The sequence below is a fragment of the Mustela putorius genome, unplaced genomic scaffold (genome assembly GCF_011764305.1).
Source record: "Mustela putorius furo isolate JIRA1106 unplaced genomic scaffold, ASM1176430v1.1 tig00003899_pilon_pilon_pilon, whole genome shotgun sequence".
Taxonomy (NCBI): domain Eukaryota; kingdom Metazoa; phylum Chordata; class Mammalia; order Carnivora; family Mustelidae; genus Mustela; species Mustela putorius.
This window is the reverse complement of record NW_025422048.1, coordinates 14,562,169-14,706,012: the sequence shown is the minus strand read 5'-3', so window position 1 is coordinate 14,706,012 and position 143,844 is coordinate 14,562,169. Positions and strand designations below refer to the sequence as shown.

At 43.7% G+C, this 143,844-nt stretch overlaps 3 protein-coding genes and 1 non-coding gene across 5 annotated transcripts in view; 1 reads left to right on the top strand and 3 right to left on the bottom strand.

The window, feature by feature from the left end:
- Positions 1-3,736, bottom strand: part of RBMX (RNA binding motif protein X-linked) — a 5,770-nt gene extending 2,034 nt beyond the window's left edge. The window contains exons 1-6 of the mRNA XM_004773650.3: positions 3,562-3,736; positions 2,330-2,458; positions 2,031-2,137; positions 1,326-1,497; positions 607-759; positions 41-155 (exon numbers count right to left, since the gene is read on the bottom strand). Of these exons, the coding sequence (XP_004773707.1) occupies positions 41-155; positions 607-759; positions 1,326-1,497; positions 2,031-2,137; positions 2,330-2,438 (656 nt within the window). The 5' untranslated portion in view covers positions 2,439-2,458; positions 3,562-3,736. The remainder of the gene's footprint in view (positions 1-40; positions 156-606; positions 760-1,325; positions 1,498-2,030; positions 2,138-2,329; positions 2,459-3,561) is intronic.
- LOC123388515 lies at positions 2,213-2,281 on the bottom strand. The gene has a single exon (XR_006603007.1). It is a non-coding gene; the product is annotated as a small nucleolar RNA SNORD61 (small nucleolar RNA).
- A 25,748-nt stretch (positions 3,737-29,484) lies between the features above and the next one.
- On the top strand, positions 29,485-116,049 carry LOC101689976 (transmembrane 9 superfamily member 2). 2 transcript variants are annotated; one of them, XM_045068184.1, is made up of 17 exons: positions 29,485-29,833; positions 38,857-38,924; positions 40,436-40,529; positions 44,804-44,931; positions 45,238-45,364; positions 58,225-58,352; positions 64,172-64,283; positions 82,106-82,185; positions 85,904-86,009; positions 86,920-87,052; positions 88,725-88,844; positions 89,045-89,102; positions 96,036-96,195; positions 100,495-100,643; positions 102,876-102,987; positions 105,334-105,505; positions 115,845-116,049. In XM_045068184.1, exons 1-17 carry the CDS (start codon positions 29,645-29,647, stop codon positions 115,910-115,912), a joined length of 2,004 nt encoding a protein of 667 aa, XP_044924119.1. In that variant the 5' UTR covers positions 29,485-29,644; the 3' UTR covers positions 115,913-116,049. The 2 variants fall into 2 exon arrangements, with proteins under 2 accessions (XP_044924119.1, XP_044924120.1); XM_045068185.1 differs by lacking the exons at positions 96,036-96,195; positions 100,495-100,643.
- An 8,874-nt stretch (positions 116,050-124,923) lies between these two features.
- On the bottom strand, positions 124,924-126,736 carry GPR101 (G protein-coupled receptor 101). Its single transcript, XM_004773683.3, has one exon. It carries the CDS (start codon positions 126,734-126,736, stop codon positions 125,246-125,248), a length of 1,491 nt encoding a protein of 496 aa, XP_004773740.2. The 3' UTR covers positions 124,924-125,245.
- Positions 126,737-143,844: the final 17,108 nt, after the last annotated feature.

Below are 143,844 nucleotides of genomic sequence, written 5' to 3'. Positions count from 1 at the left end.
CAGTTATTAAGACAACGAACTAACTACTCTCATGGGTTACCTGTCTTTAGTGGAGTATCCATCATCTCTCGGGGACAAATAAACATCTCTACGAGAGGGCAGGGGTTCCCTTCGAGGTGGGCCTCCGTAACTATCTCTTCCGCGCGACACAGGAGCTTAAGAAAAAAAAAATTTTTTTTCAATATAACCAAAATGTGCATGTACATTTAGGCAATGAAAAGCAGTGACTTAAAGACGAGACTGTGGAAAGGAGTTTCTTTAAAAATTTCCTTCGCACAAACCAAATTCTTTTCAGTACTTCTAACTTTATGCAAGCGTAGTCCATGAGAGTTTCATTAAGCATCATTTTTAACATTTAAGGCTTTAAAAACATTTTTGAAGATTTTGAGCAAGTGAGCAAGCAAGAAAAAGCACAAGCAGCAGAGAGGGGAAGAAGCAGGCTCCCCCCAGGCTGAGCAGGGAGATCCATGTGGGGCAAGGAAAACACTTAACAGACCGTGCCACCCAGGCACCCCTACGTTTATTTTGAAGCATCATTTTTGAAAATCACTGACCAATCCTTTGTTATAGTGGGACAACAGAATGTTCTATAAATCCAGCATTTACCTCTTCCTCCCATTCCACTGCTGCTGCGAACTGGTCCTGAAGGGGCAGATCTTTTAGGAGGAGGACCACCACTGCGTGGTGGTGGTCCTCTTTTTACTGGAAGTGGTCCCCTGGAAGAACTCATGTTAAAATTCATGGAATAGCCACCATCATCTACATTGAAATAGAAAAGAGAAACATTATTAATTCCAGCATCAATAAAAGCTATTTATGTTTACTTTGCTGTTATCAATGACCATTTTCTGTTTAGTTGGGGAATCTGAGTTTTTCACTGGAGTAAGACTAACAACTCTAAGGGAGTTGACACAGACTAACAAAATAATATAACTAAAGTGTACTCTTAAGTTGCTTCAAAGAAAAATACAAACTGTTTCATTTTTATACACCAAAGTACATGTCATCAAAAATTTTCTGCAAATTCTGGACAAATTTGTTGTCCACGGTGTTTTATTGTTTTGGTATTTAAGTAATCTCTACATCCAATGCCAAGACTTACTCATTACCTGTCACCAAGAGTTATTAGCAATAGATGGGAGCCTAGCTTTTTTAAATACTAACTTAGGATGCCTTCTAGGTTTCTCTGAAGTCATGACTTTCATAAATGAGGTCTTTTCATTATCAAAAGCTGGAGCGTTTACTACGGGACTTAACCAATGCACAGACTGGTGTGGGGTTTACAGTTCCTAATTCTACAACAAGCCTAAGGTAGAAGTCATTACCCATGTGCCCTCCACGTGAGGGAGGTCCCCTGGTTCCTCCACTTCCTCCTCTTCCGCCTCTAAGACCTCTAGGAGGGCCTCTGCTTCTTGGCGGTGGTGGTGGTCCACGTCTACCACTTTCAAATGATGGTTTAGTGGCTTGTTCTACTTTGATGGCTTTTCCATCTAAGGACTAAAAAAACACTGAAAACAGTTAACTGCATCAATATTTAAAAAGACCTTGCACATCCATTCACTATGTGTTATTACACCAACGTGCCCTCCAAAAATATAAGTTTTTAGGTAAATTTAGCTCACCAATTAATCTGAGAAAAGCGATAAAATATAGGGTCATTTTCCATTCTAAGTTTTTTAGAATGATACTAATCAGTTTAACTCCAACATTAAAGTGAATCCATCACACTGCTGGTCAATAACATTTTAAAAGCTAGACAATCAATTTGTTATTAAATGTGATAACAGCAAAGGAAAGCCAAGATATCGAGGCATTCTATGGATTCTAGAGAACACACGGTCATATAATTTTCTCAACTGAAACAATTTAAAAGTACAATCCACAACTCTGCAAAACATGAAATTACAAAGGGCAGAAGATTAGCGGGTTCTGGAAAGGTATACATTCAAACACAAATCAAGAACTTTTCTAGACCAGACTTCAGTAACACTCTTTATGCATTAGAAAACAGTACCATTGTGCAATCTCACCTTTCCATTCATGTCTCTGGCTGCATCCTTAGCATCTGCTGGGCTCTCAAAGGTGACAAAAGCAAATCCTCTTGATTTGTTGGTTTCACGATCTTTCATCAATAGAACTGAAAAAGCCGGTTTTTGGGGGGGGGGTGTTACTCTAGTTCGAATTAAATAACAAAAGTGCACCTACAACATGTAAGCTCAGAACTTCTTAGAGGACAAAATGTATCATTTCAAACCATCAACGCAATCAAATACATCACAGCTTACATTTTAAACTTTAACAGCTCCCTATATCCTTTCAAATAACTCACCTTCCACTATTCGTCCATATTTGCCAAATACTGCTTCAAGGGCTTTTTCATTTGTTTCTGTATTGAGGCCACCAATGAAAAGCTTTCCTGGGCGATCTGCTTCAACCATTTTTTCCCCCTGGTGAGAGTCTGTTGAAAAAGAACAGTATTACCTCCCTATAAAAAGTTCAAGTTTATGGGGCACATGTCTATTTACTAGTGCATATTTCTTCTTTCACTAAGATTATCATTACTTAAAAACAGCAGACACCAAAAAGCCTACTTTCCTAAAGCCTCAGCAGGAAACCAATTCAAGTATTTGAGTGATGCTGCAGTTTACCTTAAACTAAAGGACCACTTAATACCTTCATCTTTAATCCACCTCGACAATTTTAATAAAGTAACAGCTACTCAGCCTCTGAAAAAGCAATTCTAGTTTTAACCCTAGATGTGTTCCTTTTAAAGATTCAATTATCACCTTCTAATTACCCTAATGTTTTTTTTAAAGCGTATCGCCTCATTCAAGGTCACAGGCCAGATACAGGTCCTCTTCCAAGAACTTTGCCTTTCCTCATTGGGATTCTCTAGTCAATCTAAATAGAAATTTAAAGTTTGAGCCAAGTTATACCTCCTCTTCTAAACCAACCCCTCAACCCGCCGAAAAGGTTCTTTTAGAACAAGAAAAAAAAGGTTTCAGTATCGTTTCATAATAACGGAAGGTGGAAGCGCGCATCGTATCACTCAACGCTCCATGACTGCAGCAGAATCCAATTAAAATCCGTCATTAAAAACCGCGTGGAAAACACAAAATGGCGACACTTGGATTCGGCCCAGGAAAACCTACACTGGTCAGGGGAGTAACTTTTGGTATCAGCAGTGGCTGCGAGAAGTCAAAGGGCCTCCTCTCCGAGGCTGCCAATGAACAAGGACCCGCGTAAAAGTGCACGTGCCCATCTGTAGCGCCAGCGCCATCCCAATGCAGGTACCGCGGTGGCGCGCTCTGCCCTCGTCCCGTTTCAGCCCCGACCTCCGGCACCACCCCCGCAGGCGACAACCAAACTTTCCCGAGAGGCACCCAGCGGGACGGAGCCCCCACGTCTGTTTTCCTCGCACACGCGCCGCTTTATCGAAATAGGTCGGCCCCTTTCGGTTCTTAAAATGGCGCCCGCCACCCCCATCTCCAGGGAGATAATCCCAAGTTCTAACGTGGCAAGAAGGCACGCGAAACGGCCGAAGGAAAGGCTAACACGTACCGGAGGGGTGACAACGGTTCCAAGCTCCTACGAGCTCGCCGGCAGGGGCTTCGTAGCAGCTCAGCACGAGGGAGTGCCGCCGGATCCGCGAACGGAAGAGGGAAGCCGCCAGCAATACTGCGCAACGAGGGCGAACAAAGGAGACAGCAAACTTTATACTGCCCGGGAACGAGGCTGAAGGACCCGGATGGAAACCGAGCTCAGAATTTGAAACGCAAAGGGAGGGGGAGCCGTTCCCAGTCTCCCTATTGGCTTTCTTCTCTGTCACTCACTCCTTGCCCCACCCCTTACCCCAGGCCCTCGGCGTTGTAGCCGGCGCCCGCTTGTAACCGTTTTCCCAGCCCCCACCCGTGCTCCCCAGACCCGCGTTTTTGCTTTCCGCTAAAATGCTTCAAGGGCTGCGTTTAATACCGAATTGAAATTTATGACTTATTCCGGGGGCCGGGCACGGTGCTAAACTTTATACCCGTTAACTCATTTAATTATCAAAGCAAGGTGATGAAGGTTGATCCTAACTGTGCTAATTTTGCGTCAAGGGGAAACAAAGAAGTTTAGATAATAAAATATATCTTCCCAAAATATCTTCAACGGGAACTTTTAGTGGGTGGGGAAAATTCTGACAAATGAACGTTACTTAGGGGAGGAAAGAGTACGAAACAGCAGACAGTCATTTCATAGAGAACAATTACTGAACACCTACTAATCAAAGGCAGGCTGCGGGGTTACAACTCAACAAGCGGAGACAAGGGCAAGAAAGCATTTACATCGAAGGTAGAACTACCAACTTTGGCAAATAAAAATAAAGGACGCCCAGTTAAGTTTGAATTTCAGATAAATTCTTAAAGCATGTATATCCCCAGACCATGTACAGAAAACTTAATGGTTAACTAAAATTTAAGTGGGCATTGTGTCTTTTTTTCTATGTCAATCCACTCGTGTTGGGGGGGATTACAAAAGTTAAACATTGTCTGATTTATTTAAAACCCAACGGAAAAAATGGCAATACAAATAACAAAACAATTACGTGTTGTGATTAGTGCCAGGAAGCAAACTAGGTGCTCTGGTGGGCAGTATACAGGAGACCAAATTTGATTTTTAGAAGCCACATCAGAACTGAATGCAGAAAAGAAACTAGCCATGGGAGTGCTTTTCAAGAAGAGGGAGCACTAAGCAGAAAGTGGAGGGAAAGACCCTGCAGGGATCAAGAGACAGAAAGAGATCCAGGGTGTCAGGAATTAAAGGGGTATCAAGAGTATGGACTCAGAAAAACAATCTGAGGGGTTTGAAGTGACGGGGGGCGGGGGGGGGGGGGGACACCAGGTGTTGGGTATTAGGGAGGGCTCGGATTGCATAGAGCACTGGGTGTGGTGCAAAAATAATGAATACTGTTACACTGAAAAGAAATAAAAAATAAATTAAAAAAAAAGAGAGAGCGAAGGAACCGAGGAGGTAGGCAGAATCTTGGAACCCATTAAAAGATTGCAGAAGGTTAAGTGTGAAACCAGAAGTACCTCTGGGACTGTGTTAACAGACCTGGAGAGAGCGGAGGGGGCCTTGAATTAGGGGCGTGGCCGTGAGGATGGGGAGGAAGGAACAATCAATCCTTAGGTGTATGGGACAGGTAGGGTGCACTGAATTTGCTAATGAATCAGATGGGAAAGGGCTGGGGTGGAATTGAGGCAACAGAGGTCGGTATGCATGACCAGGTAGCTGCCTGGCATAAATGGGGGGGGGGGCATTTACCAAAATGGTTGCAGAGAAGGAAGTTTGGGATGGAGACGTGGACAACTTGATGCTCAGAGTGGAGATCAGAGCTAAATTGTTGCTTACAGATGATAATACAAGAATGAGCCCACCACAAAAGAGAACACGATGGGAGAAGAAGGCGCGAGATCACACATTATTAACTAGAAAATCTGTGTATGGAGAGAAACGACTGGAAGGAAATATGCTGAACTGTTACCAGTTGATCTTGGTGGGGGTAGGATTTGTGAACAATTGTTACTTTTCTTCTTCACAGTTAAAATAACCCAGCCCAGGGACGCCTGTGTTTCAATTGATGATGCGCCTGCCTTTGGCTCAGGTCATGATCCCGAAGTCCTGGGATCAGTGGAGCTCCTTGCTCAGCAGGGAGTCGGCTTCTCCCTCTGCCTGCCTCTCCCCTGCCCCCACCCTGCGCCTGCCGGCTCCCCCCTGCTTGTGCACTCCTGTGCGTGCTCTCTCTCTCTCTCCCCGGCAAGTAAATAAATAGAACCTTAAAAAAAAAAAAAAAAACACACAGTTACTCTGCCCATGGTGTATTAGGATATATGCCAGGCAGGTAGTAGTAAATGATGTTCAGGTTCTGGGTAAAAACCCCAAGGAGCCTTGGAACCAGCTCTGCATTATTAACATTACGGGAGGGGCTGATACTCAGTAGTAATCAGTATGGCGAGCATATTGGTTCCTTTATTTCCTAGCCAAATAATGACAAATAAAGCAAAAGTCCTGTCCATTTGCCTTCGGGATGAGTTATTTAAATTGCTGGCTATGGCAATAGTTGGGAATCGGCCAGGTTGGCAAAAACCACTTAAATGTCGGGCTCAGCAAGCAGTCTGCAGCCCCAGGAGGAATCAGAAGAAATCCTTCCCCCTGGATTGGCAGGCGCTGTCCTTCTCTGTCTCAAATCCAGACAGAGCCCTACCAGACCTTCGCCCAGGCTCTGAGACTCAGCCAGGCCTCCCCCAGTCTAGAGCAGAACAGGGCCAACTCTATCATAAATGTCCCTGTCCCCCTGGGTGTCAAGAGGGAAATGTGGATCTATATGGACCAGAGAGATCTGGTCTTTGCAATTAGTGCCCAGGAGGGTGGGGTGTGGGGTGGGGACAGGACTTCCAAGGACAAGAAGCCAGAATGCAAGTCAGGACAGAGGGGACAAAAGAAACTGGAGAGGGAGGGCCTACTGACTAGATCCAGGTAGCAATGAAGAGGGAAGCCTTTCTTAGGGGTGGCACGTGGTAATCAGACTCCATCTTAAAGAGACCACCATGGCTGCTGCCTGGAGACTGTATTGGGGGAGGGAGGAGCTGGAAGCAGGGTATTGTTGACGTAATCTTGGAGAGGGGACATGGGCCTGCCCAGTGGTAAGGGATCTGGCCAGTGGACAATGCGAAAAGCAGGACTCACACTGCCAAAAGGAAGCTTTGAAACCCATCCCTCCCCTTCATGGATCCTCTCGATTTTTCCCTTAGCTGCTTTCTTTCAACTTACTCCTTTGGATTATCATTAAGTATAGTTACACGTTGTTCTCTTTACTATAAATTTTCCCTCGGTCTGGTTATTTCTCTCCAGATGCCATCTCGATGATTGATTGATAGACAGAGTCAAGCAATATTACTTAACTGCTCTGTATCCTTGGAGTATAATCAGGGCCACATAAATGTTGGCTGAATGACTTGCAAGCTCTTTTTATTCTCCATGGTACTCCGTATGAGATGGGGGCATAGTGAGTATTTAATGAATACTGTAGCCTTGTCTTAAATCTCAATTTACCTGCAAAGAGCTCACTTTTTTTAAATACTAGAACAAACGACAACGAAAAGCACCCTATAGTTTTAAAAGTAATTAAATGATTAAGAAATACCTTTTGCTTAATTAAAAAAAAAAAAACCTTCCAAAAAAAAAGAAACTACGATCATCAAATTAGGGCTCACTTCCGAGACGAGCAAATCGAAGCTCTCTGGGCAGGCTTGCATTTTCCCACGAAGGGCAGATATAAGGTCGCTAGTTCTGCATCCAGTTACGCCTGTTCTCCAAACGCCAGAAAGATGTACTGCCACGTGTTCTAGAAACATCTGTTATCTGGTTTTGAGCTAGAAGGAAGGGAGGGAAGAATTTCATGAGATTAATGATTGGGAGACTTTCCAAACCACTTAGAGCAGCCACTGTCCAGAAGATAGCCAATTTTGCTACAATAAGCAAGAAATAAAAACTTTGTAAGCCAAAGTGTGGCTCTGGTATCACTATAGAAACTGGTTGAAGAGATGAAGATCTAATTCTGCGGGACCTTTCGCCACAATGAAGGAGGCAATGAGTTTTAACCGAACTTAATACTTGATTAAAAGGACCTGAAGTATGTTTTCAGAAACATTTCAAATGAAGGGGTGGCGAACAATGGATTTTGCAATAAATTGTGTCGATTAGGCATTTGAAGGGGGGAAAATCTGGATTCATAACCACACTTTTGACCCCGGAATAAATTCCAGTTCAAAGTCTTAAATGGAAAGGGTAGAACCACTGAAGTACTAGAGGAAAATTGGGTAGGTGTTTTTATCATCCGGGCATGAAGACTTCCATCCATTCCTTTATTCACTTAGCAAATCCTTATCCAAACACAGTGTCTGTTCTGTGCTGGCACAGAAATAAGTGCTGGGAATACCTCCGTAAATGAAAGAAGAGCGCCTGCTGACCCGGAGCTAACATTTTGCCGGTGGGGGGTGGGGGGTGGGGGGAGACAGTAAACAATCCAAATCAATCAATCAATCAGTATGTTTGAAATTGAAAAGTGGTGTGCAAGAAATAAAGGAGGGGGGTGTCGAGTATGGAAAGGAAAGGGGCAACATTGAAGGGGTAGATAAGAATTGGCTTCACTAAGGTGACATTTTTTAAAGATTTTATCTATTTATTTATTTGATAGACAGAGAGCAAGCACAAGCAGGGGGAGCGGCAGGCAGAGGGAGAGGGAGAAGCAGGCTCCCCAGGGAGCGGGGAGCCCAATGTGGGACTCGATCCCAAGACCCCGGGATCATGATTCCAAGCTGAAGGTGCACGCCCAACTGACTTGAGTCACCCAGGCGGCCCACTAAGGTGACATTTGAAGCAGAGATAAGAGAGGGAGTAAACTGTGTGGATATTTGGGAAGAAAGTTCGCCAGAAAGACAAAGCCTACCCGCCATGTTCTAAGAACAGCAAAGAAGCTAGTATTGCTGAAACCGAGTCCAGGAGCATGAGAGGATTCTGAGTAGCAGAGGGGCCAGAGCCTGTAGATGTTTGTAGACAGTGGTGAAGTCTTTACCTTTGTTAGGAAAAGTAATTATCCTTCTAGCCTTCTAAATTCTCAGCTGAGGATATACTCCCTCACCCCATAAAAAAAGACAGATGAACAGGAGGGAAAACAAGTTTAATAGCATGTGTCCCTACCTGCATGGAATAGACCCAGGAAATCTGAGCATCTCTCTGAAATGGCCCTAGCCATCATCTTAATTAGCATCTTCAGCTAACAACAAAAGAAAAACATTGGGGATGGGGGTGTACCTTATGGGAGGGCAGCAGACAATGAACAAGAAACAAGGGTAAGGTTGTTATGCAAGTTTAAGTCATTACCTTCTCCATTGGTAAGAGTTTCTAGAGGTTTAGAGTCATCCTCTTCCTGGTCCACAAAGGGAGACACCCTAACGACTGGAGATTCCCTTGTAAATGTTAATGTGTCTTCTGAAAAGGCAACTTCTACTTGGGTGTTTAGGGCTTCTCCTGAGTTTGCAGTTCTTAAAAAATAATCCCTTGCAAATAACCCTTTTGCCAAAGAGGCTTATTTGCGGGTGGCAAATTCTGCCCCCTCCCCTTGTACTGGGATTGAAATCGAGAGCCACTGGCAATCGGGGAGCAGAGGAGTGACTTACCTGTCTTAACTCCTAACAGTCTCACATTGGCTGCTCTTTCCAGGATTCACTGTAGGGAGCGAGGGTGAAAGCAGGGAGACCCATGAGAAGACTATCGGAATAGGGTTTGGGATAGAGGAGACGGTAGTGGAGGCGGTGAGAAGTTATTATATTCTGGATATATTTTGAAGGCTGAAGCCAAAAGACTTTCTGACACAAAATCCAGATGGCATGAGTGAAAAGACTGATTCATCTGACTGTAAGAGCATTCATTCATCCTCAAATGTCTTTGAAGGGCTCCTTCTTTATAAGAGGTTTTTAAATTGGAGTTTCTTAAGACTTGTTGCTAGACCCTCTCGCCTTTTCATTCTGGTCTCACTTCTTAGGTTATCGAATACGTTACCAGAGTGTCCACTGCAATAAATACCCTTATGTTTCCCCGGATTTGTATTTCCATGCCAGATCTCTTCCTTGAGCTCCTCGACCTGCATATCCAACCTCCTGTCACACATTACCCCTCAGCTGCCTCAAGTTTATTAATTCAATCCCTGACTGCTTATTGATCAGCTACCTACTACTGGGCATTAGTCACCAAGATTGGGACCTGTATTGTTGGGGAGGAAAAATTTCCTCTGTTCTTCAAGGTTTTTCGGGCTGGTCCAAGAATTAGATTGACATGAGAGAGATTAACAGGAGAAAATCAAGTTTAATTATGTACCTACAGGGAATCCACACTCACGCACGCGCGCGCACACTCACACACACACACCCCACATGAGAGATTCCAAAGACAGTCAGGAAAAGTGAAGTAGGTATGTCATTCTAGACTAAGGAGAAGGCAGTAGTGGTCTGGGGCTCCAAAGGGAAGGCAGGCAGTTCGCAGGAAGATGAGAAAAAGCAAATATTTGGTAAACAAATGTTTGCCTGGCTATTCAGAAACAGTGGGACAGAGAATTCTAACAGACTTCACAAAGTTATTCCCTGTCTACACCTAGTTTCTATTAAGCTACAGTTTCCTATGCTGATACCTCCTTGCCTGGAGCAGGTCCTTGATCTAGATTCTTTTAGGCAGTTAAGAGGCAAAAACAAAAACTTCCTGAGTCCTCTGTTTTTTCCAGAATAATCAGCCTGGGTGGCCTAGCCCGCTCAGTTGTCAGAACATGCAACTCTTGATCTCAGAGTCGTGAGCTCAAGCCCCACACCAGGCAAATTTTTTTACTTAAAAAAATTAAAATCACCAGCCAAAAGTAACCCACATTTCAGAGAGACACACTTTGGGGTGGCATGTTTTGCTCCCCTGCAATATACAATAGTGAATAAAATGGACTTTCTCTCTGCCCTCATGAAACTTAGGTTTTAGTTGGGGTGTGTATGTGGGAGAGGGAGAGAGGGAGAGAAAGAGTGAGCACACGAGAGAGAGAAAACAGATGAGAAAATTTAAAAAGTGAAAATCGCTATGAATAACACAAGTTGCTGAGATACAGAACTTTCTTTTAAAGTATGTGTGTGCAAAGGGAGGAAACCTACTTACAATAGCCAGGGAAGATCTCTCTGAGGAAGTGACACGGAAGCTCAGAGTTCTCAATGACAGGAAGAAACCACCCATAGGAAGAGCATTCTAGATAGTAGCCACAGCACGTGCAAAGGCCCTGCTGAGGAAAAGAATTTGATGTGTTTGAAGAACTTACATGAAGCCACTTTGACACATGGGGGAGTAAAGAAAACAGTGGCAAGTGGTGTCATTGGAAGACTGGGGAAGTGTCAGAGCATCCAGAACCTTCCAAGTCCTGCCTGAGATCTGGGGGGTTTCTGCTAAGAGCAATAAGAAGCTTTTATCCAGGAGAAAAACTTGAGCTGGTTTGTATTTTTGAAAGATCACTCTAGCAGCTGAGAAGAGAATGAGTGATAAAGGGGGCAGGCACAGAAGCCAGAAAACCACTTATGAGTTTAAGGCAGTATTCAGAGCAGGAGAGGATGCCGCTTAACGCTAGGGTAGTGGTTGTGGAGATAGAGAAACATGGGTAGATTAGAAATCTGGTTATGAAGTGGAAACAATGCAGAATAGTGTGAAGGCCGAGAAAAATTAAGGCCATCCCACCTCGGGTTTAGCCTTAGCATACATAAGTACAGCCATCTTAGCTCTGGCAGCCATCTCAGATCCCTGTACCCAAGGGCTGAACTTTCCCCTACTTTATTTTAGTTCTAAGGACCCCCACCTTGCTTTAGTAACAAGAACCCCCACCCTGCTTTGGTTCCAGAAACCCCCACCCTGCTTTAATAACAGGAACCCATAAATACCCCTGCCTTAACTAAGCTCGGGGTCCAAGTCCCTACTCTGCTGTGTTGGGTATACTTGGGCCCAAGCTTAAGCTTGTCGAATAAACCCTCGGGTGATTGCATCGGTGTTGGCTCCTTGGTGGTCTCTCGGATGTGAAAACTCGAGTACAACAATAGCCTGCCTAAAGACTAGGCAGGTGCTGAAATGCCCAGTTTGAAGCCAGGCTTTGCCACTTCCAAGCTGTATGAATTAGAGCAAATTACTAATTTCTCTGCATTTTGGTGTCCTCATTTACAAAATGAAGATAATAATAATACTTACAGGAAGGGTCAGTATTAAATGAATTTAATACATGCAACACATTTATAACATCGTCTAGAGAAGAGTAAGCTCTATACCAAGGGTTAACTATTGACCTTGTGGCACATTGGCTATGGGGAGGGAGGGAGGAATCCCCAGTGAGGCCAGGATTCTGGCATGAGCTACTGGATGTCTTTTTGAGACACTAAGGTGACAAAAACCTCACTCTTGGGTGAAACCCAAAATTTAATTTCTCCATATCTACTGGAAAAATTGACACAGTCGGGCAGATGAGGAATTTTACTACATATCTTTAGTTAATTAACTGTCCTACCTATTGCAATCATTTTGTAGAAATTTCTCCACTCTTCTCTAACCTTCTACCCCCAGCATCACTTCCCTCCCACCCCCCAACTTAACAATATTTGACCTCAATTCTTTTTTTCAAGATTTTATTTATTTATTTGTCAGAGAGAGAGAGAGAGCGAGCGCACACGCGAGCGAGCACACACGCAGGGGGAGCGGCAGGCCGAGGGAGAGGGAGACGCAGGCTGCTCCCTGAACAAGGAGCCCGATTCGGGACTCGATCCTAGGACCCTGGGATCATGACCTGAGCCAACGGCAGACACTTAACCAACTGAGCCACCCAGGCGTCCCCTCAATTCTTTTTTTTTAAATTTATTTTGAAGTTGTATTTATTTGAGAGCGAGGGAGCTCACGAGTGGGGGGAGGGGCAGAGGGAGAGAATCCCAAGGAGACTCCCTGTGCAAGCAGGAAGCCTTGTGGGGCTTCACCCCACAACAGGAGATCATTGAAAGGCCTGGACAAACTTTACTTCATCCAAAAGTTGTTTGCGCCGGAAAGCGTTATCAACCGGCTACTTCTGCTTCTGTAAAAGTGCTTGCTCACCGCGCGGGCTAACTGGCGACTTTCGCTTCTGTTTGAATGCTTGCTTGATGGCGCGCGCGCGCTCCCAACACCAATCAACCAACACCAGGTATGACTTTTTTTTTTTAAAGATTTTATGTATTTATGGGGGGGGGGGAGAGCGAGCACAGGCAGACAGAATGGCAGCAGAGGCAGAGGGAGAAGCAGGCCCCCTGCTGAGCAAGGAGCCCGATGTGGGACTCGATCCCAGGACGCTGGGATCATGACCCGAGGCGAAGGCAGCTGCTTAACCAACTGAGCCACCCAGGCGTCCCCAGGTATGATTTTTTAAATTTGTTTGTACCCCACCCAAAACTTGTCTGTACCTGCTTATAAAAACCCTGCACTGACTCTGCATGACACCTCAGCGTCACCGGCAACAAGGGCGCAGAGGTCCGGGTTCGAACTCGCAATAAACGACCCTGGCTGTTTGGCTTTGACTCGTGTCTCTGGTCGTCTGCAGTGGAGGGCGTACAACGCACTCGGCATTACAATCATGACTGAGAGAGGGTCGCTCAAGCGACTGAGCCATCCAGGTGCCCCAATATTTTCTTTTTAAACATCTTATTTATTTATTTGACAGACAGAGACCCCAAGTAGGCAGAGAGGCAGGCAGAGAGAGAGAGAGGAGGAAGCAGGCTCCCTGCTGAGCAGAGGGCTGATGCGGGGCTTGATCCCAGGACTCTGAGATCATGACCTGAGCCGAAGGCAGAGGCTTTAACCCACTGAGCCACCCAGGCGCCCCCAGGCGCCCCAATATTTGACTTCAACTCTTATTTCATAGACATATAGAAGGCCGTGGATGGGTAATCTCTCATCTTCTGGTTACCAAACCATGCGAATCTCCATATCGCTACCCATCCTGCCTTCCTCTCCTCCTGCAGGTAGGACAGTGGCTCCCCCAGTGTAGTTAGCCTCCATCCCCAAACAGCAGCATGGACAGGGCCTGGGAACTTGTTAGAAATGCACATTTGCAGACTCTGCCTTGAGACCTACAGAATCCCAAACTCTGGTGGAAGAAGGGACAGCAATCTGTGCTTTGACAAGCTCTCCAGGAAACTCTGCTGCACAACCAAGTTGGGGAACCGATGTAATGGAAGATTAATGGCTCTTCTCATTTAAGGCCAGTTCTTCTACCTGTGTTTTGGACAGTGACCTCCCCTGCTTTCTTGGGAATTTTATGTCATTAATTCTTTTCTTGTATATATTCAACCACTGCTCAACTGAAACTTTCTCCAGCACATCAAAACATGCACAAGCCTTTCTCATGTAGAAAACCCCCTGCGGGAGCACCTGGGTGGCTCAGTTGGTTAAGCCTCTGCCTTTGGCTCAGGTCATGATCTCGGGATTCTGGGATCAAATCCCTGATCCGGTTCCCTGCTCAGTGGGGAATCTGCTTCTCCCTCTCCCTCTGTGATTTCTCTGACTCTCCCTCTCTCTTCAATAAGTACATACAATCTTTAAAAAGAGAGAAATAAAACCCCCTCTGGGGTGCCTGCCTGGCTCAGTCACGGGAGAATTTGACTCCTGATCTCAGGGTTGTGAGTTCAAAGCCCCAAAGTTGCGTGTAAAGCTTACCTACAAAAATAAATAAATAAATAAATACATAAATTTTTTAAAAAAGAAAAGAACCTCCCCTAACTCAGTCTTTTATCCCCTTCTGGCTACCACTTGCTAGTTTTCCTCCCCTCCACAACCAAACATCTCAAAAGAGTTGAGTAAAGTGTGGGACAGTGGGTCATTAGTACTTTTTGTGAGACTCCCACTGCCGGTGGGAAGAAAACCTGGAACAGCCATCTGGGAGGGCAGTTTGGTAGTATCTGTGAAAATATCAGAAGGACAAGTGGTGTCTATGAAAACTTCAGTGAGCCCTCCCCTTCTTGTCGCCTTCCCTGCCCAGGCCAGTGTGTATAAAGCAGATTTGTGTGTGTGTGTGTGTGTGTGCGCGCAGGATTGTTAGCAACTAGGGACAAAAGTGGAAACAACTTCAGTAACTATCAGTAGAGGAATGTTGAATAAATACTGATGTTCTCCTAGTACGTGACATCCGTAGCACATCTGTTAAAACACTAAAGTACATTACTTTATACGTAATGTTATACTATATGGAAAATAGGTATATGTAAAATATGCCTCAGTATATGCATATGTGTATATGCATGTACATATGTAAAATTATACTATAGACAATACTACATGTTACTACATGGAAAAGGCCAGGAAATAATAATGGTTACCTCCAGAAAGTGAGAACTCCACGATTGATGGCAGTGGTCAGAGGACTTTAGTCTTCTCTGTAATGCTCTTTTTTTTTTTTTTTAAATAAAGGACAATTTGGGGGCAGCTGGGTGGCTCAGTGGGTTAAGCCGCTGCCTTCGGCTCAGGTCATGATCTCAGGGTCCTGGGATCGAGTCCCGCATCGGGCTCTCTGCTCAGCAGGGAGCCTGCTTCCTCCTCTCTCTCTCTGCCTGCCTCTATGCCTACTTGTGATCTCTCTCTCTCTGTCAAATAAATAAATAAATAATCTTTAAAATAAATAAATAAAGGACAATTTAAGGAAAGGAGATTTAATATTCTTTTTTAAAAAAGGATTCGTTTATTGGGGCACCTGGGTGGCTCAGTGGGTTAAAGCCTCTGCTTTCAGCTCAGGTCATGATCTCAGGGTCCTGGGATCGAGCCCCGCATCGGGCTCTCTGCTCAGCGGGGAGCCTGCTTCCTCCTCTTTCTCTGCCTGCCTCTCTGCCTGTTTGTGAGCTCTCTGTGCCAAATGAATGGATAAAATCTTTAAAAAAAAAAAAGGGGGTTCGTTTATTTATTTGAGAGAGAGAGAGAGAGCAAGCTACAGAGAGCACAAACCAGGGGAGTGGGAGAAGCAGACCCCCTGCTGAGCAGGGAGCTGGATGCAGGACTCCATCCCAGGACCCTGAGATCATGACCAGAGCCTAAGGCAGACACTTAATCAACTGAGTCACCCAGGCGCCCCTGAACATTCTAATTTTTATAAAGGAGAAACATATTTCTATATTACTTATGCAATTAAAAGTTAATCAAATAAAAGAACGTTGTCTATACCAACTACCTTCATTTCTTTTGTTTAAAAGAGTTTATTTCTTCACTTGACAGAGAACACAAGTAGGCAGAGAGTCAGGTAGACAGCAGGGGGAACAGGCTCCCTGCCGAGCAGAGAGCCCGACTCTCAAGCGCAGGACCTAGGGACCCTGGGACCATGACCGGACCTGAAGGCAGAGGCTTTAACCCACTGGGCCACCCAGGCGCCCCTAACTACCTTCATTTCATCACCTGTAACTCAATGCTCAATCTGTTCCAATCTGGCTTTTCTCCTGATAATTTTCCCTCAGATAGTTCTCTCTCATGTCACCAACAACATCTGTGTCACCAAATCAGATAGATTAAATGTCTGCTATTTTACTTGTTTTTTTGTTTTGTTTTGTTTTGTTGTTTTTTGGTTCTTGAGCACTTTCTCCTTGAAGGGCTGTCTTCCTTTGGCTTTCAAGCCCTTTTAGATCGAACATCACATAGTTCTGGTTTTCCACCTACCTCTCCACCTGCTTCTTCTCTAGCAACTGTAGTTTATCGCGTTCTACCAGACTACAAACTGTTGACATTTTTCAAAGACTGGCCCTAGACCCTCCTCTGCTCTCTTCCTGTACTCATCTTGTATGTAATTTCTTCTATCATAAGCCATCAATTCCCAAATTTATGTCTCCTTTCCAGAGCTATATATTCCTGCTTGAAATCTCCATTTGTGAAATCTTGCCATTTGCAACAACAAGGGTGGAACTAGAGGGTATTATGCTGAGGGAAATAAGTCAATCAGAGAAAGACAATTATCCTATGATCTCACTGATAGGTGGAATTTAAGAAACAAAACAGACGAACATGGGGAAGGAAAGGAAAAATAAAGTAAGATAAAAAACAGAGAAGGAGACAAACCATAGGAGACTTTTAACTCTAGAGAACAGACAGGGATGCTGGAGGGGTGGGGGTGGGGGAAGGGGTCACTGGGGGATGGGCATAAGGAAGATATGTGATGTGATGAGCTGGGTGTTATAGGCAACTGACGACTCACTAAATTCTACCCTTGAAACGAGCAATACAATATATGTTGACTAAATTGAATTTAAATGAAAAAAATTAATCTCCATCTGTAACTCTCAGGGTCTCCTCAGGTTTAACAGTTCCAAAAACCCCTCCTGATCTCTCTCTCTCTCTGTCACCCTAAACCTGGTCCTCTCCCAATGCCATGGCTTCACCACCCAGCCCCTTGTGCATATCAGCAGCCTGTGAATCAGCATGACCCTTCCCTCTGCCTCAGCCCGCAGTATCACCCATCCATCACCAAATCCTATCAGTTTTAACTCCTAAATATCTCATTATGTCCACAGTTAACACTAGGTTAATGCTCTAGTCAAGAGGTTCTCAAAGTTTGGTTCGAGAACTCTGGAAGGATCCAGAGACACATCCAGTGCGTTCCCAAGATGAAAAATTGCATACTAATTCCAAATATGCGGTAGTCCTGAGGCTGTGTGACCTGTGATATCACCACAAATTGAATGCAGAAGCAAGTAGGAGAATCTGGCTATCTTCTATGAAGCCAGGCATTAAGGAGATGGGCCAAAATGAAAAACAATACCACCCTTCTCACTGCTCCCTTTTGTTTTAGAGAATATAAGGTTTTTTTTCTAGAACCACCTGACAATAGAACAAACAATCCTAATATTTGTATGAAACCATTAGAGACCCAGAATAGCAATCTTTTTTTAAAAACATATATTGCCTGCAGAATAATTTTTTTTAAGGTTTTATTTATTTGTTTGAGAGAGAGCACAAGCAGGGGGAGCTGCAGAGAGAGAGGGAGATAGAGGCTCCCTGCTAAGCAGGGGCTCCATCTCAGGACCTGAGATCGTGACCTGAGCTGAAGGCAGATGCTTAATCAACTGAGCCACCCAGGTGCCCCCATAGCCAAAGCAATCTTGAGAAAGAACAAAACTTGTGGCCTCATGCTCCCTGATTTCAAACTATACTACAGAGCTGCAGTAATCAAAACAGTATAGTAGTGGCATAAAAAACAGACACTTAGATCAAGGGAACAAAATAGCCCAGAAATGAACCCAAATATATGTGGTCAATTAATTTATGACAAGGGAGCCAAGAACATAGAATGAGAAAAAGACAGTGTTTTCAGTAAATGGTGTTGGGAAAACTGAACAGCCAGATACAAAAGAATAAAAGTGGATCACTAGTTTACATCATGCATAAAAATAAACTCAAAATGGATCTGAGTGTAAGATCTGAAATCATGAAACTCCTAGAAGAAAACATAGGTAGTAAGCTTCTTGGTGTTGGTCTTGGTAATGATTTTTTGGATCTGACATGAGAAATGTGGAGGCCGAGAAAAATTAAGGCCATCCCATCTCAGGTTTAGCCTTAGCATAAGTACAGCCATTTAGCTCCAGCAGCCATCTCAGACCCCTGTGCCCAAGGCCTGAACTTTTCCCCACTTTACTTTAGTTCTAAGGACCCCCACTCTGCTTTGGTTTCAGAGACCCCCCACCCTTTTTTAGTAACAGGAAGCCCCACCCTGCTTTGGTTCCAGAAACCCCCACCCTGCTTTAGTAACTGGAACCCATAAATACCCCTGCCTTAACTAAGCTCAAGGTCCAAGTCCCTACTCTTCTGTGTCGGGTATACTTGGGCCCAAGCTTAAGCTTGTTGAATAAACCCTCATGTGATTGCATCGGTGTTGGCTCCTTGGTGGTCTCTCGGACACGAGAAAACTCGGGTATAACAAGGAACAAAGGCAACAAAAGCAAAAATAAATAAATAGGACTCAATCAAACTAAAATGTTTCTGCACAGCAAACAAAACAAACAGACAAACAAAAAAAGCACCAACAAAATGAAAAGGAAACCTACTGAATGAGAGAAAATATTTGTGAATCATATATATGATAATGGGCTAATATTCAAAATATATAAAGAACTCATGCAACTTAATAACAAACAAAATCACACAAATTAATCTGATTAAAAATGGGCGGAGGAGGGACACCTGGGTGGCTCAGTCAGTTAAGTGTCTGCCTTCAGCTCAGGTCATGACTTGAGGGTCCCCTCGGGATTGAGCCCAGCATCTGGGCTCCCTGCTCAGTGGAGAATCTTCTTTTCCTCTACCTCTGCTTCCCCCTCCCCCCTGTGTGTGCATTCTCTCCCAAATAAATAAAATTTTATTTAAAAAAAATAAAAATAAAAATGGGCAGAGGATTTGAACAGATATTTTCCAAAGAAGATACACAAATAGACAGCAGACACATGAAAAGATATTCAGTATCACTCATCATCAGGGAAATACAAATCAAAACCAAATGAGATACCATCTTACACCTGTTAGAATGGCTACTATCAAAAAGACAAGAAATAATAAGGGTGGGCAAGAATATGGAGAAAAGGGAACCCTTGTGTACTGTTAGTGGGGTTGTAAATTGGTGCAGCCATGGAAAACAGTGCAGAGGCCCCTCAAAAAATTAAAAATAGAACGACCATATGATCTAGCAATTCCGTTTCTAGGTGTTTATCCAAAGGAAACGAAAACACTAATTTGAAAAGATATAACCCCTCTCTGATGTTCACTGAAGTGTTATTTACAATAGCCAAGATGCGAAAGCAACCCAAATATCCATCAATGGACGAATGGATAAAGGAAATGTGGTGTAATATATAAAACAGAACATTATTTAGCCTTAATAAAGAAGGAATTCTTGCCATGATGCTAAGTGAAGTAAGTCAGACAGGAAAGACAACCATCTCACTTACATGTGGAATGCAAAGCAAAACAAAACAAAACACACACACACACACAAAAACACCCCCAAAAATGCAATGACAAAAAGCCGAGTTCATAAATACAGAGGGCATATTAACTATAGTTCATACTGTATTGTATACTTGAAAGTTGCTAAGAGAGTAAATCTTAAACGTTTTCATCTTAAAAAAATTTTTTTTTGCGAGGGGCCTGATAGGCTCTTGATCTCGGGGTTGTGAGTTTGAGCCCCATGTTGGATGTGGAGATTACTTAAAAATAAAATCTTTTAAAAAATAAAGAAAAAGAAAGAAGAAAGAAAAGGGGAAAAAGATAACTATGTATGGTGATGGGTGTTAACTAGATTTACTGTGGTCATCATTTTTTTTTAAAGATTTTATTTATTTATTTGACAGAGAGAGATCACAAGTAGGCAGAGAGGCAGACAGAGAGAGAGAGGAGGAAGCAGGCTCCCTGCAGAGCAGAGAGCCCGATGCGGGACTCGATCCCAGGACCTCGAGATCATGACCTGAGCCGAAGGCAGCGGCTTAACCCACTGAGCCACCCAGGCGCCCCTGTGGTCATCATTTTGCAATGATTTCTGTAATACGGGGATCTACATATCCCTTGGTAACAAGTTGATATTGGTGCAAAAATATGATTGTCAGCCAGAAACTCTGTAGTACAGAGGGAAAAACTAAAACTCTTCCTGTTCACCCTATCAGAGTATATGAATTACAAGAATCATTACTCAAATGGGAAGCTTAACCTTCAAAGTGTTAAACCCGTGAGGTCAATCTCCGTTAATGGCCTTTTGCTATACCAGGAAAGTGGTAGGTGTGGATAGAAGGGGAAGATCCAGAGTTCACAATTGACCCCGGGGGTGGGGGGGGGCAAGAGGGCAGACAGGACTGCAAAACAGTGTGAAAGTAACAAATCAGAAGTAATACATAGAGTACAGCAGAAATACATACAAGGGACACTTGATCCAACTCTCTATGTGGGTGTCATGTATATGGGTGGGATATGTGTAGTGTGGGGGTTTGTCAGGGAACATATCCTGGGAAAAGCAGCTTCCAGATTATGAGCTGAAATACAGGATCAAGATTTCAGCCAAGCCAGAGATGGGAGAGCAGGTGAGCGTCAGCAGAGTGTACTTGACCCAGGAATAGCAAGGATCCATTTGTTCAGAGGCTAGAGAGAATGGGCTCTTCACGTAACTAAAAGTCATTCTCTAGAGCACGATCAGAGTGACTGTGGGAGCAGACCCCCATCCACACCGGAAGGCTGATGCTGGAGAGGTGTGTGTTGGGGGCTGGGGGTTAGGGGGAGCAAACTTGCTAAGCAAAATTTGAACTTAACCCCTTGGGCAATGGAGAGCCAGTAGGAGAGTTTTTCAGTTTTTTACTTTAGATAATTCTAGATTTACAGAAGTGTTGCCAAAATAGTACACAGAGGTCTCATATACCCTTCTCTGAGCTTCACTTAATGTGAACATCTTACGTAACTGTGGTACAATGATCAAAGGAAGAAATAAACATCCGTTCAATGGTATTAAGCAAACTAAGACTCTATTTGGCTTTCATCAGTATTCTCACTAGTGTCCTTTTTCTGTGCCAGCATCCAGTCTAGGCCCCCCACATTACACTGATTTGTGCAGTAAAGAATTATTTTTTAAATTTATTTTAAAGATTTTATTTATTTACTTGAGAGAGAGGGAGAGAGCAAGAGAGCACGGGAGTGGGAGGGAGAGGGAAAAGCAGGCTCCCTGCCAAGCAGGGAGCCCAATGCTGGGTTCCATCCCAGAACCCTGGGATCGTGACTTGAGCCAAAGGCAGACACTTCACCAAATGAGCCACCCTGGCGCTAGCAAAGGATTTTTATTTTATTTTTTTATTTTTTTAAGATTTTTTAAAAAATTTATTTGTCAGAGACAGAGGGAGAGAGAGTGAGTGAGCACAGGCAGACAGAGAAGCAGGCAGAGGCAGAGGGAGAAGCAGGCTCCCTGCTGAGCAAGGAGCCCGATGTGGGACTTGATCCCAGGACCCTGGGATCATGACCTGAGCCGAAGGCAGCTGCTTAACCAACTGAGCCACCCAGACGTCCCTAGCAAAGGATTTTTAAATTTTAATTTTTTCTGGAGGTAATCTCTATAGTCAGTGTGGGACTTGAACTCATGACCCTGAGACCAACAGTGGGATGCTCTACCAACTGAGCTGGCTAGTCCCCCCTGTGCAGAAAAGGATTTTAAGGGATGGTATGAGATGATGAGATTTACACTACCAGTATGAAAGAAACCTATCTAGGTTTGGGGGAAACTGGGAAGGAAAAGTGAGTAAAGGCAGGAGGCCCCAGGGATAAGCTAGACCAGCCCTGTCAGCACACTATGAAAGGTATGATTTAGCCCCTGGAGTTGGCACCCTTGCCTACTGTGGCACATTAGTTCTTTTTTTTTTTTTTTGATGTCCCAATATGCTGATTTAGAAACATGGCTTAAATAGAGCATGATTTCACTGGACCACAGTATTCCTTGTTCCACTCCTTAATTTGGGTATATATATGCCAGAGAGACCTGGAAAGAGGATGGGAACTGTCACATGGATATCTTTAACTCGAAATAGTTAGAATCCAGGGAAAAAAGGAACTATTAAAGACCTAGTCACTATATTCGTCCATTTTATGCAGTGTCTTTAGTGCAGGCCGAAGTACCCACTTTTATTTTTTTAAGATTTTATTTTTTTATTTATTTGACAGACAGAGAGAGAGAGAGAGATCACAAGAGAGACAGATGATGGGGGGGTGGCGGGGAGCAGGCTCCCTGCTGAGCGGAGACCCTGATCATGCGGGACCCGATCCCGGGACCCTGAGATCATGACCTGAGCAGAAGGCAGAGGCTTAACCCACTGAGCCACCCAGGCGCCCCTGAAGTACCCATTTCTGTGAAGTGACATTCTTTGTGTTTCTCTCCTCTCCCAAAGTCGTTTGAGTGACGTTGTGTATCACGAATTTCATGGTTGAATCTGTCTGTGCACCCCTGCCCAAGAGAGCTCCCAACTTCAGGTTCATATGCTTCACTCAAGCTTTTACTTGCATGTTTCATAGCTGATGTTGCTGTCGAATTTCCAGCTCCATAAAATGAGTGTATTTCTTTTTTATTACCACTTGGTCCTTCCTTCTATTATTTTTAATAAGATGTTGTGTATTTATTTGAGAGAGAGACAGAAAGACAGAGAGAGCACCAGCAGGGGTGAGGGGTAGGGGAAGAGGGAGAAGCAGACTCCCCACTGAGCAGGGGCTTGATTTCCAGACTGTGAGATCATGACCTGAGCCAAAGGCAGAAGCTTAACCATCTGAGCCACCCAGGCGCCCCTGGCACTTCCTCTTAATTCCATTATATTTCAGAACTAAATTAGATATCAGGGGATCTGCTTCCTTCCTTTGACTTGGTCCTCTATTACAGTGTGAACTTGGACAAGCAAACTAGCTACCCGTGGCCTCAGTTATCTCACATAAAATGACTACCCTGTCTACCAGGGGCAAGATGGATGGGCAGGAGCTATGCAGATTCTACTGCTGTAAAAAAAAAGTGGGATTATCCTGGTTATCTACACTTACTCCCATTGATTGCATCCTCTTTTGACTCCTAAATGAAGTAAAATATATACAAATTCCCAGAGACAGTGTAAGTTACATGGTATTCATTCTTCCATCTTTTCATTTATTCTGAATCAATGCATTGTGCTTGTTGGTGGCAAAATTTGACACCCACAAGTGAGTCTCTTGCCATATGGATTATTTTAGTCTGATTCTTTTTGCTTTTCTTTTCTAAAACTTTTCCTAAGTTTTATTTATTTTAATAATCTCTGTGCTCAACATGGGGCTTGAACTCACTGAGCCTGAGATCAAGAGTCCGACTGAGCCAGCCAGGCCTCCCTAGGCTGATTATTATTTTTTTTCCCCCTAGGCTGATTATTAAGAAATAGAAGACTAGGGAAATGTTTCTTTTCTTCTTCTTCTTTTTTTAAAAGATATTTATTTATTTGACAGACAGAGATCACAAATAGGCAGAGAGGCAGGCAGAGAGAGAGGGGAGGAAGCAGGCTCCCTGCTGAGCCGAGAACCCCATGTGGGGCTCGATCCCAGGACTGTGGGATCATGACCCGAGCTGAAGGCAGAGGCTTTAACCCACTGAGCCACCCAGGCGCCCCTGTTTCTTTTCTTCTTCTTTTTTTTTCCGGTTTATATATTTATTTAAGTAATCTCTACTCCAAATGTGGAGCTTGAACTCAGGACCCTGAGATCAAGAGTTGCAGACTCCTCCATCTGAGGCAGCCAGGAACCCTAGGAAGTTTTTCTTCTTTTATTTTCCCCTTAAGTGCCTAAGAGAATCTTGGGGTGCTTAGATGGCTCAGTCAGTTAAGCATCTGACTCTTTTTTTTTTAAGATTTTATTTATTTTAATTTAAATTTTATTTTTTAAATAAACATATAATGTATTTTTATCCCCAGGGGTACAGGTCTGTGAATCGCCAGGTTTACACATTTTGCAGCACTCACCATAGCACATACCCTCCCCAATGTCCATAACCCCAACCCCCTCTCCTGATCCCCCCTCCCCCCTGCAACCCTCGGTTTGTTTTGTGAGATTAAGAGTCACTTATGGTTTGTCTCCCTCCCGATCCCATCTTGTTTCATTTATTCTTTTCCTAAGATTTTATTTATTTATTTGACAGACATAGATCACAAGTAGGCAGAGAGGCAGGCAGAGAGAGAGGGAGAGGCAGGCTCCCCGCTGACTGGAGAGCCCGATGTGGGGCTTAATCCCAGGACCTCGAGATCATGACCTGAGCCGAAGGCAGAGGCCCAATGCACTGAGCCATCCAGGCGCCCCAAGCATCTACCTCTTGATTTTGGCTCAGGTCATGGTCTCAGGAGCCTGAGATAGAGCCCTGGGTGTTGGGCTCTGCATCTAGGCATGGAGCCTGCTTAAGATTCTCCCTCTCCCTGTGTACCCCCCCTCACCCCCAAAGAATCCAGACAGAGGTCCTGTTCTAGAAAGGGAGCTATAGTGACAGACAACTATAGTATAGCATAATTTAGGTGTGGTAGACAGATGGGAACTTACCAAAGTCGATTAAAATTTTTTTCTGTGTCCCATTGTTTCTGTACAGCCTGGCAAACATATGTTCACAAAATATTTGCTCTTTCCCAATTCCTTGTGAATTGTCTGCCTTCCTTTTGAAGCCTCAGACCCCTACTCCCTTCTCCTTAGTCCAGAATAGCACAAACATCATTTTCTCCTGTTTTTGAAATCTCTTGTTTTTGTTTTTTTTTTTTTGGTGGATTCCCTATATGTACGTAATTAAATTAGATTTTTCTCCTGTTAATCTGTCTTATGTCCGTGTAATTCCTAGACCAGTCAAAAGAACCTTGAAGGGTAGAGACAAAGTTTTCTTCTTCCACGTGCTCTTACCAAGTGCCTGGGTCTGTGCTAGGAACATGAAGACAAAAAAAGGATCCTGTGCTTAAGGAGCTTACTTTCAGCAGAGCGTGAGAGAAAAGTAAGCAAATAAAATGAATAATGTATTCTTCACTCTCCACTAAAATACTCCTAATGGCACAGAAGGGAAAACCCATGTCTCCCTGGAGTTTGGGGCATAGCCTACATTAAGAAATTAATTTCTTTGAATTTTATCTTTTTTTTAAGTTTTAATTTTAATTCCAATTAGTTAACAGAGTGTAATATGAGTTGCAGGTGTACAATATAGTGATTCAACACTTCCATACACCACCAGGTGCTCATCACAAGTGGCCTCCTTAAACCCTAGCACCTGTTTCCCCCCAACCACGACTTACCTTCTTATAACCATCAGTTTGTTCTCTATAGTTAAGTCTCTGTCTCTTGGTTTGCCTCTCTCTCTTGAATTTTATCTTTTACCTTTTAATTTTTAAAAAATATTTTATTTATTTATTTGACAGAGATCACAAGTAGGCAGAGGGGCAGGCAGAGAGAGAAGGAAGCAGGCTCCTTGCTGAGCAGAGAGCCTGCACAGCTCCATCCCAGGACCCTGGGATCATGACCCAACCTGAAGGCAGAGGCTTTAACCCACTGAGCCACCCAGGTGCCCCTATCTTTTAATTAAAAAAAAAAAAAAAAACTTATTTACTTGAGAGAGAGTGCAGGAGTAAGAGAGCACAAGCAGGGGGAGCAGCAGAGGGAGAGCGAGAAACAGACTCCCCATCGATCAGGGAGCCCAATGTGGGGTTCTATCTCGTGACCCTCAGATCATCACCTGAACCAAAGGCAGCTGCCCAACCAACTGAGCCATCCAGGTGCCCCTTGAATTTTATCTTTTAACCCACTGAGCCACCCAGGTGCCCCTGAATTTTATCTTTTAAAAGCCTTGCAAATTTTGCATTCTATACCAAAACACACCCCTATTTGTTTTGTTGTTGCCTTTTTTCTTTTTACAAATCATCCAACCAAGTGGGGTTTATTCTGAAAATACATTACTGATTCAACATTTAAATGTCAATGTAATGCATCATATTAATAGTCTTACTAAGAAACACTGCCAAAAAATTGAATAAAATTCAATATTGCATCATGGTAAAAATTTCCAACAAACTAGGAAGAGAAAAGAACTTCCTTAACTTGATAAAGAACAAGTATAAAACGCCTGTAGCTGGGAGGGGGGGTACCTGTGTGGCTCAGTCGGTTAAGCATCTGTCATCTGTTCATGTCATGATCCAAGAGTCCTGGGATTGAGCCCCTATGCAGGCTCCTTGCTCAGTGGGGAGCCTGCCTCTCCCCCTCTCTCTGCCTGCCGCTCCCCCTGCTTGTATGCTTGTGCTCTCTGTCAAATAAATAAATAAAATCTTAAAAAAAAAAGCCTATTGGGGCACCTGGGTGGCTCAGTGGGTTAAGCCGCTGCCTTTGGTTCAGGTCATGATCTCGGGGTCTTAGGATCGAGTCCCGCATCGGGCTCTCTGCTTGGCAGGGAGCCTGCTTCCTCCTCTCTCTCTCTCTGCCAGCCTCTCTGCCTACTTGTGATCTCTCTCTGTCAAAAAAAAAAAAAAAAAAAATTAAAAAAAAAAAAAAAGCCTATAGCTGTATCATACTGCTTTCCCCTTGGGATGGAGAACAGGTAAGGATGTCTGCTCGCACTTCTATTCAATATCCTATTGGAAACCCTATTTAGTGAACAAGGGGAGAACAAGAAATGAGAGGCATAGGAACTGGAAAGGAATAAATAAAGCTGTGTCTAGTTACAGGTGGCCCTCAGGCTTCACTCTGGAAGAGGTCTTCAAATTGGCGCATGGGGGAGGGGGAGCCTTGGTGCCGAGCAAAGCCAGGCCTGCCTAGTGAATGGCTTCCTGGAGCACAGGCAGCACAGAGAATCCACCAGAACGAGCCCCCCCCCCTTCAGGTGGATAGAGCTGGTGACAATCACACAGTGGGGACACCGGGAGGGCTGTGTCTTATTGCTGAGAATGGGGACGTAGCCCTCGGTGATGCTTTACGTCTTGAGTTTAACAGACACATCACGGCAGCTTTTATGGAAGACGTCAAAGCCCCAGTTTGAACGGTAGATGAGGACCGGGCCGGGGCCAAAAGGCTCGCAAACAGGCTGACGGCTGCTCTTTCCAGCTCGTCGGTCTCCGGAGGGGCTGGGGCCGGTCTCCTGTAGGCGACTTGGGTGACACACCAGCCCCGGGTAGCCTCGTCGAGCATGTTCCCCGCACTCGGTGGGCCGCCCCGGCTGGGTCAGTAGGACACCCTGTCCCCGCTGCAGTCCTGGCCCGCGGGGCCCTAGCTCAGCCGCTAGACGTCCCGGCCCAGGCCTCAAAGGCTGGCCGAGCATCCCGTTTATTTTAACACGTACAATTTTTCAGCCAAAGACTGACCAGAGAAGGGTGGTAACATAGTGGCAAAACGCAAGAGTTTTATTCAAACTCTGGTTGCTTCGATTCGTGAAGGCTCTACTGCTCTTTCCTGTTCCTCCTCACAAAAGTGGTGCCCCTTCTGATGACCTTATCCCCTTCTCCAAATCTTTACAAGGGCCTCTCCAGTCCGCGTGGTCAAGTTCGTTCTCCCTGCCCTCGCAACGCTCGGAATTCTGATCATTGGTACATTTTCTCCTGCCACTTTTCCTGCCTCTCTGATCCAGGAGTTAAGTCACTAAATTCTACAGGCCTCTGCTAACCGCCGGTTCGCTGCCTTTGTTCCGCCTGGAATCGCAGGCTGCCAATCAACAGAGGATGCAGACCTCTCAGAGCGAGGGAACTTGGACAGAATGGCGAGGTGCACTGGTCTCAGCGTACACAAGTGACCTCTTGTTCTCCAAAGCTCTTGACAGACAAGAAGGAAAAATGACCAGCTCTTCTGCTGTCTTTGTTGTATGATGCCTACACTACTGTCTAGGTCCAAATACAAGCACTTTGCATTATAGGACAGCACAAGGAGCAGAAGGTGAGGGCTACAAGGATTCCTACAGAGGTCGAAAAATAAGATCCCTGGAGCTAAGCGAGGGAGAACTTTCTTTCAAAGACTGAGAGCAACACTTCCCTCTCCCTCCCTCTTGTTTCATCTTTGCCCCTGCCACCCTCCTCCCCCAGACAGGAGCTGTCCAACAGAAATGGAATGTCAGTGAACTTGTGGAATCACTATGTTGTACACCTGAAATTGATGTGATATTGTGTGTCGACAATACGCCAAAGAACATATTTAGGATAAGTTCACCTGACAGTCTCTAGGATGTGATTATTATGGTTTTCTTTTCTTTCTTTCTTTTTGTGCTTTTTTTTTCTTAAGGTGATTTTAAAGGTTTTTCAGATTACCATTGAATCACAATATAATAAACGTATTCTACTTAAGTCATCAATGTAAAATAAAAGTTGTCTCTCCCAGGTAGGAATGATGCCAGAATTTATTACACATTGAGCAATCCATGTATCATCACAGACAACATAAAAATATCGAGTAGCTGAACTGGTTAATTTGTATCAGTGCATGGCTTTGTTTTGCTGTATTATTTCCGCAGAATTTATTTATATTAAGAGTGCTTTAATGAATAAAAAAAGAAATATAACATGAGCAACATGTCATTTTAAATGTTTTAGCAGCCACAATTTATTTTTTTTAAATTTATTTTAAAGTAGATTCCATGCCCAACATGGGATTTGAACTCATGAACTCTGAGATCAAGAGGCCCATTCTCTATGGACTGAGCCAGCCAGGAGCCCCTAGCAATCATACTTTAGAAAGAAATAGGTGAGGGATGCCTGGGTGGCTCAGTGGGTTAAGCCTTTACCTTCTGCTCAGGTCATGATCTCAGGGTCATGGGATTGAGCCCCACTTTGGGATTACCCCCCCCCCCTGCCTGTCTCTCTACCTACTTGTGATCTTTGTGAAAAACAAAACAAAACACAGGTGAAATTAATTTTAATAATATTTTATTCAATGCAACTGACCCAAAATATTATTGTTTTGACATGCAATCAATATAAAAACGCAGAGGTTTGCATTCCTTTTTCCAAGCAGTCCCTGATACTGGGTGTGCACTTGGCCCTATGGAACATCAATTTTGCACTGGCTGCATTTCAAGCGCCTAACACCCACCATACTGGACAGCTTGGCCCCGTAATTTCCCCTCTTCCCCATTCTTGTCCCACCACCCCGCCGGAAAAAGTGAAAATGGGGGGGGGGGTAAACACTGCTACTTTGGGACTGAGGCAAACTCAGGGAGGACACAACACCCTGTTTAGTTGTGATGTTGCATGCTGAGACCTCTCAGCCAGCCTCCCTTGCCCCCCTTCCCCGCTCCCCGAGGCACCTCTAACCGCGGGAAAATGCCGGGCTGTGGGTGGGGGGTGGGAGAGTGGGGAAGGCGGGGGTGGGGGGGGGCGTGTGGAAGACTTAGCGGGGACCCGCACGCATGCGTACTCCGCGTGCTCATATGAGTAGCCTGGAGCCCTAGCAACGGGTTCCAAGCCACTGTTTCGTCGGAATAAGTGGCTTTCCCTGGAGTTCTAGTCCCACCAGCCGAGTTATCATATCCGTTTCTCCCGTTCACTGGTTAGATCTCGCCTGTAGTGCGCCCCCGAGCCCTGAGCCGGCTCCTCAAATGAGTACTCGTGGTTTCCGCGTGGGAACCAACCCTTGCCGCCTCAGGCTCGCCCTCCCCGGGCTGAGGTGGCTGCTGGGGCTGTGGCTGTTCCTGGGGCTTCAGGCCACCCCCAGCGCGGCCTTCTACCTCCCCGGGTTGGCTCCAGTTAACTTCTGCGAGGCGACCCGAGAGACTGCAACCTGCAAGGTGAGCACCCGTGGGAGGCAGTGAGATGTGAGGGGAAGGCTTCCGGCAGGGGTAGGGGGCACGCCAGGAGGGAAACCACGGTCGCGAGCTCTTCCGCCTCTGACCCAGAACGCCACAGCCCTTTCTGTGGGTGTGTCTCAGCGGCTCTATCTCTGAGCCTTGCACGTGGAGCATCCGGACCACTCTTTTCCCAGATTCTCTTTCCCTCCCTTTCGGCCCCTCCCCTTACTCTCCGTTCGCCCAGCTCCCGCTCAGCTCTTCCTCCATCCTCAAAGCTCCTCCTTTTCCCCCATTTCTCTCGGCTCCCTCCCTTTCATCTCAGCGTTTCCTCTTCTCCTCCCTCCCCGCCCCGCCCCTCCCTTCTCCTCTTCCCTCGCAGTCCCTCCCCTCCCCTCCTTTAGGCCCCGCCCCGGTGCCTGGGCCCCTACCTTCCCCACTTCCCTCGTAGTCCTTCCCCTCCCTCTAGGCCCCGCCCCTCCCTCCCCCACTTCCCTCAAGTCCCTTCCTCCCTCTAGGCCCCGCCCCCGATGCATGGCTCTGCCCTCCCTTCCACTTAGCCCCTCCCCTTCCCTCCAATCTTCCCTCTGGGTCCCGCCCTTTTTGCCTGGCTCCACCCCTCCCTCTTTCTTTTCCCTCTGGGCCCGCCCCCTTGCTTCCCCCCACTTTTTTTTAAAGATTTTTTAAATTTTATTTTATTTTATTTTTTATTTTTACTTTTTTTTTTTTTAAAGATTTTATTTATTTGACAGAGAGAAATCACAAGTAGATGGAGAGGCAGGCAGAGAGAGAGAGGGAAGCAGGCTCCCCGCTGAGCAGAGAGCCCGATGCGGGACTCGATCCCAGGACCCCGAGATCATGACCTGAACCGAAGGCAGCGGCTTAACCCACTGAGCCACCCAGGCGCCCCTATTTTTTATTTTTTTTAAAGGATTTTATTTATTTATTTGAGAGAGAGAGACAGTGGGAGCCCGATGCGGGACTCGATCCTGGGAGTCCAGGATCATGACCTGAGCCGAAGGCAGTCGTCCAACCAACTGAGCCACCCAGGCGTCCCTAAGATTTTTTTTTTTTTAAAGATTTTATTTATTTATTTGACAGAAAGAAATCACAAGTAGGCAGAGAGAGAGGAGGAAGCAGGCTCCCCGCCGAGCAGAGAGCCCGATGCAGGGCTTGATCCCAGAACCCTGAGATCATGACCTGAGCCGAAGGCAGGGCTTTAACCCACTGAGCCACCCAGGCGCCCCCGTAAGATTTTTTTTAATCTGACACAGCGAGAGAGTGAGAGAAAGAGTGAAACAGACAGAGACGGAAAACGAGCAGTGGGAATGGGAGAGAAGCAGGTTTCCCACCGAGCAGGGAGGCCCATGCGGGGCTCGATTCCAGGACGCGGGGATCATGACCCCAGCCGCAGGCAAATGCCTAAGGACTAAGCCACACACGCAGCCCTTGCTTCCTCCTTTTCGCAGTGCTTCTCCACCGCCCTTCTTAGCTCCTTCTGTTCCTCCTTCCTCGGAGCTCCTCCCTCCCTATTGGCTGCTCCTCCACTTAGCTCCTCCTCTTCTGTCGCAGCTCCTTTCCTTCCGCCGCCTGGGCTCTTTCCTCTGGCTCTCTTCTTCCGTTTCCTGTTGTCTCCCTTGTACTCTCTCTCACACAGTCACCTTGGTCGTTTTAAAAAAATTGACTTAAATGCCAGTGAGTTCACATGCATTCTTATATTAGCTTCAGGTGTAGAATTTAGTGATTCAGCACTTCCATACAAAGACCAGGAGCTCGTCACAAGTGCGCTGCTTAGTTCCCATCAGCTATTTCACCCATCCCCCCATCCGCCTCACTGTGGCCTTAGACGCAACCCCACCGTGTTTCCTTTCTGTCATTCTTCACTCCTCCAGGCAGCCTGCTTGTTACCTCTCTAATTCTTGTTAATGCACTTTTGTCTCCCCTAGGCCCTTTGCCTGTAAACATCAAGGTATTATTTACCTCTCAGACTTGAGAGGATAAAACGAGACAATGTATGAAAAGCACTGACAACTATACCTAGCGCTTAGTAAGCTTAGTAAGCTTTCCATAAATGGTAACTATTATCATTATTCGTTTTCTTTAGGCAGAGATTTCTTTTTTTTTTTAAATTTAAAGTTTATTTAAGTCACCTCTACACCCAACTGGGGTTTGAACTCAAGACCTCAAAATCAAGAGTTGCATGCTCCTCCCACTGAGGCCAACGTGTCTGTCCTCTTGAAGTTCTCCAATAACTTCCTGACTCCTTTCTTCAGCAGCCTGGTTTCTGTAACTAAGCTGAGTCCAAAAAAGGTTATGTGTTGTATTTTTTTGGGGGGGAGGCAAGTAATCACTTCAAAAGATACTAATGAATAAGACTTATTTTTCTGACTCCTAGTTGCCTAATTTAGTGAATGGGGTAGTGTTCTGTCATAGGGCACCACAAAGGCACTGGGAAGTTGAGAACAGTGCTGGGTGTGCTTTAACTATAGACTTAACCAAGTTGAAAGTTCCAGGGTGTTTTGTTTTGTTTTTAAAATTTTATTTATCAGAGAGGGCACAAGCAGGGGGAGCTGCAGGCTGGGGGAGAATCAGGCTCCCTGATGAGCAAGGAGGCAGATGTGGGACTTGATCCCATGACACTGGGATCATGACCTGACCCGAAGGCAGCTACTTAACCGACGGAGCCACCCACGTGTCCCATTTTCCAGTATTTTTTAAAGGTCAGTTTTGGGGCCACAAGTTTGCCCTTAAAACCTGGAACTTGCCTTTTCCTGTGTGAAGTTTTGATGGTAACATTTTGAGCCAACATCTTGCCAAACACGTGTAATGTAGGAAATGGCATTTACAAAATATTTTTATGTCTGCCTTTTCTCTGGTAATTCCTCATCCTGAATCTCTATTCTTTATTTCATCAGGATTCCTAGCAAAGAAATGTGATCTTTAACCATAACAAATATCTGGAATTTTCCCATAAACTCTTTTCTTTTTGGGCTGTTACTTGCATCCTTACATGTTCTACTTTTTATTCTGAGTTTTTGCCTTCTGTCTTTTGGTGAGTCTCTCATTTTTAGGTTTAACACTCTAAACTTACTTCATTTGGTAGCATCCAGCCCCCCCCCTTTTTTTAGTTTTGAAACTTTTGCTATTACAAAAGCAGTAGCATGCATGATAGATGATTAGAAAATGCAGATAGGCAAAAATAAGAAAAACATTTCTAATAACTAGAGAATTACTGCTATTACTATCTTACCATATGTTCTAGATTTTTTTCTACACATACCCATACCCACATGTGTATTTTTTTAAAATATTTATTTATTTATTTGACAGACAGAGATCACAAGTAGGCAGAGAGGCAGACAGAGAGAGAGGAGGAAGCAGACTCCCTGCTAAGCAGAGAGCCCACTGTGGGGCTCGATCCCAGGACTCTGGGATCATGACCCGAGCCTAAAGCAGAGGCCTTAACCCACTGAGCCACCCAGGCGCCCCCCACATGTGTATTTTTAAAAAGATTTTATTTAGGGGCGCCTGGGTGGCTCAGTGGGTTAAGCCGCTGCCTTCAGCTCAGGTCATGATCTCAGGGTCCTGGGATCGAGTCCCTCATCGGGCTCTGTGCTCAGCAGGGAGCCTGCTTCCTCCTCTCTCTCTCTCTCTCTCTCTGCCTGACTCTCTGCCTACTTGTGATCTCTCTCTGTCGAATGAATAAATAAAATCTTTAAAAAAAAGATTTTATTTATTTGAGAGAGAGAATGAGAGAGAGAGAGAGTATGAGAGGGGAGAGGGTCAGAGGGAGAAGTGGATTCCCCAGTGAGCGAGGAACCTGATGTGGGTCTTGATCCTGGGACTCCAGGATCATGACCTGAGCTGAAGGCAGTTGCTTAACCCACTGAGCTACCCAGGCACCTCACATGTGTGTTTTTAATAAAGTTTTTAAATTTTTTAGAGCAGTTTTAGGTTTACAGCAAAATCGAGCAGAAAGTGGAGTTCCCATATAGCCGCGCCCCCACGCATACCTAGCCTTCTTCATCAACAGCCCCTACCAGAGTGTTGCATTCCTTATAGTTGATGAACCTGGACTGACACATCATTACTACCCAAAGTCCATAGTTTACATTACAGTTCACCCTTGGTGAAGTTTGGAGGAATGTGTAATGACATATATCTATCATTATAATATCATATAGAGTAATTTCACTGCCTTATACATTCTCTATGCTCTCTGCTATTATCCGCCCCTCTCTTAATCCCTGGCAACCGCTGATCTATCTACTGTCTTCATAGTTTAGCCTTTTCCAGAATGTCTTATAGTTGGAATCATACAGTACGTAGACTTTTCAGACTTGCTTCTTTTACTTAGTAATATGCATTTAGGGTTCCTCTGTGTCTTTTTTTTTTTTTAAAGATTTTATTTATTTGACAGACAGAGATCACAAGTAGGCAGAGAGGCAGGCAGATAGAGAGTGAGAGAAGGATGCAGGCTCCCTGCTGAGCAGAGAGCCCGATGCAGGACTAGATCCCAGGACCCTGAGATCATGACCTGAGCCAAAGGCAGCGGCTTAACCCACTGAGCCACCCAGGCGCCCCAGGTTCCTCTGTGTCTTTTCATGGCTTAATGGTTCATTGCTTTTCAGTTTTGAATATTCCGTTATCCGGATGTACCACAATTCATTCATATATTTATCTACTAAAGACATCTTGGTTGCTTCTAAGTTTTCACATTGATGAACAAAGCTGCTATAGACATTGTGCCGGTTTTTGGGTAGACTTATGTTTTCAACTCCTCTGGGCAAATACCAGGGTGTATCACTGCTAGATTGTTTATTAAGAGTATATTTATTTTTTCTTCTTTTTTTCCTTTTTTCTAAAAAAAGATTTTATTTAATTATTTGAAACAGAGAGAAATCACAAGTAGGCAGAGAGGAGGCAGGCGGGGGTGGGGGGTGGGGGGAGTGGGGTGGAGCAGGCTCCCCGCTGAGCAGAGATCTGATGTGGGGCTTGATCCCAGGACCTTGAGATCATGACCTGAGCCAAAGGCAGAGGCTTAATCCACTAAGCCACCCAGGCACCCCTATATTTAGTTTAGTTTTTTTTTTTTTTTTAAGAAATTGCCAAGCTCTCTTCTAAATTGGCTGTACCATTTTGTATTCCCACTAGCAATGAATGGAAGTCCAAATGCATTTTTTACCTACATAAAATAATGGTATCCACGTTTTTTTGTAACCTGCACTTTTCTTTCTTTTTTTTTAACCAATGCCTTGTTTCTCTTCTTTTTTTTTATTTTTTTAAAGATTTTTGAAATTTATTTGTCAGAGAGAGTGAGCAAAAGCAGGAGGAGTGGCAGGCAAGGAACCCCGTGTGGGACTGGATCCCAGGACCCTGGAATCATGATCTGAGTCTGAGTCGAAGGCAGACGCTTAACCATCCCATAACCTGCACTTTTCTATTAACAACTCTATCTTTCCACATCAACAGATTTTTTTCCACATGAATGCATTTTTATCTCATGTGTTACCAAGTTCATAGATTTCCCTAGCTATCCCTGAAATAACCAAATCAGAATCCAATCTAGGACCACAAATTTCATCTCTTTATTATAGTCTATGGTTCTTTTAATTAAGCACAGTCCCTGCTTTTTCTTTTCATAACATTAACTTATAAAAGGGATTAGTCTGTTTCTCCTGTACAATGCCCCATCCACCTGGCCTTGTCTCTTTGCTGCCTTATGATGGCATTCAGATTGGTTTAATAGTTAAACTTGAACCCTTTGGAAAGCAATTTGAAATATACATCAAAGTCTTTGAAACTGTTCATCCCCTTGATTGTAATGATCTCACTTAGAATAATATAGAAGGATACAGGCAGATAAGAGGTTTTTCCCTGTGAAGGTCTCATCTACCTGGGTCTTTTAGCCACATAGTATCCCTCCCTGGAGAGCACCAATATCGTCAGTTTCTCATATCCTGCTAGGGATTTCTTGATTAAATGAACAAATATGTGTTTATATTATTTTTTCCTCCTTTTTTTTTTTTACACAAATGGGAGCATACTGTTCTCACCTTCAGGTGCCTTTATCATTTAATGATATAGCTTAGAGACCACTTTATATCAATATATAAAGAACACCCTTGTTGTTTTTTAATGGTATATCATTCTATTATAAGGATGTTATATATTGGATTTACATAGTCCCTTATGTATGTATTTAGCTTGTTTATATACTCTTGATCTTACCAAACATTGTTGCATATGAGAATATCCATAGAATAAATTACTAGGAACGCAATTGCTGGGTCAAAGAATAGATGCACTTAGCAATTTTGATATCCTCAAATTGCTTTCCATGGAGGTTGCATTAATTTACACTTCCGTAGACAGTGTGTGAGAGTGCCTGCTTCTCCACAGCTTGACAGCGTGTTGTCAAACTTTTAGATCTTTGAACAATTTTATGGGTGAAAAATTGTGTCTTATGGTTTTAGTTTATAATGCTTTTATCAGGAGTCTTTTTTTAAAATTGAGAATCATTTCATATAAATAAAAACAACTTGTATTTTCTTTTTGGTGAACTATCTATATATTCTTTGCTCATTTTTCTATAAGGTTGGACATTTAAAAAATTGATTTGTGGACACTTTTTTTTGGTTCTGTGGTCATTCTTAAATCAGGAAACTAGTCCTTTACCTGTGACATTCTTTTCCCAAGTTTGTCAGTTGTCTTTTGGTTTTGTTTATTGTATTTTGTTTTTGTTTTTTAGCATTTAGAAAAACGGGCTTTTATTCTAATATATCATTTTTTTTTTGTTTTCTGACTTTTGTGCCCTGTTTTGAAAGTTCTTAACCAAGCCAGCCACGATTATAAAATTATTCTCCCATGGCTTCTTCTATTACTTTTATGGTTTAAATTTTAAGAAATAAGATTGATATTTCCTGGTATATGTATTAGGTAAGTATCCAGCTTAACTTATTTTCCCCCAGATCACTGACCAGTTATCTACCATTATTGAATAATTTCTCTTTTCTTCACTTGACTTGTGAAACCATTAAGGTTCTTTTAAATATAGTAATCTCCAGATATGCATTTTAAAATATGAATCTTATGTATGTTGTGTATTGGGATTCTAGATGAGAACTATTATCCTTAATTATCTGCTGTCCTTTGCTTTTCTCTATTCGCCTTTATAAAACTCTAACTGATATATGTTGCTGTTGCTGAATTTCTTTCTTTCTTTCTTTTTTTTTTAAAGATTTTATTTATCAGAGAGAGAGGGGGAGAGAGCAAGCACAGGCAGACAGAATGGCAGGCAGAGGCAGAGGGAGAAGCAGGCTCCCCGCCGAGCAAGGAGCCTGATGCGGGACTTGATCCCAGGATGCCGGGATCATGACCTGAGCCGAAGGCAGCTGCTTAACCAACTGAGCCACCCAGGCGTCCCAACTGTTGCTGAATTTCTGACAAGGTTTCATTAAGTACAGATACAATACTCTTACAGAGTTACAGTAACACTGTTTATATTTGTCCCAAACTTGATTATTTTCTTCCTCTTAAAAAAAAAAATCTAACCTTATGGTAAAGATGATAGCAGATGTTCAATTAAAAAAAAGCAGTTTATGGAATTTTGAACAAGAATAGTGTTCACTAAAGTTCTGCTGTTTTAGTCTTTTTAAAAATCCTATCTTGGGGTGCCTGGGTGGCTCAGTGGGTCAAAACCTCTGCATTCGGCTCAGGTCATGATCCCAGGGTCTTGAGATCGAGCCCCGCGTTGGGCTCTCTGCTCCGCAGGGAGCCTGCTTCCTTCCCCCTCTCTCTCTGCCTGCCTCTCTGTCTACTTATGATCTCTCTCTCTTTGTCAAATAAGTAAAATCTTTAAAATAAAAATAAAAATAAAAATCCTATCTTGGGGGTACCTGGGGGGCCCAGTCAGGTGTCTGACCCTTGATCTCAGCTCAGGTCTTGATCTCAGGGTCATGAGTTCAAGCCCCACATAGTGCTCCATGCTGGGCATGGAGCCTACATAAAAACAAAACAAAACAAAACAAAACAAAACAAAAACCCTATCTTGTAGATTATCAAGAACCCAGCTGAGATCCAGGGAAGTAAATGAAGTATCCTGTGAAAAGCGGGAAGAGATATCCTAATGCTTATGCACTAACCCTCATGCTCTGAGTCTTTTTGATTTCGTTTTAACAAATCTGTGATTTATTCTACAAGTTGAGGGCTCTCTAGCAGATCGAGGGTGGGAGAAGGGAGAAGGGCGAAGAGGCGTCACAACAACTCACCGCTGAAAAGAAAGACGTAAAATCTATACAAAAAAAGTTGAAGCTCTTTGGTTGGGTGAGGGGTGTGGGTAGTAGGGGTGTGGGTACCATCTATCGCAGTGGAGTTTTGGGGCAAATAGCGTTCACTTAGTTTGATCCTGAGGATGTCACAGAGTCAAAGCTGGTGCAAGGATTGATGTTCCAAAATGATCCTGAGCCATCAAGGAAGGTTAAATTGTGATCACCATGTTCTGTTTAAGATAGGAAATGATGAAGTGTATTTTAGAATGATTCTTATAAAAATGGTTAAAATAATACAAGGAGAGCTCTTACACAGGTAGCTTTAATTATCTCAAGTTCTTAACCTGAATTCCGTGGACTCCAGAGGCCCTATGAAGCCTCTGAAACCTGAACAGAGACTTTGCTGAGTATGTGGGCTTTTTGGGGGAGAGGGCCCATAGCTTTCATCACATTCTCAAAGGGTTCTATAATTAAAAAAGGTTAAGAATGGCTGAGATGTCTGAAAAATTGATGTTTTCAGAGACTCCAATGATGCCACCTAAATGAAATGTTATGAATTTATAGCTGTACTGAGTTAAAAATTTATAACCATATTGTTATACATGTATAACACTGTGCTAAGTTATAAATTTGTAATTGCACAGTCATACATTGATGGGAGCCATAGATCCAATTACTTTTCACTTTGTTATGTATTTTGCAAGTGCTACCTTTTTTATTTTGTATTATTAATTAGTGTTTTCTTTCTTTTTGTAGTCATCAATAGCACTTTTTGTAAATAGATTGGACTCAACAGAATCCGTCCTGCCTTATGAATATAATACGTAAGTTATAGGTAATGTCATTGTACCTGATAGAATTGATATTACTGCAGTTACATCGTAATTATAATATTATTGTGTTAAAGGTGTTTTAAAATTTTAAAGACAGTGAATGAAAGCCCTAGATATATTAAGAAATATGGTGGCAATTTTGTAATAAAAGTAACAGGAACAAAATTAAAACAGAGTGCTTTCAGTGTGAGGCAAATGCTCAAGAATTTAGGAAATTGCCATACTTGATTTTTGTAAGGAAAACAAATTATAAATCTACTATATTTTGAATTTCAAAAAAATAATTGCAGAAGTGTAGTTTATTTAAAACATGGGATAGGGAAGTTTCTACTAAGGCTTTTATTTATTTATTTATTAAAGATTTTGTTTATTTATTTGACAGACAGAAATCACAAGGAGGCAGAGAGGCAGGCAGAGAGAGAGGAGAAAGCAGGCTCCCTGCTAAGCAGAGAGCCCAATACAGGGCTTGATCCCAGGACTCTGGGATCATGACCCGAGCCAAAGTCAGAGGCTTTAACCCACTGAGCTACCCAGATGCCCCCGCTAATAAGGCTTTTAATGGATGCAAGTGCTTAGTTTAGTATTGGGCCAGTATCATATAATTAAGATCAAGATCAGTCATTTGAGAATAGCAACAAATGCTACACTTCTTAGAAAAATGATTGTAGGGCGCCTGGGTGGCTCAGTGGGTTAAGCCACTGCCTTCGGCTCAGGTCATGATCTCAGGGTCCTGGGATCGAGTCCCGCTTCGGGCTCTCTGCTCAGCGGGGAGCCTGCTTCCTCCTCTCTCTCTGCCTACTTGTGATCTCTCTCTGTCAAATAAATAAATAAAATCTTTAAAAAAAAAAAGAAAAATGATTGTAGCTCCCTCTGGTATTTATTTCTACTAATTAAACAGAAATAAAACCAGGTCTAATTTTCATTAAAATGCCACATTTAGACATAGGGTGTTAGCACGAGCATTTAAAATATTACACGTACCTACCATTGATTTTCTCTTTTTACCATTTTATATTTAATTTTATGTATTCCCATTTGCTTAAAGGCAGTTGTAATTCTTTCCATGTGGTAACCATTTGATTTGTGAGTGAGTCTATGGGCCTGTAATTGAAAAGGGATCTTGTTGTTTAAGTTCCCCTTTGATCAGAACTGATAACAGCAGTTTCTAAATGTCTCAGGTTAGAATTAGTACAGATTTTAAACTATTCTTTGCTTTTTAAAAAATGTAATTTGAAGTTTAACCCTGAAGATACTGTGAGTTTTATTAAGATTGTGATTATCTACATTATAAAAGTCAAGAGCAGTACCATAAGCATTTTAAATAATGAATTCATAGTTATAAGAGATTAAACGGTTTAAAAAATGAGGTCTATAAATCATTATTAGAGACCTTCTGGGTCATGTTTTTAGAAGTATCTACCATTAACAGTGGAGAGGCTTGACAAATTACAAAGATTAATTTCTTTGCTGATTTTTTTTCCTTCCTTGAACTTTCCCTCTAGCTTTGACTTCTGTCAAGCCTCTGGGAAGAAAAACCCTTCTGAAAATCTTGGACAAGTACTATTCGGAGAACGAATAACATCATCTCCCTATAAGGTTATTCAGTGGATCTTATATAATATTGTTTTAAATGGAATCTTTTCAGAACTGGCTACTTAAAATTGTAGCAGAAAGTCTGTTATATTTTTATTTTCTTTTTAAAGATTTTATTTAGTTGACAGAGAGAGACACAATAAGAGAGGGAACACAAGCAGGGGGAGTGGGGGAGAAGGAAGCAGGTTTCCTACCAAGCAGGGAACCTGATGCAGGACTTGATCCCAGGACCCTGGGATCATGACCTGAGCCTAACCGACTGAGCCACCCTGGCGCCCCACAAAGAGTCTGTTTTAGAAGGAGGCAGAGAAAAAGGAAAGGAGATAGGATGTGGTATTGTCAGAAGAATGCCTGAATATGTGCTCTTCGAACTATCTGCAGTAGGGAGTGGTTCCACATAACCACTTTTGCTTTGTAAAGAAAACAGTTTCCTTTATTGTTCCTACATGTTTTGGGTAAGGTGGTATAAGCAGATGTCATTGGACTGTCATTGTGTATTGATTTTGCCTTCGATACCTTAATAGATTCGGGGATAGAGTAGGGATGTTTTCATAAGCAGTTATGATTATGAAGGCATTAACTTTTTTCTTCTTTTTTTTCCAAGTTCATTGAAGTCTACTTGAAGTACAATACACTGCACATATTGAAAGTGTTTTGTTTGGGGGCAACTGGCTAGCTCAGTCAGAGATGTATGCAACTCTTGGTCTTAGGGCTGTGAGTTTGAGCCCTGCATGGGGTTTGGAGATTACTTAAATAAAACTTTTTTTAAAAGTATGTAGTTTGCTCAATATTAATTTATATATACTCTTGTGAAACCATTGGGAATTAGCTTCTTTTAAACTTTTTTTTAGGATTTTTATTCACTCATTTATTTAATTTATTTTTTATTTTATTATTATTTTTTTATTTTTTTAAAAGATTTTATTTCTTAATTTGACAGAGAGAAATCACAAGTACACAGAGAGGCAGCCAGAGAGAGAGAGAGAAGGAAGCAGGCTCTCTGCTGAGCAGAGAGCCCGATGCGGGACTCGATCCTAGGACTCTGAGATCATGACCTGAGCCGGAGGCAGCGGCTTAACCCACTGAGCCACCCAGGCGCCCCAATTTAATTTATTTTTTAAAAGATTTTATTTATTCATTTGGGGGAGAGAGAGAGAGAGAGAGAGAGAGAGAGAGACAGAGGGAACAGAAGCAGGGGAAGAGGCAGAAGGAGAGAGACAAGCAGACTCCCCTCTAAGCAGGGAGCCTGTTGTGGGGGGCTTGATCCCAGGACCCCAGGATCATGACCTGAGCTGAAAAAGATGCTTAACTGACTAAGCCACCCAGGCCCTCTGTCTCCTCTTTTACCCCTTTTATATTTGGATTGTTTGTACCTTTACTATTGAGTTTTCAGAATTCCTTATATATTCTAGGTGTGATTCCTTTGTTAGGGCAGTAGTTTACAAATAGTTTTTTCCCAGTCTGTAGCTTTTGTTTCCATCATCTTTTTTTTTTTTTTTTAAAGATTTTATTTTTTATTTATTTATTTTAAAAAAATATTTAATTTATTTATTTGACAGAGATCACAGGTAGGCAGAGAGGCAGGCAGAGAGAGAGGGGGAAGCAGGCTCCCTGCTGAGCAGAGAGCCCGATGAGGGGCTGGATCCCAGAACCCTGAGATCATGACCTGAGCTGAAGGCAGAGGCTTTAACCCACTGAGCCACCCAGGCGCCCCAAGATTTTATTTTTAAATAATCTCTCTGCTCAACTTGAGGCTCAAACTCATGACTCTGAGATCAGGAATAGTGTGCTCTAACAAACTGGGCCAGCCAGACACCCCTGTGTCTTCATCTATTTTATTTTTTGTAGATTTTATTTATTTATTTGACAGAGACACAGCAAGAGAGGGAACACAAGCAGGGGGAGTGGAAGAGGGAGAAGCAGTTTTTCTGGGTCTTGATCCCAGGATCCTGGGACCGCCATGCAAGCCAAAGGCAGACACTTACTTAACCTCTGAGCCACCCAGGTGCCCCGTGTTTTCATCTTCTTCTTTTTTTTTAATATTTTATTGATTTATTTGACAGACAGAGATCACAAGTAGGCAGAGAGGCAGGCAGAGAGAGAGGAGGAAACAGGCTTCCTGCTGAGCAGAGAGCCCGATGCGGGGCTCGATCCCAGGACCCTGGGATCATGACCTGAGCCGAAAGCAGAGGCTTTAACCCACTGAGCCACCCAGGCGCCCCTGTTTTCATCTTCTTAACAGAGTATTCCACAGAGCAAACATTAATTTTTATGAGGTCCAATAATCAAATTTCCTTTTTATGGAGTGTGTTTTTGGTGTCTAGTCTAAGAACACATGACATAAGCCTTTAGGTCTTGAAGATTTTCTTTTATGTTTCCTTCTGAAACTTTTATAATTTATATATTTAAGTCTGTAATCTTTTTTGAGTTATTTTGTATCAGGTAGAGGTTTGGATTGAAATTAGAGAATTTTTTTGGCTTTGCTTTTTGGGTTTCTTTTTTTTGGCGAGTAGAAGTCAAGTTGCTTCAACACTATCTGTTCAAAAGACTGTCATTCCTTCTCTGAATTGCTTTTGCATGTTTGTCAAAAAAATCACACAGGTATAGTTGTAGAGTTCTATTTCTGGGTTCTCTGTTGATCTGTTTCTTTGGTCTGTGTGTCAGGCATTAGCTTTTTTTTAAGATTTTATTTATTTATCTGTCGGAGAGAGAGCAAGTGAGAGCGAGCACAGGCAGACAGAGTGGCAGGCAGAGTCAGAGGGAGAAGCAGGCTCCCTGCGGGGCAAGGAGCCCGATGTGGGACTCGATCCCATGACGCTGGGATCATGACCTGAGCTGAAGGCAGCCGCTCAACCAACTGAGCCACCCAGGCGTCCCAGGCATTAGCTTTTTAAAAAAAATTTTTTTTAAAGATTTTATTTACTTATTTGACAGAGAGAGATCACAAGTAGGCAGAGAGGCAGGCAGAGAGTGAGGAGGAAGCAGGCTCCCCGCTGAGCAGAGAGCCCGATGAGGGGCTCCATCTCAGGACCCTGGGATCATGACCTGAGCCGAAGGCAGAGGCTTTAACCCACTGAGCCACCCAGGCGCCCCAGGCATTACCTTTTTGATAATTAAAGTTGCACAAAATACCTGCGTGGAGTACCATTGTCCCAACAAAAAAGGGAACTTTTTCAAGGAGTGCTGTCCCTTGAAATGAAGAACATGATAGTACTAGAAAGAGAGAAAGAAAGATAGGAAGAAAGAAAGATGACAGTGTTCTTCTCAGCTGCCAATAGGGAACTTTTTGGTTAATATTTGTATGATTTCAGGGTATGAGGTCCTTACTATAACTCTTTTTCGTAGTTTATTCTTGCCCATTATTTCCTGATTAGTAACACTGGTACTTCGTCCTGATAATCCTTGATAGCTAGACTTTGTAAATAAGAGGTTTCATATTAAAAGTATGAAATATTTTATTAATACTTTTTTATTAACAGCTCTATTGAGAAATATTCACATACCAAAGAATTCACCTATTTGAAGTGGCCATTTTTTTTTAAAGTAAGCTCTACACACCCAAGGTGGGGCTTGAACTCACAGCCTGGAGATCAAGAGTTGCATGCTGCATTGACTGAGTTAGCCAGGCACCCCTTGAAGTATCTGATTTAACGTTTGTTTATTTTTTATTTTCTGTTTGTTAAAGATTTTATTTATTTGAGAGAGGGTATAAGCCAGGGGTGGGGAGTGGGAGAGGGAGAAGCAGACTCCCCGCTGAGCAAGGAGCTTGATGCAGGGCTCAATCCCAGGACCCTGAGATCATGGACTGAGCCAAAGGCAGACACTTAACTGACTAAGCCACCCAGGCGCCCCTTTGACTTAATTTTTTTTAGTATATTCAGAGCATTGTGTGACCATCACTAAAATCAATTTTGTTACCACTTTTAAGTGAAGGGTTCCATATCAAGGTGGTCTTAGGAAGTTAAAGTAGATATTATATCCCACCTTATGTGTTACTGAAGAAGGAAAATTCTTCTGCTTAGTGGTGAAAGCATATTGTCAATGTATGTGCGCATGTGTGTGTGTGCGTGTGCGTGCATGTGTGTATTATATGTGTGTGTGTGTGTAGTGTAATCATTTCAGGTATGAATTGAAACTCAAAGGAGAGAGTATTGAGGCTAATGGCATACTTAAATCTCTGAGAACAAGTTTTATCTGTAAGGTAAAGTGCTTATTTTGTGACACTTGTTTTCTAAAATGTAGTCAAATCTTTCATTATTTTAAATGTTTTTTAACAGTTTTCTTTTAACAAGACAGAAACATGTAGAAAAGTCTGTGTAAAATCCTACGATAAAGGAAATGACCACCACAAGAAAAAACTGGCTTTTTTGAAGAAAGGGATACAACTAAACTATCAACATCACTGGTAGGTTTGCGATAACACTGAGATAACATGACTTAATTTTTTAAGTCCTTTCAGAAGTAGTTTTTTATAAAAAAAAGTAGTTTTAGTACTTGAAATTGTACACTATTTTTGTGACTTTGATTAAAAATTTTAAGTCCTTTCAATAGTTTTTTTTTTAAAAAAGTAGTTTTAATTAATACTTGAAATTATAGACTATTTTTTGTGACTTTGAATACATATTTGAATTAAATATATGCAAGATGATGTTGGTATTGCTTGGTGTGACATGCATGCTTGTTAAATCTTTTATTTTTTATTTATGTTTAGGATTATTGATAATATGCCAGTAATATGGTGTCACGTTATTGAGGATGGAAAGTACTGCACAACAGGATTTCCGATAGGCTGTTTTATTACCAAAGATGGCACAGCAAAAGATGTTTGCGCTATCCGCGTAAGTGTTGAGAACTTACTATAGAATATAAGTTGCTTGTAATTTGCTTTCTGTTATAGTCACTTAGCAAACATTAACGGGACACCTACCATCTTCTAGGTTTTGGGCTAGGTGTTGGGAATACAAACTCAAGTAGGTATGGTCTCTGTCCTCACAAAGTTCCCAGTCCTGAGTAAGGAGGTGGCCCTGTATAAAAGGGACAAGGAGGATATAATGGAGGGAATGAAAAAGTATTTGTGAAATAAATGGGTGGGTGAGCATTTCTAGGAGGGAGATCAATGTGATCTAGAGCTTGGAAGTCGTGGCGCCTGGGTGGCTTGGTGGGTTAAGCCTCTGCCTTCAGCTCAGGTCATGACCCAGGGTCCTGGGATCGAGCCCCACATCGAGAAGCAGGGAAGCCCCACATCGGGAAGTAGGCTCCCCACTCTCTGCTCAGCGGGGAGCCTGCTTCCTCCTCTCTCTCTGCCTGCCTCTCTGCCTACTTGTGATCTCTCTCTCTGTGTCAAATAAATAAATTAAAAAAAAAAAGCTTGGAAGTCTGAAGTAGGATGATGTGATTGGCGGACTGTGAGGAGTCGAGCATGTCTCTCAGCATAAGTTTTGGGGTTTGGAAAGTACAGCTAGAGATGAAGCTAAAATGGGGAGTAGGCAGAAGCCAGGTCATGGAGGGAGGTCCTGTGTCCAATGGTGAGGAGAATTGTATTGAATGCCTCTTTTCGGGCCAGGAGCGATGTTATGTTGCTTTATTTATTTATTTATTTTTAAAATATTGCATTGATGTTCGGTGTAAGATGGCTCATTGCCAACACCTTTTTTTTTTTTAAGATTTTATTCATTTATTTGACAGACAGAGATCACAAGCAGGCAGAGAGATAGGCAGAGAGATAAGAGGAAGCAGGCTCCCCGCTGAGCAGAGAACCCGATGAGGGGCTCGATCCCAGGACCCTGAGATCATGACCTGAGCTGAAGGCAGAAGCCTTAACCCACTGAGCCACCCAGGCACCCCGATGTTGTATTGCTTTAGACAGTGATTGATTTCATCCTGAGAATGGCCCTGTTGTGGGGATCCACTGCTGTCATTTTACAGAAGGTGAGACTCAGTCTCCGAGAGGCTGTGGCATGACTAGAGGCATAAAGCTAGTTACGTGGCAGAAGTGGACTCTAGCTCTGATCTTTCTAGCTTGGATGTCCCAATCACACTGTTCTGCCTTGCGGTTCTCAGGCAGTCTCCTACCAGGCTCCAGACTAGCAGGAGTGTCTTGGGGCTGCCATGGTGCATGACTAAGGGGCCGAACGGACGTGAAAGGGCTCCACCAGGGCAGCACTGCTTTTGATCTGTTTTCTGTATGGTGACTTGATGCAGGTCAGTGATGGGGACAAAAGGGACAGGAGAAGGAAGAGTGTAGGGTGACTGCCCAGTTTCTGCCTTGGTTGTCTAACTGATGGTGCACTTAACTGTTTCTTTCCAGAGAAAAGTGCAGTACTTCTGAAATTTCAGTCATTTATGCACCATCTTGGTGATTTTGGTCATATTTGAGGGACTTACTATTTATCTATTAAATTTTTTTAGTTTACTTAGTCTTAGTCATTTCTACACCTATCCTGGGGCTGGAACTCAGGACCCCAAGATCAAGCATCACATGTTCTTCTGACTGAGCCAGCCAGGCACCCCTAAATGTTTTTTTTGAAGATTTTTAGATTTAAAAAAAATTTAAAGATTTTATTTATTTATTTATTTGACACAGGGAGAGCACAAGCATGGGGAGCAGCAGGCAGAGGGAAATGGAGAAGCAGGCTCCCCGCTAAGCAGGGAGCCTGATGTGGGGCTCGATCCAAGGATGCTTAAGACAGATGCTTAACCAACTGAGCCACCCAGGCACCCCTCATATATCTTTTTAAAATCTTTTATTATGAGCAATTTCAAACACATAGAAAAGCTTAATTCATTATGTAGTGGACACTCATATACGCAGTGCCTAGATTCTTTTTTTTTTTAAGATTTTATTTATTTGATGGAGACAGAGATCACAAGTAGGCAGAGACAGGCAGAGAGAGTGGGAGAAGCAGGCTCCCTGCTGAGCAGAGAGCCCAATGTGGGGCTTGATCCCAGGACCCTGAGATCATGACCTGATCTGAAGGCAGAGGCTTAACCCACTGAGCCATACAGGCACCCCAGTACCTAGATTCTATCATAAGCGTTTTAATTTTTTTTTTATTTTTAAAAAAGATTTTATTTATTTATTTATTTGACAGACAGAGATCACAAGTAGGCAGAGAGAGGGGGAAGCAGGCTCCCCACTGAACAGAGAGCCCGATGCAGGGCTCGATCCCAGGACCCCGAGACCACGACCTGAGCTGAAGGCAGAGGCTTTAACCCACTGAGCCACCCAGGCGCCCCGCGTTTTAATTTTTTTTACAGTTCTATTTAAGTAATCTTTACACCCAACAGGGGCTTGAATTCATGAGTCCAAGATCAAGAGTTGGATGCTCTTCCAACTGAGCCAGAAACATGCCCCAAATTAGCATTTTAAAATATTTGATTTATCCCATGTCTATCCTTTTGTCTATCCCTGTATCATTCATCCAAACAAGGCTGCATGTTCTCTTTTAGTTCTTGAAAATTGGCAGATGGATCTGCTGGCTTGATCAGATTCAAGTTTGATTTCTTGGTGAGATAAGATAGTGGTGCGTTCTTTCAAGAGACAAATGATGTCTCCTTTTTAACAAATGAATTTATTATTATTATTTTTAAGATTTTATTTACTTGAAAAAGAGAAAAAGGGGGACAAGCTGATTCTGTGCTGTGTGTGGAGTCTGACTTGGGGCTAGATCCCATGACCCTGAGACCATGACCATGAGCTGAAACTGAGAGTCAGACAGTTAACCAACTGTGCCACCCAGGATCCCCCCTCCAAAAAAACAGATTTATTATTTAGATGTTTTAGGTTCAGAGAAAAATTGAGAGGCAGGTGCAGAGATTTTCCCTCAGACCCCTTGCCCTCCCCCATGTGCATAGATAGCCTCGCTCATGATCAGTATCACTCACCAGAGTGTGGCACATTTGTTACAACTGATAAACCTACATTGACACAGCATTATCGCCCAGAGAGCACAGTTTTCAGTAGGGTTCACTCTTCGTGTTGTGCATTTTATGGGTTTGGACAAATGTATAATGACACATACCTACTGTAAGGGTATCCTACTGAGTAGTCTCACAGCCCTATAAATCTGTGTTCTTCCTTCTGCCTACTCATCCCTCCCTCCCACCCCAACCCTGATGTCTTTTTATCTTTCTTTTTGTTGAGACACATGGATCCATTAATTCTTTAGAGGTTGTGTTCACTGGAGAAACTGGAGCGGGAGCCTAGAGCCAGAGCTCCCCTCAACCAGAAATCCAAACTCTTCTCCCTGGTAATGTTTGTCCAGCGCCCTCTACTGGCAACACTTCATTCAACACCTTCTTGCAAAGGAAAACGATTTTTTATTTTTTAAAAAAAATTTAAAGATTTTATTTATTTATTTGACAGACGGAGATCACAAGTAGGCAAAGAGGCAGACAGAGAGAGAGGGGGAAGCAGGATCCCTGCTGAGCAGAGAGCCCGATGTAGGACTTGATTCCAGGACCCTGGGATCATGACCTGAGCCTAAGGCCGAGGCTTTAACCCACTAAGCCACCCAGGTGCCCCGGAAAACAATTTTTTAAAAAAGATTTTATTTAGGGGCGCCTGGGTGACTCAGTGGGTTAAAGCCTCTGCCTTAGGCTCAGGTCATGATCCCAGGGTCCTGGGATCGAGCCCCGCATTGGGCTCTCTGCTCAGCAGGGAGCCTGTTTCCTCCTCTCTCTCTCTCTCTGCCTGCCTCTCTGCCTACTTGTGATCTCTGTCTATCAAATAAATAAATAAAATATTTAAAACAAAGATTTTATTTATTTGAGAGAGGGAGCAGATGAATGCACAAGCAGGGGGAGCAGCAGGCAGAGGGAGAGGGAGAAGCAAACTCTCTGCTGAGCAGGGAGCCCGATGTGGTCCTTGATCTGAGGACCCTGGGATCACGACCTAAGCCAACTGAGCCACCCAGTCACCTGCCAAAGAAAAAAAATTAAAGGGCCTGCATAATTTTCATAGAGGCCAAAAAGGAATGAATTTGGAGATGTGAGGCAAGAAGTCAATGACTGGCACACTTTATGGCACACTTTATTTATTATTTATTTATTTATTTTTAAAAAAGATTTTATTTATTTGACAGAGAGAGAGAGATCACAAGTAGGCAGAGAGGCAGGCAGAGAGAGAGGGGAGAAGCAGGCTCCCTGTGGAGCAGAGAGTCTGATGGGGGGCTCGATCCCAGGACCCTGGGATCATGACCTGAGCCGAAGGCAGAGGCTTTAACGCACTGAGCCACCCAGGAACCCCTATTTATTTATTTATTTATTTATTTATTTATTTATTTTTTTAAAAGATTTTATTTATTTATTTGACAGAGAGAAATCACAAGTAGACAGAGAGGCAGGCGGAGAGAGAGAGAGGGAAGCAGGCTCCCCGCTGAGCAGAGAGCCCGACGCGGGACTCGATCCCAGGACCCTGAGATCATGACCTGAGCTGAAGGCAGCGGCTTAACCCACTGAGCCACCCAGGCGCCCCTATTTATTTATTTTTAAAAAGATTTTATTTATTTATTTGACAGACAGAGATCACAAGTAGGCAGAGAAGCAGGCAGAGAGAGAGAGAAAAGGAAGCAGGCTCCCTGCCGAGCAGAGAGCCCGATGCGGGGGCTCAATCCCAAGACCCTGGGATCCGGACCTGAGCCAAAGGCAGAGGCTTCAACCCACTGAGTCACCCAGGTGCCCCACTGGCACACTTTATATGCATTTACCGATGAAATCTCTGTGTAGCTCTCTTCTCTCTGGTTTCTACCCCATACAATGTAGCCCCTGGGCATCCCTGGATTGTGAACCTTGTCTCCTCAATTCTGGGATACCCAATTCTGATTGGGTACCCTTTCCTTGCCCCAGATCCTGAAAAGTCTCCCTGGGAAGTAAGCCTGAAGCAATAGGTGGGCTCACCTTAGTTGCCTTTCTCTTAATGATCAGTCTCTCTCTCTCTTTTTTAAAGATTTATTTATTCATTTGGGGAGGGCAAAGGGAGAGAGAGAATCCCAAGCAGACTCCCCACTGACTGTGGAGCCCAGTGCGGGGCTTGATCCCAGGACCCCCAAGACCATGACCTGAGCTGAAACCAAGAGTCAGTTGCTCAACCAACTGAGCCACCCAGGTGCCCCAGTGATCAGTTTCTTTTTTTTTTTTTTTTAAAGATTTTATTTATTTATTTGACAGAGAGAAAGATCACAAGTAGGCAGAGAGGCAGGCAGAGAGAGAGAGGAGGAAGCAGGCTCCCTGATGAGCAAAGAACCCGATGTGGGGCTCGATCCCAGGACCCTGAGATCATGACCTGAGCCGAAGGCAGCGACTTAACCCACCGAGCCACCCAGGCGCCCCCCCAGTGATCAGTTTCTTAATGCTCTTTGTTGTCTGAAGTCTAAAAAATGTTGTCTTTATATATTTTACCCATTTTTTTTTAGTTGTTTAAAGTGAAGGGATAAATCTGGTCTTGCATTATTCCATCATGTCGGAAGAAGGGAGTCCAAGTCCCTTGCTTTCTTCTTGCGTGCATTCCTTCGGTGTAACTTTGCCCATCCCTTTTTAGCTTTTCAGAACCTCTTTGTTGTACCTCTTGTACACAACATGTTGAGTTTTGCTTTGTGGTATCTTCCGAAAGTCCTTTTCCTCTTACTGGGTGAGTTAAGCCATTTACATATACCGATATGATGTTTGGTCTCACTTCTGTTATACTAGTTTATGGTTTTGTTCATTATTTTTGTTTTTATTTATTTATTTATTTTAAAAAAGATTTTATTTGTTTATTTGACAGACAGAGATCACAAATAGGCAGAGAGTCAGGCAGAAAGAGAGGAGGAATCAGGCTCCTGGCTGAGCAGGGAGCCCGATGTGGGGCTCCATCCCAGGACCTGGGATCATGACCTGAGCCGAAGGCAGAGGCTTTAACCCACTGAGCCACCCAGGCACCCCTATTTATTTATTTTTAAATATTCTATTTATTTATTTGACAGACAGACATCACAAGTAGGCAGAGGGGCAGGCAGAGAGAGAGGAGGAAGCAGGCTCCCTGCTGAGCAGAGAGCCCAATGCAGGGCTCCATCCCATGACCCTGGGATCATGACCCGAGCCGAAGGCAGAGGCTTTAACCTACTGAGCCACCCAGGCACCCTTTGTTCATAATTTTTATATTCTGCATTTTATTGATTCTAAAACTCATCTTTTCCTATATTTTAACATTTATGAAATCAGAATGTGTCCCTTTCAGTTGATGGCTTGGCAAAGTTTAATTAGCAATGTTTTTTCTTAGCAGCACATGAAATAATGTCTTTCCAAAAGATTTATTTATTTAAGAGAGAAAGTGGAGGTGGGGGAAGGGAGGGACAGAGGGAGTGAGATCTCCAAGCAGACCCTACTCTGATCATGGAGCCCCACACAGGGCTCGATCCTACAACCCTGAGACCATGACCCGAGCCGAAACCAAGAGTCAGATGCTTAACTGACTGTGCCACTAAAATAATGTTTTATAGTTGGTGGCATTTTAGATTCCATGAAATGGAATTATTAGTCACCTCTTTCTTTAAAGGGTCTCATGCAGTTTCATGATTAGGTGTCTAGTTATAGATTTTTGTTTTGCTTTGTTTTTAATCTTCTTTGTAACTTTTTTGAGTTTCCTGAATTGGTGTGTCTTATCAGTTCTGGAATTCTCAGCATTGTCAGATGCTTTCTTCTTTCCTTTTCAGACTCCAGTTAAAGCTGTGTGAAATGTTTTTATTTTCTCCTACATGCCTCTTAATCTCCCTTGTGTATTTTCCATTTTTTTCCTGTGCTGTGTTCTGGCTTATCTTCTAGTCTAAATTTTCTTCTCATTTGTTTCTTCTCTTATGAACATTGGCATTGAGGGCACATGTTGTGATGAGCCCCGGGTGTTGTATGTAAATGATGAATCACTAGATTCTACTCCTGAAATCAATATTGCACTGTGTGTTAACTTACTAGAATTTAAATAAGAACTTAGAAAAAACGAAATGTTTTATTACAATAACATTGATATCAAACATATTGAGATTTTTGTTCTCACATTTTTTTTTATTTTTTAAAAGATCTTTATTTATTTATTTATTTGACAGACAGATCACAAGTAGGCAGAGAGGCAGGCAGAGAGAGAGGAGGAAGCAGGCGCCCCGCTGAGCAGAGAACCCGATGCGGGACTCGATCGCAGGACCCTGGGATCATGACCTGAGCTGAAGGCAGAGGCTTAACCCACTGAGCCACCCAGGTGCCCTGTATCTCATATTTTTAAGCCCTTTGCCTTGGCATCTGATAATTTATAAGTTTATTCATACATAAACAAACCTCAAAAATCCTAAAAAAACCCCCTCATAGGCAATGAATTTTTAATTTCAACAATTAGCTTTCTCATTTCTGCAAGTTTTGTTTTGTTCTTTTGCAAATTTGCTATATCATTATTTTGTACTTTTCTATTTCATGCACATGCTATCATGCTTGTATTTTACTTCTTTGAAGTATAGTAAATGTTAATTTTAAATCTGCTTCTGATGGGGCACGTGGGTTGCTCAGCCAGATTCTTTTTTTTTTAAATTTTTAATTTTCAATTTTTTATAAACATGTAATGTATTTTTATCCCCTGGGGTACAGGTCTGTGAATCGCCAGGTTTACACACTTCACAGCACTCAACAAAGCACATACCCTCCCCAATGTCCATAACCCCTCCCCCCTTCTCCCAACCCCCCTTCCCCCAGCAACCCTCAGTTTGTTTTGTGAGCTTAAGAGTCACTTATGGTTTGTCTCCCTCCCAATCCCATCTTGTTTCATTTATTCTTCTCCTACCCACTTAAGCCCCCATGTTGCATCACCACTTCCTCATATCAGGGAGATCATATGATAGTTGTCTTTCTCCGATTGACTTATTTCGCTAAGCATGATACGCTCTAGTTCCATCCACGTTATCGCAAATGACTAGATTTCAGTCAGTCTGATTCTTGATTTCAGCTCAGGTCATGGTCTCAGCGTCGTGAGTTCAAGTGTCTGGCTCTACACTGGGCGTGGAGCCTGCTTGAGATTCTCCCTCTCCCTCTGGCCCCCAATGCTTCTTGCTCACTCTCTCAATCTCTAAAAGAAAGTTGTTTGTGGAGTTTCTTTGAGTCCCAGGGTCAAACTGGTTTCCTCCAGAGAAGATTTTCATTCACTTCTGCAAAGCGTCTTTGGGAAATACCAGCCTGGGACTGCCTTAAAGCAAATTCACAACTTGAATTTCCTGGGGCCACTTAGGTGATGGGAATCCACATTGCAAATCTATGTTAGGACTGGCCTGTGGCCAAAACTACTCAAGGACAGTTCCCCCACTCCCTTTTTGTGTTTAGCATCAAGGCCATCTTCCTTATAGTCCATTGGCGGTTGTGGAGAAGGCTTACTCCTGGCTCATCTTTACCTTTGAGGGTATTGGTTTTGCGAGGGGTCAGTGGTCTCAGATTAATGGGCATAGGGTCTCATTTTAGCCTTCTCAGCTGGGAGGGCCCTCCCTGAGTGCTCTCCTCCCTATCCCATGAGGCTACCCAAACTTAAGTTCAAGTTTACCCAGAACAGCAGGTGTCCTCAGGGCAATAGCCATGTCTGTGCTCCCTCACCCAGCTTAACTCTCTGGCTTCCAGATTTCCCTTAGAATTTGGCATGGTAATTCCTCATTTTCTCCTCAGCTCATGTTTTGTTTTTGTTTCAAATTTAAAAGACTTTATTTTTTAGAGCAGGATTAGGTTCACAGCAAAATTAAGAGGAAATGTACAGAGAGTTCTCATAGACTCCCTACCCCGATAGATACATAGCCTCCCCCACTATCAACCTCCCCCACCAGAGTAGTATATTTCATTTTGTTTTTAAAAATTAAAAAAAAGGGACGCCTGGGCGGCTCAGTTGGTTAAGCAGCTGCCTTCGGCTCAGGTCATGATCCCAGCGTCCTGGGATCGAGTCCCGCATCAGGCTCCTTGCTCGGTGGGGAGCCTGCTTCTCCTTCTGCCTCTGCCTGCCATTCTGTCTGCCTGTGCTCGCTCGCTCTCGCTCTCTCTCTGATAAATAAAATCTTTAAAATATATATATATAAAAATTAAAAAAAATTAAGATTTTACTTATTTATTTGAGAGAGAGAAATCAAGAGCTCGGGAAGGAGCAGAGGAAGAGGGACAAGCAGACTTGGGTCTGGGTCCTGATCTCATGATCCTGGGCTCATGATCTGAGCTGAAACTGAGTCTGACACTTAACTGGCTGACTCACCCAGGCACCCCTAAAAAGATTTTATTTTTAAGTCATCTCTACACCAACGTGGGGCTTGAACTTACAACCTGGAGATTGAAGGTCACATGTTCTACCAACTGAGCCAGCTGCCCACCCCAGAGTGGTACATTTTACACAACTGATGAACAATTGACACCCAATGTCCGTACTTTACATTACGGTTGACTTTTGCTATTGTACATTCTATGTTCATGTTGCTTTTATGAAGATATTTGTTATGTTATATTTATCATTTGTAGTTTTCAGCAGGAGATTTAGCCCAAAGTGGATTGGAATTGGAAATCTAGGTGAAGATTCAAAGCACAATTTTAACATCAGTAGGAAGGAAACTAACATTTAATGATCTCCTTGTTCTGTGCCAGGTGCTGGGCTAGTTCTTTCCCTATAATTTCTCATTTAATCCACTTAATGATTTTATGAAGTGAGTGATGGTGTCCCCATTTTAAGAAAACTACGGCCAGGGGCTCCTGGGTGGCTCAGTGGGTTAAAGCCTTTGCCTTTGGCTCGGGTCAGGATCCCAGGATCCTGGGATCAAGCCCTGCATCGGGCTCTCTGCTCATCAGGGAGCCTGTTTCCTCCTCTCTCTCTGACTGCCTCTCTGCCTATCTCTGTCTGTGAAATAAATAAATTTATAAAAAAAAAAAAGAAAAAGAAAACTCCCTAGAGTGTATGTGGCAAAATCTGAATTGCGTCCCAGTGTTTCTGGTCCAAATTCCGTTCTCTCTGCAACATAGGGAACTCCCTCTTATATTATTTGAATGCTTGTAGGATGTTAGCCCTTAGGGCATAGTTAAGATGCGCCTGGCATATAACAGATGTTCAAAAATATTTGCTGAATGAATGAATGAATGAATGAATGAAGCAATGTTCCTAGCCTTGTGATCACACAGGTTAGTATATCCCATACCTGAGCTTTCAACCTAGGCAGTTTGACTGTGGAGACCACAACCTTAACCACAACGCTGGCTGCTTCTATTTGTATATATCATGGACATCCGATACCAATACGTGGTATTCTCCATACTAGGACATGCAAATCTGCTAGCTGCAGTTTATTTCTCTATATGATCACACCATGTTTCATTTAACTGAGTGGATAGACAGTGGTTTCTTGGTGGTTTTTTTTTTTTTTTTAAAGATTTTATTTATTTATTTGACAGAGAGAAATCACAAGTAGGCAGAGAGGCAGGCAGAGAGAGAGGAGGAAGCAGGCTCCCTGCTGAGCAGAGAGCCCGACGCGGGGCTCGATCCCAGGACCCTGAGATCACGACCTGAGCTGAAGGCAGCAGCTTAACCACTGAGCCACCCAGGCGCCCCTTCTTCGTGGTTTTTAATCCTTTGCATTTACGGACAGCCCTGCAGGGAGCAGTACTTACTCTCCACCCTAAGCTGACTGTGAGACTCCTCCACAGGATCACTCCTACCCTCTTCTCTATCATCATTGTACTAAAGGATCTCTAAAATTCCTTCAGGCCATCACCCTCAATTCTGGGATTTCCAGAGCCATAATTCTCAATCTAGGTGTCCTGCATGTTGTAGATTACTGAATATGGTAATTGACAAGGTTCGTTTGGATTCATTTTCTGAAGATTGAAGGGCTTGGGTAATGTAATAGCTAATATTTGTTGAAGGCTTCCTATGCCAAGCACTGTACTGAATACATACATTATTCTATTTAATCCTCAACCATTCTATGAGCAATCCTATTATAGTCCCCATTTTTTTTTAGTTAAATCTATTTTTTAAAGATCGGAAAGTCTGATGCGGGGTTCGATCCCGGGACCCTGAGATCATGACCTGAGCTGGAGGCAGAGGCTTTAACCCACTGAGCCACGCAGGTGTCCCTAGTTAAATCTATTTTTAAAAGATTTATATTTTTATCTGTCAGAGTGAGTGAGAGAGAGAGAGGCAGACAGAGAGGCAGGCTCGCTGCGGAGGAAGGAGTCTAGCACAGGACTTGATCCCAGGACCCTGGGATCGCAACTGGAGCTGAAGGCAGATGCTTAACTGACTGAGCCACCCAGGCGTCCCAGTTAAATTTATTTTTATAAGTAATCTCTACATCCAAGGTGGAGCTCAAACTCATGACCCTCAGATCAGGAATCACATGTTGTACCAACTGGGCCAGCCAGGCTCCCTTATTGCTCCCATTTTTAAAAAGAGGAAACTGAGGCTCAAAGAGGTTAAGTGACTTGTCTGTGTTCATATAGCTTGTAGGTGCTGTCTGATTTCAAAGCTCGTATTACAAAGCCCTTTATTTGCTAGGGCTTCACTAAAAATACACTGTAAAATGGGTAGCTTAGGGGCACCTGGGTGGCTCAGTGGGTTAAAGCCTCTGCCTTCAGCTCAGGTCATGATCTCAGGGTCCTGGGATGGAGCCCCGCATTGGGCTCTCTCCTCAGCAGGGAGCCTGCTTCCCTTCCTCTTGGCCTGCCTCTCTGCCTCTTGTGATCTCTGTCAAATAAATAAATAAAATCTTAAAAAAAAAACCAAAATGGGTAGCTTAAAACAATAAAAGTTTGGGGTGCTTGAGTGGCTTAGTTGGTGAAGCATCTGATTTTGGCTCAGGTCATGATCTCAGAGTCCTGGGATGGAGCCCTGCGCATCAGGCTCCCTGCTCAGTAGGAGTCTGCTTGAGATTCTCTCTCTCTGCCCCCGCGCCATGCGCATGCTCTCTCTCTTTCTCTCTAATAAATAAATACATCTTAAAAAAAAACCCAACAAACATTTATTGTCTCCTAGTTCTGGAGTCTAGAAGTCCAAGATCAAGGTGTAGGCAGCGGTTGCCAGAGGGGAGGGGATGGGGGATGGGCAAAATAGGTGAAGGGGATTAAGAAGTACAAACTGCCAGGGGCGCCTGGGTGGCTCAGTGGGTTGGGCTGCTGCCTTCGGCTCAGGTCATGGTCTCAGAGTCCTGGGATCGAGTCCCGCATCGGGCTCTCTGCTCATCGGAGAGCCTGCTTCCCTCTCTCTCTCTCTGCCTGTCTCTCCATCTACTTGTGATTTCTCTCTGTCAAATAAATAAATAAAATCTTTAAAAAAAAAAAAAAAAAAAAAAAAAAGAAGTACAAACTGCCAGTTATAAAATAAATAAGTTATGAAGATAAAAAGCATAGGGAATATAGCCAGTAATAATTTTAAAAAAGATTTTATTTATTTATTTGACAGACAAAGATCACAAGTAGGCAGAGAGGCAGGCAGAGAGAGAGGAAGGGAAACAGGCTCCCTGCTGAGCAGAGAGCCCGATGCGAGACTTAATTCCAGGACTCTGGGATCATGACCTGAGCTGAAGGCAGAGGCTTTAACCCACTGAGCCACCCAGGTACCCCCTAGCCAGTAATATTATAATGGGTCTCATTTTAAATCAATGGTCAGATTATATATTTTTTAGATTCTGGGAAAAGCTCAAGCTTCTTTAAAATTTCCATGTCTTTTTTGCAGCCTGAATTCAACAAAAGTAATACTTTCTACCTCTTCAACCACGTTGATATTATTATCACATATCACAAAGAAAGTGAAAGAAATTGGAGTACTGCAAGATTGGTTGCTGCTAGACTTGACCCCCAAAGGTAATTATAGACTATCTTTTTAATTAGCCCCTTTAATTTAAAAATTAATTCAGAATGTGGGAGTTCTCAACTAGAATTTTCATTTTTAGGATACATGTGTAATGTAACCTTAGACATATGGTTCGAAAAATCAAACAGGCCATTTATTCCCTAGCGTTTGCCTATCATGTAATGTGAGGAAAAATGGACAGATGTGGAAGGGAATAGACTTACTGAGGGCTCCTAACGCTCTTCTTTGCTGGCTGCCATAGGACAAAGAGCTGGGATTTAGATCTGGATTTCTTCTCTGGACAGGTCTATTACTGGAGTCTGTCAGGCAGATATAAACTGAAAATAAGGAAGAATCTACTAACAATGGATGGCACAGCTGTTAGAGAGTTCATAACTAGGCATCCAGTGTAGTGTCTGGTCCCCAGTAAATGCTCAACAGATTGTAAAGCACAATCAGCACTATGTAAGAGACTAGACAGGTAACCTTGAATGTTGCAACTAGGATCCTTCAAAACTATAGGATAAATGAGAACTCTTCAATTAAGACAGAGAGGGGAATATAGCACACAATGTGTAAAGTCATGGTCCATTATGGGCAAACTATGATAAAACCTGAAATACTAAGATGGGGGAAAGAATGTGAGTATATTAAAGGAGGCCCTTGTGATAGAGTTTTCCAAGACAAAATGAGGAATTAGGAAATTTGGATTTTAGTCTCAACTCTCCTGGTTCCATTTTGTAAGTCAACCCTAGTTTATAGAAATGGATCAGACTTTATTGTTTTTAAGGTTACTGCCCTATTTGACGTCAGCCAAGGTTGTTCTGTCTGGCACAGATGATTGATTCCCAAAGGGAAAGAAGAGCTAGAAACTGTATTGTGCCAAACTTTTGACCATTGGGTCAGTTAACTTGATCTGCCATACGCTTAATATCCTCATCTGTGAAAGGAGAGGACTGAATTAGTTTTGTTTTTTTGTTTTTTGTTTTTTTTTTGAATTAGGAGTTTTTAATATGGTCCCTGATATATCAAACTCTGGAATTATTTTTTAAAGATTTTATTTATTTATTCAACAGATGAGTAGGCAGAGACGCAGGCAGAGAGAGAGAGGAGGAAGCAGGCTCCCTGCTGAGCAGAGAGCCCGATGTGGGGCTCGATCCCAGGAACCTGGGATCATGACCTGAGCTTAGGGCAGAGGCTTTAACCCACTGAGCCACCTAGGCACCCCCAAACTCTGGAAATTTTTTTTTTTTTAAAGATTTTATTTATTTATTTGACAGAGAGAAATCACAAGTAGATGGAGAGGCAGGCAGAGAGAGAGAGAGGGAAGCAGGCTCCCCGCTGAGCAGAGAGCCCGATGCGGGACTCGATCCCAGGACCCTGAGATCATGACCTGAGCCGAAGGCAGCAGCTTAACCCACTGAGCCACCCAGGCGCCCACCAAACTCTGGAAATTTTTATTGATGTGTATTTTTCTGGATAAAAAGGGCCTATAGATTTCATTAAATGGACCCCAAGTGGTGAGGAACACTGGTACTTTCCAACTCTGGTTTATCTTAGTAAAAGGATATCCTTTTTTTTTTTTAAATTTGTTGTTTAGAGTTTTTTTTAAAGACTTTATTTATTTATTTGAGAGAGAGAGAGAGAGAGCTTGAGAGGGGAGAAGGTCAGAGCAAGAAGCAGACTCCCCATGGAGCTGGTAGCCAGATGTGGAACTGGAGCCTGATGTGGGCCTCAGTCCCGGGACTCTGGGATGATGACCTGAGCTGAAGGCAGTTGCTCAACCAATGGAGTCACCCAGGTACCCAAAAGGATCTTCTTTTGAAATTGTTTTTAAATTAACAGGAAATACTAATCCTTGTCAAGGGCAATCACCGATGCTTTTTTTGGTGTATGTCACTTCAACAGAATGTTAGGAGGCTGGACTGTGAGGTCTAACTCAGGATGGCTGCTCATATTTGAAGTCATTAGGTAGTAAACATAGTCATTAGGTAGTTAACGTACAGTCATTAGGTAGGGCTCACCCAGGAAGCTAGTCCCATCAGCTGTATGAAAATCAAGCTTAATGCTTTACAGTTATATCTCCTATTGTCAGACTCAGAGTAAAAAAGCCAAGAAAATATTTTTTAGACATATTTATTCAACATTGCACATAGTAACAGTTTATGTATGCATGCAATGAAACTTTTATCTAATCATTGTAAAGGTCATTTATGTGGGCCCCTTGAGAACAAGGACTGTGCTGCAAATCATTTTTTTTACAATTAGGCAGTCTGCTCAAGGTCATACAAAGTGAGTTAGGCCTCACGGTATTCTAGACCTACAGTCTTGTGTTTTTTATTAGGGATTGTACCCAGCTAATTTCCCTGTTGGTTACCATAGTTGATCATTTCTTTTTATTAAAATTATTGACTTCATTTGGCTTTTGAATGACCATACTTCACTGATTGTCTCCTGTCTCACTGGTTGTGTATCAGTCTTCCTCATTTCTCCAACATCTTCATATTGGAGGGCCCCAGGACTGAGTCTTTGAACTTTTTTCTTCCTTATATATACTTCCACATTGGTAATCTTATCCTATCTCTTGGTATTAAATCCAACAATGACCCTTAGACCTGTAAACTTGTATATCTAGTTGTCCAATTGACATGACCACATGGATGTCTAGTAAGCATTCGAAATTTTGTAAGAAGATTTATTTGAGAAAGAGAGAGAGAGCGCACGAGTGGTGGAAGAAGGGGAAGGGGGAGAGGGAGAAGCGGGCTTCCCTGCCCAGAGCTCGATCCCAAGACCCTGAGATCATGACCGGAGCCAAAGTCAGACGCTGAGCTCCGTGAGCCACCCAGGTGCCCTGGCAAATTTAGTGGGACCAAACATGAATTTGTAATCTTCCCTCCAGCCTGTTTTTCCTGTTGTCTTGTCCATCTCAGCAAATGGAAGCTACGTCCTTCCAGTTGCTCAGGCCCCCACACTACTGGCAGCCTCCTTGACTCCTCTTTACAATTTTTCACTCCTACCCTGTATCTATTCCAATCCTTTGGCAGACCATGGGACTGTGTTTTTAAGATATATTCAGGACATCTTTCTCATCACCTCCACCTCTATCATCTGGTCCAAGACATCGTTACATCTCACCTGACTGGTGGCAACACTCTCGCCAGTCTCCCTGGTGCCATCCTTGTCGTCCAGCAGTCTGTTCCCCATACAGCGGGCAGCATTCTGTACAGAGCATTCAGCTCCTGTCAGTCCTCCGCTCAGAATCTTCCAGTGGCTTCTGATCTCACTTAAAGGCCCAAGTTTTCAAAAGACCTAGAAGGCCTTATGCAACCCGTATGTAAGGCCAGTGGTTTAAAATAGGCCTTTTACATTGGTTGGAGATTTTTTTTTTAAGATTTTATTTATTTATTTGACAGAGAGAAATCACAAGTAGTCGGAGAGGCAGGCAGAGAGAGAGAGAGGAGGAAGCAGGCTCCCCGCTGAGCAGAGAGCCCCATGCGGGACTCAATTCCAGGACCCTGAGATCATGACCCGAGCCGAAGGCAGCAGCTTAACCCACTGAGCCACCCAGGCGCCCCTGGTTGGAGATCTTAATACACTTTTTGGTGCATGATCTCTCTCACATGAAATTCAGGTATTTCCTATGCTGGGTTCAAGGCCCGCACTTAAACGGTAAACCTTGATATGTGTTGTCATTCGGTGATGGAATGTTTTTCTGTAGATGTGAAGTTTTAATCGGTAGCCTTAACAGTGATCATTTCTTTAATTCATAGCTGTTTTATTTTACTTTTAATTTTTAAATTTTTTAAAAGTAGGCTCTGGGCCGAGTGTGGAGCCCAGTGTGGGGCTTGAACTCACCACTCTGAGATCAAGATCTGAGCCACGATCAAGAGTCAGACACTTAACCGACTGAGCCACCTAGGCGCCCTAATTCATAGCTTTTTAAAAATACATTTTGGCCTTATTTTTTTTTTAAGATTATTTATTTATTTGACAGAGAGAGGCACAGCGAGAGAGGGAACTTAAGCACGCAGAGTGGGAGAGGGAGAAGCAGGCTTCCCACTGAGCGGCAAACCTGATGTGGGGCTCGATCCCAGAACCCTGTGATCATGACCCGAGCCCAAGGCAGCTTCTTAATTGACTAAGCCATGCAGGTGCTCCTACATTTTGGCTATAAATAGAATCAGCCTACAGACACTTAGTAAGGGCACATCATATTGCCAGACATTAGGGTTACAAAAATGAATAGCAAGAGGGCCACGTCAGTCACTCCTGCAATTGTGAGTGAATGTTTTTATTGTGCATATACATGTAGAAATAACCATCCCATAAGGGTTGCATATTCTCCTTTACACAGAAGCCAAGGGATAAGTTGTATGTTGAGTAAATAATTCAAAAGGGAAGAACCACTGTTTCTCCTTTCAATTTTTCTCTCTCCCCTTTATTCCGCTTTTACTTTTCAAGTAATATTACAGTCTCTTTGTTCCTGACTAGGCGCTGGTCATTTTCATCAGTCCTGTTCAGTGCATCAGTCCTGTGTGCATCGATTATGTCCTCCTGACCTTTCATCACTAATCGTAGCATTTTATACACAGTAGGCCCTCAGATCCCTGGCTGCCTATAAATATGATTTCTGTTTGGTTTTCTTTTCTTTTCTTTTTTTTTTAAATTTTTAAAATTTTATTTATTTCTTTGACAGAGACAGATCACAAGTAGGCAGAGAGGCAGGCAGAGAGAGGAGGAAGCAGGCTCCCTGCTGAGCAGAGAGCCCGATCCAGGACTCGATTCCAGGACCCTGAGATCATGACCTGAGCCGAAGGCAGAGGCTTTAACCCACTGAGCCACCCAGGCGCCCTCTGTTTGGTTTTCTAAGCCTACAGCTAAGATTACAAGCTAGGTTGTTTAACATATTGGGAGGGATAAGGTGAGAGATGAGAAATAAAGCCATTTGCTAATAGAAGGACTTAAAAAAAATCTGTGTACAGCCAAAGAGAAGATTCCTTTTTTTTTTTTTGAGATTTTATTTTTAAATAATCTCTACATCTAACATGGGGCTTGAGCTTACAGCTCTGAGATCAAGAGTTGCACGCTCTACTGACTGAGCCAGCCAGGCTCATGAGAAGAACTGTGAGAAGGTTCTTAGGGATATGTTTTCCCCTGCTGTCTGAAGTAGAGCATTCCTCTAAAAGTATTTGGAAGCTGAAATGCCGAAGTGAAGACGGAATTGTCATTAATTTATATGGAAAAATTTGTGAGCCTTCCCAGACCCCCCAGATCACCTCACATAGGCTTTTCTAATGCCTTAAGACACAGCTTGCTAATGGATGCACAAAGTAAAGCAAGGTCAAGCGCAGATGCTCACAGACACAGTTCAGAGCATTGACGGCTTCAGGTCAACATGCTGTGTAGTTCCCAGGAAAGTCGCTGGGTGGCGCCATTCTCGCTTCGGGACTGCGAGCCGCGTTTAGGATGGCTTCCTGCAAAAGTGATGCTGAATCCTCTTTTCGATTTTTTGTAAAAGTGAAAATCTTCTTCGCATTTCTTCCCGTTAGTTCATGAAAACAGGTGCTAATGTAGGGCTTTCGTTAAAGCGAAGTGGAATAAAGTGAGCTACGGAAAAGCGGGAGTACCTGTATTGCATTTTGGGCAGGATATTGACTCTCATTTGAGTGTTAGGGACATTTAGAAACAGAAGTATTTTAAGCCATAAAGAGTGTTAAATATGAAATATAATGGAAGGCGTATTTCTTCTGTCTGCTATTCTTACATGCCTGAATTACCATGACTCGGAAATTTACAGCAGCGGTTTTCCCTCCCCGCCCCCTTTTCTTAGCTATAAGCATTCAGATGAAAACCACCTGACTTGCAGTGGACCCCCTATGGAAATTCCTGGAGAAGATACAGATAAGATGAATGTAACCTATACTTACTCCGTGAGATTTGAAGTAAGCGTTCCATGCCATCATCTTACTTTTGTTCCAAATCAAATATATAAATACTATATGTTCATTAATAGTAAAGCCTTAATTTCCATCAAGTTTTTTTATAACACAGCTAAGAGCCCAGGAAAGCAGGTAAGTTCTTTATATTAAAACTAGTCAGAGGACAATGGTGAAAGGAATTCTGTATTAAATCTCCCTTTCAGGTACTGTGTCAGATAACTTACTTTCTCTTATTTTAAGTGGAGGTTTGAAAGAAGTACTTGGAAAATCAGAGGAGTCTCACTTGGGGTCGGCAGGCTGTCGGGCTGCTCCAGTGGAACCTTAAAGGACAGAGTATCATGTAGTGAAAAGAGAGTCCTTTAAATTTTTTAAAAAATATATTTGAGAGAAAGAAAGAGGGTCCAGGGGCAAAGGGAGAGAGAATGTCAGGCAGACTCCCATGCAAAGCCCAGAGCCTGATGCAGGGCTCAGTCCCACAACCCTGAGATCATGACCGGAGCCAAAATCAAGAGTCAGATGCTTAACCGACTGAGCCACCCAGACACCCTGAAAAGCACATCCTTATTGGGCTCAGACTGACCTGTGGTTCAAGTTGAGGCTTGGCCGGTTGCTAGTGGTGTGAGCTTAGGTAAGTCATTTGACCTCAGGCTCAAATGTTTTTTCACATGTTATTTCATCCTCATTTTCAGAATATATAAAGACCTTAGCATGACACAGTAGGTCCCCAACATATGGCACTCATTATTGTTTTTACATCTCTCATTTGTCTTTTGTAAGTGGCTGTTTTTATGAAGTGGTCTGTATTTGGGGGCAGGTGGATAGACATACAGACTGACTATTAACATTCTAGTGAATAATTTATCAGCACTGTGATGCCCATGTTTCCCAAAGATTTTTCTGGAAATTCATTGCTTCATATTTTTTAAATTAATTAATTAATTAATATTTATTTATTAAAAAACTTTTTTTCTTAAAATTTATTTATTTATTTATTTGACAGACAGAGATCACAAGCAGGCAGAGAGGCAGGCAGAGAGAGAGGAAGGGAAGCAGGCTCCCCGCTGAGCAGAGCGGCCCAACGTGGGGCTCGATCTCAGGACCCTGGGATCATGACCTGAGCCGAAGACAGAGGCCTTAACCCACTGAGCCACCCAGGCGCCCCTAATTATTTATTTTTAAAGATTTTATTTATTTATCCGACAGACAGAGATCACAAGTAGGCAGAGAGGCAGGCAGAGAGAGAGAGAGAGAGAGGAGGAAGCAGGCTCCCCAATGAGCAGAGAGCCCGATGTGGGGCTCGATCCCAGGACCCTGAGACCATGACCTGAGCTGAAGGCAGAGGCTTTAACCCACTGAGCCACCCAGGTGCCCCTATTTTATTTATTTTTGCTTTGTATTTTCAGAAGCGTTATGTGAAAAAGGGATTCTATGACGAGTTTACTTCAGATAAAGTTGAGTTAAATGATGTTAAAACAATGGCATCGAGAGTAGTCATTATGTTTTAAAGCACTGTGATTTTTCAGAAGATGATTAAGATACGTGGCATTTCATAGACAATGGCAGAACTCATGGATTATAATGTTCTGTAACATATTCAAGGGAAACACTGCCTGTGGTACCAAAAAAATATGCGACTTTGTAGAAATGAGATACAACACATGCTATTTTCACTCCGTGTTTATCATGGACATCTTTCCATATCAATAAATATAGAGTCACAGCCTTCTTTTTATTTACTGCCTGGCACATTTATTTAAAATTTTTTAAAGATTTCATTTACTTATTTGTCAGAGAGAGAGCAAAAGTAGGCAGAGGCTGAGAGAGAAGCAGGCTCCCCACTGAGCAGAGAGCCTGATGCGGGGCTTGATCCCAGAACCCTAGGATCATGACCTGAGCCGAAGGCAGCTGCTAAACAGACTGAGCCACCCAGGCATCCCTATTTTTAAAATTTTAAAAAGATTTTATTTATTTATTTGAGAGAGGGTGAGTGAGGAAGCATGAGAAGGGGCAGAGGCAGAGGGAGGAACAGACCCCCTGCTAAGCAGGGAGCCTGACTCAGGGCTTGATCCCAGGACACTGGGATCACAGCCTTAGCCAAAGGTAGATGCTTAACCAACTGAGCCACCCAGGTACTCCATTTTTTTAAAAAAAGATTTTATTTATTTATTTGATAGACAGAGATTACAAGCAGGCAGAGAGGCAGGCAGAGAGAGAGGAGGAAGTAGGCTCCCCGCTAAGCAGAGAGCCCGATGCGGGGCTCGATCCCAGGATCCTGAGATCATGACCTGAGCTGAAGGGAGAGGCTTTAACCCACTGAGCCACCCAGGCGCCCCTGGGCACTCCATTTTTAAAAGTTTTTTAGACTTATTTTTATTTTAGAGAGGGGAGGGTGGGGAGGGGCAGAAAGAGAAGGAGAAAGAGTCAAGCAGACTCCATGCTGAGCGCAGAGCCCCATGTGGGACTTGGTCCCATGTCCCTGAAATCGTGACCTGAGCCAAAATCAAGAGTTGAACGCTTAACCGACTGGGCTGCCAAGATACCCCCTACTACATACACACAATGTGTAGGACATCGTTGATTTCCTTAGTGTACTATTGATAAAAATGACTCAGATGTCTAATTTCTAATTACTATAAACAATACATTCTTATTTGTTTTCTTGTATGATTACCTCCTAAAGTTAAATTCTTAGCAGTAGGCTTATTTAGATAAAAGGATGTACATATTTTGTCCAACCAACTGAGCCACCCAGGCGTCCCAAGGATGTACATATTTTGATAACAGATTGCCAAATTTTTGTCCAGACAAGTTGCTGGGCCTGAGGATCTGCTGTTTCCTCACATATGCAGCAACATTAGGTTTTTGTCAATTTTAAAAAATCTTTCTTCAGAATTTTAATTCTGTGAGTATGTCAAAGGAAGATTGATTCATACTAACCAAACTCCTAAGGGTCCAATGTATAAATCAGAATACCAACTTATTAATTTACAAGGAGAAATAAAAGTGCCTAGCAGACCACACCATTCATGTGAGCTGGTTAGCACATCTGCCTGTTATAATGATATGTGAAAAAGCGAATAGAAACAGAATAGAATGAATAGAAAGTTTCATGGTGAGCATAGGACCCCAGAGCAAAGGGAAATAAGGTATTGAAAGATGATATTCATGGCACTCTAGTGCTCTGCTTGCCCATGGACCAAATGTTCATATTCATGAGTTAGGGACTCAGCCCTGGGCAGTATTAGAGGTGCTTCACCAAAAGATTAACTTTGGGGCTCTCCTTTTATAGGGAAAACCTTTTATGACTATACAGATCCATGTATTTCTGTTTTTAGTTTTTTTTTTTAAAGATTTTATTTATTTATTTGACAGACAGAAATCACCAATAGGCAGAGAGGCAAGCAAAGAGAGAGGGGGAAGCAGGCTCCCCGCTGAGCAGAGAGCCCAATGCAGGGCTCGATCCCAGGACCCTGGGATCATGACCTGAGCTGAAGGCAGAGGCTTTAACCCACTGAGCCACCCAGGCGCCCCTGTTTTTAGTTTTGTTTTAAAGACTATATCTCATATATGTTTTTTATTATATTTTTTATTAACATATAATGTATTATTAGCCCCAGGGGTACAGGTCTGTGAATCGCCAGGTTTACACACTTCACAGCACTCACCATAGCACATACCCTCCCCAATGTCCATAACCCCACCCCCCTCTCCCTACCCTCCACCCCCATAACTCTCAGTTTGTTTTGTGAGATTGAGAGTCTCTTATGGTTTGTCTGCCTCTCGAGCCTGTCTTGTTTCATTTATTCCTTTCCTACCCCCAAACCTCCATGTTGCCTCTCAACTTCCTCATATCAGGGAGATCATATGTATATCTCATCTTTTTAAAAATTTATTTATTTATTTATTTCACACAATGAGAGAGAGAGAGAGAGAGATCATGAGCAGGCAGAGAGGCAGGCAGAGAGAGGGGGAAGCAGGCCTGCTGCTGAGCAGAGAGCCCAATGTGGGACTCGATCCCAGGACCCTGAGATCATGACCTGAGCTGAAGGCAGGGGCTTTAACCCTCTGAGCCACCCAGGCACCCTATATCTCATATAAGATTTTATTTATTTATTTGACAGAGAGAGATCACAAGTAGACAGAGAGGCAGGCAGAGAGAGAGGGGGAAGCAGGCTCCCTGCTGAGCAGAGAGCCCGATGCGGGACTCGGGCCCAGGACCCTGAGATCATGACCCAAGCTGAAGGCAGCGGCTTAACCCACTGAGCCACCCAGGTGCCCTGTATCTCATATTTTTGATTCTGCTTTGATTATACTTAATTTTGTATAAAAGGCTTATTTCTTAAAGCTTTTGATGTGCTTTCTTTTTTTTTTTAAGATTTTATTTATTTATTTGACACAGAGAGAGATCACAAATAGGCAGAGAGACAGACAGATAGAGAGATGAGGAGAAGCAGGCTCCCTGCTGAGCAGAGAGCCCCATGCGGGACTCGATCCCAGGCCCCTGGGATCATGACCTGAGCCGAAGGCAGAGGCTCAACCCACTGAGCCACCCAGGCGCCCCATTGATGTGCTTTCTTGAGACCAAACCCTAATCATATTATTTGGGATTAAGTCTCAAATTTTTTCAAATATTTACAAATTGTGCTCAGTTTGTATCATTTCCAAAGATGCCTGACAGCCATCAGAACATGATTTTTCCTAATCCCATTCTGAAAGCAATTCCAGGTTGGGGATGGCTTGCTTTTGTCCCTCTAGATCACCTATGTGGTTATATCCATTTTTTAAATGAGGATCCTGATGCCCAGCGAGGTGAAGTAATTTTCTCAGGATCATAGCTGGTAGGAGGTGGAAGTGATATTCAAACTCAGATCTGCCTGGCCTCCAGAGTCACAACTTTTCTACTCTATTATTCTGCCCTTCAACGTTAAAGGTCAGTTATGTTTCTGTCCACAGAGTTACTGCGAAGAAAATGAGAAGCTTTTGCATTAGAAATGTGTGTGTGTATGTGTGTGTGCGCGTGTGCACCTGCGTGTGTGTGTACTTTAGATCATCCAGCTAGAGGTCAAGATTACTTGATCCCACATCCTGCAGTTCACCCAAAATACAATTGGTTAAAAAAAAAAAACAGGCAATTTACTAGTCCGATAAGTATAGTCCAGTCAGCTGCCTGATCTTGGGATGAAATGCAGAAGTGTAATCTGGGGGAAGGGATGAAATACACTCAAGAAGTTAAAATAAACTTTCCCCGGTGATCAAGAATATTACTAAGTGTCTAAGTTACTGTCAGAAATTGATCAAAGAACGGAAGCCCTTCTACATATTTATCTCTTATTCATCAACTGTTAAAAATTTAAATGTAGAAGGGAGGCGCCTGGTTGGCTCACTCAGTAGAGCAGGTGACTCTTAATCTCAGGGACATGAGTTCAAGCACCATGCTGGGCACAGAGCCTACTTAAAAAAAATAAATGTAGGAAGCCTTATGTTTACAGTAAAAGCCAAGGGAGAACGCTTCTAAATTGAAGTCCAGATTTATATCAGGAGCCTACATGACATCTGACCGTCAGGAAGCAACCGTGGCTATCCAAAGCTGAAGTACAAGTTCAGATGCAGCTATATCAAATGGGGGGAGTATGGAGAAATTGCCTTATTTGGGGTTAGGGTTCAACCCCTTGTTTCTTTTTTTTTTCATTTTTCTTTTTTTAAAAAACATTTATTTATTTATTTATTTATTTATTTATTTGACAGACAGAGATCACAAGTAGGCAGAGAGGCAGACAGAGAGAGAGGAGGAAGCAGGCTCCCCGCTGAGCAGAGAGCCTGACGTGGGGCTCGATCCCAGGACCCTGGGATCATGACCTGAGCCAGAGTCAGAGGCTTTAACCCACTGAGCCACCCAGGCACCCCTCATTTTTAATTTTTTTTAATTTTTAAATTTTTAAAATAAACATATAATGTATTATTAACCCCAGGGGTACAGGTCTGTGAATCGCCAGGTTTACACACTTCACAGCACTCACCATAGCACATACCCTCCCCAATGTCCATAACCCCACCACCCTCTCCCTCCCCCTGCGTCCCCCCAAGCCACCCTCAGTTTGTCTTGTGAGATTAAGAGTCTCTTATGGTTTGTCTCCCTCCCAATCCCATCTTGTTTCATTTATTCTTTTCCTACCCCCCAAACCCCCCATGTTGCATCTCCACTTCCTCATATCAGGGAGATCATATGATAGTTGTCTTTCTCCGATTGACTTACTTCGCTAAGCATGATACCCTCTAGTTCCATCCACGTCGTCGCAAATGTCAAGATTTCCTTTCTTTTGATGGCTGCATAGTATTCCATCGTGTGTGTGTGTGTGTGTGTGTGTGTGTGTGTGTGTATCACATCTTCTTTATCCATTCATCTGTGATGGAACATCTAAGTTCTTTCCCTATTTTGGCTATTGTGGACATTGCTGCTATAAACATTCTCAATCCCTTGTTTCTTAACAGGCCTCTATCCTGGAAGCCCAGGGCTTCTGGGGAATTCTCTCCCTCTCCTGTTGAAGCTCATTTAGGGTGCTTAGAAGGCCCTTGGCTTCAAGAAGTGGCACAATGGAAAGAACCAGACATGTCTGATTTGAATTCTGGCTCTGACATTTACTAGCTGTGTGAACTTGGGCGGGGTACTTTGTGCCTATTTTTCCTAATCTGTAAAATGGGCATAAAATCATCATCTCCAGTGATTACTATCCAAGATATGTGAGCTCACATAAAACGTTTAGCACGGGGCCTAGCCGTAGTAGACACGCAATGTTTCTTCTTCCTTCTTGAGGATACAGGAGCCCGTGATTCCTAAGTATCTCACATGACAATGGCTCATGCGTGCAGAGAGCACGTGGAGCCACCATATTCTTGGTCTGAACACCAGAATGTTGCTGTTGTAGGTGGGGGAGGGTTGTCAAGAGGAGTGGTGTTGTATAACTCTTCTGCCGTTCATTTTATTGTCTTTAGTTGAAAAATGATTTTTTTGAAAACCCAGTGACAGTGATATACATCAGCATTTTCCAAAGCGCATTCCCTAGGACACTAGTCAAACAAGTTTGGAAAACGCTGCTCTCTAGCTTCACAAAGCCCATCAGTAAAATACTTAAAAGTCCCCTAGGGTGCCTGGGTGGCTCTGTCAGCTAAGCGTCTGCCTTTGACTCAGGTCATGATCCCAGGGTCCTAGGATCGAGTCCCGCATCGGGCTCCCTGCTCAGTGGGGAGCCTGTGTCTTCCTCGTCACTCTGCCCTACACCCCTCACCCCTCGCACTCTCTCTGTCTTTTTTAAAAGATTTTATTTATTTGACAGAGATCACAAGTAGGCAGAGAGGCAGTGACAGAGGGGGAAGCAGGCTCCCTGCTGAGCAGAGAGCCTGATGCGGGTCTTGATCCCAGCACCCTGAGATCATGACGTGAGCCGAAGGCAGAAGCTTAACCCATTGAGCCACCCAGGCGCCCCTTCTTAAATAAATAAAATCTTTATTAAAAAAAAAGTCTCCTAGTAAAGTGACCTTTTGACTGAGTCTAACCCAGCATTTTATATCTACACTTGGCTCTGGAGTCCTCTTCTGGAGTATGATTTTTTAAAAAAGATTTTATTTATTTATTTGACAGAGAGAGACACAACGAGAGAGGAAACACAAACAGGGGGAGTGGGAGAGGGAGAAGCAGGCTCTCTGCCAAGCAGGGAACCAGATGTGGGGCTCCATCCCAGGAGCCTGCGATCATGACCTGAGCCCCCCAGGCGCCCTCTTCTGGAACACAATTTATGTTGCATAGTGAATGTCCCTTCGGTTTTCCCAAGTGTACGTGGTTGTTGCATCTTGGAGTAGCTCACAAAATCTTATTGAACTCCTAACACAGCTTGAACTTTCAGTGCAAATAAGCAAAGCTTCCCACGCTGGTAACTGTAATATAAAAGTGCACTATGGCTTGTGCAGGATTTTGTCAACTCGCTGGGCTGACATCATCATTTTTTGAAATGCTTCGGTGGTCATGACTATTTGAAGTGGAAATTGAATTTAAATTCAGAAACCACTATTTTTCACCCTCCAGTCCAATAATCGATTCAGGTCAATGTTATCAGTGGGTGTTAAAATTGGAGGTGAATGAGTACTGGGGAACTGGTCACTCTCACAGTAGCAAAGTATGATGACCACAGACGACTTGCTAATTGCAAATGGGAAAATAGAAAAATAAGTGAGTGGATAAGGAAATAAGTGAATATGAGCTCATACCAGTAACTCAGACCTAACCTAGTACTGTGGGGTTCCGGCTAGCCCTTTCCCCTCGCTCATTGGTCATTCTCTGACTCTGGCCTATCGTCTACCGTGTGTTGACTTATTTGTTCAACCCTAGCATACATGTAGTGTCTGTAACCTATACCCCTGTGAGAGACACAGTTATTAACTAGAATGCCATATTTGTTTAGCACTTGTTTTGGTAAAGCAATACCTTGTGTTCTTTTATCTTGTACCAAGTCTTTGAAATCCAGCGTATATGTTACACTTAAAGCTCATCTCCCTTCGGACCAGCCACATTTCTGGTGCTCAGTAGCCACAGGTGACAAGTTGCTGTCATCTTGGCAAAGATCTAACCCTCCCCATTTCCTGGGAGTTACCCCTTTGGTCCATGCTTCTGCATGTTTTCCCTCTTTTTTTTTTTAATATATATTTCTAAAAGATTTATTTATTTATTTGACAGATAGAAATCACAAGTAGGCAGAGAGGCAGGCAGAGAGAGAGGGGGAAGCAGATTCACGCTGAGCAGAGAGCCCGATGTGGGGCTGGATCCCAGGACCCTGGGACCATGACCTGAGCTAAAGGCCGAGGCTTTAACCCACTGAGCCACCCAGGCACCCCTGTTTTCCCTCTTTTTGCTGCTTCTCACTCCCAGTACAGAAGATCCCACCAGGTCCTGTGACATGGATTGATTCCAGGCCCTTGGTTGGGCAAACCACACCGTCTCACCCTCGTACATACGGTGGAAGCCTTTCATGTACCTCTGGCACACAGAGTCCTTCTCAGGGTCAGCGGGGGAGGGGCACGCACAATCCGGACACAGAGGTGGGGCCGGGGGACATGGACAGGAAGCCAAACTTCATGCATATGTCAAGCCATGGAGCAGCTGGGGCTCCTCGGCCACCTGGCTTGTGGCCCCCCTCCTCCTGGCCTCCCTCTATCGCCTTAGACCTCCTTGTATCTCCTGTACAGCCACCTGCAAGCTGTTGTTTGGAAGCAGAGCCCATGGTCATCGGCTGAGACTGTGGGCCTAAGCCCCTGCTTAGGCAGCTACTGGCTACAGAAAGGTCCAGAGACAATACAATTTTTATTTTATTTATTTATTTTTAAAGATTTTATTTATTTATTTGACAAACAGAGATCACAAGTAGACAGAGAGGCAGGCAGAAAGAGAGGGGGAAGCAGGCTCCCTGCTGAGCAGAGAGCCCGATGCGGGGCTCGATCCCAGGACCCTGAGATCATGACCTGAGCTGAAGGCAGAGGCTTTAACCCACCGAGCCACCCAGGTGCCCCGACAATACAATTTTTAGTTAAAAAAATTCTGTGGTTTTGGTTATTAAATTAAACATCTTGTGTACTTTATGTTTTCGGAAAATGACTCATGTTCCCAAAGGGGTATAAGGTTGGGAGTTTATATAACAAATTTGTTCAGAAGTCATTGAAAGATGGGTCATAAAGTTAACATCAGAGCGAAGACCTTTCATTCATCCATTTAGATGACAAATATTTATCAAGTGCCTATTGTATGCCTGGCATGGGGATTTTTTGAAGTACTTAGTCTAACTTCATTTCTCACAATAGTCCTCTGAAAGCAGGTACTATTTTAAATCTCCATTTTATAGAAAATAAAACTGAGACTCACAGAGGGAAAGTCACTTGCCCAAGGTCATGGCTGTAAAGGCTAATAAATCAAAATTAGTTTGACTAGAGTAGAGAGTCCACGCTGTTAACACAGCCTCTCAACTACACGGTGTGACCTTAAAATGGTAAAGAATTATTGTGGGCGGGGCGCCTGGGTGGCTCAGTGGGTTAAAGCCTCTGCTTTCGGCTCAGGTCATAATCCCAGGGTCCTGGGATCGAGCCCCACATTGGGCTCTCTGCTCAGCAGGGAGCCTGCTTCCTCCTCTCTCTCTGCCTCTCTGCCTACTTGTGATCTCTGTCTGTCAAGTAAATAAATAAAATCTTAAAAAAAAAGAATTATTGTGGGTGAATTGTCCAAGAGGACACTATAAGATAGGGGCCTTGAGCTGGGCTTCAAAGGACACTGCATGTGATTTGGATGAAAGGGACAGAGGTGTGCAAGGCATTGTGGGAAGGCCAATGGACTGAATTAAGAGACCCAGATTTTACAAATTTGGAGAGGAGGTGGGGTAAGGCTTTTAGGATAAGATTGTGCATGGTGTATGCGGAGAACAGCAAACAAACATCCAGTTGAAACAAAGTGTTGCTTATCCGATCATCAAAGGACATTAAGTGCATTTAGGTGCTGGTTTGTAATGGCCAAAAAGATTCAGTCTAACACTCTAGACTTTTAAGTGTTTATATAGTATTGGTAGAAAGGTCAGAAAGATAGACATGGGTCAGATTTTGAATGGCTTTGAGTGCTAGGCTAAGGTGTTTTTATTCCCAGTACTTTTATTTCAGAAACTTACTGTTTTTATACCACCAATCAAATTTTTTTTTTGTTTCATTCTAATCCCAGTACTTTTAGCTATTTATGTGAATTATATAAGCTTTATTTGTGGGCTAACCTGGGACCCTGGCCACATTTATAGCATTTTTTTCTTTTCTTTCCTTTTTTTTTGGTTTAATTAATTCATTAATTTACTTATTAGCTTTGCTTTTTTTCCTCCAAAATATATTCCTAACCGACACTGCCACCCAGGCACCCCCTCCAAAATATATTCTTGATTTGTAGGCAGCATGGGCCACTAACTGAATTGAGAAATGGAATATTTTGGTATTTTGGCATTCTCTTGCCTCAAACTCATCCTGGGACTTTGAGGAGGTTTATTTGCCTGTCTGGACTCTAGTTTCCCCATAATAAAAGCGAGGCTTGACAACGGATCAGTAGTTCTCAACCCTATCACATTGATGTCCTCTTTTATTTATTTAAAAGATTTTATTTATTTGAGAGAGACAGCACTGGTGTGAGTGATGGGGTGGGAGAGGGGCAAACAGACCCTGTGCTGAGCTTGGAGATCCATGTGGGGGCTCAGTCCCCCAGCTCTGAGATCATGACCCAACCTGACACCAAGAGTCGGACATGCTCAACCGACTGAGCCACTTAGGTGCCCCTGATGTCCTGTTTTAATATCAAATGTTTTTGTGGTCTCCCTTTACTACTGTGAATTCATATTTATAGATACTAAATGATGGAACCTGTCTATACACGTAGTTTCAATAAACATCAGTATAACAGCCTAGCTATAATATCAAATAAACAAAAAGAAAATAACTTCTAATAAAATAACATGTAATTCAGTACATATATCAGCTTGTCAGATGCATGTGCCAATGAGTATAATCACTATAAATGTGATTGCCATGGAGGCAGATGAAGATGAGAATACTGTGCATTGGTAGCTCATATTTCCACATGAAGACAGGAGTCTCTGAAATGCTGATCAATTTCGGTGAAGTTGCAAACCAGGGACGCCTGGCCGGCTCAGATGGTAGGGCATGCTATTCTCAGTCTTGGGCTTGTGAGTTTGAGCCCCACATTGGGCTGAGAGATTACCTAGAAAAAAAATACTGTTAAAAAAAAAAAAGTTTTAACGGACATCTGGGTGGCTTTGTCAGTTTCGCGGCTGCTTTTGGCTCAGGTCATGATCCCGGGGTCCTGGGATCAAGCCCCGCATCCTGCTCCCTGCTCAGCGGGGAGCCTGCTTATCCCTCTCCTTCTGCCTGCTGCTCCCCCTGCTTGTGCTCTCTCTCTGTCAAATAAAAAGTTTCAAACCAGGGACGCCTGGGTGGCTCAGTTGGTTAAGCAGCTGCCTTCGGCTCAGGTCATGATCCCAGCATCCTGGGATCGAGTCCCACATCGGGCTCCTTGCTCGGCAGGGAGCCTGCTTCTCCCTCTGCCTCTGCTGCCATTCTGTCTTCCTGTGCTTGCTCTCTCACCCTCTCTGATAAATAAATAAAATATTTAAAAAAATTTAAAAAAAATTTAAAACCAAACATAATACTGTTTTCCCTCAACTACATGGTAGTTGCACTCCCCCCAAAAGTCATTGTATATTAAAAATGCATAAAGGTACTTTAGCTATAAAATGGAACTTGATTCTAGGCACAGATCATAATCCTTTAAAAAATAATAAAAAATTTTAAAGATTTTATTTATTTGAGATAGAGCGCGATCGGGAGAAGGGATGAAGGCAGAAGGAGAAGCAGGCTCCCCGCTGAGCAGAGACCCTGATGGGGAACTTGACCCCAGGACCCTGAGATCATGACCTGAGCCGAAGGCAGACACTTTTTTTTTTTTTTAAAGATTTTATTTATTTATTTGACAGAGAGAGAGAGAGATCACAAGTAGGCAGAGAGGAAGGCAGAGAGAGGAGGAAGCAGGCTCCCTGCTGAGGAGAGAGCCCGATGTAGGGCTCAATCCCAGGACCCTGGGATCATGACCTGAGCCGAAGGCAGAGGCTTTAACCCACTGAGCCACCCAGGCGCCCCCAAAGGCAGACACTTAACCGACTGAACCACCTCAGCTTTCCACAGATCATAATCATAAGCAGTCTTTCCCTCAAACCATATTGGGTGGCGCTTTGGAAGTTTTTCTCAATTTGTTGCTGTGTTGGTCTCCCAATGCCCTGTAGGAAGTCTGGCGTTCTCTGCTGCAGAATGCTGGAAATATCCATACACATTTTCATTTGACCTCCTAGGGGGTGCTGCTCCCCATGTTGAAAAACATCTGGACTAGAAGAAGCCCTAGTTGTCTGCCCATTTGATTCTTGGAGCCCCTGCCTGATTATTTATTGAGTGAGATCCATCATGGGACACTGTGTCAGGACTCTAGAAGTCCTGTGTGTGTGTTTCCAACTTGGCTTATTATGTCTCCAGTATAGACAACATTAAGGACTTGTTTTAGGGGAATTTGCTATGTCTAAGAAAACATGAATGTTTTCTTTGAAACTCTGGCATGGAAAGAAGCAGAATAACTCATTAGTTTTCTGTGGATTAAGGAAATAGGTTTCACCACTTAGTTATCTGTCTGCTTTTGTCATTTTGTTCTCAAATGTGCTGTAGGATTTTTAAATGGTTTCTTATTCTCTTAGGGAGGAGTAATATGTGTTATGGTCTGTTATTTCCAGCAGATGGCAGTGTTGGGTGCAAAACTATTAGGTTTAACAAATGCAGATTTTTCCAAGATCTCTTTGTATTTAAAATCCAAACTTCCTGGCGCATATTTTAAAATATTTGTCTGTTTTGAAAGACTTGATATGAGTTAACATGCTTAAGGCAATGGATAGACTGGTGAAGAAGATGCCTGTAATTCAAATTTTTACAAATTAAGTCACATTTTACTGTAGAAACAATATTTTAATAGAATGGCTTAGATACATGCTTTCATGCAATGAATATTTAACCCTTCCCTTGATTTGTCTATGAATTCTGATTTCCTTATAGGTTTTTAAATTTTTTTTTTTTAAGATTTTATTTATTTATTTGACAGAGAGAAATTACAAGTAGATGGAGAGGCAGGCAGAGAGAGAGAGAGAGGGAAGCAGGCTCCCCGCCGAGCAGAGCCCGATGCGGGACTCGATCCCAGGACCCCGAGAGATCATGATCTGAGCCGAAGGCAGCAGCTTAACCCACTGAACCACCCAGGCGTCCCAGGTTTTTTAATTTTAATATTTATTTTCTTAAAGATTTTATTTATTCATTTGAAAGAGAGAAAGCCCAAGAGGAGCAGTAGGCAGAGGAAGAGGGAGAAGCAGGCCCCCTGCCGAGCAGGGAGCCTGATGCCTAGGCTCTATCCTAGGACCCTAAAATCATGACCCAAGCCAAAGGCGGACGCTTAACCGACTGAGCCACCCAGGCACCCCTCCTTATAAGTTTTATTTATTTATTAAAAATATTTTATTCATTTATTTATTTGACAGAGCACGCACAAGCAGGGGGAGCAGCAGGCAGAGGGAGAAGGGGAAGCAGGCTTCCTGCTGAGCAGGGAGCCTGATTCGAGACTTGATGCCAGGACCCCAGGATCATGACCTGAGCCAAAGGTAGATGTTTAACTGACTGAGCCACCCAGGCACCCCTCCTTATTGGTTTTAAATAATGATTATCTTGAAACAGTTTCAGACTACGGAAAGATGGTCAGAACAATGCAAAGAACTCCCGTAGTCCCTTTAATCAGATGTCCCAATCATTGCCATTTTACTCATTTTGCTGCATTCTTCACCCTCGTGTGTCCATTAGCCTTAGTCTTTCTCTGAATCTTTGGAGATCTAGGTGTTCCAACACCCCCAAACACTACAGAGTCTTTCTCCCAAACAAGATCACTTTCCTACTAGCATAGCGTACCACTAGCATAGTGATTCCAAATCAGGAATCTGCATCGGTATCTCATTCCCATCTGGTCCACATCCGTCCATTCAAATGTCACCAGTTGGCCAAAAATGTCACTTTTTCCCTTTGTGGTTTGAGATCCTATCCAGGAGTGTGTGTTGTTTAGTTTGTGATCTCCAATCCAGATTGGTTCTTTCTCTGTCTTCCACATCCTTGAAATTTTTATAGAGCCAGGACTTGGCAACCTGCAGGATGATCATTAATGTCTGATGGTTCTTTATGAACAGGCTCAGGCCACATTCTAGGCAGAGATTACATGGCAGAAGTGATGTCGCACATTAGGTCGCATGTGATGTAAACCTGCCTTGTCACTGGTTAATCACGATCTTCTGGTCATCAGCTTTTTTTTTGGGGGAACGTTTCTTTCTTTACTCAGAGAATTTTTTTTAAGATTTTATTTATTTATTTGACAGGCAGAGATTACAAGTAGGCTGAGAGGCAGGCAGAGAGAGAGAAGGAGGAAGCAGGCTCCCTGCTGAGCAGAGAGCCTGATGCGGGGCTTGATCCCAGGACTCTGGGACCATGACCTGAGCCAAAGGCAGATGCTTTAACCCACTGAGCCACCCAGGCGCGCCTACTCAGAGAATTTAATACAGCTGTTATGCATTGTGAATAAGGCTTAAACTTCCATGGCCGTTTCTTTTTTCTAAAATATATCCTTTGTAAGCAATTTTCCAAGAAATGCTTCTGCAGAGTCATTGCAGAAATGCAGTATTCGAATGTCCTTTGGAAATGGACCTAAAAGGGAAGATTCTTAACAGTTCTCATAGTAAATTTTTATTTTTTAAACTGAGCTGATGCTGCCCTTTTTGTAAATATACAGTAACATTTCTTTTAGTCATTGACAGTGTGGAAAAAGTTCCATACCCCTGAGTGCAAAACTTAAATGTCTAAGGCTTATCCCTGTAAGCAATGGGAATCAATTAAAACCATGTTGGATGGAAAACATTTTTAGATGTATGATGGCTTTGTGATGTATGTATGATGACTACTTGAAACATTTGTCGACACAGTTTGGGGGTCAGTAGCTGTTTGGTCATCAGCTTTTAACTAAAATCCACTGCTGAATCAAACCCCAATTAAAATCTATCATTTGGATTTTTAAAAATTTTTATTTTTTTAAGTAGGCTCCACACCCAGTTTGGGGCTTGAACTCACAACCCTGAGATCAGGAGTCACATGCATGTTCTACCAACTAAACAAGCTAGGTGCCCCTTGTTTTTTTTTTTTTTTTAATATATTTATTTATTTATTTATTTGACAGAGAGAGAGAGAGAGAGAGAGAGATCGATCACAAGTAGGCAGAGAGGCAGGCAGAGAGAGGGGGGGCGGGAAGCAGGCTCCCCGCCGAGCAGAGAGCCCGATACGGGGCTCCATCCCAGGACTCTGGGATCACGACCCAAGCCAAAGGCAGAGGCTTTAACCCACTGAGCCACCCAGGCGCTCCGAGTATCATTTCTTGATCTCAAGGTTGAGTTCAAGCCCCATGTTGGGCTTGGAGCCTACTTGTGGAAAAAAAAAAAAAAAAAGCAATGCACATTGAGTTTCTCCATACTCCCAACTCTAAACTTCAGAAAAAACACCTAACAAAAACCTACTTTTATTTTATTTATTTTAAAGGTTTTATTTAGGGACGCCTGGGTGGCTCAGTTGGTTGGGCGGCTGCCTTCGGCTCGGGTCATGATCCCGGCGTCATGGGATCGAGTCCCACATCGGGCTCCTTGCTTGGCAGGGAGCCTGCTTCTCCCTCTGCCTCTGCCTGCCTCTCTGTCTGCCTGTGCTTGCTCTCGCTTCTCTCGCTATGACAAATAAATAAAATAAAATCTTAAAAAAAAAAGGTTTTAATTAATTAATTAATTAATTAATATTTATTGGACAGAGATAGAGAGTGGGAACATAAGCAGGGGGAGTGGGAGAGGAAGAAGCAGGCTTCCCATCCAGCAAGGAGCCGGATGTGGGGCTTGATCCCCGGACCTTGGAATCATGACCTGAGCTGAAGGCAGCTGCTTAACAACTGAGCCACCCAGGCACCCATATTTTATTTTATTTTTTTAACTTAAATTCAAGTAAATAACATATAATGTACTACTAGTTTCAGAGGTAGAGGTCAGTGATTCATCAGTCTTCTAGATCCCCCAGGGCTCATTATATCCCGTGTCCTCCTTAATGCCTGTCACCTGGTTACCCCATTCCCACACCCCTCTCCCCTCCGTGAACCCTCAGTTTGTTTCCTAGAGTTGAGTCTTTTATGGTTTCTGTCCCTCTCTGATTTTGTCTTACAAACACCCAATTTTAAATAAGTCATTTCAGACATTACTTGATCAATTTGTACCAGCATTTTCCTTCTGCTGAGAGCATGTTATTGATTTGAGGGGTGATTACTCTGTATTAATGGTGTAAGCATTTATTGGGGTTACTAGTTAAGATCTTCATCTACTGGGGATATTTTGTAAGAAAGCTACTGACAGTTTGAGTTTGATCACACATCAGCAGAAACAGCTTGATTGGTAATTGTATTTTCTTGTGGTTTATTCAGTGTTGAAAATTACAATATTTGAAAACAAAACATCTTTTTATAAACTTGTTGCCATTACATCTCAAAATACTCAAGGTATAAAAATGTAGGGATAAAAAAAAATGTAGGGATGCCTGGCTGGCTCAGTCGGAAGAGCGTGGGACTCTAGATCTCGGGGTTGTGAGTTCGAGCCCCACATTGAATGTACAGATGACTTTAAGTTAATGAATAGTCTGTTTTATTTTTGTTTAATTTTTATTTATTTGAGAGAGAGAGAACGTGCTCAAGTAGGGGGAGGGGCAGAGGGACAAGCAGACTCCCTGCTGAGTGGGAAGCACAACTCAGGGCTCGATCCCAGAATCCTGAGATCATGACTTGAGGTGAAGGCAGATGCATACATAATCAACTGAGCCATCCAGGAGACCTTAGATAGTCTGTTTTTTTTTAAAAAAAGGTTGCGGCTTCTGGGGAATAGCGGCGAGCTAAGATTACTTTCTTCCTAGTCTCTTCCCGAAATGAAGAGGAGTATCAGTTAATAAAAGATAAAAATGCCAGGTTACGTCTCATTATTCCACGAATTTAGTAATAAAGAAATAGAGAAAGTACATGCAGAATAACTTTCTGCCTGTTTTAGGATTATAACCAGGAAAAAGGTCAGTGACAGTCGGTCATGTAATTATATATTTTTGTTTTTTAGGAAAACAGAAGTATCAGGTGGGCATCTAGATGGGATTATATTTTGGAGTCCATGCCTCATACCAACATTCAGTGGTTTAGGTAAGTACTTTATTTTTATTTTTTAATTAATTAATTAATTTTTGGTAATCTCTACCCCCAATGTGGGGCTTGAGTCATGACCCTGAGATCAAATCTCACGCTGCTCCAACTGAGCCAGCCAGGTGTCCCTATGTAAGTAGTTTATGACACAAAGAATACATAGTTTAAGGGAGGGAGATGTAAGTATTTATTTGTATCATATATATATATATATATATATATATAAGATTTTATTTTATTTATTTATTTTTAAAAGATTTTATGTATTTATTTGACAGAGAGAAATCACAAGTAGACGGAGAGGCAGGCAGAGAGAGAGAGAGGGAAGCAGGCTCCCCGCTGAGCAGAGAGCCTGATGCGGGACTCGATCCCAGGACCCTGAGATCATGACCTGAGCTGAAGGCAGCGGCTTAACCCACTGAGCCACCCAGGCACCCCTAAGATTTTATTTTAGAGAGCAAGAGCAAGGGGAGGGGCAAAGTGAGAGGGAGAGAGAGAATGTCAGGCAGACTCCCCACTGAGCATGGGGCCTGATGCAGGGCTCAGTCCCAGGACCCCAAGATCATGGCCTGAGACCAGATCGAGAGTCAGAGGCTTAACTGACTGAGCCACCCAGCGCCCCTATACATCCATATATATATATATGTATATAAATATATATATATATACATATATATATATTTTTAAATATTTATTTATTTATTTGACAGAGCTCACAAGAAGGCAGAGAGGCAGGCAGAGAGAGAGGAGGAAGCAGGCTCCCTGCTGAGCAGAGAGCCCGATGCGGGGCTTGATCCCAGGACCCCGGGATCATGACCTGAGCTGAAGGCAGAGGCTTTAACCCGCTGAGCCACCCAGGTGCCCCTAAGAAATTGATTTTTTTTTTTAAGATTTATTTGACATAGAGAGAGAGATCACAGGTAGGCAGAGAGGCAGGCACAGAGAGAGGGGGAAGGAGGTTCCCTGCTGAGCAGAGAGCGGGACATGGGGCACGATCCCAGGACTCTGGGATCATGACCTGAGCTGAAGGCAGAGGCTTTAACCCGCTGAGCCACCCAGGTGCCCCTATATATATATTTTTTGATACATTAGTTTTTTAAGGGTGAGGGAGCAGAGGGAAAGAGAGTCCCAAAGAAGCTCCATGCCCAGCGCAGAGCCCGATGCTGGGCTCGATCCCACAACCCTGAGATCATGACCTGAGTTGAAATAAGAGTCAGTTGCTTAACCAACCGAGCCACTCAGGCAGCCCTATTTTTTAAAATTATTTTGTTACCAGAGATGATCTTGAGTGACGTTTGGCTAGTTTCTCCACACCTTCCTATCTCCCACCTCTGCGCATACACAGAGAAAAAGTAAGACAGGAAGATGTGTCTTAAATACACGAATGTTTCTGCCGAAGGGAAGGGCAGCTTTCTTATTTATTATTTAATTATCGGCAGGGCAGTTAGTGGAGAGGACTGTGTGAGGAAAAGTGAGCTCACTCATTCCACTGGAGTTCTTCCTCGTCTCTCTTAGGCAGCCGGGCACTCTGCTGGGCTCTGAGACAGTGTGAGTGAGGCACGCAGACTTCCGCTCCCATGAAGCTTACCACGTTCTAGGGGATTCCGGGGAAAGTGCTTGATTCCTTAGGAATCTTCCACAGGGCCAAGCCACAGAGTTAGAATTTCAGCCTGAGACAGAGGGATACACCAGCTGAGAACGTGATGATCGGGCACGACTGTGGCAAAGTCCTGAGGGAGGGGTAGGGTGTTAGCTCAATTTGGGGTGGAAGAAGACTATCAAAGGGAAAATGAAAGTGAGGAAAGGTGTGATTCTGAGTATGGTCTTTTGAGGTGATGATTTTCCTAATATTGACATTGCCTTTGAAGTGACAATAGCGGGGCACCTGGGTGGTGTGGCTGGTAAGTGACTCTTGGTTTCAGCTCAAGTCATGATCTCAGGGTGGTGAGATCGAGCCCCACATTGGGCTCCATACTCAGTGGGGGTCTGCTGGAGATTCTCTCTCTCCTTCTCCCTTTGCCCCTACCCCCTGCATGCATTCTCTCTCTATATATAAATAAATAAATCTTAAAAAAAGTGAGAACAGCATCCCCCACTCCTGTTTTTCTAGATTTGTTCCTCCTTCTCTTCCCACTCTCCCTCCTCCTTTTCATCTTCATTATTATGATCATATCATAGCTTTTCCACTGAGTCTTTTCTTTGGGCAAATGTCCAGGTTCCATTTTCTTACACCCCGAGAAGTCTCTTCAGATAAAATTTAGGTGAATGGTTTCTCCAAAGGGATTGTAAAAGCAATCGGATACACTGTGGGGGCTAATCTCTAATAGTAGTGATCTTTGTAGCATAATGAGGGAATGTACTTCAGTTTCTGTCATGAGCTAATTTACTTACAACATTTAACAGACATTTTAGAAGTCACTCATCTTTTTAAAACTTTTTAATTGAAGTATAGCTGCCGGACGATATTATTAGTTTCAGGTGCACAACATGGCGATTTGACAATCGTGTACATTGCGAAATGCTTACCGTGATAAGTGTCCTTACCATCTGTCACCACATACAGTTATTACAATATTATTGACTATATTCCTTGTGATGTACCTTTCATCCCCAGGGCTGGCTGGCTGGCTTGCTTATTTATTTATATCCAAAATTCTAGTTGACACACAATGTTATCTGAGTTTCAGGTGTGCGACATCGTGACTGGACAAGTCTACACGTTCTGCCATGCTCCCTATACAATCTGTCCCCATACAGGGCCGTTTCGATACCATTCGGGACATTCCCTAGGCTGCGCCTTCCATCCCTGTGACTTACTCATTCCATGACTGGAAGCCTGCCCTCCCGCTCCCCTTCACCTGTGTTGCCCATCCCTCACAGACAGTCGTAGACATCCATCACCTTATTGGCATCTTTCTAAAACAGTGCTGGTCTTTTCATAGATTCTGGTGGAATCTGTTGATGTGTCTGGTTTGGCTGGGTGGTGGGATGGCAGACGTACTGGTTGTGATTTGGGGATAATTTTCAAGTTGTAGTTTTAGTAACAGTAAGAGCTGGCAGGTCTGTCGTCCGTGGGGTCATTACCCTGAAGCTCACAGAATGACAAAAAGACTACAACCTTGGTTTATCAGCGAAGAAGTCCGTCTGCCATTAGTTCAACCTTGATTCCTGAACTTTCGTTCTCAGTTCCATGCTCTGGAACTGAGTTTCTGTTATTGATCTTATTTACTTCTCCTTGCTTCTTTTTGGGAATGTACTCTTTTTCTTTTTAAAGATTTTACTTATTTATTTGACAGACAGAGATCACAAGTAGGCAGAGAGGCAGGCAGAGGGGGAGGGGGAAGCAGGCTCCCCACTGAGCAGAGAGCCCGATGCAGGGCTCGATCCCAGGACCCGGGGATCATGACCTGAGCTGAAAGCAGAGGCTTAACCCACTGAGCTACCCAGGCGCCCCTGGGAATGTACTCTTAAAAAATTCTAAAATCACCTGAAGAATAGTGTTGCTTCTATTGCTTTATTTGTAATGCCTTTTTATGGTAGAGCTTTAAGTTTGTTTATATATTGATGCATTCAGCATTTGATCTAAGTTTAACCTTGGAAAGCTGATCACTGTAACAATAATTTGCATGTCTTTCTTTTATACGTACACACATTTTCTCTTCACTGTTTAAGGACCTTGAGATCTAACTTCTCTCTTGTTCTTCCTTAAATTTTCTAGTATTATGAATTCCTTCGTTATTGCTCTCTTCTTGTCTGGGATGGTGGCTATGATTCTATTAAGAACCCTCCATAGAGATATTATCAGATATAATCAGACAAATTCTGTAAGTAAAAATGCACATATTTGATTCAGCACATATCTAAATGCCTATGCTGCCCAGTAGTCAATGTTATACTTGTACTTAGAGTATATAATACCTTGAATACAGCACATTTTTGATGTCTAGTCATTTTGCCTATTAGACCAAATCAGAAATTATGGAGTTGTATAGATTTTTAAAAAGCACAAGTAAGCTAATTAGAGAAATATTTGTTATCAACTCTGGTTCCATTCCTTTTGGTATGTTTCTGAACTTGCAGAATATTATTATTTAAGGTTTTCATAAATTTAGAGCAAGAAATAAATGTACCAAACATTGCAAAATGCTATCATTTAGGTTAAATTTAGTTTTCATCTCATTTATGCTGTTTTAACTCTTATCATCATTTGCGTATGGTGAATTTTCAATGTCTATAAAATTGGTTCAATTCCTTTTGTGTGTTAAATGATTTTGCTTTCTTCATGAAATGAAGCCAGGTGTGTGCCCTTATAAGGTGAACACCCCGTCCCCTGCCCAGTGCAAACCTTAAAGTAAGGGAGCAATTTACTTGTATGGCAGGATCACTAACCCTACAGAGACCTCACTGTATCCAAAATGAGCTACTGGTTTCCATTAATCTGTCTTTTTAAAAAAGATTTTATTTATTTGACAGAGATCACAAGTAGGCAGAGAGGCAGACAGAGAGAGAGGAAGGGAAGCAGGCTCCCTGCTGAGCAGAGAGACCGATGCAGGGCTTGATCCCAGGACCCTGGGATCATGACCCGAGCCGAAGGCAGAGGCTTGAACCCACTGAGCCACCCAGGTGCCCCAACATTAATCTGTCTTTAGAGGAAAATTCATTTTCATGTAAATTTCAGATTTTCGGTAACTTTCGGTTATAGTGTGCATTTACCAAAGACTTTCTCACATGCAGGAAGGCATCCAGGAGGACTTCGGTTGGAAGCTGGTTCATGGGGATGTATTCAGACCTCCAAGGAACAGAATGCTGCTGTCAGCTTTCCTGGGGCAAGGAACACAAGTTTTGATTATGACGTTTATTACCTTATGTGAGTAGACTCAGATCAGTTGGTGTCACCTTAAACATTCTTAGTCAACTGCTGACGTATGTTAAATTTTGATCCACATGCACAAAAGGATTTTGAAGATACCCTGATGTTTTACGAAAATGTGTGTTTTATAGTACTTACATTTCCATCTTTGCAAATTAAGGATAGGACTCTGAATAGTTCCTATGTCAAGGACCTTTTGTGGCTTTCTTCAGTTCTGAATAATTTATTGTACTATCTAATACCCATATTCCTTGCTTTGAGAAATAAATGCTTTCTTGAAAATCAACATGTATTGGAGGCTTCGGTGGCTCAGTTAGTTGGGCGACTGCCTTTGGCTCAGGTCATGATTCTGGAATCCTGGGGTTGAGTCCTGCGTCGGGCTCTCTGCTCAGAGGAGAGTCTGCTTCTCCCTCTGACCCTCCCCCCTTCTCATGTTCTCTTTCCCCTTCATTCTCTCTCTCAAATTAAAAAGAAAGAAAGAAAGAAAGAAAAAAAGAAAGAAAGAAAGAAAGAAAGAAAATCAGTATGTGGGCAGAAGCATATTTAACATGGACTGAGAGAATTCATAATTAATGACTAGCATTTTTTAAAATATTTTATTTGTTTATTTGACAGAGATCACAAGTGGGCAGAGAGGCAGGCAGAGAGAGAGGGGGAAACAGGCTCCCTGCTGAGCAGAGCCTGATGCGGGGCTCGATCCCAGGACCCTGAGACCAGGACCCGAGCTGAAGGCAGAGGCTTAACCCACTGAGCCACCCAGGGGCCCCTAACGACTAGCATTTTGAAATGCTACGGGAAGCCTAGGCACTGGTCTTTATTTTTTTATTTTTTTTTAAAGATTTTATTTATTTATTTGACAGAGAGAAATCACAAGTAGATGGAGAGGCAGGCAGAGAGAGAGAGAGAGGGAAGCAGGCTCCCCGCTGAGCAGAGAGCCCGATGTGGGACTCGATCCCAGGACCCTGAGATCATGACCTGAGCCGAAGGCAGCGGCTCAACCCACTGAGCCACCCAGGCGCCCCGGCACTGGTCTTTAAATGTATAAACGCAACGGCTTCTTGAGTAGTCTTACAACAGCCGACAAACCCTGGCTGCCTTCATTTATAAAGTGAATATGGAGCTTGTCAGTTTTTGATAGCCAGAGTGGTGATTTTTATAAACAAAGCTGCTGTTAAAAAGGAAAAAAAAGGCTTATTAGGTGTTTCACATGTCAGTGATAATTTCAAAATTCAGCTCCTAAGGTTGTATTTTCTTGAGACTAAGTCTCACTTTGATTTTTGTTTTTTTTATCCCTCACCTTGAATAAAAGGAAGTAGAAGGAAATTTTTGTGTGGAAAAATTATTTGTCTTTAGGTTGTGATCCCGGAGTAGGGAACGGGGGGTTAGTTTGTTTAATTTTGATTTCAACAGTGAGATTAAAGACTAGACCCCACTTGGAAACGGACTTCATTTGCCCGGTATTGAGAAACCACACCTTTTTGTTCAGAAAAAAAGCAAAGTAAATAACAGTCGTTCCCACTGTCCTTTAAGTACTCACACCACAGAATTTCCTTGTGTGCTGTTACACATAATGGGTCTTAATGAGCAGATCTTAAATTTATTACAAAATCTTGTGTGGCTCTGAGACTGTTACCGTCACTGCTTTGATATTTCTTTTTTGTACCTTTAGTTCTAGCCTGCTTTGGTTTTCTGTCCCCCGCCAATCGAGGGGCCTTAATGACCTGTGCCGTCGTGTTATGGGTCCTCCTGGGAACCCCTGCCGGATACGTGTCCGCCAGAATGTATAAAAGTAAGCATCGCAACTGTTATCATTCTGGTTAGTTGGTGTGTTAAATGTAGAAAATAAAAGGCCGTAAAAGAAAACATTTAAACATTGCATGTGGCATTTTAACCGGCCTACCAAAATGTAATTGGGCCCTGGGTATAAAGTAGCTGTAATTGGGCTAAATAAGTTGCTACAGTAACTATTTCTGTCTTTTCCTTCCTCAGCACTTAAAGGTGTTAACTGGAAGACAAATTTTCTGCTGACGGCACTCTTATGTCCTGGGTTAGTATTGCTTGTTCTTTTTTCTCTACACAATTATACTCTTTCTTGGATTCCATCTTGGAAAAAAATCACTGTACGCGGTAATGAGGAGACAGGAGATGAGAGACCCTTGTGCTCTCTGTAGCGCCGGCATTCTCTTTGTGGTATCTGCATTCCTTTCATCTTTTTGTACATCGTACCCTCTAGGACAGAGGGACGGCTTTGGTGCTGCTGTGTTCGAGTTTGAGATTTGGTCTGGAAGCGGAGTTCCTAAATGCGCATCTGGTTATATAGCTCGCGTTCCATACCACCTGTCACGGGCTTCCCTGATCCTTTCTTCCTGTCTCACCTGGTTCTTGCGGTATCAGTAGTGACTGCTGCTCCCAGGTAGGGTCCTTGTCCCAGGGGGAGTAGGCGTGGCTGCTCGGGGTGGGTGCTAGTAGCTCCCTCCGCCCCCTGATTATAGAGACGGGAGACTGGCGGCCAAGCTGGGGAGCAGGTGTTCGAGGTCACATGCGAAGTTAGTGACAGAGCCCAGGCTGAAAGTCCTCCCGGCATCCTGTCCAGGGCTCTTCCCACAGAACCTCGCTGATGAAGTGCTGACCCACTTTGGGTTTCTTCCTTCCTTTTTTTTTTCTTTCTTTCTTTTATTCTTTCTTTCTTTCTTTTTTTCTTCCTTCCTTCCTTCCTTCCTCCCTCCCTCTCTTTCTTTCACATTTTGTTGAATTGTTTTTTTTTTAAAAGATTTTATTTATTTATTTTACAGACAGAGATCACAAGTAGAGAGACAGGCAGAGAGAGGGGGGGAAGCAGGCTCCCTGCCGAGCAGAGAGCCCAATGCGGGACTCGATTCCAGGACCCTGAGATCATGACCTGAGCTGAAGGCAGCGGCTTAACCCACTGAGCCACCCAGGCACCCTGTTGAATTCTTTTTTAAAATACATTTTATTTATTTATTTGAGAAAGAGAGAGAATGAGTGGGAGGAGGGGGGAGAAGCAGACTCCCCGATGAACAGAGAACCCCACCCGGGACTCAATTTCAGGACCCTGGGATTATGGCCTGAGCTGAAGGCAGACACTTCACTGGCTAAGCCAGACCCCCGGGTGCCCGGCACTTTTATTTCCTTTCATTCCTTTCCTTTTATTTCCTGCATTTCATTTCCTTACTTAGTCTGGGCTACCATAACAAAATACCATAGACGGGGGTCGGGGGGTGCTTAGACAATAGAAATTTGATTTCTCACAGTTCTGGAGGCAGTCATGTCAGAGATCAGGGCACCAACAGGGTCGGGTCCTGGTGAGGGCTGTCTTCTGGCTTGTAGACGACCACCTTCTCAGTGTTTCCTCACATGACAGGCAGAGACGGTGAACTCTGGTGTCTCTTCTCCTAAAGGCACCTATCTCATCGTGAGGGCCCTCCTGTCGTGACCTCATCTAAGCTTCATCACCTCCCAAAGGCCTCACCTCCAAATACCATTACATTATGGATTAGGGTTTCAACAAATGAATGGAGGGGGAACACAATGCAGTCCACAGCACGTTTCATTTCTAATATTCTTTCCTTGATCTGTTAGGAAGGATAGCTTTTTTTTTTTTAAGGAGAAAGTAGTGGATTATATCTTAATTGTCACGTGGTACGTTAATTTCTACTTGTTACGAAGTTCACATCCGTGATGCTAAGAGGATGTCGCAATAGCAGAAGAGGTCCAATAGTGAAAGTTACACATAGTGAATTCAGTTACGTTACATTCTGAATAGTGACAAAGTGAGAGCAAATGCTTCAATAATGGTCTGTGACTGCGCGTCACACAATAAGTCATGCAATACAGTGATGGGTTCTGTAGTTCCATAATCATTCTTCTCCATGTGGCTGGTTTCTCTCAAACTCCAGGGAAAAAGATTAGATCATTGAAAGGCTTGAATGTTCCAAGTTTGCACATCAAATACGGGAACCTCAGAATTTTAAACTGGTTTCAAATACAGACAATGCCCTCCGCTCCCCTCCCCCACCTTGAATAGAGCCATCTGCTTTTCCTATAACTCTTTTCAAGGGAACAAGAATGGGTGGTCTTTTCTGAGGTGAATGCTTTATTACATTTCTGTAAGAAAGCAGTGTCCTTGACAATACTTCAGATATCTGTTGCTTCCAGTTTGAGCCTCAAATGAATCCAAAACTGAATAAATTTGGCGACGAAGTGCCATTGTGCAGAAGTCATTATACTGGATTGTAATACAAGGGATATTACACGCGAGAGCCAGTCAATAAGCCATTCACTGTTCTCTGCATTATTTAGTTACTCATTCAACATACTTACTGTGGTCTTTTTGGTTTTGTTTTGTTTTTGTTTTTATTATATTTAAGGCATTATGCTAGGCACTATAGAGGAAATAAATACAAATTGCCCCTAAATCTCTGGCTTCGTGGCTCATGATGAATAATAATGGCCCATTTTTCATCACACAGATGTCCCATCTTACTGCAAAAAGAAGTTACATCATTGAAATAGATGTAAAAGAATTAGAATATACTGTATCACTAAGCTTGATTAGCCAAATTAAACAATTAATGTCTGAAAGGCATTAGCATTTGCAACACACTATGAGCTGTTTTCATCATGTTTTCTATGGGAGCAAATTGGGATTCAAAACATTTTGAAGAGATGGATTTCTTACACAGAAAAATTCAAAAATTTGAGCAGAAATCCATAATCATGGGGCTCAGGTTTATGTGGATTATGACACGATGCAGTATGAAGCCATAGTTTTGTAAAAATAAAACAAAAAATTGAAAATTGAAAAACAAGTTTAAATAATGGTGGTTGTGTCCTGGGTGGGGTTTTGGATGGCTGGGGGCAGTAGAGTGAAGGAGACTATTTATATCAGATTTACTTTTCACTCTTTTTTTAAAAAGTTTTGCATCGTATACGGTATGCATTTGTTACCTATTTCTATTTTTATTTTGTTACTTTTATTATTATTATGATTTTGAGTAGGCTCCATGCCCTAAGATCAAGACCTGAGTTGATATCAAGACTCAGATGTTTGGGGCACCTGGTGCCTCAGTTGTTAAGTGTCTGCCTTTGGCTCAGGTCATGATCCCAGAGTCTTGGGATCGAGCCCCGCATCGGGCTCCCGGCTCAGTGGGGAGCCTGCTTCTCCCTCTCGCACTCCCCCTGCTTGTGTTCCCTCTCTCGCTGTCTCTCTGTCAAATAAATAAAATCTTAAAATGAAAAAAAAAGAGATGCTTAACTGACTGACACACCCAGGTGCCCCACCTTTTAGAAAAATTTTAAAATAATTTCATTATTAAAAAAAATCATTTCATTATTTTAAAGTAATTTTTATTTTAATTTTTAGATAATTTTTAAATAATTTCATTATAAACAACAATAACAACTCATAACTGTATATTAAAGGGGAGAGGTACTGATAGAAGCTAAAAGCACACACTTTAGAGTCAGATACACAAACACAGACACACATACACGCACATACCCGAGCACGTGCACGCACGCCCGCAGGCACTCTCCCTTGTACACCAACCCTACACTCAACACACACACAGCAGTTCATTTCCCAGTTCTGCCTCCTTCAAGTTACTAGGCCCTGTGCACGTTGTGAATATTGCTGAATGAACATAGGGGTTTGGGCCTCTCTTTGAAATCTTGGCCTTCTGTTTGCGTTAAATAGATATTTTTCTACTATTTTTATTCCCTTGTCATTTCTTACTATTTTTTTGAATGATTTTCTTAGTGGTTACCTTACAGATTACAATTAATGCCTCAATTTACACCAGTCTGGTTTGGATTAATTTAATTTCAGTATTATATGGAAAATTTGCTCCTATGTAGCGCCTTTCCCTCCTTCCTTCCTTGTGCTGTTATTGCCAGACAGATGACATCTTAATACTGTGCATGCTCGTCAACACGGATTTATAATGATCGCATTATGCTATAGTCTTTTAAATTGGACGAAAAAGAGCTTCAACTAATATATTTGCTAATCATGGGCTGTTGGGCAAGTGGTTTTACCTCTCTAATCCTGGCTTTCCTTCTCTGGAGTATGCAGATCGTGGTGTTATCTACCTCAGGGTTGCTGTGAGGATTAAATGGGATGATGTGTGACAGATTTGAAAGAGTGCCTAGCAGATACTGAGTGCTCAACAAATGGTAGCTGTGGTTGTTAGCTACTCTTGACTTTTGCCATCATGCCTTTGCTCATGCTGTTCCCTCTTTTTCTAATCACTTCTTTCCAATCCTCCAATGCCAGATTCCTGTTTTTTTTTTTTTTAAGATTTTACTTATTTATTTGACAGAGAGAGAGAGAGAGAGAGATCACAAGTCGGCAGAGAGGCAGGCAGAGAAAGAGGGGAGGAAGCAGGCTCCTCACAGAGCAGAGAGCCCCATGTGGGGCTCGATCCCAGGACCCCGGGACCAAGACCCGAGCCAAAGGCAGAGGCTTCAACCCACTGAGCCACCCAGGTGCCCCTCTTTTTTTTTTTTTAAGATTTTTATTTATTTGACAGAGAGAGATCACAAGTAGGCAGAGAGGCAGGCAGAGAGAGAGAGGGAAGCAGGCTCCCCCCCAAGCAGAGAGCCCGATGCGGGGCTTGATCCCAGGACCCTGGGATCATGATCCGAGCTGAAGGCAGAGGCTTAACCCACTGAGCTACCCAGGTGCCCCTCCTGTTCTTTTTTTATGTCCCTGCTGAAATGCTACCACTTCCATGTTCTGGAATTATATCGCGTCTACTATCATTATTATAACACTTGTCACAGTGTTCCTTAGATTGGACTTATTTGTGATATGCCTTATCTCATTGTGCATTCTAAATCTCACCAGGGTGATTACTATGTCTTAATCATTTCTGTATCTTTCACAGCATGTAACCAAGTGCCTTATATGGAGTAAGTGTTCAGTAAATATCTACTGTATGATCGAATCAAATGAATAATTTAAAAATGCAAAACAGATTTGGTTTCCTTGTTCTGTTGGTAGAACTGAATGCAATTTTAAAGTAATAAACCAGGCGTGATACAAAGGACATATTTCGCTCAAGTGGTTCGAGGGCTCTCTTAGGTATATGAGAGAGAATCGTAAGGTACTGGTGTTCTCATTTCTTAGACTGTAGTAGGTTGAGAGAGGAGTTCAGTGCCTCGTAATGGATCAGTGTGCGAATAGCTCATATGGCACCTTAAATGGGCACCATAAAAACGGCTTTAACTTAAAAGGAGAAGCATTCAGGCTAATGAACATAGACATTCCCTAAAAGAAATTGAAGAAATGGGGTGCCTGGGTGGCTCAGTGGGTTAAAGCCTCTGCCTTCAGCTCAGATCATGATCTCAGGTTCTGGGATCAAGCCCCGCATCTGGGATCAAGCCCCGCATCGGGCTCTCTGCTCGGCAGGGAGCCTGCTTCCCCATTTCTCTCTGCCTGCCTCTCCGCCTACTTGTGATCTCTGTCAAATAAATAAATAAAATCTTTTAAAAAAAGAAATTGAAGAAAGTAAGATTCTTCAACCATATACTTTTCTTTCATGTAACCCCAAAAGTGGCAGGTAGGAAAAGGAAAAGGTAGCCTACTTCGATGGGCATGTACCCAAACTTTACAATTAGAAAGAAGCAAGCCTGAATTCTAGCACTTAGGATCAGGCCCTCGGTATTAGGTAAGTGACTTTGGGAGAAGTCCTACAACCTTCCTGATTGTCCGTTTCCTTGCCTGGTAATGCCTGTGTCACAGTCGTTTAGAGAAGTAAATGAACTAATGGATTGTGAAATTGTTTTGTGAGCTATAAAGTATTTTTGGTCACTCTTTTCTTCTTTGTTCCTACTGCTCTGTCTTTGTCATCTGCTATAGTATATCCCATGTTGTATTGTAATTTATTTATCTCTCTCTCCCACCAGACTAAGCTTTTCAGAGCAAGGGTTTTTATTTACCTCTGAACTCCAGGGGCTAACACACAGGTACTCAATAAATGTTTGATGAACATGTGAATAAATGTTTCAGGTAGGAGATGACCCCAGATGACATCTTTAGTTTCCTTTTAGTTTTGCTGTTTAAGATTCCATGAAAAGGTCTAGAAATAATTAGAGATCAACAAAGGAAGAGCTATTTAGAATATAAAAACTTGAAACTGAAGGGCAGTTACAGAATTGTTAAACACATATTAACATTCTAGAGTGTACTTTCAAAAGGGAAATTGTTGAGACGGGTTAATTGAGTTTATGTATAAGAAGGGAGGTTATGATTTGTCAAGTGAGAAGTAATTTTTCTGGCCGTGGAATGATAACAGCTGAAATGAATCTCTCAAAGGCTGGGAAATTTGGCAGAGGAGTATTGTGGCTGAACAAATTCATTAGAGCAGAAAGGTATTAAGAAACATTTGAAGAAGTATGGTTAAATCGTAGGAAACCAGAATCCCTTATTAAGATGCCAGAAAGTGATGAGACCTAAGGTTTGTTGTCATTTGGAAGGGCTTCAAATCACATGTATCTCTGGCAGGAGCACACATGAGCCTTTCAAAAGCACAGTAGCATTCTCATCTTTTAAGAAAACTTAAAATGTGGGTGTCAGAAACACCCACATCCATACCCAGACTCACCTGTAGCTTTGGCCAAGCTTGGCTGGAGCCCACAGGGGGAGCCCACAGTAGCTCGCCTCGTGATTTACCCAGTAGATTCACAGCTGACCCCTTGATTTTGAGTGACTGATTGAAAGCTTTTGTGTTAAGTCAACGCTTGTTGGACTCAACTGCTGGCTCGTTACATGGTGTTAGGGTTAAGCCCCAGCTCAGTGGCTGGGTTTCCACAGTGAGGCACAATATTCTTCTAGGGTTTTGCCTTGTCATTTATTCTAGCCTTCCCACCAAAAGAATTTCCCGACATTCACATCAAGTATAATTATAACATTTTCCTGAAAGCGTATTGTTTCCTGATTTTTTTTTTTTCTCCCTAGTGTCGTCTTCATCGACCTGTTCTTTATGAACCTGATTCTTTGGGTGGAAAGGTCATCAGCTGCCATCTCCTTTGGTACCCTGATAGGTATCCTTGCGCTGTGGTTTGGAATTTCTGTACCATTAACATTTTTGGGTGCATACTTCGGAAGCAAGATAAAGGTAAATTTGTAAAATCCTGCTTTTGGCCATTGACTAATGTCTGTAATAATACCTCAAAGCGTATATTACTATACATGGAAAGTGAAATGTACCATTGGCAAAAACTACAAAGAATAATCATGTTAGAATAAAAAATTTAAAAAAATTTAAAAAATGAAACACAGTAACACTTCAAAAGACACTATTTAATGTACTTCCCATTTTATAGGTTGTTTATATTTCTGTCTATCTCTGTTAGATGAAATTAAAGGGACATATTGTTAGAAGGCTGACTTTAACAAAGTCAGAAAAGTAATAAGATTATGGATTGGGGGAAGAAAGCAAAGATACAGTCTGAAAAATGGAGCTATTCAGTTTATAGATCTGAAGTTAGCCTATTCCATGCATAGGGTAAAGGAGCAGGATATCAAAAAAACTAAATGAAGCCAGCCTGCAAAAGGATTGTACAAAGATATGGTGTGCATTTGCAGGAGAGAAATCAGATAAGACAAAACACGAGCTGGTTCCACACAGAGCAGAAAAAAAGAAAGACGCCTGAAAAGCACTGACACATTTTAAGAGAAATTCTCTCTTTTGTTTTTTGGTCCAAAATTTCATTTAAATTCTGGTTAGTTACCATATAGTTTAATATTGGTTTCAGAAGTAGGATTTATCGATTCATCCCTTACAAAGACCACCCAGTGCTCACCACAGCAAGTGCCCCCCTTGATCCCCATGTGGTCCGTGTGTCACCCGCCTCCTTCTAACAACCCTCTCTCGATTAAGAGCCTCACCGTCCGCTTCCCTCTCTCTTTTTCTTCCCTTCACCTATGCTCATCTCTTTGTTTCTTAAATTCCACATATGAGGGAGATCATATGGTATTTGTCTTTCTCTGAGTGACTTATTTTGCTTAGTGTAATACCCTTTAGCTCTAACCTCATGGTTGCATGTAGCAAGATTTCATTCTTTTTGATGGCTATGCAATAGTCCATGCTTTGTGTGTGTGTGTGTGTGTGTGTGTGTGTACTTTGTGTGTGTGTGTGTGTGTGTGTGTACTACATCCCTCTATATGTGTGTATATATACATACCACATCTATCTATCTACTATAGTTATATATATGTATTTGTATATGTATATGTATATGTACCTATGACATCTTCTTTATCCATTCATCTGTCAATGGACATCTGGGCTCTTTCCATAGTTTGGCTATTGTGGACTTTGCTGCTATAAACATCAGGGTGCATGTGCCCCTTTGAATCTGTATTTTTGGATCCTTTGGGTAAATACCTAGTAGTACAATTGCTGGGTTGTAGGGTAGTTCCGTTTTTAACTTTTTTGGGAAACCTCCATACAGTTTTCCAGAGTGGCTGCATCAGCTTGCATTCCCACCAACAGTGCAAGAGGATTCCCCTTCTTCCGCATCTTCACTAGCACCTGTTGTTTCCTGTCTTGTTCATTTTAGTCGTTCTGAATGGTGTGAGGTGGTATTTTACTATGGTTTTGATTTGTATTTCTCTGATGATGAGTGATGTGGAGCACTTTTTCATGTGTCTGTTGGCCATCTGGATGTCTTTGGAAAAATGTCTGTTCATGTCTTCTGCCCATTTCTTAATTGGATTTTTGTTTTTCGGATGTTAAGTTTGATGACCTCTACAGATTTTGGATACCAGCCCTTTATTAGCTATGCCACTTGCAAATATCTTCTGCCATTCTGCAGGCTGCCTTTTAGTTTTGTTTCCTTTGCTGCACAGAAGCTTTTCATCTGGATGAGTCTCGATAGTTCATTTTTGCTTTTGTTTCCCTTGCCTCCAGCAACATGCCTAGTAAGAAGTTGCTATGGCTGAGCAAAGAGTTTGCTGCCTGTGTTCTCTTCTAGGGTCTGATGGTTGCCTGTCTCACATGTAGATCTTTCATCCATTTGGAATCTATTTTTGTGTATGGTGTCAGAAAGCGGTCCAGGTTCATTCTTCTGCAGGTTGCTGTCCAGTCTTCCCAACACCATTTGTTGAGGAGACTGTCTTTTTCTCCATTGGACATTTTTTCCTGCTTTGTCGAGGATTAGTTGACCATGGAGTTGACAGTCCATTTCTGGGTTCTCTATTCTGTTCCATTGATCTGTGTGTCTGTATGCCAGCACCATACTGCCTCAATGACTATAGCTTTGTAATGTAACTTGGAAGTCCGGAATCATGATGCCTCCAGCTTTGCTTTTCTTTTTTCAGGATTGCTTTGGTTATGTGGGTCTTTTGTGGTTCCATACAAATTTTAGGATTGTTTTTTCCAGCTCTGTGAGAAATGCTGTTGGTATTTTTAAAAAAGATTTTATTTATTTATTTGACATAGAGAGAGAACACAAGTAGGCAGAGAGGCAGGCAGAGAGAGACGGGAAGCAGGCTCCCTGCTGAGCAGAGAGCCTGATGCGGGGCTCGATCCTAGGACCCTGAGATCATGACCTGAGCTGAAGGCAGAGGCTTAGCCCACTGAGACACCCGGGCACCCCTGCTATTGGTATTTTGATAGGGATTGCATTTTTGATTCGGGATTGCATTTGATAATATAGACTGCTTTGGGTAGTTTTGACAATTAACAGTGTTCTTCCACTCCATGAGCATGGAATGTTTTTCCATTTCTTTGTGTCCTCTTCAGTTTCTTTCATAAGTATTCTATAGTTTTCAGAGTAGAGATCTTTTACCTCTTTGGTTAAGTTTATTCCTAGGTATCTCATTGTTTTTGGTGCAATTGTAAATGGGACTGATTCCTTGATTTCTTTTTCTACTGCTTCATTATGGGTCTATAGAAATGCAACTGATTTCCGTACATTGATTTTTATATCCTGCAACTTTGCTGAATTCATGTAGTAGTTCTAGCAATTTTTTGATGGAGTCTTTCAGGTTTTTCTATACATTCTGAGTGGACTTTTTGTTATCAAATACTTCATATTGGAATAATCACCACTAAATCTTGTCTAATCTCTTCCTTGAAAGTGATAAGAAAGGATAAAAGTCTCTTATTATGTAGCTGCGTGCTCTCTAGTATGGTGGTCACCAGCCCCACATGACTTTTTTCTTTTTTTTTTTTTTTTTTTTTTTTTTTTTTATTTTTTATTTTTTATAAACATATATTTTTTATATACATATATTTTTATCCCCAGGTCTGTGAATCACCAGGTTTACACACTTCACAGCACTCACCAAATCACATACCCTCCCCAATGTCCATAATCCCACCCCCTTCTCCCCAGCCCCCTCCCCCCGGCAACCCTCAGTTTGTTTTGTGAGATTAAGAGTCACTTATGGTTTGTCTCCCTCCCAATCCATTTTATTTATTTATTTGACAGACAGAGATTACAAGTAGGCAGAGAGGCAAGCAGAGAGAGAGAGAGGGAAGGAGAAGAGAGCCTGATGCGGGGGTCGATCCCAGGATCCTAAGATCATGACCTGAGCCAAAGGCAGAGGCTTAACCCACTGAGCCACTTAGGCGCCCCCCACCCCATATGACTTTTGAGTGCTTGAAATATGGCAAGTTCCAAACTGGTAAGTGTTGTAAGGAAGTATAAAATACAAAGTGAGGGCGCCTTGGTGGCTCAGTTGGTTAAGCAACTGCCTTTAGCTCAGGTCATAATCCTGGAGTCCTGGGATTGAGTCCCACATCTGGCTCCCAGCTCCACGGGGAGTCTGCTTCTCCCTCTGATCTTCTCCCCCTCATGCTCTCTCTCACTGTATCTCTCTCAAATAAATAAGTAAAATCTTAAAAAAAAATACACAGTGAATTTCAAACAGAACAACAGCAACAAAATAAAAAACATCAAGTTAGTACTTTTTGTATGGATGACAAGTTTAACTGATAATATTTGGCTATGTTAGATCAAATGAAATGTATTCATAAATTGATTCTGCCTATTTCTTTTTAAAATTTTTAAAATTTATTTTTCTGAGAGAGTGAGAGAGAGTACAAGGGACGGGAAGGGCAGAGGAAGAGGGAGAAGCAGGCTCTCCAGTGAGCAGGGAGCCCAATGCGGGGCTCGATCCCAGGACCCTGAGATCATGACCTGAGCCAAAGGCAGACGCTTAACCGACTGAGCCACCCAGGCGCCATGATGTTGCCTATTTCTTTCCACTTTTTTAAAATGCAGCTTCTAAACGCTTTAAGATTGCATATATGGCTTGCATTATGTTTCTCTCGCATAGAGTTGGTCTAGCCTCTGCAGTGTTCCTTGACCTGTTCCAATTTAGGATTCAGTATGTGATTATAAGTATATAAATTCACTTCAGTTTCATGTTATTCTGATTTTCACTTGAATTTCTTTTCGAGCAGTTTAGGTGTCCAGTTCACACAAACCAGATTCCCCGTCACATTCCTCGGCAGAATTTCTTTACTAAACCTATTTTTGGCATCATAATCGGTGGCATTTTACCTTTTGGCTGTATTTTTATTCAACTCTTTTTCATTCTAAACAGTATGTGGTGAGTATTATATCTTCATAATCTCAAAAAATCTTAATTGTTGATCAGTTAATTTTCCTGTATTTCAAGGAGGTTTAATTCTGGTATGATAAAACTTCAGTTGTCCCCCCTCCCACATTTTTGTATCCAGGAAATGGCGATCTGACCCCAGGGGAGTTTCCTAGGGAATTAAGACTTAATTCACAAGTTTTTGAAGACACTTTTTGATGGAAATTTCTTTTTTTTTTTTTAAAGATTTTATTTATTTATTTGACAGACAGAGATCACAAGCAGGCAGAGAGGCAGGCAGAGAGAGAGAGGGAGGAAGCAGGCTCCCCGCCGAGCAGAGAGCCCGACGCGGGACTCGATCCCAGGACCCTGAGATCACGACCCGAGCCGAAGGCAGCGGCTTAACCCACTGAGCCACCCAGGCGCCCTTGATGGAAATTTCTATGCGGGTTTCCTTTTTTACAAAAGTAATAACCTCTTTTTAAGCCTTTCCGGATGACTTAGAAAGTTGGCTCCCACCATACTTCTTTGAGCCTTTGCAGGAGGTGGGGTGGGGGTGTCCCTTGGAAGGAGGCGTCTGAACATGGGAAGAGGTGGCTCCCATGTATCTCTTTTTTCCGTACTGACCTTCCATGCAAGATTTCAGAGTTCCTCCGCTAAAAATACCTTGAAGACCACTGACTCTGGGTCTTCATCTATACTGAGCTGTATGTGAGTAATATTTTTCTGCTTTCCTGTCTGTCAGCTGTTATCTCTGATGTTGGGATGCTTGTTCCTTACAACGTTCCCCTTTCTCTTGGCTACTTTGAATCTGTCGTGATTTAAGAATCTTGATATGTTAAGTAAGAATCTGAGCTCTCTGATGCAAGTGCGACAGCTTCAGCTTCTCCCAAGTCCCTTTATTTTCCTTAATTCCTGATTTTTCACTGCATTCTGGTTTCAGGAGCTGGTCAGTGGGGTGGCGCTCTGGAGGGAGTTTTGGAGATGGGACAAACACATGATCAAATCAAATGCAGTAGCCAGCTGTGTGTGTTTAGAATGCTTTTGTCCCAAAGCCACCTTCCAGGCACAGCTTTCAAGTCCTCAAAAGTTAGGCTTAATCATGCACATTAATCGCTTACCTTTTAAACAGCATTGTGCCAAATTTGTTTAAAAGATAAGCAATAAAGTCTGTTACCTTGTCAGCAACTAAATATTTAACCTGCTGTAAAATCGATTATAGTAACTGCATTTTCCAGATGTTTTTGATGGGAAAATAATTTTCAAGTGAAAACTAGAAGAGTCTTCAGACAAGTTTTATTTCAGTGAAACAGAGGGTGCTTGCCGTATACAACTGTGTATATGTTCATTATCGAAATGATTCTCCCAGGACGCCTCAGTGGCTCAGTGGATTAAAGCCTCTGCCTTCGGCTCAGGTCATGATCCCAGGGTCCTGGGATCAAGCCCCACATTGGGCTCTCTGCTCAGCAGGGAGCCTGCTTCTTCTTCTCTCTCTGCCTACTTCTGGTCTCTGTCAAATAAATAAATAAAATCTTAAAAAAAAAAAAAAAAGATTCTCCCCAAGCCCTGTCCCTCGCCCTTGTGCCCGGGGAATGCATTCTGCAGGAGAGTGTAAAATGGGGTATTGATTGGTTCCTCAGTTTCTTTTCTTCAGGAGGCTCTTAAAAATTGCTCATCCCAATTTAGTCAGCTCAGCTCTGTCATAATGAAAGAAATGACTTTGTTCCTGCAAAGTCTGGCAGAAATGGAGTCCACACACAGAGCTTTAAGAGGATGCATGTCTGAAAGTATATTTAATAGAATTATGTGCGCTGTGCTAGCAAGTCCCATCGGGAGAGGCTGCCTATCAATAGAGCTTCAAAGGCAAAGCGTATTTGATTCTGTGGTTTTCTGTTATATAACGTCGCCGCTGATATTTATGGCACTTACAACCTTCCGTTGCTAAAAAGAAAGCGTGGTTTAATGTGTGCATAAAGAGAAAATGACGGAGATTCTGATGGGTCTCAATTACGTGAGCAGGGAATTATGGGTTAGTAGCCAGACGGGGTCACCCGTCTGGACAGGATCGGGGGGGAACTCAGAAGCCGCACAGGTCAGGAAGTCTCTTTTGGATACTGGATGGATAGATCAAGGTTTGGAATGAATGGCTAAGGTTCGAGAAGTGTGGCCATCTCTCGTATTGGATTTGGATTGGGCTTTCTGTGTACTCGAAGTTAATTTTAAAGCTGTCATTTTTATTTTCAGGTCTCATCAGATGTACTTCATGTTTGGCTTCCTTTTCTTGGTCTTTATAATTCTCCTGATTACCTGTTCAGAAGCTACAGTTTTGCTGTGTTATTTCCATTTGTGTGCTGAGGTAAAGACCTAAGAAATGAATTATTTTCTGCTTCTCAAACTCGTGTTAATGGAATGAGGAGCTTGTGTTGAGGAAGGAATTGAAACAACTGTTAACCGCATGGTTTCAGGAATGTGGCATCAGTTTTATATTGTTTTCCTGATGACACATTTTGATTTTGATCAAGTTAATGCAACTTTGATGGAAAATTTAAACAGAATGCAATTTCTCTCTGGCTAGTTACTGTAATTGCTATGTAATATTCAGCTAACATAGAAAAATATAGGGAACTGATTTGATATTTAGACCTATAAAAGATCTGCTTCAATAGTGTTTTTTTTTTAATAACAATTAAGGGCGCCTGGGTGGCTCAGTGGGTTAAGCCACTGCCTTCGGCTCAGGTCATGATCCCAGGGTCCTGGGATCGAGTCCCGCATCGGGCTCTCTGCTCAGCAGGGAGCCTGCTTCCTCCTCTCTCTCTCTGCCTACTTGTAATCTCTCTCTGTCAAATAAATAAATAAAATCTTTAAAAAAAAAAAATTTCGCCACTTAGGCCAGCATTGTGTTTTATGGGTTTGAGGTTGCTGCTAAAGGCCCTTTCTCTTATTTTCATTTCATTGCCTTTTGGTTACCATGGACATAAATAGTTCTGCTAACCCCACTCCACCCCCATTTTTTTTTCTGATGTTATTCTGGATAATTAAGGTGGTAGTGAACATTATTTTCATAAATGCCCTACATCCTTCTTGTTTTGGTATGACTCTCTAAAGGTGACAATAGAGAGTTTAGGGAATGACAATCGTGTACCTGATGTCTGAGAGCATTTTCATAGACATATCATGTATCTACTTCTATTTCTTAGATGGGGTGCCAGGTGGCTCAGTCAGTTAAACATCCAGCTCTTGATCTCAGCTCCAGGGTCATGAGTTCAAACCCCGCATTGGGCTCCACGCTGAGTTTGGAGCCTACTTAAGAAAAAAAAATGTTTTGGAGGCTCCCAAGACCACCTACATATTGGACAGTTCAGTGGAAGGACTCATGGGGCTCAGCATATAGATGTACACATGGCTACGGCCCATTGCAGCCGAAGGATACACAACAGGATCGGCAAGGGGAAAAGACACAGGTAGAGCCTGGAGAAATCCACATTCAGTCTTCCCATGCTTTCTCTTTTCCATAAGAGAATACATCAATTGTGCTTCTTTCTCGGGCAGCAAAAAATATAGTAATAGATATGCAGTGTTTGTGCTCAGGGAAGCCCATTGGAGACTCCGCATCCAAGGTCTTCATTAGGAGCTAATCACACAGGCAACTTCTGCGTAGCAACTACAAAAATTCCAGACTCCCAAAAGGAAAGCAAGTGCTCATCATCAATCACATTGTTTGTATAGTCTAGGTATAGCAAACCAGTCTTATCATCAGGTAATGATTAAATGCCAAATTCCCAGATGTAAGCTAAGCGCCAAATTTGCAAGTGGGCTCTTCTAAAGATAGTAACTTCAAACCTGCTATGTTAACTCTTTTCTGCACTGTAGATCCCCTTAGCCCCTGACCATAGTGACTTTCCAGTAAAATTCTTTCCTTTTTTTCTTTTTAAAGTAGACTCTACACCCAATGTGGGGCTTGAACTCAACCTTGAGATAAGAGTCTGTAGGCTCTACCCACCCCTTAGAGTAAAATTAGCATCAGCAGGAGCCCGCAGAATACGCAGAACCTGCGTATTGACCTCCGTCATGCCTCCATGGATCCCAGCTTCAGTAGGGTAAAACAAATCGAATTCGCTGTAAAACTCAATCTGAAGTTCTATACTAACAGTTTCCTACCTAGCCCGAGGCAGCTCTGGCCAGTAAATTGAAGCTGACCGGAAAAGCCTTCCAAGGCTGAGGCAGCGTCCTGATAGAAAAGACGTGTGCATTACGAGTGCAGACCCTGAAGGCACACGTGGTCTCCCTGGAAACAAGGAGTTTATACAAGTTAAGGCACCCCAAGCAGAGCTACATTAGTCAGATAGTGTATACCACGTTGAATTTCTTTTTTTTAAAAAAAGAATTTAAAAAATTAATTTATTTGAGACAGAGAGTACAAGCAGCGGGAGCAGCAGGCAGAGGGAGAGGGGAAAAGCAGGCTCCCCGCTGAGCAGAGAGCCAGTTCTCCATCCCAGGACCCCAGGATCATGACCTCAGCTGAAGGCAGTCTCTTAACTAACTGGGTCACCCAGCACCCTTCACGTTGAACTTCTTATGGAAGTTTCCCTTTTATTTCTCTTACTCCGTAATCTAATGGAGCCTATTTTATGACAATAATTGCTAACTCATTTATAGTTAGATTTTACCTAAAAAGTTATTTTTTTTCTATTTCTTTTTGCAGGATTATCGTTGGTGGTGGAGAGCCTTTTTTACCAGCAGTTTCACAGCTGTCTACCTTTTCATTTATGCGGTTCATTACTTCTTCTCCAAACTTCAGATCACGGGCTTTGCAAGCAGCATTTTATACTTTGGGTACACAATGGTCATCGTCCTGATCTTCTTCCTTTTTACAGGTAACCACAGAACTACTTCATGCATTTCAGACTCTCTGAAGAGACCTGGAGGTAGCCATAATGTAATAAACATCAATTAACAATTAATGGAAGGAATAGGGAACAAAGTCATCACGTTCGTTTTTATGCTTTGGGGATAAAAGATTGCAAAGCCTGGGGAACTGGAGGGACCTTATGTACTTAGCTTCAAGGTTGTCCCTGGTGAATGTTTTTAAGCAGTAGGGATGTGTTCCAAAGTACAGAAAGGGTTATGTGTAATCACCTTTGAATGGCCTCCGAGCATAAACATTAACTGGCTTGAATAACTTTTAAATTAGCAAAAATAAATTAAATGAATGTGTAGTCATTTGAGCAATTAGATACGAGGGACAAGATGTATACTTCTCAGGATTACTCATTTGGGGTTGTTATTTGAGTCCAAGACGTGATGGCAACTCTTGTTTAGATTAATGCTTGATGTAGGTGGCAACATGGAGTGGTTTATAAAATGATCCATTTAGAGAAATAATGAAGTTGAGAGCTTGGAGACCCTTTCAGGATGAGCGAGGCAGTGTTCCATTCCATCTGCCTCACTTTTTTTTTTTTTTTTAAGATTTTACTTTTAAGTCATCTTCATACCTGACATGGAGCTTGAACTCACGACCCTGAGATCAAGAAGAATCGCAAGCTCCTCCAACTGAGCCAGTCAGGCGCCCTTCTACCTGCCTCACTTTTAAGTTCTGGTTCTTCTTTCAAGTTGTATGACTTATGTAGGTCACTTGGACAAATTTCAAGTATTGTCTCTAACTGTCAGGTTCAACAGATACGTAAACTGTGGAAATGTGTCAGAAATCAAAGCCTTAAGACAAGTCTGTTATCTGAGAAACCAAGGCATCTTGGTGGTGGCTCCCTGTTTAATACTGTATTACCTATGACCTACCAGCCTCATCTCCTCAGGTCAAAGAAGACTGTGCAGGATTCCTCTCATATCTCAGCCACCAGATGTTTTAGATAAAACTGAGGGCCTGACGACATCTCACCATCCTGGTCTAACCAGGATCCTCATGTGTTTTGCGGTTTTTCTAACTTCTCATTTGAAATACGCATACAGAGATGTGCACACAACATGCACGCACAGCTCAGTGAGTTATCGCCAAGTAAACGCACTTTTGTAACTGGCACTGGTGTCAGTGAATGGTACACAATCAGTGCCCCGGGAGCCACTTCTCTCTACTCGCCTTCCCCAAAGGCAGCTGCTCCCCTAACTCCTAGCATCATGGGTTAATTTGGCCGGTTTGTGAATTGTGCATAAGTGGAATCCTACAGGATGTACTCTTTTATGTCTGCTCTCTTTTCCTCAGTATTGTTGGTGAAGTTCCCCCATGATGCTGTGTGTAGACGTTGTCTCTACCCCTTGTATCTTTTGTTTTGGATTTCTCCCTCAGTGACTGACTGGCTTTTATATTTGGGTGCTGTGCAGTTGGATTTGTCTCACACTGTAATTTCAGGCTTCTGTTTTCTTCAATACCTAGCACTTTGACTCAGGTTGCTTTTTTCCTGGGAGTCTTGTATGACAACAGCTTCCTTCAGAAGGTAGATGGAATGCTGAATGGTCACACTGCTGACAGAAATCTTCTCCCCTTGGTTGGCTCCATCACTTGTCGTCTCTTTGGTCACACTCCACTGAATACTGATTCTTTTTTTTAATACTAAGATTTTAAAAAAAGATTTTATTTATTTATTTGAGAGGGAGTGAGAGGGCACAAGCAGCAGGGGTGCATCAGAGGGAGAGGGAGAAGCAGGCCCCCCTGAGCAAGGATACCAATGTGGGGCTTAATCCTAGGACCACATGATCATGACCTGAGCCAAAGGCAGAACCTCAACCGACTGAACTGCCCAGGTGCGCCTGAATACTGTCTCTTGAAAGTTCCCAATGATCCCTTGCCAGATCTAATGGCCTTTCCCTAACTTTCACCCTTCTTAGTTTCTGCAGCTAACTAATCAGCACCTATTCTGTGAAACTCTCTCAGTGTGATTTGTATCATTCTCCTTGTACTGCTCTGGACCTTCTTTTGCCTTCCTCTTCCTGTCACCTACCTCTAGCCTCTATGCAGGGTTCAGTCTTCAGCATTCCAGTCCTCTCTTTGTACCCTCTCCCTTTCAGAGCTCATTCAGTCCCATGGCTTCGTCTAGGTCCCCAGTGCTGACAGCTCCTAAGTCTGTATCTCAAGCTGTAACTTCTAGGCAGTTAGATTCTGAGCATTTGCATGTCACACTGGCACTACCAACTCAACATGCCAACTCCAGTGAGTGTAGTGCTTCCTTTCCCCCAGACTGACTCATTTTAATTTCTTTCCATCTTTGATGGATTTATTTATTTTAGAGAGACCGAGCGTGGTGGGGAGGGGTGGGGGGTGGGTGGAATGGAGAATTGAACTCCCCGCTGTGTGCAGAGCCCAGTGGTATGGGGTGGGGGTGGGGCTCGAACCCACAACCCTGAGATCATGACCTGAGCCAAAATCAAGAGTTGGACACTCAGCTGACTGAGCTACCCAGGCATCCCATGATGTGTATTTTTGGCATCTATTCTCTAGAACTCTTCTTTAAGAAGCCTTGTCCTGCTTATAGACCCTTAAATGGCATCTCTTTACAGTTCATCATTATATATATTTTTTCTGTTGAGTTCCTTTTATTTTGTCATCATCATTATATTTTGAGGTTCGCCGCGGGAAGTAAGGCTTATGGCTTATGTTCATGTTGTTTCACTTTTGAGGAAGACATCCTTAATTAAATCATTAGTCTTGAGAATATGGATGTCACAAAAGTACAGTTAATAATTGCTGATTACTCTTTCTTGCTGTAGACAAATGCTTCCGAGAGGGTTTTTTTTAAAATGGCAACTGGAAAATTAGCAATATCCACTCATGCTTAAAATGCCAAGGAGTTTCACACTCATTTAGAATAATTATGCATTCATCCAAAGCTCTTCCTTGTGGTCACCACATTGTCTTTGCTATTCGGATTCTTCTGTGTCGTTGCAGCAGAGAGATAAGACTTCACAGCTGTCATCTTTCAATATTGAGTATTGTGACTGTAGAGAAGATTATTCACATACTAATTATATTTCCATGTTGCTACAAATCTTTTATTTTTATTTACTTAAAAAAATTTATTTAAGGAATCTCTACACCCAACATGGGGCTTGAACTTGAAACCCCAAGATCAAGAGTCCCGTGCCCTTCTGACTGAGCCAGGCCGGTGCCCCAACTATGGAATATGAATATGAATATGAATATGAATCCATATTCAAATATGAATCCTTTATATTTATCGTTTGTGAGACTGCTTAAGCTAGTGAGCAGATTACTTGTTTCTTGTCCATTGAACTTGTTTTTTTCTGTTTTGACTTATTTCCTTAAGGTAGTCTGTGAAATAGGATAGCAGTGTCAAAAAGCATGAATATGTTTATGGTTCTTTACACTTTTCTGTCATTAACATAGTGTATTGGTTCCTCCACAACCTTGGCTGGCATTGAGTATACTTTTTGAAAAAACAAAACAAAACTTAAGCAGTGGTTTTCCTTTTTGTTAACATGATATGTCTAAAATGGCATCCCATTTTTTTTCTTCCACTCATTATTTTTTAAGATTTTATTTATTCATTTGACAGAGAGAGAGAGATCACAAGTAGGCAGAGAGGCAGACAGAGAGAGGGGGAAGCAGGCTCCCCGCTGAGCAGAGAGCCCAATGTGGGTCTCTATCCTAGGACCCCGAGATCATGACCTGAGCCGAAGGCAGAGGCTTAACCCTCTGAGCCACCCAGGCACCCCTCTTCCACTCATTTTTTGAGGAAAAGGAAGTGATGTGCATTGTGGCTGGTGTTCCTCTACCCAGTTTTCAGTTGGTGGCACACTTACAGTTGTATAAACAACATGTCGAAGTAGGATTCAAGTGACAGTGAGAGGGAAGATAAGCCACAATATATCAACAATATCATCCAAGGGTACCAGGATGGAAACCTTGTATTGTGTAGACTAAGATAATAAATTTCAGTTATGTGTCGGTGACTTGCCCCAAATCCTGTTTTTTTTTTTTTAAGATTTTATTTATTTATTTGACAGAGAGAGATCACAAGTGGGCAGAGAGCAGGCAGAGAGAAGGGGAAGCGGGGCTCGATCCCAGGATGCTGGGATCATGACCTGAGCCAAAGGCAGAGGCTTTGATCCACTGAGCCACCCATGCGGCCCAGCCTAACTGCTTTTTAAAGACTAGCTTATCACCTGGTTAAGCTAGTTAAAAAGGAAGCTAAGTCTTTGCTTACAGATGTGTAGACTTTGCTCTCTTCTAATTTGATTGTTTGCCTCTGATTTCTAATGGATGCTTACGGATACTTAGTTTTGATTGGAGGATAGTTAGTGATTTTTTATTTGCATCAAGTTTTGTTTTAGATATCAAATGGGTTAAAGTCTTTTTTTAAAAAATATTTTTATTTATTTGACACACACAGAGAGAAATCACAGGTAGGCATAGAGGCAGGCAGAGAGAGGGGGGAAGCAGGCTCCCCGCTGAGCAGAAAGCCTGATGCAGGGCTCGATCCAGGACCTCCAGATCATGACCTGAGCCCAAGGCAGAGGCTTAACCCGCTGAGCCACCCAGGCGCCCGAGTTAAAGTCTTTAAAAAAATTTTTATTTTTAAGTAATCTCTACTTGAACTTACAACCCCAAGATCAAGAGTCACATGCTGACTGAAGCAGCTGGGTTCCCTAAGTGAGTTAAAGTCTTAAGAAAATGAATTGAAGGGGCACCTGGGTGGCTCAGTGGTTTAAGCCTCTGTCTTCAGCTCAGGTCATGATCTCAGGGTCTCTGGGATCGAGCCCCACATCCGGGCTCTCTGCTGGGCAGGGAGCCTGCTTCCCCCTCTCTCTCTGCCTGCCTCTCTGCCTACTTGTGATCTGTCTCTGTCTATCAAATAAATAAATAAAAATCTTAAAGAAAATGAATTGAAATAGTGTAGTTTTATTTTGAAAGGAAGGACATAAACTCACAATAACCAATTAAAATCTAACACTTAAGATTCCTTCTCTAAAAGTCTAAAGTACTATCTTCTATTATAATACTGACATTTCTAACCTAATATAAACCTTGGCATTGCTGTTGGGTAATGAATGATTTTTACATGATGATGTATATTTTAGGCAAGCCATGAAAAATGTCTGTATGTAGCCAAGGTCCATTATTCAGCCACAATCTATTATTCTAGAGCAGTGTTTCTCAACCCAGGGGTGAATTTGCTCCCTAGGGAACATTTAACAGTACGTGGAACCATTCTTAATTGTCATGACTGGAAGAGTGCTAGAGACATCTAGTGGGTAGAGGCTAGGAGTTCTGCTGACCATCCTACTACACGCAGGACAGCCTTCTACAACAAAGAATTATCAGGCCCCAAACGTCAGTGGTGCCACTGTTAAGAAACCCTGGTCTAGACTGAGCTATTTTCGAACCTCACTTTTACTTCCGAGTTAGTGCTATTTTCAAAATACAGTTTTGATTGTCTCAAGAATCAAGATATTGTTTAGAATCGGAGACTCTAAATCACCAGTCACTGTGCAAGGACTGAAGCCAGTTTAGTCCCAGGAGTTTTTAAGACCCAGAAGAAGTATTAGGCAAGGGCAGAGAGCTTTTCTGGTGGCTCTCTCACTCAGGGTCTGTGCTTTGAATATATTTTTATTCATTAAAAGAACCAAATGAAGCTCACTATGTTTTGAGAATGTCTACTATGTAATATTTTATCACTAAATTAAAGTGAAGTGAATATTTTATCACTAAATTAAAGTGAAGAATCCATGTTCTCACACAGTGTAGGGATACACTACTAGCTATAGTGGGCCTTTCGTGTTTTACTATACCGACTTGTCCCTGCCTTATTAAAAATTTCAGATCTGGGGCACCTGGGTGGCTCGATCAGTTAAGCATCTGCCTCGGCTCAGGTCATGATCCCAGGGTGCTGGGATCAAGCCCCGCCTTGGGCTCCCTGCTCAGCGGGGAGCCTGCTTCTCTCTCCCCCTCTGCCCGATGCTCCCCCTGCTTGTGCATGTGCTCTCTCTGTCAAATAAATAAATTTTAAAAAATCTAAAAAAAATTTCAGTTCTAAAGGCCAAAAGATCAAAAAGGGATAAAATGTATTAATGCTAACTTAACCAACCAACAAATAGTTATTCAGCTTCCATGGGCTTGGCAATGTGTTAATGGGGAATACGGAATCCTAGATCTAATACCACTTGTTTTCTGTTGAGTTGACTATGTGCCAACTATTTGCATGTATTTATCTCACTTGATTTTCACCTAATTGTGTAGCTATCATGAGCTGTTAGGTCATATTACTCCCATTGTACGGATGAGGAAACTGAGGCCAGAGAGATTAAGTGACTTGCTTGAAGTCACTCTGTTAGTTAAGTGTTGGCTCTCTGACTCAGTCCAATCCAGGCTGGTCTGACTCCAAAGCTCATTCTCTTAACTACAACTCTCCATGTCCTCCTCAACAGAGAGGCGCTTTCCTTGAGCTGAGGCCAAGCCAACAGCCAGAGAAGGCCTGTGGAATCTTCTCTGTGGTCCTCTGTTTGATCAGGGGGACTTCTTTAATTGGGGGAGCTAAGATCGGTGCATCTAAGATGACACAGTATTGCCCTGGAGAATATGATGATGGAAACAGAATTAGCTCAAGTCTTTCTCATACCCTTTTGACCCTTCTTTCAAAAAATAGAGGCACAGTCTTCCAGTTTTTCCTGGGGAATAACTTCATACTTCAAGCCCAGCTCATTTTGGTCTTGATTTACATTTATGGAGCCACACATCAGGCGCTTTGGAATGAGCGGGACTGTGTCCTCTCTGTTTTTGAGGATACGGAAAACCTGGAGCTCCTGCTGTTTTTCCCAGTGGAGGTAGTTACACACCTACTCCAACTCTGGGCCCTCTGGGAGCCCTGAGTATCGTGCTAGTCCTGAGTATCGTGCTGAAATATTGAGAAAGGTAGTGTTCCTTTCCCCAGGGGTAAGCAGAGTCTGCGTTCTCTGGCGTTCTTGTGTGGTGTAGCTTACATTCTCTGGTGTCTCATACCTGAGTTGATTTCTACTGCCTACACCCCAAGCTTTTCCTGTCCAACGGATGCTCATTCTCTGAGGTCTTTCTGCACAAAGCAGTTCGTGTTCACCTCTGCCCGTATTGATCTCCCTATCTTAGAGCAATCGGGCAGACTTGGCTTTGAGTCCCGGCTGTACTGCTCATTGGCTGTGTTTTGTAAGGCAAGTCCACAGACTCTCTGAGCCTGTGTTTCCTTATAGAATGGGGGAAAATCCTAGTACTTACCTCAGAGACTTCGACTCAATCTGATCCCATGTGTAAGCGCTTAAGCCAGAGCCAGGCATATAAGAAGTTAGTAAACAACGGGTATCAACCTCATCGTTGTTACCATCATTGTTGTCATTGGCATGGAATAGAAATTTGGTCATCTTCTTCTCTGGCTTATGTATCTTCACTGGCTCCCAGCTCCCTGCCTAATCAAATCCCAGCTTCTTAACTTAGGATTTACTCTCTGGCTCTTACCTACTTTTGCGGTCTTTTCTACTATATGCTTTCTTTGCTCTTTCCTTAATTCTATTTTTTCCTTTGAATATTTTTTAAGGATTTTATTTATTTATTTGACAGAGATCACAAGTAGGCAGAGATGCAGGCAGAGAGAGGGGGAAGCAGGCTCCCCGCTGAGCAGAGAGACTGATGTGGGGCTCGATCCCAGGACCCTGGGATCATGACCTGAGCCGAAGGCAGAGGATTAACCCACTGAGCCACCCAGGTGCCCCTTGATTTCTCAATGTTTCTCATGTATCTGTTCCCTTTTAGGCTTTGTACTTCTGTATTTTGTGACTATTTAAATTTTGTCAATCTTACTTTTTTTTAAAAGATTTTATTTATTTATTTGACAGAGATCACAAGTGGGTGGAGAGGCAGGCAGAGAGAGGGGGGGGAGCAGGCTCCCTGCTGAGCAGAGAGCCTGACACAGGGCTCCATCCCAGGATCCTGGGACCACAACCTGAGCCAAAAGCAGAGGCTTTAACCCACTGAGCCCTAGGAGCCCCTCCTTTGAATATTTTCAAGAGTATTCTTAGTTTATTTATTTATTGTTAAGTCATCTCTAAACCCAATGTGGGCCTTGAACCAATAACCCTGAGATCAAGGGCTCTTTGGACAGAGCCAACCAGACACATCCCAGTGTTCCCTTCGGTCTTTGATCAAACACCCTTAACGTCCCAGTCTTTCTGCTGGGGTTCTCACTGTTCCTTACTACTGTTGAAGTTTAATTGTTCCAAGCCTTTATGGGTACTTCTCGCTCTGTCTGCGATACCTGTCTCTCATCCTCAGATGCCTCTGAGTCCAACTTGGAGGACTTTCTCTGTCTTGTCCTCTCTGAATTCTCACCATTCATTCAAGCATGTATCGAATACCTACTGTGTGTCAGGCACCAGCCCTGGAGGCCAGGGCTTTAGCAGTGAACAAAACTTCATATAAAGGGAGAGAGATTTCCATCCTCGGGAGCTTACGTTGCTACGCCGTTCATCCAAACAGTTCTGTATAATGTCTGTTAGGTGCCTACAGTGTGCCCAGCCCCGGGCTAAGCACTGGGGGTACAGCTCCGAGTAAACCTCACAGCTATAGTCTGGAGAAGGAAGGCCTCTAAACAGATAGTTACCAACAGAGTAGATTTATGTCGCTCTTCCGAGAAGGAGCTTTGAAGGGTGTGTGTAGGGGGAGCATGATGGTATATTGGATGGGAAGTTACTCTGAGCTTGGAAACTGGCAAAGAAAAAGGAAGCAAACCCTGCCTACAGCTTTCTGTGATTAACATGTTTTCCTAGATGATTGAATTGTCTTCAGGGGCCCCATTAGATTGTAGGATCTGGAAAAGAGTTTTATTAGAGTTTTCTTTGAGTCATTGAACCTTAATATCATCTGAGAATTGTTTTTATAACATGAACCTCAATGAAACCCTATGTCAAACAAACATTTGCCCAGAACTGCTCTGTCTAGTCCATGGGTTTAAGTGTACACAGGGTTCACGCTGGTGAGTTATGGTCTGACTTACCTAACACTGTATTATATAAAGACTGCTCCATGCTCCTGTATAGTCTTTAAATTTGTCATTTTTGATGACTATCTTGTTTTATTGAGGACTTAGTCCATCATTTAGCTAAGTCACCTATCGGGGGGCATTTGGTTTGTTTGTAATTTTTCAATATTATAAATCAGAGTATTATGAACATCATTTTTGCATGTAATTTTTTTCTTCTATGGGGTCATTTCTTTTTTTAAGATTTTATTTATTATTTGAGAGAAAGAGAGAGCACAAGCTGGGGGAGAGGGTACAGCGGGAGAGGGAGAAGAAGGCTTCCCACTGAGCAGGAAGCCCAATGTAGGATTCGATCCCAGGACTTGAGACCATGACCTGAGCCGAAGGTAGATGCTTAACCCACTGAGCCACCCATGCACCCCATGGGGTCATTTCTTTTCTTTCTTCCTTTTTTTGAGATTGGTTCTATTTATTTATTTATTTATTTATTTTTAAATTTTTATTTTTTTTTTAAATTTATTTTCAGTGTTCCAGAATTGATTGTTTATGCACCACACCCAGTGCTCCATGCAATCCGTGCCCTCCTTAATACCCACCACCTGGTGCCCCCACCCTCCCACCCTCCTCCCCTCCAAAACCCTCAGATTGTTTCTCAGCATCCACAGTCTCTCATGGTCCGTCTCCCCATCCGATTTCCCCCAACTCCCTTCTCCTCTTCATCTCCATGGGGTCATTTCTTTAAGATAAATCCCCAGAAGTGGGATATTTCACAAGTATAATAAGACAAAACTTTGATTTATAAAACTTATTTATGTACTGAGTATGCAGGAAAGTAAATAGATTATTGTCATTTTTGTTACATCAAGTGATAACCATTATTTACATTTAATAAATTGATGCAAGTTAAAGCTTATTATACTAGAAACTAGCCTTGGACCTCTTTGTATCCTTTTTGAAATAGAGAACTTAAGCTACTCTTTTTTTTTTTTGCTTTGACTCGAGACCTGCAGCGTTCAATCAGATGGATTCTCACACCCTGTTGCAGGTGGCTGCCTCCGGCCCTGCTGCTCATACTTTTGGCTCAGCAAGAGAGTCTGGTGATTTTTTATTTGATAATGTATGAGTCTTGAGATTTAGAGAATCAGTAGTTCACCTCCAAACTGACATGCTTTGCATTTTTGAGAAAACTGCTTTGATTTGCTAGAGTGTCTGGTAAACAAGGATCTTTTTCATTTTGTTTCAGGGACAATTGGATTTTTCTCTTGTTTCTGGTTTATTACTAAAATCTACAGTGTGGTGAAAGTGGATTAAAGAATGTCCCTCAACGTCCTTCAGGTTCATCAGTGTCGCTTTTGAATATATCCATCTGTACCAGTATGAACATCTATAGAGATGTACATCTATGCTTCCTACTACACATTTTAAATATATATCACTTAAAAATCTCATTGTCTGGCCTCATTTTATATGACACAAAATACTGATTATGTGGAAAAAACAGGTTGGTTTGGAAATAGGTTTATTCTAAGTCAGATTGTCCTGAAAAGATACCATAAAAAGGTTTAATTGAAAGCAATCAGAGCAAAGGGAGGCACATTTCTTTACAAAATGAAAGCTGAGCACACAGGCTTTTCAGATGAATTTTTTTTCCTTTTCTTCTTCATTTCGTTTATAGATCAGAACTTTTGTCAAATAAATCTTAGGTAAAATGTGAATTTTTCTAACTTAAGTGGATTGTACAGACTATTCAACCCTTGTATTTGGATAACAGTTTTATTTTATTTATGTATTTATTTATTTTTGCGAGGCTTATTTATTTTATTTTTTTAAGATTTTATTTATTTATTTGACAGAGAGAGACCAAGCAGGCAGAGAGGCAGGCAGAGAGAGAGAGAGGAGGAAGCAGGCTCCCCACCAAGCAGAGAGCCTGACGTGGGACTCGATCCCAGGATCCCGAGATCATGACCTGAGCCAAAGGCAGAGGCTTAACCCACTGAGCCACCCAGGCGCCCCTATTTATTTATTTTAGAGAGAGAGAGAGAGAGAGAGAGCAGGGAAGAGGGAAAGGGAGAGGGAATCTTAAGCAGACTCCCCACGGGGCATGGAGCCTGATGTGGGGCTTGATCCCAGGACCCTGAGCTGAAACCAAGAGTCCATGCTTAACTGAAACCAAGATTCCATGCCCCTATTTTGTTTACTTTTTAAAGGAAGCTCTAGGTCCACCATGGGGTTTGAACTCACAACTCCGAGATCAAGAGTCACTTGCTTTCCTGACTGAGCCAGTCAGGTGCCCCTGGATGACCATTTTAACAAAGCACACCTGTTTTTTGTTTTGTTTTTTATTTTTTAAGCTTTTATTTATTTGAGAAAGCAAGAGAGCATGAATGGGGGTGGGAGGAAGAGGGAGAAGCAGACTCCCCGCTGAGCAGGGAGCCTGAGGCTGTGCTCCATCCCAGGACCCTGGGATCATGACCTGAGCTGAAAGCAGATGCTGAACCAGCTGAGCCACGCAGGTGCTCCCTGAACGTTGGTTTAGTATATCGAGTTTATGAAATATCAGGTACTGCTCTCTTATTCATAAATTAAATCTGCACATTGCTGGTTATTGGTTGTCTTTTTCTGTTTGCTGTCATTTGGAGGTTGACAATGTTCAAGTTTGACTTAACTGTGTGTAGATAAAAAATATTTGGAGCCAATTTTCTGGGATTTATTTGCTTTCACTAGGCAATAGTTAGGTATCTTAACTCCCCAAATGCCAGGAATTCATATGACAAAATATTCTCCGAGTTCTCAATTTTGGGAAAGCAATCATGAAAATCGTGTATTTTCTGCAATATGTTGTGTTGATAAATATTGGCCTTGTGGAGGAAAATGTTTGAAAATTAGATATGCACAAGCTTCAATTCATGAACATGCTTAAAGTCTTCCTTAAGCTGAGGAACACTTGTCAGTGTGTGGATCAAAGAAGCCATGTTGTTAATGAAGGGGAGATTGGGAGGGGGAGGGATGGGGTGTAGAGAGTTGCATTTTGAAGGAGGGGAGAGGTGATGGAAGATGACTAGTTGCCTCAAGGAGGAAGGTAATTCCCCAGCCAGTAGGATGCCTTTGTCTGTATTGAACGTTGAAGGTTCAGACCCCAGGCAAACAGGCCTGCGGGGCCTGGAGCTGATTGGTGAGAGAGGGAGTGGCTATAGAAGGTCAAAGGTGTCTCTAGACTAGAATTTTCAGATCCTCTCCACCTTTTCCCACTCAGTGTCAGAATTAGGCCGACCCCTAGGCCCTGCCTGAGGGGAGTAACCGCAGTTCTGAGATTCGTTGGGACCAGTTCCATTCTCCCCTGAATGCTTTGAACTAAGAGTGTTATAGTGAGCTTCCAGGACTCTTCCCATCGGTTTGGCTGCTGGGGAGTTTTATCCAAGCTCACAAGCCCTCCTACTAGCATTGATGGTAGTAGATTTCTTGAAAGGCAAATTTGTTAAAAGAATGAACTCTTGGAGCACCTGGGTGGCTCAGTGGGTTAAGCCTCTGCCTTGGGCTCAGGTCATGATCTCAGGGTCCTGGGATCGAGCCCCGCATCGGGCTCTCTGCTCAGTGGGGAGTCTGCATCCCCCCCCACCTCCCTCTCTGCCTCCTTGTGCTCTCTGTCAGATAAATAAAATCTTAAAAAAAAAAGAATGAACTCTTGCCATTTGTGACACATGACTGGACCTTGAGGGTTTTATGCTAAGTGAACTAGACAGAGAAAGACATGTATCATGTGATTTCACTCATGTAGAATTTAAAAAAACAAAAGGAACAAATGGATTCATAGGTACGGAAGACAGATGGGTGGTGGCCAGTTGGGAGAGGGGTGGGGGGATGGGTGAAATAGATGAAGGGGATTAAGAAGTACAAAGTGCCAGTGATAAGTAAGTGATGGAGAGGAAAGTGCAGCATAGAGAATGCGGTCGTATTGTAATAATGTTGTATGGTGACCGTACCTGTCGCGGTGAGCAGTGAGTAAACCTACAGAATTGTTGAATCGCTGTGTCTTCCACCTGAAACTCATATATCATTGTAGGTGATCTATACTTCAATAGTAAGTATTAAAAAGAAATAGAAGGGCAAATTTATTTCTCTAGCTGCATACAGATCTCATGGCAGCCATCTTTGAACATCTTGAAATACAATGTGTAAGTCAGAATTTAGCTTGATTTTGGAGTGAAAACTGGGGAGGAGCCCTTGACTTTGATTGAAACGGAGATGAACAGCTCCCCGAACCTCTGAGTGTGGGTTGTGAATGCCACTTGGGAAGCACGAGGTGTGCAGTTCCTTGAACTGCTGGTGATGAGAAGACAGGAGAGCTATGACTAGGTCAAGCATGTCAGCCGCAGAGGAACTGGTGGGCTTTTTAGACATATTGGACTTTCTTGTCTGAGTCCTGTGTGTACATATGTCACAGTAGGTGTTCAAGGTATAACTTTCTCACTCCGGGGCTCGAGCGAACATGCATCCGCCCCACTGTTCTGTAAACCCTGGTGAGTTGGGGCTGAGGTGAGGTGGCTGAGACGGGGTTGTGCCAAGGGAGGTGTCCTGGTCCTCAGTAGAGGGACAGCAAGGGCAGGAGCCCAGTGGGGGGTGACCTGGGTGCTGGGCAGTATTGTTGCCTAAAAATGAAGGCTATTCCTTACCCTCTCCTCTGGTCAAACCTCCCTGCCTTGGGAATGAAGGCTGGCATTTGGGAACCCCACAAACCACCTGGCCCTTTTTCTGCTCTGCCCACCCTACTGTCGCTTGGAAATCCCTTTTATTCATAGACGACTGAGGCCCAAGCCCCTATTCCAGCAAGCCCATCAGGATGACTCCCTCAACCTGTTGCGTGTTTCTTGTATTGGGCCGGCACAATGTGAAATCTGGGGCCCATATGTCCCAGCCTACCATGTAATACAGCTAGCTTATCCCGTCTCGTCTCTTCCAGCAAGAGAGAAGGCATGGAGACCGCGTGGTGTGTCCTTCTTGCTGTTTTCCCACCGATCTCAGCATAATAACCAGATACGCACATTAAAATTGGACTTTATTTAGCATATTTAAGAAGAATACCAAGGACAGATTAACAGCACCTATTTAAGAAACACAAACACTACTTAATAATATTTAATTAAGCCACAGACATCAATCTCTCTGCCTTCCCCAAGCAGGAGTCCATTATTCCTTTTCAGCAAAAAATGCGTTGTAACCATTTTAGAAAGGATCCAATTAAAACCAACCAATATGTGAAACCTTGTCCTTGGGCAGAATGTCTGAGACTACTGGCCCCTTATAACAGTATTGGTTTATGAATTTGATTGGGATGTGAAGGGGTTTTTCTTCTTGCTGGGTCAGGAGGATAAAACCCACCCCTCTGTGCACCGGAAGGTAAGTTATGCCAATGGGAACTTGGCCTCAGTATGGTAATGTGGCAGTCCTTTGAAAAGGCACTTTTAAATCACAAATGTTTTTTTTTTTTCAAAGGAAAAGGAAAATCTTAAGTGCACAATTGAATAGAACTGTTCTCGACTGAATGCATCTTTCTGTGGTTTTCAGTCTCCAAGCAGCACATAAAATTTGGTTTTAAAGGCAGGTTTAGAAATTACTCAATGAGGATATACATATATACATGGTCTTTTGTTTTCGTATTTTTATTCTTAAAATATAATAAACTCATAGTTCTCTCTTTTTTGTCTGATGCAAATGCCGTTGATACGCGATTGTAATATTCTCGACACCCACTCCTCTGTTTACCCATCCGGTTCTAGCTCATCTCTCAGGCAGCTGATCAAAGGAAAAATCCAGAACAGCCTTTTTCTGGGTCTGGGTGGTGTTCTAAGAGGGGAGGGATGGGCACAATATAGATCTGCTAAATGCATGTCCTGTCACCTACTGGTTGGGTCTTGAGAGCATGGTGTTTTTTTTTTTTTTTTTAATCCTGCCAACAGGACTCCAATAGCCTCTCCTGGGGTCTGTGCTCTTTGTACATTCGCCTAATGGACAACAGGTAAACCAGTGCCAAGCATGTGGTGGAGAACTGCCAGCGAGGGCTTCAGCCAAGATGATTAATTCACACTAATGATCAGTTGTCCCAGAATAAGTTCTTCCCTGTCAGAGATCACCAGGGATTTACGGAATGAAAGGCACCTGTACCTGCCGCCCCCACCTTGGAGCCATCTTTTACAGCCTGTAGTATACACTTTAAAAATGAAATTTGAAAAACGAATGTACTATGTTCTACTTCAGAAGCTGACCAAGGTGTGGGTCACACGTAAAATTCGGCATGCATTGTATTAACTTTACATGTACGAATTACCCATTGTTGAGGATGACCCTATCTACAAACACATACACTCTAATATCTAGCACCGTATCTCCAAGAACACTGGTGTTTTATATACAGGTACAGCTTACATTTAGAACTACCACAGAAAGGAATACACCACTGAAATAGACCAAAATATCAATTTTTTTTTAACATTAAAGTTGGAACAGATGAAGCGGGGGTGGGGGGGGATCCACTCAACCTTAAAGCACCAAACTAAAACCAATCTTGTTTTCGTCTGCCGGTTGGAACAAGGGAGATCCGGTAATGAGTCCTCAAATATGGCAAGCCTCTCATGAGTGTAGAAATTACATGGTTTCCTCTTGTTATGTGTACTTTGAGATCTAAGAACAATGATGGGAAAATTCGACTCCTACTGGCAACCTTCATTTACCTTGAGGATTCTCATTCTACTTACCAAAGAGCAGTGAACTTGCCAGTGAAGTGGCAATCAGTGGTCAAGTTCTGTGGATTGTAGCTTTCCTGCTTCTCCCTCCAGCCTATCTTGTTGCTTTTAGCAGAAGACTGCTGAGAGCAAGCTGGGCATTTGCCATAGAGGAAGAGACCGTTTGTAAGTAACTGGAAAGAATTTACGACCAGGGCTACTTTTCTTTTTGAGTTTTAGGCTATGGTCTGTGGTCTGCAGCTCGCTGCTTCCGTCTCCTCCTGCCTGAGGTGGGAGGGGCTCCGAGGGGGGTCAAGAGCACCTGTCCAGCCCACAGAAGACAAGAAGGACAGAACTAAAGAGCTAGAGGGTTAAAAGCCATGACTGACCAGATTTTCTCTCCTTATCTTGGTAACTGGCTGGCAGCCAACTGTTCGTTTAATCTTTTGTCTGCTCTAGAAGGAAAAGACATTTTGCTTAGAGAAGCCTCTCCTGACAGCATGGGGTTTGTCTTAAAGAGAAACACAGCAAAAAAAAAAAAAAAAAACATTATCAGGGGCAAACACTTTTTTTTTCTTTTCCTCAGAACATGGGGGAGGGCAGTTGTGGGAGAAAGAAGCAGTCCAGTAGTTTAAATTGTTATTCTCTGTGTTTCATCCCAACAACCTCTGAGGGTTTTATTTTGGAAAGTTCCAATTACCAGATGATGCATAATTCTTCCCTTCCAAATGGTGTATTTCAGACATTTTTAAGAGCATTTTGGCAAAGTCTGAAAAAGAACGCCTAATTTAATTTTGTAAATTATTCTTCAAGGTAGTAGGAAAAAAATCTTGTGAAGTAACTATTTAGCTTAATTGGCTAATTATGTATAAAATAAGGCAATGTTAGGCACCTTATAATTTTATAGGTAAAAGTTTTTTTAGTGTTTTTTTTTTTTTTCTGCTGCAATTGGTGGACAGTATCTATAGGATTGAATATGTCCCCAAAGATGGGTTGTATTGGGTGCTATTTGGATAAGAAATTTGAGGTTGATATCCCGTCATCTCTAAATTGGATTGGAATTGGGGAGGAGACAGAAAAATACCCTTCTGTCACTCCTACCTTTCTCGTCTCTCCTTCCCTGCTTCCATGGGCCCCCAGGCTCCTTTGGATCTGTCAGCTCTGGGTGTGGGAGGGGGCGGGGAGGGGACAGGGGACAGACCAGTGGGACAAGGGGAGGGGTTGTGAGACAGGTGGGGCAGGGGCCTGATGGCAAGAGGTAGGCAGGGAGCTGCTGTTTGTGGTGTCTTCGAGAAGATGGACCCTCGAATCACAGAAGCCATAGAAGCCCAAGGCTCGCTCCTTATTACTGACTTCCAAGCTTTTTGAAATTGTGTGTCAGTGAAAGCACCTGCGACTCCTTGGCAAACTAGATGCTTTATTATTTTTAAATAAGGAAATCATTAAATTGGAAATCACATCATTTCAAAGTCTGGTTTGTCTGGCCCCTGGATTTTAATGGGATTTTTACTGCACATATGAAGTGGCCTTGGCAAAAGAACACATCCTTTAAAAACATTTAGGGAAATCTATTGCGCATGAGGCTCTGTGAGGCTAATGATGACTTTTTTGTGTGCTTTCAGATTTTTAAATGACAAAACAGTATGTGCAGTAAAACCTCATTAAGTTGATAGTGTTTTATTCAAAATAGCACAAAATTTGAAGCACTTGCTATCTTGAGCTAACTAGAGGCCCTATTGTTCATTAAGCAGAAAATGTCAGCAAAGCAGACTGCTCTTAATTCAAAGGTCCTCTTTCCCAGTCTCCTATTTTCAAAAGGTTTTCACCTTTGAAAAATCCAATTTGCTGTAAGAACAGACAATGACTAAAACGGGGAAAAGAGGAAATTTTTATAAAGGAAATTGGTGAGTCGTGGTACCCCGGAGAATGTTGTGTGTGCTGTTAGGTGAACTTACCACACTCAGACAGGTTCTGGTTCCATTTTGATTTGGGATTTTGGCAAACAATTTTCTCTGATACACTCTGAAGGGGTTGAGCTTTAAAAAATAAAACAAGAAGTTCAGTTTCAACAAAATATTTGGAGACACATGTGTTTGAAATCCTGATTCCTACCCAGGTAAGCATTTCTACTCAAAGGACAGGATCTTGCCACTTGGAACTGTTATGACCACGACAGACCTTCAAGGTGATACCCCTCCCTCCATAAGAGGCCTGGACACACGGGCCATTTCTCCACCCAGGTATCCTTTGAGGACAGGTCACTACAAGAGTTTGGCAATAAATTGGTATAATAAATTTATGACTATTAATTCGCTTTATACACTTTAGTAGAAAAATAAATGACAGTGCAAGGAGAAACTGCAGCCCACATGTCTTGTCTGAGTTACCACACAGTGTAGGGAGGGTGGAATTGACACGATTTTCACGGACACACTGAGTCAACAGGCCAGCTCAGGACTGTCTGCATCTATACCCATCTCCTTCCCTAAATTCTGAACGTGGCGATCCCAAGTTTCCACGCAGACTTATTCATAGCCCGCACACACTGCTGTTTACCTCTCCCACTTGAGAAGCTCATCACCCAAAATGATTTCAGGGTTTGAGATGTGCAAGAACCTTCCTCTGTGTTAACCCTGGGGATAATTTAGGCTTTGTAAAGTCTTTCCCAAAGCAACGTATTTGGGTAGCGATACTTAGGATATGTGTGACCTGAACGCTTTTGTTTAGGATTGTTTGAAATAGGTCAGATGCTTGTCCGGCATTGTGAAACCACCGTCTCTATTTCTGACTCTCCTGTATTTCTCTTCCACATCTGCAGGGAGCTTAAAGGCTTTAGGGAGAGCCACAGGAAGGAAAATGTTTAGCCTGCCTTACTCTCTCCCCACGTGGAGGTCATGTGTCTCGTCTATGATCCTGTGGACACAAAAGAGATTTCTAATGGGCACATCACTCTCGATTGGCAGTGTGAGTTTTGTAAACTTGGCCACTCCCGCTCACCTTTCTTTTTTTTCTGGAAATACTATTTGACCAAAAAGGCCTATTTGGAGGATTCTTATGAGCATCCCAATTCAATCACAAAGGGAAAATTGTAAAGTGGTGGCATGCTTTCTGTCTCACTATTACTCGAATAGGAGACAGAAAATAGTTTTAGTGTCAACTGACAATTTTCCATTTGCATGGAATGACCTGGTCCCAGCCCCAGCCTCATGGATGTGTGTTATTTCTCGAACTTTTCCCTTGGACTACCTTCCCATTCCAAACATGCCCTAATATCCTCTTCTGCTTTTCTGGATCCCTTTCGAGGATCTAGAAACCCTCTTGGTATTTTAACTACATGATGCCTTTTGCCTTAGTTTCCATAACAGTCTCTTTTTTCCCATAATAGTCTTTACACCAGACTGTGGTCTCTTCAGTTTAGAACTTGACTCATTGGTCAGTCAGTCGGGTTCTGCTTCTTGGGCTCCGTGAATGATTTGGTCCGCTGCTTTTCTTTCGGTTGAACACGGGCTGTAGCCCTTACCCATAATCTCTTGACCTGAGGGCCTAAAAGTCCTTAAGTTCACAGGCATCATCTTCCTCTTTCTTCAGAGCAGAAGCCAACAACGCTGTAGCTCTGGGGAGACAGACACAGGTCCAAAGTGGATAGCCCTTTTTGCTTTAAGAAATTTCGAGCCTAATAATTTGGGGGGGGGGTGTAATTTCAGTCAGAATCCTCAAGTCCATGCGTTGCGGGCACATTTCTAAGGGAAAACTCCAGTTCCTACCTCTTCCATCTGTTTATCTATCTTGCGGTGAGAAGGAGGTGTGCAAGGCCTTTGCCTGAAATGGCGTGGGTTGGCATTACTGGGATGGGGGGGCAGTCCACGAAAAACAAAGCTGCTCCTGTTTCTGCACGGCGCAGGGTTCAGGCTTTACCTTTGAGCTAGCTTCAAGGCAAAATGGCAGAATCATGAGAAGGGACAGTCTTGCCTTCGGTCCCACCCTCTGTGCCGGCTTCTGTTCCCGGCAGGTCTGGGTGGCTGTCTTCCTTTGGGGGCTTTTCCTTGCGGAAGACCTTCTTCAGCATATCCTGGATCTCCTTCTTGATGGTCTTGTGCATGTAGCCATAGATGTAGGGGTGGATGCAGCACTGCAGGAAGAAAAGCCAGATTATTATGGTGATCACCCACTGGGGCACCTTGGTTTCGACATCCACCCACACGGCCAGGACCGCTAGGAAGCAGTAGGGCCCCAGAGACAGCACGTAGGAGAAAATGATGAGGAAGATCACTTTCGCTGCTTTGCACTGGTAGCACCTGGGCAGAGGGGGGTCGCTGGCGCTGTTTCGACGACTGGGTGGGAGACTTTCTGGGATGTTCACAGCCTCGATGTCATCCTCGCTGAAATTGATGTCTTCCTCACCAAACTCCATGTCATCTTCACCCAGGTCAATGTTGCACTGGCCTTCTTCCCTGTGGCCCTTGTCTGCCGTCACGCCGCCGGCCGGTGAGCCATCTTCCTCGCCCTCCACGCTGCCTTCCCCGGCCCCCCAGCTGCTTTCTCCCACCTCTTTGCTGTCCTTGGCCTCCGCATCACCTGCGCCGCTCTCCACGCTCCCGTCCTCCGCCTCCGCGCCGCCCTCCTGGACACTGACCTCACCTCCGTGCTGGCCCGAGGATGCATCCTTCCTCTCTCCCTCCTCATCCTCCTTCTCCACACGGTCCTTGGCTCGCACCTCCAGGCTGCGGCTCTTGGCGTTGTACAGCAGAGCGTGCTGCCGCCGGGCCACGCCGAACACCACGGAGTAGCAGGCGATCATGACAGCCAGTGGGATGACGATGAAGGACACCACGCTGAGAGCGGTGTAGCTGGGGCTGGCCCCCCAGATCATGGAGCAGAGAGCGTTGCGCTGGTCAAAGGCAGCCTGGCCCCAACCGTAGAGAGGGGGTGTGCTCTGCAGGATGGCCACGATCCAGGTGCCGTAGAGGAGCATGTACCCCCGGCGCGGGGTCATCTTGGAGGGGTAGGAGAGAGGGTGGATGATGGACAGGTAGCGATCCACTGACACCACCACGATGGTGTTGACACTGGCAAAGGCGAACAGGTGAGTGAGGCTCACGAGGGCGGTGCAGAAGTGGCTGTCGAGGGGCCAGAAGAGGGGCATAGAGGTGGCCACCACCCAGGGGGCCACGAGCGAAATCTGCAGCAGGTCAGTGACGAGGAGGTTAAAGATGAAGCGGTTGGTGACCTGCAGCAGCTGCGGCTTGCGCTGCAGCACCAGCGCCAGGACGATGTTGCCCACGAAGGAGGCGGTGAGGAAGATGAGCAGCACGCTCGAGCGGATGATGCCGTGAGCCAGGCTGATGGGCATTTTGGAAAGGGGCACGCACGTGTGGCTGCTGTTGCTCTCGCGTGTGTTGTTGGGGCAGGTGGACGTCATGGTGACGGAGGGCGGGCGGCCGCAGGGGCGCTCCTCGGACCACGCACCGCACCGCAGTCAGTGCCTGTGCTGGGGAGGAAAGAAACACCCGGGCCGGGTCAGTCACCCCCGCCGTGGTGGGGGAAGGGGCCGCTTCGGGGAGGGGGGGGCGGGGACCTCCTCCCCGGGGCACCGGCCCCCACTGCGCCTTCCACAGCCACTTCTGGCCACGGGAAGGGCAGTTTCTCTGCACCTCCTCTTCCTTTCCCGGTCCCTCCGCCCCGCTCTTTCAGGGTCTCCGGGTCCCCCCACCCGCCGCTCCCGCGGGCTTGCGCGCGCCGCGTCTCTCCCACAGGGTCTCTGCGTCTCTCCAGCGATCTCTGGCGCTGGCGCATGCGCGCGCGCGCGGTCTCTACCTGTTTACGTGTCGCGCGCGCTCTCCTCAGCGTCCCGCACTAACGCACTTGTCCTGTGTCTCTTGGGGGTCTGTGGCGGTGTCTCACCGGTTTGCTCCGACTCTCCGCGTCTCTCACTCTGGCTTCTGTCTCTCCTTCCCAGCGTCTCGCTAGCACGTGCGCGCAGTCGTTCTCCGTCACTCTGTCGTTCTCTCTCCAGCCTGTCTCTGTGTCACTCCCGTCTGTCCCTCCAGGTCTCAGCCAATTTCTCGGACTCAGGACCCCCTCGCACGACCCCCGCCCCGTTACTCTTCGCCTGCGCACTTTCTCGGCAGCTGTGTGCGCGCGTCTCTCTCCGCCCGTCTCCCCGTCTCTCCCTCCGTCTCTTGCTGATGCGCTCGCGTCTCTCTCCGTGTCTCTGCCTGTCACGGTCTGTGTCGCTCGCTAGTGCGTGCGCTCCCCCGTCTTCTCCCCACGCGGCGTCGTCTCTCCCGGTCTCTCTCAGCTTAGCTCCCTGACAATCTCTGGGGTCCCCAGTATCCCACGCCGCCTGCGTGTCCCTGTCGGTTCCCCGTGTCTCCCCGAGGCTGTCGCTGCCGCGTCTCCCCGTGTCCCCCGCGCGTCTCCCCGCGGGTTCTGTCTCTCCGCGCGCTAAGTTTCCTCTTGACCGCGGTCTGCCTGTCTCTCGGCGTTGCCTCGGAAGGTCTACGGCTGTCCCCTGGTTGTCCCTGTCTCTCGTGGCTCAGGCTATCTCGCCGGCGCGTGCACTTTGACAGCTGGGTTCTCTGTCTCTTCCTCTGTCCCTGGGACTCTCGCGGAACACTTCCTTCGTCTGTTTTTAGTGCGTGTGCATCTCAGTGTCCCCCCGTTTGTCCCCGACGAGCCCTCACCTCGGTTTTTCTCTGCCCGGATCTCGATCTCCGATCTCTGTCTCTGGGCTGGCTGTTTGGCCAGGCAAACCGGCTGCCGCCCCGGCTCCCTCGGGCTCCGGCGGATCAGTCCCCTAGTTTCTCAGCGGCGCGGCCGCCGCTGGGTGCAGGGAGGATGCCTCCTGCGACCCTTACCCGTAGCCTCCAGCCCGCCCGCTATCTCTCTATCTCTCTCAGCGGCGCGGCTGGGGAGGGAGAGCTCGGGGCGAGCAGGACTCGAGGCAGGGGTGCCGGGCTGGTGGGAGAGTCTGAGAGAGGCAGAGCGGGAGACACCGGGAGGCAGACAGAGAGAGAGAATGAGAGGGACAGAGAGAGGAAGAAAAGAGTCCCGGAGAGACCGAAAGAGAAGGAGAGACAGAGACAGGATGAGAGCCGCCCGGAGGGGCAGAGAAAATGATAGGGAGACGAGTGGAGACCACGAATGAGAGACAGCAAGGGAACGAGAGGCAGGGAGAGACGGAGACAGGAGAGTCGAAGAGAGACTAAGACAGAGAGGATGGGGAGCAGAGGGGAGAGCGGGGGACCGCGCGGGAGAAGCGCGAGGCCACCCGCGAGGGCTGCAGCCAGGCGAGCGGGGCGCACGGGGGGCTCGGCGCCGGCCGGAGCGGCTGCCGTCGGGCCGCGGCGGACCGGGCGTCCGCGGCGCTCGAGCGCGGGGCCAGGTGGGCGCCGGGGCCGCGGCGCCGGGAGCCGAGCCGGGCCGCTTACCTGTTGCTGGCGGAGGCGTCGCGGGAGCTGCGTGCCGCTCTTTCGGGGACTCGCCGCGCTCGTCCGGGCTGCCTCCCGAGGCGCCGGCGGCGGGGAGCTCGCGGGGCGCGGGGCGCGGGGCGCGGTGGGAGCGGGGCGCCTGAGCCCGCACGTCCGGCCCGCGCGCAGCGCTGCGAGCTCTGAGCGGCGGCGGGGGCGCGCGGCGTCTTAAGGCGGCGCGGGGCCCTCACCTTGCGGCGTCCCCCTCCCCTCGGCCCCCGCCCGCGCCGGTGACGCACGAGGCCGCGGGCGCCGGGAGGAGCGGGGCCCGCGGGTGCGGGGTGCGGGGTGCGGGGCGGGGGGGGGTCGCTGCCGCGGACCCCGTTCCGGTCTTCTCAGCCCGCGGCCCCGACCGGGGCGGCCTGAACTCGTCGGCACCTCACAGAATGGGGGATTGTCACCAGGACGGATTTTCCTGCAAACCTGTGCCTTCCTGGCCCCCGGATTTCGGCCAGGCCCCAGCCACAGACCTGCCCAGTTCTTCCAAAGAGGAGCAGAAACCTGGGTCCGAGCGTTGGGCCACGACGTTTGAAGACCCCCCGCCCCCTCACGTCCACTCCCCTAAAGTAAGAACCACCCCGGGCCCCAGAGAGGAATCGTGACTTTGAGGTCCCCAATTTTGCAGTTTTCTCTAGCTCCCAGCAAGGACTAAACAGTAGTTCCTTTCCTGTGGGTTTTGGGAGCATTTGGTCAAAGAGAAACTGCTTAATCGTCCACTATATTATTTGACGGAAGTCTGTCTATAAGTCCGTCCCCCACCCCACCAGGTACTGTGGTACTGGGTTAAGCTGTTAAGTCTCATTTTATAGAGACAGAAGCCAAAGCTAAGAGAGTACCCAACTTGCCCAAGTTCAAGTAAATGCTGCATTAGTTTTATTAACCAAGACTTCTGGTGTATCCCAAACATACAGAGTGTTTGCTCTGTATCCTTGCCTGGGCAGACACCAGGACACAGGCTGTCCCCTCCTTCCCCCAAATAAAAAAGGAGGGCCAGGCTTGGGAAGGTATCCCATATCCCAGTTCAGGAGTCATTTGCATCTGGTTTCCAAGGGCTGAGGGAATGTTTTTAGGTAGGAACGGAGGGAAAACGTGTTCTGCAAGAAGGAGGCACGGGCAGAGATCTGACGGCGGGAGAGAGCCGGGTGCCAAGACAAATGGGGCAGGGGCAGGGGCAGGTCCTGAGGGGCCTTGAATGCCAGCCTGGGGACTTTGGAATGTACCCTGAGATCCCTGGAGGGCTGGTGAGGATTTGTTTTATTATGAACAACTTCAAACTTACACAAGTGTCATAAGAGTCATAAGATTAACCCCATGTTCCCACCATTCAGCCTTAGCAATGATAAATATTTTGCCATTATGGTTCATTGATGGTTTCTGTGCAGGGCGATGTGATGAGATTTCTGTTTTTCCAGGGTCTTCTAAGAAACAGGGCAGAGGTGGGGGAGAATGAGGCATTGAATGGACAAAGCAGAAAGGAGGCTGTGGCAGGGGACAAGTTGGGTCTTGACAGGTCACACAGAGGCGGCTGAACAGAGAAACCCATAGAAAGGCAAAAGTGGCAGAGCTGAGAAATAAGGGCAGGAGTTGTTGGAGAGGGTCTAGAATGAGCACAAGATTCTGAGTCCGTTGATGGGCTAGAGAGAGATGCCCCCTACTCTTGCATCCCATGCCTCTCGGACAAGGAGATGAGGCAGGTGTCTGATCAGTCTCCAGGACGCTCTTTGGATTTTAAGTCCTACATTTGCTGTAGATCATTTGTCTTTTTTTTTTTTTTCCCCTGCTAGGCCTGATTTTATCTTCCCAAGGTTGGATGGTGTAAACCTGGTCGTTTTTCCTGGAGACAGTTTCCATGATAATCGCTCACAGTTATTAATTTCTAGCTTCATGCTGGCCATGGTGCAGAATCCAGGGTGGAACACACTGTCAAGTGACAGTTCTCCCAGACTCTGGTCTTTTAGAATTACTTGGGAGGCAGTCAGGCTGTGACAAGTGGCTGGAGACCAAGGCCAGTTCATTTCATCATGCCCTTTCCTCCTTTCCAGTGTGGTCCCAAGAGTTCCCTGGACTGTCAGGACTCATCAGGGACAGGGCACCGACCTCAAGGTACATATTAAAGGTGGGTGCCTCGGAATGGCAGGGACGTGGGGCCTGGAGCTGCACCCTGGGTGATAAGCAGGATGAGGGGCGAGGAGGAGCCCTGGTGGAGGCCAGTCTGCCTGTAGGGGACAGCAAGAAAGCCAAGGAAGCTCTGGGAAAGAAATGAAAGTCACTTTTGTGTGTGTGTGTGCAGGGAGATATTGAAGGGTTATAAATCCTCAGGTGCCTGTTTCCTCTTATTTCTTCCAGGCATGAACAGAGTTGGTGTCCTTGAATTTCAAAGGCATTCAAGTATCAGCATCCCAACTGGAGGTATGTGGGGGGCCTTGGAGAATGTGGATTTGGCTTCAGGCCCTGCAGGCTCTGATTCTGATGGCCTTGGAAGAGCCCTTCAACTAACAAGCTTCCTAGATTCTGGAGAGGTTCTTTGGGATGAGACAGGGAGAGTTTGGGGGTGATGGCGCAAGAAGTCACCTAGTCCTTTTCCCTACCTTCACGTTTCTGTGGCAGCAGAAGTAAGCTTGGGATAATGCTATTAATGAGGCAGGGCTAGGGAGCAAGAAGCTACTAGAAGAGAGGGCTCTAGGGCCTGGTGACAGTGACGCACAGCAACAGCCAGCAGCATGCCAGCCTGGTCTTCCCAGACCTGGTCACCTCATTGGACTTCCCTGATGGATGTACCAGCTGCTGCGTGAGGGAAATCACAGGCCCACGACCCAACCCAGGTATTGGTTCTGCTAACCAGGGAGGTGCAAGAGTCCTTGAGGGCCTATCATGCACCAAGCCCATGTTTGCTTCATCCTCTTTAATCCTTGAGGAAACTCTGCAAGTTAGAGGTTAATACAGTATTTTTAGAATCCAAGTTATCATATATCATTAAGGGGGAGAAAAGCTGCAAATGTAATTGTCACGTCCCTTGTAGCAATATACCTCTTGATTTCGAAGATGCTAAAATGTAAAAAAAAAAAAAATAAAAATAATAAAAAAAGTACTTTAGAATCAATGTATGATAGTACCATCCCCATCCTTACAGAGAGGTTAAATAACTTACCCAAGGCCACACAGCAAGTACGTGTTGGTGCTGGAGGTAACAACCTGTTCTACCTGACTCCCACATAGGGACATTTCCTAGATTGCTTCTTGGAAGGCTCAAGAGGCAAAACAGAATGACTCCCAGGGATCCAGCTTAGAAAAACATTTGGAATCCAGGTGAATTGCCAGAATTGTGGGAAGACAAATGCATGTGCGGTGATAATGGCTTCTCTTAGTGGGATACATGGCTCCCATAGGTGGTGAAATGACTAAACTAGTTAATCTAAATTCTGAGACACACTCCTTCTTGCTTTGCGAGTTTATAACAAGTCAGTGGAGAGTAATATATGGTTTTGTTCTGGAGTGCCTACCCATGGGGGTGTTTTAAGTTTTTCCGTATTAGCAGCTACTCTGGGATTCACTTGAGGCCAACCCTAAGGGTTGTGTTTGCAAAATTCAAAGGAGATTAAGTACCATCTGGGTGTGAGCTAATATTATCCACTCTGCGGGCTTGGGCGGGATAGAAGGTCTGGATTTCAAAGCTATGTCTATCCAAATCAAATGGTTTGAAAGAGAATATTGGCAGAAAATAATTGGATGGGTTAGAAATGAAGAGCAGGAGACCTGATTTCTAGTCCTAGTTCTGTGGCTAACTTGCTGTGTGACTATGAGAAGATCCCTCCCCTCTCTGTTCTCAGTTTTGTTAATCCACCCAATGAAGGGAGGGGAGTGTTAGATAATCTCTAACGATCTTGTCAGTTTCTGACTTTTGATTCCAGCTACTTTCTATCAGGGTGTTATTAAAAAATCCCTCCAACCAGTCCAACTTAAATATTTAAAAACGGAAATCTGGACTTCTGCTTCTGGCCATGAAGGAATAACAAGGCTTAGATTTACCCTTCCAACTCAAACAACTGAAAAAGTGGACAAAATCTATGAAATAATGATTGTCACACACCGGGAAACAAAAGGTACAGACGGTAATCCTCAGGAAAAGAGAAATGAATGAGGTAAGCCCAGTTCGCTATGTATAGAAGGGGTTTCCAGATGGGGAACCCAGGCTGAACCTGAAAATCTGCCTATAGTTTAGAATTCAGGGAAGTGAGGGTGGCTAGATCTTACCAGGTGATATACTAGAGAGGACCTTCTAAGAGAGAGAGAGAGAGAATGAGAGAGAGAGAGAGGGAGTGAGTGAGCATGTACTCCAGGGATCTATAAAAGGCACCTCTCTCATTTTTGACCAAATACAGATCAGCACATGTTGTGAGAAAACTACCTGTGGCTGGGGAATGAATGACTCAAAAGGAATAAGTAGAGTGATTTCTAGAGCTCACACATGGTTGGGAATAGTCCAGTTTCCCAAAAGAGAGGACACTTCATAACATACAAGGCATCAGACTGAGTACTCAGAAGATTGCCTTAGTGGTGCAGCCAAATTAACCTTAGTCCAAAGTTGGTTCTGATCCACACAGCAAAGCTTAAAACCAAGCTTTGAAAGGATTGAACACTTCCCAACTATCTGTAACAACAGAGCAAGGTCCAAAAAGATTTAAAGGAGTACAAAAATTATCTAACACCCAATAAGATATTTGCAAAGTCTAAAATCCAATAAAACATTATGAGGTACGTGAAACAGGAAAATATGACCCCTAATGAGAAGAAAACTCCTTAAATAGAAACAGACACAGAACATAGGATTGGTAGACAAAGACATTAAAATGATTAAAAAATATATTTCATATGTTCAAGAAGGTAGAGGAGAGCATAGACATGTTAAGGAGAGACACAGAAGAGAGAAAACAGACTCAAATCTTACTTCTAGAGACAAAGAATACACTGGGTGACATTATTCATGTGTAAGATGCTGCAGAAGGAAACGTTAGTGAACTTGAAGACATAGCAATAGAAACTGTCCAAAATGAAACTGAGAGAAAAAAGAGAGAAATGAGCAAAGCAGCAGTGAGCTATGGGACAACTTGGGGTATAACTGAAGTCCCCAAAGGAGTTAGGGAGACAGAAATATTATATGAAGACATAATGGCCAAAACTTTGCAAAAGGTAATAAAACGATAAACCCTCAGATCCAAGAACCTCAACAAAATTCACCCAGAAGGGACATGAAGGAAACCGTACCACAGCAAATTATAATGCTTGCTTCTCCATATAGTTGGTGAGGATTTGGAGAAACTATAACTTTCATGCATTGCTTTTGGAATGTAAAAGTGGTTTGGTTAAAAAAAAATGCTAAACATACACCTACCATATGACCCAGCGTTTCCACTCCTAAAATAAATGAGAACATTTGCCTATGCAATGATGTACATGAATGTTTATAGCTCCTTTATTTGCAATAGATTAAAAATTGGAAACAGTTTTAATGTCTACCAACAGGCAAATGGTATCTTCACACATTGGAATACCATTCAGTGAAAAGAGAACAAATTGTTGATATAGATACGAGAACATGGATGAATGTCAAAATAATTATGCTGAGTGAAAGAAACCACACATAGAAAAGTACATCCCGCATGATTCCATTGACATCATGTTTCAGAAATGCAAACTAATCAAAGGTGACATAAAGCCAGTCAGGGATTGCTTTGGGATGGGGGAAGGAAGGAAAATATTCATTATCCTCATGGTGGCGATGGTTGATGGTTTCATGGGTACATACCTATGTCAGAACTCATCAGGTGGTACTCTTTGGATATGTGTGGTTTAATCTACTTCTATTATACCTGAATAAAACTATAAATACAAAAGAGCTCCTGGGAAAGAAAACCCCAAGGCCAGTGGTTTGTGTCCCCAGGATCCCCCCTCCAGCATTAGTGAGGGCTTCCAAAGTGTACCTAGCACTTCACCTCTCCGAGCTCATCTAATGAACTCTGGGACACAGGTGCTGCCATCAGCTCCATTTAATATGTGGGGGAACCAAAGCCTTAGAAAGGAGCCATGACTTCCTCAGGGTCACTCAGGAACAGGCAAGGCTAAAATTTGATTTAGGGCAGAGTCTGACTTTACAATGTGGATGCTTGACTGCTACAAGATTTTGCTTCCTTATTCTTTTTTTTAAAAAATATTTATTTATTTGAGAGAGAGAATGAGAGAGAGAGAGAGCATGAGATGGGGGAGGGTCAGTGGGAGAAGCAGACTCTTTGCTGAGCAGGGAGCCTGATGCAGGACTCGATCCCTGGACTCCAGGATCATGACCTGAGCTGAAGACAGTGGCCTAACCAACTGAGCCACCCAGATGCCCCTTGCTTCCTTATTCTAAGCAGTTTTTAAAACGTATCACTGATGTGCAAGGAACTTTATACACCTTATCTCATCTAATTTCCTAATAGTCTTATGAGATGGGTGTTGCCAATATTCCTTATCTTATAGATGAGGAGACTGAGGTTCAGAGAAGCTAAATAATTTGCTGAAAGTCATGCCAGTAGCATGTGGAAAAGGTCAGAGCTCACTCCCTAGTGGCTGCTTCACTCGCTGTCCCTCCCAGAGCAGGAAACCCTCTGGTCTTTGGAACCACGCTAAGTCAACTTGCCCAAAGGCTCAGGAAGGTTCACAATGTGACCTTGGTCCAGTATCCAAGGCCAGGAGCCCTGGGCAGGCCTACCCCATTCAACAACATGTATTCCTTGAGTGGGGGGCTTGGGTGTTAGAACTGACCCATTGCTAATTAGTAGTGAATATTCAGAGCACCAAACACTTCAAGCCTCCTGACTCTGCGTTCAATGTCAGGGTTTGCGGAGTTTTCAGAGGTTGATTTAGAGTTTGTTTCTCACTGAATTAAGACATTTGGAAGTTTGGCTTCATCAAACAGTACAAACACGGAGCTCAATGACAGTTAAGAATCAGAGGAGAGCTCAGGAGCCAGTGGGTTGACCAGAGAAAGGCAATCCTCGTGTTTTCAGATGCCTTCCTTGAACAGTTCATGTTGCCTGTGGGTTGTAGCAATGTGGCCAAAATGCCTCAAAATGGAGGCTACAGAAACTAGGATTATGTTTCTGCATTTGGGAAAATATAGCTGCCATGCTCAGGTATCAGCCTTGGAGGGGGAAAAAAATCAACCTCTTCAAGCCAAATTGTAATGCCATATATGTTTTTGAGTTTTTGCCCATATGAAGGAAAAAGGTGGCACTTTTCTAGAAGATGCTTCTGTGAAATTCTTCATAAGGAGTCTTCAGTGGTTACAATGAAGTACCTGGAGACTGTCCATACCAGTGTGTAAGAGCTGACTGTTAAGTTTTCAGGAATTTTGCAAGTGCTCATGAAAAGCAAAATTAAATAAACCTCCCATTAAATGAACTACATTCAAACACACGTAATAAATACTTAAAACACATCACCTCCTAATTATTTTTATCACCTTTTCCTATGACCTGTGATCTCAAGGTTATTTATGTCCATTATATGTGTACGGCACCAATTTGTTATCATGGTGTGCTTTCTACACATCTTGTCCCAGCCGTGCACCCGCGGATACCACACTGGTCACTCAAAACGGGCCAAGGGAATATTTTCCCCATGGAAATCATTAAACACTGCAAACTAAGATGTTTTTCTCTGAGATCCAGAATTTTTTTTAAAAAGATTTTATTTATTTATTTATTTGACAGAGATGACAAGTAGGCAGAGAAGCTGGCAGAGAGAGAGGGGGAAGCAGGCTCCCTGCTGAGCAGAGAGCCCAACGAGGGGCTCAATTCCAGAACTCTGGGACCATGACCTGAGCCAAAGGCAGAGGCTTTAACCCACCGAGACACCCAGGTGCCTGTCTGAGATCCAGATTTAACATTAAGCCTTGACCAACATATCACTATCTGTAGAAAGCATTCAATTTTTTAATATAGCTTTATTGAGTTATAATCCCCTTGACATACACCCATTTAAAGTGTACAATTCAACCGATTTTAGTATGTTCACAGATACGTGCAGCCATCACCACAGTCCTTTTCTGAATAATTTTATGACCTCAGAAAGAAACCCCACACCCTTCAGCTGATAGCCCCTGATCTCCCCACTCATACCTCTAAGCCTTAAGCAAACACTCATCTCCTATTTGTCTCTATAGATGTATCTATTTTGGACATTTCATGTAAATGGGATTATATAGTATGTAGTCTTTTGTGACTGGCTTCTTTCACTCAACATAGTGTTTTCAAGACTCATCCATGTCGTGATATGTATCAGCCCATCATTCCTTTTTTATGACCAAATAATATTTCATGTTGTGGATAGACCACCATTGCTCATCTGTTCGTTAGTTGGTGGACACTCGCACTGTTTCTACCTTTGGGCTCTTGTGAATAGCGCTGCTGTGAACATTCACCTACAAGTTTTTGTCTGAACACTGTCCTGTTCTCTTGGGTATATACCGTGGAGTAGAATCAGTGGGTCATATGGTGATGCTGTCTAGTCCTGGATATGCCAGATTGTTTTCCACGAGAGCCACACCATTTTCCATGCCCACCCGCAGTGTATTGGGGTTGTGATTTCTGCATGTCCTCACCAACGCTTGTTAATTCCCATTTTTTGATTCAAGCCATCCTAGTGGATGGGAAGTGGTATCTCATCACGGTTTTGATTTGCATTTCCCTAATGCTCTTTTCATGTGCGTGCTGCCATTGATATATCTTTCCTAGAGAAATGCCTATTCAGATCCTTTTGGAGAGCACTTTTAAAATGTCTCTGATCCTCATAATAACCTTGCATGATTCCCATCTTCCAGCCGAGGTAACCGAGACTCCAAAAGATTGAGGGACTTGTTTAATTTGTGCCCACCTAGAAATGGAGCTGGGATCTGATTCCATGTGGCTCAGAAACCCATGTTCTTCCATTACGCCACATTGTTTCCATGATCTGGATCTGATAGCTGATGCTTAAAGACTAAATACTCTTGTCCAGTGGATGTGCTTCTGGTATTTGTCCTGGCTGTGGTCCTGGGCCTCCACATTCTCATTCCTCAAAGGAAGAGTTTAAGTAGATGACCTCTATGTCACTCCATTGGTCTAACAGCAAAATTGGACCTTTCATTTCGTATGCAGATGTCCCCAGGATTTGTATAAAGGAGGCTTGATTGCTCCGTGTGTTATTTTGAGTGGTTAATGGGATTCTTTTTCTCAGTGCATTATGTCGCACTTGCCTCCACTGACGCTCACCTGCTACTTTCCAGCCTACTCACACAGCCTCTCGGCATCTTCCTGCAGTTTAATCTAAAGAGCTTAACATGTTACTACCCAGAAGGGTTGGGTGTTGCCTGGAAACCTGAAGTTTTTACTAGGCTGACTTTCTTCCACATGATTTTTGAGTAAATCAAGTAAGTCACATCTTCCCCAGTCTTGGGGAGAAGGCCATAGTGCTCTCCCTAGAGAAAGTTGGGCTTATCCCTGTTTCCTGTCCCTGTGCCCATTGCTTACCCATGATGCAGGCATGTTCTCAGTCCCTGGGAGATTTGGCACTGTATCTAAAAGCTTCTGTTTTCACATGCCCTTTTATAGTCATGCTTTTTACTCTTGAAAATTTCGGATCGACGGGTCAGGCATGACTTTCTCTTGTGTAAACTGTTGTCCACCTGGCCATTGAGCTCATTCGTTGTTATAAAAATTATGTATTTCCCAGCCCGTGCCCTGGGGCCTCTTGAGGACCCTACCTTATCAATGGAACTCATGTTGTCAACGTGCCAGCCTTTGTCATGGGGGCCCTCAAGGAGGCCAAGTTGTCCCTTCTGGCCTAGTTTCATGGGGACACTTTCCCACTGACTTCTAGTGAAGGCTGCACTTCTAGCCCACTCTGTAGCATTTGCGACTATCTAGTCTAGGAACTTGGACACTTCCAGTGAAAGCTAGGGAGCAGACGTCCCAGTGATATCCTTATGGTATTATCTGTTTACTTCTTGGCTTCTCAAGCATGGCTTTTATCTTACCTGTCAGTTGTCCTCACTGATGATCTTGCTGGCTTTCTTCCTAGCCCTTACCTCGAGGGCCTCTTGGCTTTGGTTTTCAGGTACTTTGCTGGGTTTCTGTCCAGTTCCCTTGGTCCCTCCTGATTTTTAGTTTGCCTCTATCCTGCCACGCTTGGAGAGTGTCTTAGTTCCCTTTGCTTGAACCACCTTCAGAGGAGGTGCTCTATTCACACTGCCCATCTCTCTAGTACATGGCTACTTATTGCTAGAAGATCACTCTTTCCAAGTTTCTGGTATCTTATTTTATTTATTTTTAAAAAAGATTTTATTTATTTGTGTGTGTGTGAGAGAGAGAGAGGGAGAGAATGCACAAGCAGGGGGAGCAGCAGGCAGAGGGAGAAGCAGGCTCCCCGCTGAGCGAGGAGCCCGATTACAGACTCCATCCCAGGACCCTGGGATCATGACCTGAGCTGAAGGCAGACGCTTAACTGAATGAGGTTTGTTTTGCCACATATTACCCTGGTGTTTCAGTTAGATGTTTTCTAATCCATCTACAGCCTTTTGAGGTTCTTGACTTACTTAACTTCTTCAAATCCTGTCCTAACTAATGCTCACATTTGGTCAGGGATCCCTTTGCTAGAATGAAGTAAAGAAGTGTGTGGATTTCTTTGGCTCTCCATGTCCCACCAGGATGCTGGCCTTGGTTATTCCAGGATCAGCATTTCCAAAGGTTTCTCTGGCAATGACCTGATGAGTACCTGTTACTAATTATAGGCCTCCATCTTCCATAGTGGCCCAGGGTGCAAGAGGAGGACAGATGAAACCAATGGGTGCTCCATGCCAATCTGTGGTGTCAGAGAATCTGGCTTCTGGCCTGTCTCAGCCACAGTTTCCCTGTATGATAGTTAGAATGCCATTTCCCTTCTTTGGGCTCACTTTCCTCCTTTTCCTGAGGGGACAACCCACAGGAAAGACAGGGGTCTATAACGGTTTGCATTACCACCTTTTTAAAGTGTACCCTTGTCTGTGAGTAAGGAGTTAGACTGAGCCTTGGGCAAGAGTTTTGGATCCTTCCAGTATCTGAACCTTGGTGTCAGCATTTCCATCTGGATTTCTGGCTGTGGTTGGGCTATGTGGCCCTGGAGGAAAAAGGGTCCTAAAACACCATTCTCAGTTCTACCAGGCCCTGCCCTAGACTCTGACCTTCCAGTCTTTTCCACAATGGTCTGAGGAACACTGCTGACCAAGCTTACTATTTCTCTGAGAACAGTGATTCTTAACTTTTTTTGTTGTTGTTGGATCAGGGGCCCCTTTGAAAAGCTGATAAGAGCGGGGCCCTATCCACAAAAAAATGCACGTACCCAAATCTCCACCCACACATTACACACACCAGTCTGAACCCAACTGTAGAGGGTTCACGATCTTTGAAGGCAGTCCACTGGGTCTGGAGTCTAGGGAGCCTTGGTTAACCCCTGCTCTAGAAAATGGCTCCTGAACTTGGGATCCTCCCTTGCAGCTTACTTGTGCTCAGACTTTATGACCAGTGTGGGTGATCAGCAAACCACCAGAATCGATCCAGAGCCTTGTCTGTATCTGGAAGGATCCATTTCCCCTCGGACAGTAATTCTGAGGCTGAGAAGTTGTGCAAAGCTCTGCCAATAATAATGAGAGGGAATGAGGGCCTAGTGGGCCCATTCTCACAGCACCTCAGGTCAAGGGGCTTCTCTTGTGGGAGGCTTGCTGGCAGGTGTGAAATGGCTGGGAAGTGCTTCTGTGGTTGGCAAATGAGGAGAAGAATCCATGCTTTCTATTATACCTGTCAAAATCTGTGAAGAAAATGGCCAAGTGAAGAGTAAGGTGAAGAGGGAAGTATGTTCAGATGCAACGTGGTCGTTCCAAGGAGGGTGAAGGACTAATGGGTGAAATGAGGAGACTTGGAAAGCCAGTGACCTAAAAAAGAAGTGAGCCTAAGGACAAGGAAATGGAGGAGGACAGGGAAAGCTTTTCGGCAGAACCTCTCTCACACGGATATTTTATTTCTTGATGGAGATGGCATGGTTTCCTTTGGGAGCGCGTGCTCATCTGTGCCATGGTGCTGTGGAGAAAGGTCGGGGGGATGCCGGGATCCAGAGAAGGTGCTGGGCAAAGGGCACTCGTGGTGTCAGGTGCATACACATCCAGCCTTAACGTACCAGCATCCGGTCCATTGCAAAGCGCACCATCCATGCTGGAGGCCAGGCCGTCCGCACCTTCCGTGGTGAACGTTGATGGAGATCTACCCGAGATAGGGAGCCTGAGAGAGAACTCGAGCTAGACTAGCACCATCAGAGAAAAGCTCCTTTGGAACCAACAGGCCGAAGAAAAAGGGGCCAGCTGATTGGAATGAATTGTGTTAGCCTTGGGTATCTGCTTGGCATCTGGAATTTACCCCTGGCATTGGCCCAGCCAAAGAGCTGGAGTGGCGGCTGGAGTGTAACTGTGGCAGGACGAGAGTCCTACTTTTCCTGTGGTGTATTCAAGTGGGACAAGGCAATGGGCCTTGGAGGCTCAATAGCTTTTTTTTTGCTCCGATGTAGCACTTTCCCTGCCTAAGGCGACATGCCGTTTCTGTGGGTGGCTGTAGGTGTGCTCATGGGATAATAACCGCTTCAGAGGCGGCAGGGCCGAACCGCTGCTAATGAACCACGCGCCATCTCTTCCTTGCCCCACCACAAGTAGGCAGAGAGAGTTTTGGCTGCCCAGAAGTTTTTTTTTTTTTTCTCTTTCTTCCTGGACCTCTCTTATCATCTTTATGGTCAAGGACTTTCAGGACAGAAGCTGGAGAGCTGGTCAGCAGAGTGAAGGAGCGGAGGATGGGTGCCAGGCCTGCACAACTGGAGAACCGGCCAGGTTGCTGGGAGTTCTTTGAGTGTATTCGGTCTGCATTTAGGTCCATGGGCCCTTCAGAAGACTTTGACTTGTCCTGTAGCTTTGCTCTCCGGTGCCAGACCAGGGTACCTGCCATCGCTTTTGCTCAGTCTTGTTGCAGGCTATGCTCTGAGTCTCAGACTCGACTGCCAGAGCCACATCCAGAAAGGCAACAGCTCGAGTTCTATTCTACAGGCAGTAGGAATGGGAGCCATAGGGAGCATGCTAGTGTCTGCTGTGCTGAATTTCTGCTTCTAGCCCAAACAGCCTATTCCATGGCCCCCCTTCTCTGGGAACTAGGCTCATATCATTGCGTGTTTTGTTTTAGTTTAGTTTGTTTGTTTTGGTATGGGCTGTTTGGACCAAGAAGGGACACCTGACCCAAGAGTGGTCCCCACCTAGGCTGGCACCAAGGGCTTGGGCTCAGAGTGGCCTTGGCAGTCAGCCAGGCCATGCAAAAAACGCCTGCTGGGATTTGGACTAGAGAATGTCAAGAGGCTTGGTGGGCCGGTTGTTAGAAGGGCATGGGCAGGAGAGAAGAGACACCAGGAGAGAGAACGTGAAATGGTGGGGATAGCAGGTCCCCAGAGAAGCTTTAGCTCCTGATGACTTTCAACTTCCAAGTTTCTCCTCTTTTTAATTATTTTTATTCTGGGAATTCTCAAACATATGCAAAATTAAAGACAATAGCTTAATAAGCCCCATAGACCCATCACCCAGTTTAAGCAATTATCATAGCCAGTCTCGTTTCATTTAATTCCCACCCGCTCCCTTCTCCCATCCCCTGGAGCACGGAAAGCAAAACAGCTTTATTGAGGCGTAATTTACAAACTATAAAATTTACCCATTTTAAGCGTAAAATACACTCAATGGCTTTTAGCACATTTGCAGAGTCGTACTGATATCACCGCATGCAGCTGGAGAACATTTTTATCATCCCAAAGAGGTTCCTTGTGTTCGCTTCCCTGCACTCTCTTTCCCACCCTGAGCCCCCTGCAACCACTCATCTGCTTTCTGTATGGATTTGCCTTTTCCAGACATTTCATATCAATGGAGTCATACGATATGCAGATTTGGCATCTAGCTTCTTACGCTTAGCATAATGTTTTTGAGGCTGCCGTATGTATCAGTAGCTTGTACACTTTTTTGTGTGGGATAATAGTCCATTCTATATGCATAGACCACAGTTTGTTTATCCTTTTACGAGCTGATGGACATCTGGGTTGTTTCCACTTTTTGGCTATTATCAATAACACTATTATATGTATATTCACTCCCAGAACATTTTGAAGCAAACCTCTGATACCATTTCATCTGTGAATAGTTCAGTATATGTCTCTGAATTAAGCCCAGGAACCTCTCAAAAACAACCAACCAACCAACCAAACAACAACAAACCAACCATAGACACAGTGCCATTACCACTTGTGAAAGAGTCAACAATAATTCTTTAATATCACAGGCGATCCACTGAGTACTAAAATGTCCAGTTATCTCTTAGATGCCATAGGATTTTCCAAGTTACACAGTTTGTTGGAATCAGGAGAGAAATAAGGTCTTCAATTGTGATCGCTTGATATGGATGTGTATTTAAGCCTTTTTTTAAAAAAAGATTTTATCTATTTATTTGAGAGAGAGCATGAGTGAGGAGAAGGTCAGAGAGAGAAGCAGACTCCCCATGGAGCAGGGAGCCCGATGAGGGACTTGATCCCGGGACTCCAGGATCATGACCTGAGCTGAAGGCAGTCGTCCAACCAACTGAGCCACCCAGGTGTCCCTAAGGCTTTTTTATCTATAGGTTTCCTCATAGCCTCTCTCTCCAGTGGGTCTGTTAAAGAAATGAGATCATGGGCGCCTGGGTGGCTCAGTGGGTTAAGCTGCTGCCTTCGGCTCAGGTCGTGATCTCAGGGTCCTGGGGTCGAGTCCCACATCGGGTTCTCTGCTCAGCAGGGAGCCTGCTTCCCTCTCTCTCTCTCTGCCTGCCTCTCTGCCTCCTTGTGATCTCTGCCTGTCAAATAAATAAATAAATAAAATCTTAAAAAAAAAGGAAATGAGATCATTTGTCCTGTAGAGTTTTGCAGTCTGGATCTTACCTTTGCATCCCTGTGATGTCTTTTAATT

What these genes read in the sequence shown, in the direction of transcription:
- LOC101689976 (XM_045068184.1), top strand. Translation starts at nt 29,645, where the DNA reads ATGAGTACTCGTGGTTTCCGCGTGGGAACCAACCCTTGCCGCCTCAGG. An exon ending in CTTACTCCGTGAGATTTGAA is followed by an intron (nt 64,284 to 82,105) that starts GTAAGCGTTCCA and finishes TTTGTTTTTTAG; the next exon opens with GAAAACAGAAGTATCAGGTG. An exon ending in ACCAACATTCAGTGGTTTAG is followed by an intron (nt 82,186 to 85,903) that starts GTAAGTACTTTA and finishes TAAATTTTCTAG; the next exon opens with TATTATGAATTCCTTCGTTA.
- GPR101 (XM_004773683.3), bottom strand. Translation starts at nt 126,736, where the DNA reads ATGACGTCCACCTGCCCCAACAACACACGCGAGAGCAACAGCAGCCAC.